Raw genomic sequence first — 144,179 nt, 5'->3', positions numbered from 1 at the left:
TCATTTCTGTCCCAGAGCTCCTGCATTTACTACTACTTTATCCTACTTTATCTGTAGCACTTGTTTTTTTGTGTTTGTGTCTACCCTCACTCCTCAAGGGGAACATCTTTGTCCTGTTCACTGCCATTGTCAGTGCTGTGCCTAGCACAAAGTTGGAGCTCAATAATTTGTTGAATGAATGAATATCTTACCCTTGTCTGGAGCAGTTCTTAACCTGTGGTGCAAGGCTTTCAGATCACTCCCTCCTCGTCCTGCCCCCAACTATAAATGAAATTAAGGTTCAGAGTATATTTGCAAGTGGTTTAGGGTGTGTGTGAGAGAAATGTTAGAAAATTTTCAGATTCTGAAAGGAATCCAAACAACAGAATATTAATGTTAATTACCACCGGTATAGAGTTTTAATTTATAAAGCACTGTCTCATACATTTTGTTCTCATTACATTTACGGAGATAAAGAGGATGGAAATGACAACTTCTACTTCATAAATAAAGGCACTGAGGTGCAGTTCACCTAGCCAGTCAGTAACAGAATTGACACATCCATTCTTTTGGCCTAAAGATCTTATGCTTCTTTAGGTGAAGACATAAACAGAATCCAGAACGATGGGGGAGCAGTCTTGTATTCATTCTTGCTCATCTTCATTTGCTTCAAAACTTTCTTGTTTAAACTAGCATATAAGGCTAAATTAAAATTTTCTTTTTTTTTTTGAATTAAAATTTTCAATGAAAAATTATTACCATCAGCTAGATCAAGGCAGTTTTCAACAAAATTTTAATGCATGAACCAAGGATTGCAAATTAGTTTTGTTAGGCTAAGTAGAGCATAATTAGGAAAATCGGATTGCAGGATTAAATATAACAAACTTTAAAACCAAATAAAAACAACATTGACATCTCTAATGTTTAGATTTTATCTACACTTTTAATTAGGATATACGACTGAACCATCTATATTAAAAAACCAATTTAATTTAAAAAAAATCAATTTTTCTAGGGGCACTTGGCTGAGCAGAGTCCATAGATTGATTCTTGACCTCAGGGTCATAAGTTCAAACCCCACATCAAACGTGGAGCCTACATTCCAAAAAAATTTTAAAAATCAGTTTTTCCAGAAAAGAAAAATCTAAATTTTTTAAAAAAGATTTTATTTATTTATTCATGAGAGACACAGAGAGAGACAGAGGCAGAGGGAGAAGCAGGCCTCAATGCAGGGAGCCCCACGTGGGACTCGATCCTGGGTCTCCAGGATCACACCCCAGGCTGAAGGTGGCGCTAAAGTGCCGAGCCACCCGGGCTTCCCAAAAAATCATTTAATCTCTATTTCTGCTCACACAATTTTTGAGAGAAGAAGGGGAAAAAAACCCTACATTAGGGATCCCTGAGTGGCGCAGCGGTTTGGCGCCTGCCTTTGGCCCAGGGCGCGATCCTGGAGACCCGGGATCGAATCCCACGTGGGGCTCCTGGTGCATGGAGCCTGCTTCTCCCTCTGCCTATGTCTCTGCCTCTCTCTCTCTCACTGTGTGCCTATCATAAATAAATTAAAAAAAAAAAAAACCTACATTACTTGGAGAATTACTACAAAATGTTTAAACCATGTGAATTTGGTAGGCTAAGAGATTTCTCCTCAGGGGCCTCACCTATGGGATACAACAAGACACCGACTTCAAAAGAATTTATTCTTGAGGTTAATAAACCTCAAGAAGTTGAGAAGTTATAGGAAATATACCACTAGAAAGAATTTCCTATCCTGGGAGGATGTGCTGGATCAAAGAGACTTTTTTCACCTCCTTACTAGCATCTGTAATGAAAGACCTAAACTTTTATTTTAAGCAACAACAAAAAGTCTTTATTGAATGAGCTGTTTTCCCATCCCTTAAAACCCATAGGGTTAACATCATGTTTGGAAGGAATTTCCACTAAACTGGCTCGGGTGTCATTCTTAGATTTTGTTGCATTAAAATATGTTAGCCGGGACACCTGGATGACTCAGCGGTTGAGCACCTGCCTTTGACCCAGGTCATGATCCTGGGGTCCCGTTTTTTTTTTTAATTTCGTAATTTTTAATTAAAAAAATAATAATAGTGATTTTTTATTGATGGCATTTATCCCATGGTTTAACATGTTAATTATACTGTAATAAACATGGCTTTAATATTAAACTTTTCCTTATTATCCAAAGTCACCACAGTCCATTTCAGTAAATATAAAAATATATGCTTAATACTTTGTACAATACTGGTTTTTGGTCCAAACAAAACTGGATCAGAAAAGCCAATAAATTCACTTTAAGAATCCCCAATTTTTTTTAAAGATTTCCAAATGGATTTAGGCAACTTTGAATAATGGGATTTACATAATAAAATCTGAGACAAGACTAAACAAAGAACAAACAAATTTTCTAACACAAAATTAAAATTTCAAGTTCACAGATTTATGTTATGCCAAAAAAGTACAGAAACAAAATTGTATTCACACAAGTTTCATAATAAAATAATGAAAAAGGCAAGACAGGTGATAGGAGAATGAAAATATAGAAATAGCATATAATTATTAAATGGAGAACGCACTAGATCTAATAAGTCCTTAGCATGGACCATTCTTTAATCAGGCTTCCTCTATCAGAAAATTTTAGTGCACAATACACCCAACTCACTCACTTCACACATACACCAGCACAAACTCAGCATAGAAATCATTCACTTCAAAAAAAAAAAAAAAAAATCATTCACTTCCACATTCTCTAATCTATACAGAATTCCTCCGATATAATTACAATTGCGGTGCATTCCACAAACGCACATCAACGCACAGAGTGGTGCAGACACAGAGGTTCTATCTACACAGCCATCCGCGGAGCGGGCTCGGTCCCTGGGTTCAGCCAGCCTATGCCAATCAGGGAAGAATGTGCTGGATTCTATTTTTGCTGAAGAATCAGTCACCCATCTAGCTATTATTATTATTATTATTATTTTTAAGGGGAATGGGAGAGGTAAGGGCAGGGCTTCTGTAAAGAAAAAGGAGGAAAGTCCCCAGCATCGGGATCCTTGCAGGGAGCCTACGTTTTCCTCTGCCTGTGTCTCTGCCTCTCTCTCTGTGTGTCTCTTATGAATAAATAAAATATTAAAAAAAAAAAAAAGTTAGCCAAGCAGCGCACACATCCTTTCCCCCAGGACTTGGCCCCAGTCCCCCGATGTCCATCCCTGCCTCCTGGGCAGCCGCATGCACCAGAAGGCAGGCCGTAGACCCAGCTCCCAGGCCACCACAGGCTTCAGGCAGAAGGACAACCCCATCTTCTGTGCCGGCAGTCGTGGAAGGGAGGCCAAGTTTACCAGCTCACAGCTAGCAGCACAGCGTAGTGGTAGCAGACGGCCACAAGCTGATTTCCTCCAGCAAGGCCCAGGGCAAGTACCCCTGAGGGGTTTCAGAGGGTTCCCCTAGGCGGCTGCAGGGCCTGCCTGATAGCTGTGGCAGACTGTGACAACCACCAGGTCAGCACCCTTTGCCCTGAGGGCAAGTTGAAGACAGATTGGAGGCACACCTCGGTGGCTCAGTGGTTGAGCATCTGCCTTTGGTGTGGGTCATGATCTAAGATTTTATTTATTTACTCCTGAGAGACACAGAAACACAGGCAGAGGGAGAAGCAGGCCTCCTGCAGGGAGCCCGATGTGGGGACTCGATCCTGGACTCTGGGATCACACCCTGAGCCAAAGGCAGACGCTCAACCGCTGAGCCACCCGGCGTCCCTGAATGAATGAAATCTTAAAAAAAAAAAAAAAAAAAAAAAAAAGACCGAGATTGGAGCCAGCCACCTCCTAGGCCCCCAAAGTGGCCACATCATGGTGGTTGACAGGTTGTGTTTTCACCTTCCAGCACAAGGGCATTTGGTAGGGCCCCGTTTTGTGGCTTAAACAAGAATGGGATTGTAGTGCAGGAGTTTCAGAATCAATCCCGTGAAGGTGGAAGAGTGTGGGTGGAGAGTTCCTGTTCAAGCTTATTCCCCAAGGAGTAGCTGCGGATTCCGGAGGGACTGGGGCGGAGCCAACAGCAGCATCCAGGTTATTCTGCACCCTGGCCCCTTCCGGTTCTGTATCAACGGTTTGCAGAACCCATGCGGGGTGCACAGGGACTGGCATCAGCCACGCGGTGGTGGCTTTTGCTAATAACCACGGATTCAAGGCCAGTATGTATGGAACTGCACAGGGGCCCCGCCTTGCTCGCAGACAGATGGATGTAAGGGTGATGGGTCAAGGTCAAGAGGGGTTGGCCAGGAGGTGGGGCCAGACTTGGCTGCACTGAAGGTGGGCTGTGGGCAAGCCTGGTGCCTTCATTCTTCCCCCTCCCAACACGGGGGTTGCAATTTTTGTATTTGATTCTACCTTTGGTGACTGAATGGGCCTGGACTGTGGTCCAAGAATGCAGGCAGAGCTTCACCCAACCCTGCCCCGACCCCTCGGTCTGCACCCTTTCCCCCAGCTTAGGGCCAAGACAGCCTCTCTGGGGCATTAGTCCCTCAGGTTGTCTTCCTACCACCCCATCCACATCGACAGAGATGGCAATACCCCGTTTCTCTTATTAAATGTATACACATACACAAAGCCAACCGCAGGATGATACAGATTTTTTTTTCATTTTGTTTATTTATTCATGAGAGGCACACAGAGAGAGGCAGAGACATAGGCAGAGAGAGAAGCAGGCTCCTCACAGGGAGCCTGACCTGGGACTTGATCCCCGGACCCCGGGATCACACCCTGAGCCCAAGGCAGACACTCAACCGCTGAGCTGCCCAGGAGTCCTGATGATACAGATTTTGAGAGCACATTTCGCATTTACAATCACTTCATCAAAAGAAGACTTGTCAGAGGTCTCCACTAAGAATTGTCTGATGGGCTATGACGTGTGTAGTATCTGTAAAAACCTATATGGATTATTATTTTCTAAAATTTTATTTATTCATGAGAGACACACACAGAAAGAGGCAGAGACACAGGCAGTGGGACTCTATCCCAGGACCCTGGGATCACACCCTGAGCCCAAGGCAGACGCTCAACCACTGAGCTACCCAGGCGTCCTCCCATATGATTATGAGTTTATTCTTAGTGCTCCAAAAAACTAGAAGCAAACTACAGAGAAAAAGAAAAAATCCAGATCCCAGTGGAAGAAAAAACTACTTCTTGGCTTGTGACTGTCGGTCAGAGAACAATTTGGGGTTATTCCTTAACTATATCGTGAAATCTCACCTACTGCCAGGGTCAAAGATTGCTGTTCTACAGGGACATGGTCTATTAACTCCCTCCCTTCGTTTAAAACAAACCATGAGGGGATCCCTGGGTGGCTCAGCAGTTTAGCGCCTGCCTTCAGTCCAGGGTGTGATCCTAGGGTCTCAGGATCGAGTCCCACATCGGATTGAGTCCCGCATTGGGCTCCCTGCATGGAGCCTGCTTCTCCCTCTGCCTGTGTCTCTGCCTCTCTGTGTCGCTCAAGAATGAATAAATAAAATCTTTAAAAACAAACCATGAGGAATGCCTAACTGGCTCAGTCAGTTAAGCATGCGACTTTTGATCTTGGGGGTGTGAGTTCAAGCTCCAAGTTGGGGATGGAGCCAACCTCCTACCCCCTCAAAACCATCAACAGGCATCCAACAGGAAGGGGCTGTGATGTTGTTGGTAAGAAAAATGTTTTCTTGGCCATCGACTCTAAACATACTTCTCCAAGGGCTGATAAGGACCTATGGATCTTTTCCAACTACCAGTATTTTGTATTTTATTTTATTTTTATTTATTTATTCAAAGGTTTTATTTATTTATTCATGAGAGACCAGAGAGAGAGAGAGAGAGAGAGAGAGAGAGGCAGAGACACAGGCAGGGAGAAGCAGGGTCCATGCAGGGAGCCCGATGTGGGACTTGATCCGGGGTCTCCAGGATCAGGCCCTGGGCTGAAGGCAGGCACTAAACCGCAGAGTCACCTGGGCTGCCCCAGTATTTTCTATTTTAAATGGAATGTTAATTCATTTTATTCCAGAGGGATGAAAGGAGTCTACTTCTGGTGGGATTCGAACCTACCATTCTTCAGAAACCTAGGTATTCCACACTAAATCTAGAGTGCAAAAATCTTTAAAACAGATGAGCACTGGGGCGCCTGGGTGGCTCAAGTTGGTTTAATGTCTAGCTCTTAATTTTGGCTCAGATCATGATTTCGGGGTCCTGGGGTTGAGCCCTGAGTTGGGCTCCACACTCAGCTTGTCGCTCTCCCTCTGTGCCTCCCCCTGCTTGTACCCTCTAATAAGTAAGTAAAATCTTAAAATATAAGAGCATTGGGATGGGACCCCTTGCTGGCTCAGTGGGTGAAGCATAGGACTTTTTTTTTTTTAATTTTTAAAAAAGATTTTATTTATTTATTCATGATAGTCACACAGAGAGACAGGCAGAGACACAGGCAGAGGGAGAAGCAGGCTCCATGCAGGGAGCCTGATGTGGGATTCGATCCCGGGTCTCCAGGATCGCGCCCTGGGCCAATGGCAGGCGCCAAACTGCTGTGCCACCCAGGGATCCCGAAGCATGTGACTCTTGATCTTGGGGTTGTAGGTTTGTCCCCACAGTGGGTGTAAATATTACTTAAAAAAAAAATACAGCTGAGTTAAGTCAATCGGAAAAGGACAAACATTATATGTTCTCGTTCATTTGGGGAATATAAATAATAGTGAAAGGGAATATAAGGGAAGGGAGAAGAAATGTGTGGGAAATATCAGAAAGGGAGACAGAACATAAAGACTCCGAACTCTGGGAAACGAACTAGGGGTGGTGGAAGGGGAGGAGGGCAGGGGGTGGGGGTGAATGGGTGACGGGCACTGAGGGGGGGCACTTGACAGGATGAGCAGCACTGGGTGTTATTCTGTATGTTGGTAAATTGAACACCAATAAAAAATAAATTTATTAAAAAAATACAATCTTAAAAAAAAGAGAGATGAACATTTTGTTTTTGCATGAACCAAAAACCCTTTGCCCACATTTAGTATCTTTACTATTTCTTTTTCTTTTTTTTTTTTTTTTAATTTTTTATTTATTTATGATAGTCACAGAGAGAGAGAAAGAGAGGCAGAGACACAGGCAGAGGGAGAAGCAGGCTCCATGCACCGGGAGCCTGACGTGGGATTCGATCCTGGGTCTCCAGGATTGCGCCCTGGGCCAAAGGCAGGCGCCAAACCGCTGCGCCACCCAGGGTTCCCATCTTTACTATTTCTTGAAAGAGGTTTTGCTTAAGTCAAATCTCAGCATCACTGAATGATAGAGTATGTTTTTAGAAGTAACATGATAGAAGAGCATTCACCTTCCACCATAAAAGTCTTAAATGGCCTACCTGGTTAAGAGCATTACAAAGAATGGGCTAAGATCTGTTTTAACCCCCTGAAGGACTTGTTTATGTTTAGCTCTCTTCTACACAGACCACAAATTCAACTCTCAAAAACTTGTTTCTAAATGAAGGAGGACTAGAGGCACCTGGCTGGCTCAGTTGGTAGAGCATGTGATTCTCTTTCTCAGGGTTCTAAGTTTGAGCCCCACATTGGACATAGAGATTACTTAAAAAAAAAAATCTTTAAAAATATTTAATTAGAAAAATTAGATAGAGTCAGGTAGCAAGGCAGAAGCAAAATCAACACCAAAGAGAAAAACCCCACTCAAACAATTGCTAGTGGAAAAAGATTATTTTTACAGACCTTTCATTGTTTTTCTTCATTTATTCCTCCTGTGTGGCAAGTGCTGAAATCCCACCAAGAAACCAGGGGGAGGGGCAGAGAGGGAGAAACAGATACCCCACAGAGCCAAGGTGGTGCTCTATCCCAGGACCCTGGGTTCATAACTTAAGCCAAAGACAGCTGCTTAACCAGCTGAGCCACCTAGGCACCTCCTTACTGCTCATTTTTGTTGCGGAAGAAACATAACTGATCTCTGGCCCTGTGACTAAACTGGAATAAGAAGGGTTTAAAATTTTAGGTCCCATGACAGGATTTTCTCCTGTAACCCATACAGGAGATGTGGCTCAAATCAACCAAGCTTACTCTACAAATTTCATTCAAGTGATGGATGTGCACAAGGGAGAAGAGCGTGGATGGAAAGCTCTCCTTAGTAAACAGAAGTTAGGGATGCCTGGGTGGCTTGGCGGTTGAGCGTCTGCCTTTGGCTCAGGGTGTGATCCTGGAGCCTGGGATCGAGTTCGGCATCGAGTTCGGCATCGGGCTCCTTGCAGGGAGCCTGCTTCTCACTCTGCCTCTCTTTGTGTCTCTCATGAATAAAAAAAAAAAAATAATAAAATAATAATAAATAATAAAATAAATAAAAATCTTAAAAAAAAAAAAAAGGAAACCCAAGTTCTTCTGTGATGCAACATTAGCAAAGTCAGGCTCCATCAAAGATAAATGATTTTCTTTTCATTCTTTAGAAAGATTTATTTTTAAGGAATCTCTATACCCAACATGGGGCACAAATTCACAATCCAGAGATCAAGAGTCACATGCTTGGGGCACCTGGGTGACTCAGCAGTTGAGCATCTGCCTTCAGCTCAGGGTGTGATCCCAGGGCTCTGAGATCTTGTCCCACATCGGGCTCCCCCTAGGAAGCCTGCTTCTCCCTCTGCATGTGTTTCTGCCCCTCTCTCTGTGTCTCTCATGAATAAATAAATCTTAAAAAAAAAAAAAAAAAGGGTTGCATGCTCCACTGACTGAGCCAGCGAGGTGCCCCTAAATCATTTTAAAGCAAGCAGGTTATGGTATCTAAGGTTATGTCTAAAATCCCCTTTGCAAATAGAATCGGAATTGGCACACAAAGCTTTAGACATTGGTGAGACACTATCGCCACCTTGTGTCCCCCAGTCTCCCTTACTGTAAAAGATCACACTTGTGATTCAGCAGTACAGAATATAGCTTTTATTTATAGAATCTTACAAATAAAACATTTACAGTCCACATAAGTTATTTTCTTTTCTAATTTATCCTCATTAACACCTGAGTTATTGAAAAAAAACACTGTGATGGAACTGCAGAACTGTAAAAGATGAATAAAAACCTAACCTCTCTCTTTTGCAAAAATCAGACAGCTTCTTGTTTTTAAGCAGATTTCCAGAATACTACCATCTCTTTGGAATGGGACTTCCTAAAGACAGGTCTTAGGACACCTAGAGACGCCTCCTCTTTTAAACCCAGGACAAAGAACCTATGAGGAAAAGCCCCGAGTTGACACTAGAAACAAAAGATCCTAAACACCTCTCGAGGGGAGGACAGAAGGCAACCTGCTGGCCAGGGCAAGGGTAAAAGCAGCAGAAGCCTGCTCCTGGGTCACTGCTCCTGTTCGTGATACAGGCTTTCCTCGTTGACATTAGGAGCTGGTCACCTGGGGAAAGATGTCAAAGGTGCTAATGCCAGGGGTGAACAAGTTCTCAAAGCTTGCTACTCTTCAGACTTCTAATATGTACAAATGCTTAAAACAGCAAATCCAATACTTCAAAGTCAAAAAGGAATTGCCACATTTTCAATGCTCGAGGCAAATCTGCTGCCAATGGCAACACAGACTCGATTGTACTATTTGCGTGCCTCCACCCCTCCTGAGTTCCAGCCAGGACTGGTCTCTGGACCAATTACAGTTTAAAGAGAATTTCTCTTTGAGGCAGCTGTCTATGAAAGGAAAAGTTCTTAAGTTAATATAGATGTGCATGAAAAGGGAAAGCACCCTACTACTTCATACTTGATTTTTAAATTTGATAACAATTACATGTTCAAGCTCTTCTCCTAAAACTAGGATCCCACTACCTCTAACTTAGTATTCTACTCCAAGAAGATCGGTATTTGTAAGGAATGACGGATCTATAGGGAATGCTAAAATTATAAATTTCATATATTAATGTGAATTAGGGAAAGAAAAATCTCTGTAAAGTCTTAAAGTTTGTTACTGGCTGCTAGCTCCTGAAAGCAAAGTCAGACACAGAAAAATAAAACAGAGAAGACAAAGAACCGTTTTTAAAACAGCAACAACGATAATAAAAACAATAATATAAAAAGTTAGATTCCAACATTCGAGGAATTGGTTCTTTGGTAAAATTGGACCATAATCCTATCAGGAGTCAGGCCTGATATTTACTCGAGAATCTTGAGAACTCAAGTTTTCCTTCTTCTTCAGCCCCTTCTCAAATCTCTCCAAGTCAACAGGCAAGAGAAGGAGAAAAACTTATAAAGCATTGCCAGCAGTGTTCCCGCTCATACTCTTTTCAAGACTATTCCTGATTTGAGGGCCATTTCCCAAGAAGAGGAAAACCAAAAGAGATGTGGCTTTTAATTATTGTGTTGTGGAAAGTCTTCCTGTGTAAGAACAGAAAAGCTCACAGGTGTGGGCCATGACCAGCACACCTGTGAGTCATGCACACAAATCAGTTAGTGAGCACAGCCCCTGGGCTGCAACTGTGGGCACCACTAAAAAAGGCTTCTGGGGAGACTGGCTCCCCAAAGTGGCTAAGAATCTCACATTATCAATATGATAATAATAAATCAATTCACCTAGTGAACCTGGAGATGAGCTCCCCCTGAAGCCAGGGTTCTGAGGCAACGGCTCCACAGTGCCTGGGGCTGGCCTACAGTCTCACAGACAAGCCTATCAATCCATCTTCTGAAGAGGGTTAGAGCAATTCATGTTCCGTTCAGTCTAGGGTTCGCCCTTTCTTGCTTGGGGTGAGGGAGGAAGGGGAACCTAAAACCCACTCGTGGCATCACCAGGAAGCTCCCATTCTGCAAGCATCTGCAGTGCCCCATCTGAGCACTTGGATCTTCCAACTCAGACTTCCATGACTCGTACTTTTTTATTTACGAAATCCTAAACTGTGCCCGCACCGATTCCATTTCTGATCACCTTTGTCTAAGAAGAGCATGATCTGCACCCGATTCTGCAAGTGATTGGGTTGCCACTTTGCAGCAGAAGTGGTGACCAGGGGAGGGAAATTTGTGCAGTCTCCCCTCAAATACAAGACTGGGTGTGCTCAGAATGTGCTTCTATGGAGGCAGATAAAAATCTCTCAGAAGGGAGAGGGGAGGAAGGGGAGGTGGAAATCATAGCAAAACCAACTGGTATCTTGCAGGTCTCCATTCTTGGCCTTCCATTCTGTCAGTGCTAATGTGAAAGAAGGGGAGGTGGTCCAGGCAACTGGCCCCATGCAGCGGCCCACCAGCGGGGAATGAGAGCTCACCGGTACAGTCATGAGATCGCAGCTGCAGCATGTCAGGGGGACAGGTAACCATCATGACAGGGCACAACCATCACTGCTAACCACCCACCTCGCACGCAATGATGATTCTTACGCTCCTCTCCTGCCCTACACGTGTTCCAACTTTCAGTTCTCTCTGAGAAAACAGGCAACTGGACAGACTTTGAAAAAAATAGGAGGGGTTCTTGTTCCTGGACCCTTTCTCTGTAAAAATAGGTGAATCTACTTCAAAATGGGTCATCTTGAGGTCCAGGACACACATTTAGATTCATGGGCCCTGAAACCCCAGATTTGCCTCCCATTACTATGAACCAAGTCATGAACACTGGTGGTATTTTTGCATTGAAGGGCGATGGTACAAAACCTCTCAGTGCTGGTTCGAAGAGAAAGAGGCCAGGGTAACCAAAGAAAAAAGTTAGGCTTGCCTGCTAAGTAAGCTGCATTCAAGGTTCCAGGGTCAGTCTGAGAAAGGGGAAGAGAGGGGAGAGAGGCACTACCTAGACACTGGTTGCCAGGGCAGCTTATTCCTAGGACAGAGCATGTGTAAAAACAGCTGACATCTGAATGCGGGAGTACAGTCCGTGTCACAGTCTTTAATACAACTGCCACTTCGGAGGTGCGTCGCGGGTGCCGAGTCCTTGGGCCAGGGACTGGGCGGCCCAGAGCCAACTTCCAATCCCGCCGGCTCCTGGCAGGGCCTTACCCAATCTGGATCTGTCCTGAATACATAGTGAGGAGCAGCATGATGGTGAAACCCGTCAAGAGGCCCAGGTTCTGGATGACAAAGGGGATCAACACGCTCCCGTTCCTTTCATCCTCTTGGCAGACCTCATTCATCTCAGGGAACTGAGAAAGAGGAGAAAAACAAGAGAACTAGAGTTCCTTTCCCAACCTGGGGAGTCCAGGACAATTCAGTGAGAGACGGATCACACGGACAGACTCATCGTTATACCTATCCTAAGAATATCTGTATTAGAGTATGTTATGTATCATTCAAGTGTTATATTATAGGGAAAGAATATGTAAATGAGATATATGTATATTACATAGAAGTCCTTCACAAAAAACGCCAGCAGCAGTAGCCTTATCAGCTTTGGTCCAAGGTGACTACTACTACTTTTCAACTACTGAGGTAAAAGTATCTGTGCATGAAACCCTGGATAGATTTAGATGTTGGCTAAAAAGAACTGCTTTGATAAAAGTCAACTTTTTGCTGTGGACTTGAAGAACACTCGAGAAGATCTTTTTGTTACTAAAACGCTGCTGCCACCTCTTAGGGAAATTCAGCAACTGTGTGAGGAGCCAGAGCTTGGAGCTATGAGATGGCTATGACTCAAGGCCCTGGGCTGCTGGCCAGCAAAGCAGGTGACAATGAACAGACTTCCTAGACCTCCTAATTCAATGTGGGAGGGGCTCCCCAAAAGAGAGGAGGGAATTTAAAATGTTTCCAGGGAGTGAGGAGGGGTCATGGTGGTCAGCACTCTCATCACTGTACCAAAAGTATTATTTTCAAAGGATGTGGGAAATAAGTCATGCAAACATGCCAGAGAATGTCATGCCAACAAGAAATCAACCTCCATCTACAAAAGATGTAACCAATCAGGTATTTCATTAGCCAACTTAAAGCCACTTAAAAGGGTCACGCCAACGTTAGTGGGTACAGTACCACGAATGTTGGCGGTCACTGCCGAAAGCAGTGACACTCATCAAAAGCCTCCAACCACAATACATCCTTCTTGAGCCAGCAATTCTAGTTCCGGAAGAGGTATATCCTCTCACCAAATAACACTGCCATGGAATAGAATATGCTTCTAAAGGGTACGCAACGTGGAAAAAATGTCTAGGATACATGAAGTAAAAAAGGAAAGCAGAACATAAAAGTATATATTCAAGGTTCATTTCTTTTTCCTTCCTTCCCTTTGTTTATCTGTACATACTTATTCTGTAATACTTAAGTATTTAAGGGAGGAGTGTGGGATTAAGGTTAATCATTTTCTTTAATAACACACGCTGGTAAGTTTTTTGTCCTTTAAAATCCAATGTCTTCTTTAAAAGTACTGAACTGTAGACCTTAAGTAGGTGAATTGTGTGGTAGGAGTGATTCCTCAACAAAGCTGTTATTAAAAACAAACTCATGTCCTCTCGGCTGCCTCCTGCCCAGTGAATAACCCAGTCCCTCCCATGGTGCCTACATGGCATGAACTATGGAAGACTTACCATATCAGCCAGAGCAATATACAAGAACATTCCTCCAGCCAGTGCAAAGATCCAGTTGGCAGAGAAGTGGCTGCCAGCCAGGATGCCAAAGGCCAGACCCACGTAACAGCAGCAGGCAGAAAGGAAGTTGAAGAAGAGAGCCTGCTGGATACTCATCCCGGCATTGAGCAGGATGACAAAGTCTCCTAAGGGGGGACAAGAGGAAAAGGTGGGGAAGAGTTACTCTAGGTCACAGACAGAGAACGTGATGAGGACAAACTGTTTCAGCTATGCATCATGTCTTGGGGAAAAAAAAAAAAAATCAAGACAGCCTCAGGCCTGAGAATGCAATGACAAGTCCAAGGCACCCTTTCCTCTTCACATCTAGGAGCTTTCTCCATTTACAAAAGTAGCCATGCATTTCCAGCCTAGAGGCTGAAAATAACACACAGGATTTTCAACATAGATAAGCAACTAGCAAGAACCTCACTGCTCTTTAGATGGATGGTGAAATAGGAGCTTCTTTCCTCACAACTACACTGAATGGTATTCTCAGAAAACCAAAGTGACACTGAGAGAAGTTAAATAATTTGCCCGAAGTCACAAGCCAGTAGACTGGCAAAGCCAGGACATGACCTTGAGTTTCTGAGCCTCTGAAGTCTAGGCCTTTTACATTCTTGCTCTGATAAAACTAAGGACTTCCTAACTCCCGGCTCATCTACTTCTTCCACCCACTGACCTCTAACAGACATCTCAACCTAGTAAGATTGATAGGATGTAAGAGATAACCTTAAAAAGAGAGAGAGAGAGAGAGAGAGAGAGAGAGAGAGATAACCTACTCTGAACACTTAGAATACACATGGCACAAAGCAAGTCCTTTTCACTGTTTTTGCTCCTTTAATCCTCATGAAAAATCTATGAAGTATTATTATTAACCCCATTTTAGAGGTGAGGAAACTGAGCCACAGGGAAATAAACACCTCTATAAAAATGTCCATCATTTTTGGGGCACCTGGGCCTCACTCAGTTAGGTGTCTCTTGATTTTGGCTCAGCTAATCTCTGGGTTGCAGGATCAAGCCCTGTGTCAGCCTCCATGCTTAGTGTAGAGATGGCTTGAGATTCTCTCTCCCTCTTCCTCTAGCCCCCCCCCCCCACTCTCTCTCAAATAAATAAGAAGGGTGCTGTGCCAACAACCACAGCAGCGCAGGTACAACGGGAATGGCACAGTGCAGGCATTCTTACCTAGCTCATGTGGGAACTCCTCGCAGAGGATGGCCACTGAGGTACTGATGCCTTGGAAAACAGACACGGTGAAGGAGGCACCAATAGCCAGGCCATCAATGAAATTATGGAGGCCGTCGCTCAGCGTGATCATCCAGGCCAGAGTGCCGATATCAGAGTAGCGGACGCCTTTGAGCCAGTAGCAGGCACTCTGGGAAGCCTGCAAGTCCTACAACAGAGCCCATCCCCATGGCCCCCACGTCAAAGGGTGGAGGATGGTCCTTCAAGGTAAGCCTGAGCCATCAAGGCCATTACTAGTTAAAGGCTCCCACCCAACAGCAGATGGCCCACTGACCTGGACAGAGAGTGAGCCCACGATGACCTTCTCGTCCATCACGGGGGCCTTCCCATCCAGCTCACTGCTACAGTGCTGAGGAATCATATGGTCCAAATCCCCATTCTGCAGCTTCTCGGTCACCCCCTCCTCCTGGTCCTTCTTGGAAGGAAGTGTCTCAGAGGCGTAATGGCTATGTCCATGATGATGCTGGAGGGGCCATCAGGAGGGATCAGCATGACACTCACCAAAACCACAAAGCTTCCTGAGCACTCACTATGGATAGGTGCTCCCAGCACTGGGAAGACCTCCTCCTCCTTCCCACCATCAGAGAAAACACAAGCAGGCAATACACACAGGAAAAGGAAAGTTGTTATAGGAAGCTGAACCCAGGTGAAAGCAGGGCTTGGTGTAGGACAGAAATCGAAGCTGTGTCCTCAGAGCCAACACCTGTTCCAGTGAGGCGGCTTTGCTTGAAAGGTTTATAGCTCCTCCTTTGCAATGGCTCATTTTATTCCATTCGGCAACTATTTGGAGGACAGCCACATGCCAGGGACCAAAGATACCTTTTCGGAACTATACTACAGTAATGATCCTGTTTCTTTGTAGTGGTACTTCCTACACCATGATTATACATATCAAGCACCTCCCTCACCTCCTAAAGGTACAAAAGGTGCATTAAAGAAATAATCTTGAATGAAACAAGGGAATAAACTGCTGCTGCCTAGCAAAGGCACACACACAGGCCAGACATGGACATCCTCGCCTGGTAAGGTGAGATAGGAGATCTGTTCCTGAAATCTGTCCATAGCAGGTAAGTTCACTGCATTGGTGCTTATAAGATAATACCACTACTGAGACATACAAACATTTCTAGGATGGATGCATGCCTAGGAGCACGGTTTTTTTGTTTTTATTTTTATTTTTTAAAGATTTTATTTATTGATTCATGAGAGACACACACAGAAAGAGAGGCAGAGACACAGGCAGAGGGAGAAGCAGGCTCCATGCAGAGAGTCCTCTGTGGGACTCGATCCCTGGACCAGGGGGGACCACCCTGGGCTGAAGGCAGCACTAAACCGCTGAGCCACCCGGGCTGCCCAGGAGCACTGTTTTTATTTTTATTTTTTAAAGATTTTATTTATTTATTCATAAACACAGAGAGAGGGGCAGAGACACAGACAAAGGGAGAAGCAGGCTCCATGCAGGGAGCCCGATGTGGGACTCGATCCCAGGTCTCCAGGATCACACCCCAGGCTGCAGGTGGCGCCAATCCGCTGTGCCACCGGGGCTGCCCAGGAGCACTGTTTTTAACCAACAATTGGGCCTCACCTCATTTTTCTGCTTAAGAAGCATCTTCAAGATCTTCTCTGTAAAAAAGAAAAGATAAAAGCCCCCAAACACCACTGCAGACTTGGAGACATAATAATCTTCGAGAGGGTTGAAACCAAAAGCCTGTGGACCCAGGAAAACAAAATGAGTTTAAGAAAATAAAAAATCTTCACAGGTCCCCGCTCGTCTCTTAACTTTCTTATTCTAGAACTGTGGTTCTAGAAGAGTGGTCCTCAGTGGGGGTAGCTCTGCTACCTACCAGTTCCTTCCCTTCCCAGCAAAATCGAACTCCTGACTTTCCTTCAAGCCACATCACCATGCCTGTTAGGTTCTCTCGAGCTTATTTTCAGATGCAAAAGAAAGATCCTCTTTAGAATTTTACTGTCAGGAAGAACAGCCCTTGGATATGGTTTTCCACTTTTAGTAAAGACTGTTTTCGTTTTTCCTGGTTTTCTGCTACAAGGGCACAATCTGCCTGCAAATTCCATCCTTAAGGAGACACTTGTGTTTACTTTCATTGTTATCTAATGTCCCTCGCTGATCTGCTTATAAACAAAGAGCGATGGTGTAATTATGCTTTCTAAAATGGGAAATCCATTCCCCAGTTAAATAGTAAGAATCCGGCATCTTCCTGACCACAGACCTCCCAGTGACCACAAAGCCAAGAAAGCAAACTGTGTTGCTGCACATGCCAATTTGGGGAGTGGGAGGGGAATAGGGGATTGTTTCGGGTTATTTCTGCAAACTTCAATGACCACGGGAGTGGAAAAAAAGCAATCTACTGGGAAGAGGACTGGAATAGGAATCGGGAGAATTCCATGCTCAGTGACGCTACTGACTTGTGGTAAGGTCTTGGGAAGCTGGCCAGTGAAGGGCTCTCTCCATTTTCAGACCGGAAACAAGCCTCTTGAATAAACCCACCTTCTCATGTGGATAGGTCAAAGATGAAAGTGATCCTAAGTACCAGGAACACTAGACTGCTTAAAAGGTTAAGTGTTTTTCCTTTCTGTTTTAAAGGGGCAAAAACACATCTCCACTTGCTTGTGTAGCTTCCTAAGAGATGTAAAGGTTAAGTTGTAGAGTAGAAATGGCACATGGAGGCCGACTTTCCAGGAGAGGCACAGCATCTCAGAAGAGTGGAGTGGAAACCGCCAACTAACAGTTCTCCACAAAGGTATGGCCATAGGAGTTATGAAACCTGGCCTCTAGGATATGTGCTCTTATTCCGTATCCGTTAAATGGGTAAAATGTTACTAGATCTCTAGACATTAGCTGATCTACGAATCAATCAGGGAGACAGAAAATCACCTCTTAGAAAACACAAGGTGCTCTAAGAAGGAGCAGGCGGCGTCATGTTTGTGCCAGACTCTGGCTATGCCCAGGCCTGTCAGACCACCACAAGGAGACACCGCCCGCACACTACCACAGACGCTGCACCAAGTCAGATGAAGCTTCTCCACGGCTGCCTGCCAAACCCCACATGGACTAAGTTCTCTGGAGATTTTCTCAGTAACCTAAGGAATGGGGCAAAGGTGCCATTAATGTACGTGAAAACCAGGCTGCTTTATTCAGATTACCTTTGCCCCAAAACAACCTACTGCAGGGAACTGATCTTTTTACTGAGACCTATGGATTCTGTTGGTTTCTCTGCTTGTGCCACAAGCTCCAAATTGGGAGCCATAAAGCAATCTTAACTACACTGCATCTTCTCACCCAGCAGTTAGAGAGTACATAGCAGGCACCCAGTTGCCTTACAAGTATTAACTCACGTAGCCTTCACAACGTCATCGTGAGGCCCATCCTATCATTTGCCCTGTTTTGTATAGGAGGAAACAGAAGTCCAGAGAGGTCCAGTGACATGCCCAAGGTCAATGAACTTGTCAAAGGTGGAGCTGAGATCCAACTTAGCTCCCAAACCTACATTATGTGGTCTTTCCTAACTCGAGATTCAATCTCAGCTTCACCTTCCGAAAGGAAAGGACCTCCTTCCTATGCCTTGCATCAAAGTGGAGGGTCCTCCCACTGTGCCCCACAGTCCCCCCCAGAGACTGGCATGCTCCTGTGTGAGAAAGCCCTGGCTTGTCATACCTCGGGGATGAGCTGGAAGAGGGCGTTGGAGTAGAGGGTTCCAATCGCCAGAGCTATGAAGTAGAGCAGCAGCCTCTTGTAAAAAGTCTTCTTCATGAAGGGCACCACGCTGGCCCCCATGAGGGAGCAGAGGGAGATGACGGTCACACAGAGGAGACCATATCCCCACACTGCCGTTGGGGGAGAGCCAGCCCCACCCGGGACAGGGAGCAGGGCAAATGCCCCATTTCACAGCAACCACCATTTAGGGGAAACACAGGGTGGAAAGGATGGGGAGGCAATGAGGAAGGTTTGGGTGGATATTAACAAGGAAACAAAAAGAAAAATCAGAGAGACAAGTAGGGAGGGAGAGAGAAACAGAAAATTTGTTAGTGATTCAGGTCTGATGAAATTTCCTTCAATCAGTTCAAGAGAAATGAGGAGGAACTCAAGGTGGCCTTGGAACCCTGTGGCTGCCGCTTCTGGTGGCCCGAGTGACACCTGGAGGTGCACCTGCCAGCTGCCGTGGCTACAGGGTGGGGCGCCGCCTCGTCACACAGCTGAGGTGTGCTTGGGCCTATTCCCAGGCAGCCCATGGCAGACTTTGGACTTGAGGGCTCTCTCTTTAATAGGAAACATGATCAAGGGGACAAAGGGAGCTCACGGTGCTGCCGTGTTTGCTTTCACATCCGGACCATTCAGTACCACCTGGACTCGGTCGGCTTTGTGCAAGATACAACAGGTCAGAGGTGCAGGGCGGCAGGAGAGAGAACAGGCAAAGCCTGATGCCCATCAAATTCAGTCTCTTAACTTCTCAGGGTTTGTGTTTCGTTTCTTTGTTTTTCTCCCCAAGTTTGTTGCCATTTGCTCTGAGAGTGCTCCAACATACAGGGCAGAGTTCCAAGATCACCTTGTCACAAAACAGTATTTCCTCTGTCATTTCCCAGCATCCCACACTCTAGGTAGGATGAAATGGAGCCAGGATGAGATGCATGCCCCTGTGAACCACAGGGGCAGAGAATGTACAATTATTACATTTCCATTCAATAAGCAATACGGTATTTTATTTCAAATCTTTAAAAAATTAATAAATTCAATGTCTGGAGCTGAAAAAAGAAAAGCCCAAGATGAGGCCTCCCGTGACAAGTGTTTGTTAGATTTTCATGGGATTTTGAGGTAACAATGAGGTGGTTCCTCTTAAGCCAGATTTCTTCCTTCACTTAGAACCAGGAAAGGCCCAGGAATCCTATTGGCAGCTCTTCTGGGTAAGAGTCTTGATTGGGATAAGCTGGGCAGCCACTGACACCGGCTCTTTTTATGAAAGGCGGCTGCCCCTGTTCCCAAAGGCGGCCCACAGAGTCACCCTGACCACATGGGCACAGCCTTGCCAGAGCTGACAACGTGGGCAGACCATCAACTTGGGTCGTCCTCTTTTTTGTTTTAGCTCCTCACTGGTCACAATTAAAAAGCAAAATTAACAAATATTACAAAACAGTCAAGTAAGGGCACCAGGAAGTCAGTCCTATCCCAGGAAAAAGTCAAGATGCAAGGTATAAAGGACTGAGAGCCTCTTTTCTTTGTCTCAGAATTTTAATTTTGTTTTGTTAAATAAAGTTTTGGTTCTCTTTGGCTCTCTATGCTCTGAATTGTGGCCTACTTGGAATTAAAAAAAAAAAAAAAAAAAGGATCACTTGCTTTTGAAGCCAATTTTATCGATCAGTTGGTAGCGTCTTTTCCTTCCATCTCTTTCCCTATGGGGGATCTCTGGGTGGCCACACCGGAGTACAGCCAGGGCCTCTACTTAGAGCAGAGACGGCACAAAGGACCAGGGCTCAGTGACCACCAGCTGCAGCGCTCCTTCTGAGCCCTGCAAACCGGGTTTCAGAGAGGCAGCGACCAGGGAAAGGAGACGGAGAGATCTCGGACAGGGAGGGCAAATTCAGAGTGCCTTGCATCTGACATCACCTGAAGAGGCCACAGGCCAACCTGGGTGCCCCAGGAGCAAGAAGAAGGCCCTTGAGATCCAGAGTTTGAAGACATATTGGTGTCCCTTGATATGAGGGAGAAGTGAATTTTCCAGGTGGTGGCTGCCAGGTGCCTCAGGACAAGGGGGTGGGACAGGGCCATGAAGCAGGGCAGCGCAGTGGCCAGCCCCCGGGGAGAGAGGACGCACAAGTTTCTGTTCTACTGCACCTCTGGGATGAGCTGGAAGAGCGCGTTAGAGAACAGCGTTCCAATGGACAGGGCGATGAAGTATGTGAGCACACGGCTGAAAAATGCTTTCTCCGTGCACGGCAGGACGAGGACTCCCAGGAGAGAGGCCAGGTTAATCAGTGAAACACTGAGGAAGCCAAAGCCCCACACTGCGGAGGAACAAGAACAGACGGGGGCCTCCGTTACTGAGGGTGGGGGTGTTCCTGCTGCCTGGGGAGGCCCGTTCTCAGTTCAGCTACGAGCGGGGCAGACAGAGAACACCAACCCATCAGCACGTGTTTGTTGAGTCCATCTCTGGCGGGATGCTGTGGGGAAGCCTACCAACAGCACAGCAGAGTCGCTATCAAAAGCAGCTTACCTGTCAGATGGGAGAGGCAGGTGAAAACAACAGGAAAAGTTTAAAAACCGGGAGGGAAATGACAGCAGGAAACAATGAGCACAAGGCAGGCAGCACGTGCTAGGCACCAAGGGGTGGGCCGCGGGCACCAGCAAGGCAGGATTTCAGGGCGATACAGGCCCGTGAAGTCACACAAGCTCATGGCCACGGTGAGTCCGCTGTGGCTGGAGCAGAGGTACTGGGCAGGGCGGGGGAAGGGAGGTGGGGGCCAAGGGCAGCCAAACTGAAAAACGGAGGCATTAGTCCCTTGTAGTTACAAAAATGAAAAAGTGGCCAAGGAAAGCATCATCCACAGGCTGGTCCAAAAGGCCAGCACTGAACGTTCAACAGCCACACCACCGGGTCCAAACAATATGCCAGGGCATCTTGTGAGCGCGGGAGACGCCAGTGTAGTCATTCCTCTAATCCACTCCCCCAGTGTGGACGAGCTGCTCACTGGTCAGATCTGCCGCGAGCGGCACCGTCCATTAGCCCGGCAGTCCACGCGAAGACCTGCACGGCCCCCGGCCCCTGCCTTCTTGCCCCAGCTCACCTTCAATCGCACTTGGCTTCCCCTCTTCTATCTGCTCATCCTCCTCGTTTTCCTGGTTCTCAGAGGAGCAGGCTCGGGAATCCAGCTGCTGGAGGATGGTGGGACAGAACTCCTGGAACTCGTTCCTTCCGATCCGTGACTGGTTGCTCAAGTTGTGGGCAGCAAAGAGGTCTCCAGAGCTAAAGCACTGAGGCAAAGGGGAGAAAAGCAGGAAGCCTCTCAAGATCCAAAGTCATACGTCGCCCCTTGTCGCCACGGACTTGGCCTTGCAAGCATGGAAAACAAAGATGGGACCTGTCCCAATCCTGGGGAGTCTGCAGACTCATCTCACGGGAGGAGAGCAAGGTAGTCCCTAAACTTGGAAAACTTAGAAGTATAATCTCAGGCATCAGTCACCCAGTGAAAGTCACACACCTGACACACACGCACTAGAACATGGCTGCCCACGAGGTCTGGGAACAGCTGGTTTCTAATCTTTGTGAGCAGGGTGTGTTTTTTGGAAAACAGGATTCTATTTGCATACCTGAAGATATAGCTTCATCCAGATACCAAATCTGCCCGCACATCACAACAGCCTGAGGAGCTATTGTATCAAAGTGCCTATTTGAGAGACTTCTCCAGAGCTACTGAGCTCCGGCATCTAAGGAGGTCTCCATGACCATATACGTAGTGTTAACCCCAGCCTGAAGAATGTGTTGACAGTGATTAGGGAAGGAAGGAAGGAAGGAAAAAATAAAGATTCACTCTACCGTGGAGCAGGCAAGGGCTGGTACAGGACATGAACACTCAGTCCCCTTAGGAGGCGGTTAGGGAATGGTTCTCACATACCGTTCTCATGAAACACTGCAGTTTTACTTCTAATTATACTTTATATACTTACACATCAGTCTTTATCTATCTGAGGTGGTTTAATACGGGTCAGTCTCTAACAGCCCTCTGGATGTGCTGACAAGTGAGAGCTTCTGGGCCCACAGAGCAGAGGGCTGGACTCTAGTGACCTCAAGACACTGTTGCCATGCCAGGAGGGCCTCTGGGGTCAGTCTGCAGGAGCCTATGCGGGCAGCCTCCTCCCCAACTCTGACATTACCTCCAGCCTGTGGTTCTGTGTCCAGGCTACCTGGTCCCTTACCTCTACAAAAAGTTGTCCTTCAAGATGAAGTCCCTGGACACCTAACCCACGGACCTTCCTTGATTACTATAGCACACACACCCCCCACTCCCTCTCTCGTTTCTGAGCCCTATGAAGAGTGTCCAACTCACAGCATCTAACTTATTTATTTATTACAGAGAAAGAGAAAGAGAGTGAGAGAGAGAGAGGCAGAAACACAGGCAGAGGGAGAAGCAGGCTCCATGCGGGGAGCCCGACGTGGGACTCGATCCCAGGACTCTAGGATCATGCCCTGGGCCGAAGGCAGGCGCTAAACCGCCGAGCCATCCAGGGATCCCCTAACACTCCATTTTAAAAAAAGATTTATTTATTCATTTTGAGAGAGCACGAGAATGAGAGTGAGCGAGCACGGGGGAGGGGCAGGGAGAGGGAGAATCTCAAGTAGACTTCCTGCCAAGCGTGGAGCCCAAAGTTGGACTCAATCCCACAACCCCTCCCATGACCCCAAGATCATGACCTGAGCAAAGTCAAGAGATAGATGCTCAACTAACTGAGCCACCCAGATGCCCCTAATACTTCAGTTTATTATCAGATAACTTTGTCCTCAGCTGGTTAAGCTTTCCATCTTGACAGCAAACTCTTCGACATGACTCATTTTTCTCTATTTCTCGCAGCACTCAACCCCGGGAACAGAGCAGATATATAAAGACACTGCTGGCTGACTTACATTTGGCTGCCACAAATAGCCTCAGACTATGATTAGCCAAGATGACATGGAAGAACAAAGAACAAGAAGCCAAGGACTTGCGTCTTAGTCCTGAGCTGTCCAGGAACTCACTGTGGGACCCCTGGAATTCCCTTCTAAATAATGAAGACCTTCCGCCTTCTGTTGGAGGTACTGTGAGGCTCCCCTGCAACTGCAGAGAGGCCTTGTAGAGCATAAACCCTGTGAAATGCTCAGCTTGCTGGCGGGGCCAGGTGATCCCACTGCAGCTGTGAGGAAGCAGGTGGAGGACTGAGGAGCCTCAGTGGCTGCTTCCTCGGGTAAGGGCTCCAAAACAGCCACGTGAAAGGACAGGAGGTGCTGCTGGGGACCCAGACTAAAAGGGAAGAGCTGGCCCCTCTGCTCTGCCATCAAGGCTCGTCTGTCCCAAGCTGCTTGGGCTACTCATGCCTGATGGGACTGTGACCCCCCACCCCGAGGGTAGACAGTGCTCAGCAGACCTGACAGCCTTACCGTTGAGAGGTTCCTCTGTCCATGCAGGGTGTGGGTGACATTGTCCCGGCCTACCCCCACATCCAGGTGGTTGAGAAGGGCCTTCAGCTGCTGCAGAGTGAGGCTGTCACCCTCCCCATAGCGATGCAGGAGGTCTTGCAGGAAAGAGACTGCACTGATGGTTGGTGTCCCCGTGGACAAAGCGTGAGCTTCAGGAACAGCACTCCATAAACTGAGCAGGATCAGCTGGAAGCAGTTAAAGGCCTGTGGGTGTAGCAGCTTCATGGTGACAAAAAAGCCTGCAAGAAGGAGAGGCAGGTGAGTGAGAGGCTCCAGAAACTCATCCTCTCCTCTCACTTCCCCACCAGATGCACCAGACCCGGCAGCCTCAGCTCCACACAGCCTTCTCTCCCCTCTGACTCTTCACCCTTCTCTAAAACCTCTGCCAAACTTTTGAGAAAAAGCATAAAATAAAAAAATGAAAGGACAAATCAACAGGTTTTTTTGTTTTATTTTTTATTTATTTATGATAGTCACAGAGAGATAGAGAGAGAGGCAGAGACACAGGCAGAGGGAGAAGCAGGCTCCATGCACCGGGAGCCCGATGTGGGATTCGATCCCGGGTCTCCAGGATCGCGCCCTGGGCCAAAGGCAGGCGCCAAACCGCTGCGCCACCCAGGGATCCCCCAAATCAACAGGTTTGACTAAATTTAAAAATTAAAACTGTGATTATGCTATAAAAATTATCTTTTTAGAGATACTTAAATCACAGATTAAATGATATCTGGAATTTGCTTCAAAATAACAAAGGAGGGGGTATTTGCACTAAGAGCATAGATGAAACAAGACTCGGCATGAGTTAATAACTCATGAAACTGCTTGATGAGTGAATGGGAATTTATTATATCCATCCCCCCCTTTTTTTTAAAGTAAGCTCTACACTCAATGTGGGACTCAAACTCCCCAAGATCGAGAGTTGCATGCTCTGCTAACTGAGCCAGCCAGGCACCCCTATACTATTATTACACTTTTGTACATTGGAAATGCTCCAAAATAAAAAGTTGCCTTAAAAAGAAAACACACAAAAAAACTACAACTAAAAGGGAGGGGGGGAGTACACCAAACATGATGGGTTTATTTCTATACCACCTAAATTAGAGAATAAAAATGAAAGAATACTCTCTGGTTTGTTAGGAATACACACTTAAGGGGGCAAGAGAATGGGCGAAACAGGTGAAGGGGATTAAGAGGGTGCCAACTTCCAGCTATAAATTAAGACAGGGGGATGAAAAGTACAGCATGACAGGCACATGATGTGATGAGCACTAGGTGTTATACTATATGTTGGCAAAAATTGAATTTAAATAAAAATAAAGTAGTAATAGAAACCTCTTTAAAAAAAGTACAGCAAGGGGAACATAGTCAACGCTACTATAATAAGTTGGTGTGGTGACAGGTGGTGAATACACTTATCGTGCTGAGCACCGTGTAACATAGATAAACGTCAAATCACTATGGTCCACACCTGAAACTACTAGATTGTATGTCAACTATACTTCAATTAAAAAAAATACAAACTTAAAATATCGAGACTTGAAAAGTTATAGGACAATAAACGGGCTCCCTGCTCATCCCTTTCTCTCTCCCTCTGCTCCTCCCCCTGTTGGTGCTCTCTCTTGCTTGCTCACGCTCTCCCTCAAATAAATTTTTAAAAAGCCTATAAAATTGATACTAATAAAGCAATCCAAAAATAAAAAGGTTATAGGCAGAAAGTTATGGTCAGGTGAATTATATCAATTCATCCAATAGTATGGAGTTTAATGTTAAGCAAAGAAACAGAACGATCATGTAAGAGGCTGTGAGAAGGAAGAGGGAAATACAGGCCTGAGAGATAGCAGGGGTGATGATGATTTTCTTTCGTTAATCATTTCCCTCAGTATAGTTATAATTTAATTAGGGAAATAAACACCAGGTGGGGAAAACGAGCCTCCTATTTAATCTAGGCCCAGGAACCCAATCACTGCAGGGGTTTCCACGCCTCCCAGGCTTCCGGGGCCTGGGCACGCCCCACAGTGGATCACTCCACCTCCAGGCCATTGCTGGTGACATTGGAGCCAGAGCAGAGTGCTTAAGAACAGGTTTGTTTGCACCCTGGTTCTGTCGCTTACAAGTGGTGCAATGTTGGCTGATAAATTTAACCAGAGTCAACATTCTGGAATCAGAGCAGTGATGCAGGAACACCCATCTGGCTCAGTCGATGATGGAGCCTACCACTCTTGATCTAGGGCCCCATATTTGGTGGCTAGATTACCTAACAAAACAAAATCTTTAAAAAAAAAAAAAAAAAAAAAAAGTAGTAATGCAGCTTACCCTGGCCTTTAGTGTCAGAAAACCTGGTCTGAATTTCTGTGCCACTGTGCTGGCCAGATTAAGTGGCCTTGGGCAAGTTACTTGGGCTCTCTACTTCAGTTTTCTCTTCTATAAAATGGGTACATACCACAATGGATTATTGTGAAAATTTAATGACATGAGCTACGGCAAGTCACCAAGGGCCTGACCTATAGAAAGCACTCAATCAAATGTTATAATTTTTTTAAAGGGATTTTTTTTTTATTCATGGCCTAGTTCTTTTTTTTTTTTTCTTTTTTAAAAGATTTTATTTATTTATTCATGATAGACATAGAGAGGCAGAGACACAGGCAGAGAGAGAAGCAGGCTCCATGCTGGGAGCCTGATGCGGGACTCGATCCCAGGACTCCAGGATCACGCCCTGGGCCCAACGCAGGTGCTGAACCACTGAGCCACCCAGGGATCCCCTCAAATGTTATAATTTGATTATAATCAGCAGAGTTCCTCCACTTTGACTCCCATCCCAGGTCCTGAGCTACGCCTAGAACTATCAGGAATACCCCTGTGGCTAACTTTATTCCAGGCCCATAGAACACACATCACACAATTCTCCCAGGGGACATTCCAGGCTTCAGCTTCCACACATGGGACATGCACAGATCTGGAAAATCTCACCCTTCAGTGGAATGTCCTTTGAGTTACACAAAAGAGTGGATTAGCCATCAGAACAAACGGCGGTTTTGTAAAGTGTTACTTTGAGGTTAACAACTCTCAAATCTACAGAGAACCAGAAGTTCATACAGTGAGCAGGTGGGATCTTAGGCCAAAATGGCTAAAATCCAATGTACAAAGCAAATGGTTCTCTACTTGAACACCCTGTCATCTGTCTGAGACAGGTGTTGTACTATCAAAGGAGAGCAGGGCTGTGGATTTAGCAAAGGAGGGCAAAGAGATGATGAGGGCAGCAGCTGGCTTCACCAGCGCCAACCCTGCTAATAAGCACCTGACAGCCACAGATGCCTTAAAAAGAAGTTGGGATGCTTATCTTCATCTAATAGATGAGGAAACCCCATTTCAGAGATTAGGAAACGTGATCCATGGTCAACAAGTTGAGCAGTGAAGCTAGAAATTAAATTTTTCATCAACTGAAGCCAGGTCTGAATGAAAGTTAAGTCCATGCACTCTGAACCACTTCCCTGCTGTATGGAGACATAAAATACATGCCCTGGCTCCCCGAGGAGGCCTGAAACATCATCTCGCAGGTCTCCTAGGCAGGGCTTCCCAATCTCTTTAAAGATTTTTTTTAATGTAACCTCTACATCCAACGTGGGGCTCGACCTTACAACTCCAAGATCAAGAGTCGGCACATGCTACTGCCTGAACCAGCCAGGCACCCCAGCTCTTCCCAATTTCTACCACCCTCAGCAAGCACCCCAAATCCAGGCATAACGCATGCTGAAGACCTGCGCAAGAGACCCCCCAGGTACACCTTAGAGGCCAGGCGGTGTTACGGGTACCTTCCTAATAAACAATGGTTCCCACTTCAGTTACATTTCTCACATTTATCTGCAGCAACCTCAAAACAAACACAAAATCACTTCAAGTGTGAGACACCCCACAGAACTTTAGCAGCTTTACCTGGATTGCCATTCATTTCAAAGTCAGCATTTACAAAACATTTGCTCTTTGCCAACTCCCTGGCCAGCTGGCACAGGTCCCCAAGTGCATGAGTAGGTTCAGTGAGTGGGACCTACTGCCTGACCCAACACTCACGACACAACCCACCCCTCAGAACATCTAAAAACAACTGGAGGGCAGGAAGAGGTCCTGGTCCAGAGATCTTGGAGTTGCTAAAAGACACTTCAAATCCAAGTGACCCTGACCTTTTGGTAGACACAAAAGGGGAGCCTTCTACTCCAACAGAGATTTTTTTTTTCTTTAGCTCCCAGTTATTCTTTTTTTTTTTTTTAAGATTTTTAAAATTTGTTTATTCATGAGAATACACGGGCGGCGGGGGGGGGGGGGGGGGGGGGGGGGGAGAGGCAGAGACAAAGGCAGAGGGAGAAGCAGGCTCCATGCAGGGAGCCCAAAGCGGGACTCAACCCTGGGTCTCCAGGATCACCCCCTGGGCTGAAGGCGTAGCTAAACCACTGAGCCACCCGGGCTGCCCGCTCCCAGTTATTCTTAGGGGAGAAAAAAAGTTTATGAAAGATTCTTTGGAGGAAAGAAAGGAGAGAGGAAGAGAACACATACAGTTCTTGATGCAGATGGATGGTGCTGCTGAGCAGGGGTCATCGTCACCTTGTGGGCCCAGCTGCAGGACAAGCCCAGTCTCTGATGGCTATGGAAATGGGCAGGCCCCTGGGTGGGCCACTCTGGTCTTTCCAGGGAGCCAAGCCAGCTGCGCTCAAGGACACCTTCCAGGAGTCCTAAGAGAAGCGCACAGGGCAGGAAAACAAGCTGGAAAGAGACAAAGGTTTGAAATGTGCTCTTGGCTCAGAGGACCAGGCTCTCCCACTCAAGAGAAGTTGGAGTCTCTCCACTCCTTTGTTCACTTGGCCTGGGTTCAAAGAAGTCAATTATTTTAGTGCCTTTAGGTCTGCCTCCAAGGCGCCAGACCCAGACCTTCTAGGGGGAAGTAAAAAAACCCCAGGGAGAAAGTCAGTGAGAGACGCTTGCTTTCAGACCCTCTGTGAACCTTCAGGTCTCTCTACCATCTTGGGGGCTCCTAACTCCAAATTCCACCTGCCTGCCATCCATCCATCCCTTCACTCGGCTCAGAAGTATCTTACCCTAAACACGGCATTTCTGTGCTGTGGACATAGTTTCACTGTTGTATTTACCACACTATTGGTTTTCTATGCCCACCTCCCCTGTCAGACATGAGCAAACATTGATTTCTCTCTATGGTGATACAGTGGCACCTTTTCCTGATGCCGGATCTTCAAGGCCTCCCAACATCCACTTCCTTCTCTGACTACCAGCTGGCCCACCGTTCTCATTCTCAGATCCCTCTGAGCTGAGGAATGAACAGGGAAGAAAAGAAAAGAATGCTCCAGAGACAACTGTATCCGAGGCCACTGGCAGGGAAACTAATCCAAGCCATTAGCAGGGAAATGGGTGAAAGATGTTTGTAAGCACACCTACTTGGGCCTATCCTGTGCCCCCTCAAAGGATGGGTTATGTAGGAGTACCATGAATTCTAAAGCTAGAATTCAAGCTGATGTCTTAGCTGCAGATTGAATGGCAGCATTCAGGGCAAGGGCATCTCAACTGGGTTTTTACAAAACGCTTGACTTAAAATTTTACAAAGCACTTGACTTAAAAGGTTGATTGTCCATACCAAAGCAAGCAAGCAAGAATAGCCATGGGTTGGAGGGGTAGCGGAGAGCGAGGGGGATGCCACAGTGACAGAAACAATGGCTCCCCAGAACCTTTGGCCCCACCACTGGCTGGCCTCAGTGAATCACCTTAAGCTTTCCTCTCAACTGTCTTCTCCTCCACCTAAAATCCAAAGGATGTCAAAAGAAGTGTCTAGTTCTCTTATGTTCCTCTTGGGGACAGACAGTAGGGGGTCTCTGAGGTACCTGTGACCTCAGCACATCCAGGGCTCCAGGGCTATGAGTGACCCAGCTAACTATGAGGCAATTCCCCTGCCTCTGGGGATTCTTTCCAGGTCAACAGTTCACTTCTGTAGAACAGCTTTTGATAGATTGGTCTTTCTCCAGTAGAACTGTCTCCCCAGGGGAGACTCCTCACTAATGGTTAACTATTGAGGGGTAAACAAATGCAGATGGCCCCAGGGGAGTCAAGGGGGCAACATTCCTGCACCTCTATTAGGAGAGGTATACAAAACCCTGAAACTTGCAGACAAAGACAAAGCTAGGGGGAACAGAGTGGGTGAGGAAGGTCTTGAGGAATCAAGAACACTGGACATCTGTCTTCCTCATCCATGAAATACCAAAGGAAGTGCTGGCTTTGGCAGGAGAAGGACCACTAGGCCTGAAAGCCAATTTGCAGGGACTCCACTCAACACACTCCTCTCACTGGGTCTGTTTCCTAAGTTCACAAAGAGGAAAAGAAATCTTCAGAGTTTTCTCAATATTAAGAAAGATAAAGTACATTGAAACATTATATGAAAATAAAGACCTGAGTTCAGATGGAGAACTGAAATGGTTTTCACAATTTTCCTTCCCCTAAATCATTAACATTTGAGTAAAACATGAGCAAAACCAAAACAAAACACCAAGAGTAACCAAACAAGAGGGTACACATAGTCTAATATAGTAGCTTCAAATCCAGAGGCAGGTTAAGAAATCCAAGAGGCACCACCCATGGCCCATCTCTGATGCCTGGCCCAGCCTCACAGCCATTAGCAGGGACAGGGGAGCAGAGCTCGAGTTCTCACCTCCCCCACATCTGCAGAGGCAAACAGTTGCCAATCCCTTTTCCTCTCCAATTAAGGAGTAGTGGGAAAAGCTGCTGGGAAAATAAACAGGTGACACTGAAACAAGAACAATGAGTGACTCTCTTTTGAGGGAAATGGGAGCTCCAAGGCCATAGACTTAACTGGAGAAATGATCCACATCCAGTGGGTATACCTCCCCCTCCAACACCAGTGGGACACACCTCCCAAATCTGTGGGCTGAGCCATGCCACAGGAGCTGCTACTAACACCCAGAATCTGGGACAGATCCATCTGCCCCATCTCATCCCCACATTCCTACTGGTGCAAGACTCAGTAAACAGGTGAGAAATACGCAGCCTTTAACATTGCTGGCGCTAGAGTAGGGGGCAAGCCAGCCTCAGTGTAGAGTCATGGTCATGTTTTAGAGCTGACAAAGTCCAACAGCACTAGTGTAAACATGATGGAAACATAATGCAAAAGACAAAGACATCAACCCAGAGTAAAACATAACTCCAGAGAAGCAATTCTTCCCAACCGCCTCACACTGCACAATAAATTAAAACATTAATGCAATAAAACCAGAGCTCAAAGATGAAATTACAAAACCAAATGAGATCAAAGAGAATGCAGGCTTCCTAAAAAAAGAACAAAACAACATCACTAAACAATCAATAAGTAAATTATAATAAACATAGAACAAAATTCTACCAGTAATTTAAAATAGAAACATTGACAAAAAGAGGGTCCAAGATAACCACAGTAAATGTAGATGGAAAAGACAGATTCAACTCACTGATGTGTCCCAATGGGAGGTGGGGAATGAGGGGCGCTAGTGGCTCAAGTGGGCAGACCTTGCAACTCTTGGTCTTGGGGTTGTAAATTCAAGCCCCAGTTTGGGTGCAGGGATTATTAAAAAAATGAATCTAAAAACAAAACAAACAATCAAAAAATGTAATGAGAAGACAGTGATACCAAACAGGATAACTGGGGTTCCTAAAGTTCCTAAACCCAAGACTGGATTCCAAGGTATGTTCAAAGATAAAGGGCACAAGATTTTCCTGAAACGAAAGGAGCAACAGAACCTGAAGACTGAAATAATAAACTACCTCCCACAACAATCTGAAGCAGAATGCTAAACGTGAAAGATGTTTTCAGGCATCAAAAAGGAACTTTTTCTCCAAAAAAATTTTATTACAGAAATTGTGAAACATATTAAAACTTCTCTGAAGAGGCAGAAAATACAGACTTCCCTCATCTTCCCCAGAGCAACATTCAGTATCAGAAAAAAATGCACCAATGTTTACATCAGTGGGAGAGAAAAGAACCAGAGATATTGTTCCCGGCCAAGATGTCACACAAATCTAGTGAGGACAACAGGCAGAAATTCTCAAGCATGAAAGAAGTCAGAGGCTATAGTCTCCTTCCTAGAGTGTGAACACAGAAGAATGAAATGCAGCTAATATAGAGAAATAAAGATCTTAGGAAAGCAGATACCATGGTAAAAGTACTGAAGGTAAACATTAAAGTAAAACCCTTAGAAAAATAAACCCTGGGGATTATGGTGACAGTACAGAACCTAAGTGTTATAAAAATGGACAATTTACAAGACGAGACAAAAAGATGAGGACACATTTGAAAAAAAAAGATGAGGACACGAAAATGTGAAAATGCTAATGTCCTCATCTCTCCTAGCAGTAATAAATACTATCTAAAACAGTTATTATAGATATGACTCAGTTTTTGTTTTTAAACCTCTTTTACGAAATAATCTCTTGGTGAAAAAACATATTTCTTTAAAGCTTAATAATTCCCTTAATTTTACTGCTTCCTTTTCTTCTGTTACATTCAGGGAAATTTTAAATACTTCTCTGTAAGATTATTTCTTTCTCTATACGCATTTATCTGTGAGTATGCCTAGAAGATTATCCAGCAGAGTATCTACCTAATAGTAGTGAGGACCATTTGAATGGTGGGATTTGGAGTATTTGTTTTTAGTTTTTTACTTCAACTCACTGATGTGTCCCAATGGGAGGTGGGGATAAGGGCAATACACGTAAACATAGGTGGTTATTTTTATAGTCAAGGAGTTAGGGTGAACTTTCTAAATATGGCATAAAACCTACAATCTATAAAAGCAATGATCAGTACATCTGACTACAAAAACCGCCCCGTGTTCTATAAATTAGTATACTCCCAGTATTCGTGCTCAAACTAATAGTGATACAGTCGTCTGAATGAGAACACCAGTACCTCACAGCCTGGTCCTCGGGGAAATACCCTACTGGCTCTCTGGAGTTCAAAGAATTTTTGAGAACTACCATCCAGTATGCAGCCCCCCGCCCCATTCACCAAAAGAACCATGTCCAAGAAGCCACCCTCCTCTGGGGTGGGCTGAAATCCCCTCCAAGTACAGTGCAAACACAGTGGCTTAAAAGCCAGCCCTCCTCCTCGCCCAAGAGGCCCAGGTCTCAATGGGCCCATTCTTCTGCCCCCTCCAGGCTTCTGCTCTCCTACACACCCTAAAAGGATGTCTTCTCTTCTCCCAGCTCCCACTCCCAGAACCTTAGCCTGGAGCTTTGGCTCAACCAAAGGCCACCCAGAAATCAGGCCTGATTTCTGCAAACAGTGCAGGAGGTCTGCTGGGTGGAGGGGCGGGAGGAGGGTGGTGTTACCTAGGGGCAGTGGCCCATTTACTTTCCCCAGAAAAACCCCTTGTTGCTGGGAGGGGCAGGATAAGAAACTTTATATATATATAAAAAGTGGGGACTCAGAAGCAGGGAACAAAATTAGAACCAGCAGCCTGCTGCTCATTGAGTAATATTTACTGAGCCCCCACTGTGTGTGTGCCTATGTGAGGGAGATTGAGAAAGTCAGAGCCTGGAGTCAGGGCCCAGTGTAGACAGCTGAGGCGGGGTGGGGGTGGGGTGGGGTGATGCTAGCGGCTTGACTTAGCCACCTGCTGAGCCCTGAGTGAGGGAAATGACAGCCAGGCCCTGAGGGCTGGACCAGTAGGGGAGAGAGGAAGTGCATTTTGCCAGGCTCCTGCATTCAGCTGGAGCCTGGACTTGACAAAGCAGAGAAGTCTTCCAAAACTAACTAAATGAGTCAGGCGGCCTGGGGAGCAGCAGCCAGTAGGGGCTTCCCCACCAGAGGCTAGGTCAAGAGTCACTGCTGTTCTCATCATTCATCCATCACCACTTCCCAGACACTTGGTTGCAAAATTCTGACCTGTTGTCCCTTAAGTCCACTCCTGTTTGTCAGACCACGGGGCCCAACATGTGGCTTAGGAAACACGGTGCTCACATCCACCACTTACGTCACCTGCCTGAAGCAAAACTCCCTAACTTGTTATTCAAAGTCAAATAAATAAGAAAAATGTATGATCTAGCTGCTAAATCATCAGACAACATGACAAGCTGGGCAGACCTGGGTTCAAATCTGAGGCCTGCCACTTATTTACCATGTGCCCCCAGTACAATTAAGCCATGAGATGTCCCACCTCACAGGGGCACGCTGATAAGAAAGAGAGAGCTTAGTCTGTTCCTTCTCTTTCAACCCCCAAGTTCTCAGGCCAGTCCCTTCACCTACAGCTGACTCCTGCCTAATCTCAGAAGGCAGTTCAGTGCGGGCACCTGGGTGGCTCAGTCGATTAAGCGTCTGACTTCAGCTCAGGTCGTGATCCCAGGGTCCTGGGATTGAGCCCCATGTGGTCTCCCTGCTCAGCACAGAATCTGCTTGTCCCTCTTCCTCTGCTTGTGCTCTCTCTCTCAAATAAATAAATAAAATCTTAAAAGAAAGAAGCTTAGTGCTCTCTTCTTCCAGGAACACTCTTTGGACACTCTTCTCCAACTACCTTAGACTCATCCTCTGGTCTCCCAGGGATCCCTCTCAACAGATTTTTTGCTCCTTGAAGGCCAGGAGGGCCTCCCTTTACTCCTCCCCAGAACACAGTACCTGGACCAGTGCTGGGCACACAAGGAAGGGAAAGCAGAAAATCTGCTGGAAGATGTGAAGTCCAATGCCCCTTCTATTATTTTTTTAAGACTTTATTTATTCATGAGGGGGGGGGGGGGCAGAGACATAGGCAGAGGGAAAAGCAGGCTCCCTGAAAGGAGCCCAATGTGAGACTCAATCCCGGGACCCTGGGATCATGCCCTGAGCTGAAGGCAGAGTCTCAACCACTGGGCCACCCAGGCGTCCCTCCAACATGATGTTTGCCTGCATTGTCCTTACAGCTTGATAAGGAACAGGGAGCTCAGTGCCCCCTTCCAGAGACATTCTGTCTCCCCAACCTGGGGCCTTCAGATATTATCTAAAGTCAGCGGCCAACACCACTTACTACTCTCCTATTCTCTAGACTAAACAATCCCCATTCCTTCAATTTCATTTATATTCATTGAACTAAAAGCTAGCTACATCTACCAGACTTTTAAAAACTGAGCCCAAGAGTTCATTTTTTTCAATAAGTATTCATTGCATACTGGCTTTATACCAGGAATCACACTAGGTACTGAGGATGCCTGGTAGCTGTCCTCAGGGAGTAGGGAAAGCAAATAATTCAGCAACTTACAAGAACGATGATGACAAGGGTCATCATGTTGTTCAGGGTTCAGCCAGGAATTTAAACAGAAAGGGATTTTGTGGAACATATTGAACGGCTTGGAGAATCATGGGAAGAGGTGAAGAAACATACAGCACACTGTAGACTGAGGAGGACTCCCCAGATCACAGGGTAGAGATGGATCACCAAGGAGGAGCTGCCTCTCCTGCCATCAGGTGGTATGGCATCAAGAAGCTCCCTGCTTCAGAACGATGTCGCCCCTGCCATGATCTATACCAGCAAAATGGATGTCCTGGGTTGCATCCTGAGGAAGAGGATATTCACACATTTAAGACTGGATCAAGGGGCACCTGGGTGGCTCAGTGGTTAAGCATCTGCCTTTGGGTCGTAATCCTGGTGTCCTGGGATCGAGTCCTGAATTGGGCTCCCCACAGAAAGCCTGCTTCTCCCTCTGCCTATGTCTCTGCCTCTCTCTCTATGACTAAATAAATAAAATCTTAAAAAAAAAAAAAAAAAAAAAGCAGCCTGGATTGAGGGCAGCTAATCAGTGAATCCAAGTCACAGTGGAATTTTAGTGCAAGTGAGTTCTGACTCTACTTTTAGTAGGTTCGGAACATAATTATCCAAAGTAGTGTGCTTGAGATAGTGAAAGGAGGCACTGTGAATAAACACATGGCGAGAACACGAGTAAACCAGAGTGGCCTGGGCACGGAGGCCTGGTTGAGTGAGGCGGGGTACAGGATGCTACGGGGAACACGGTGGGGCGATCAAATCTAGCATCAGAAAAGGCCTCCAAAAAGAAACATTATTTTAGCAGAGACATGAGGGCATGTAAAAGTGGGCCAGGTAAGGTCATGGCGGTGGGGGTGAAGTAGAATGTTCTGGAATGTAGCTGCAAAGATGGCACACAGAAGAACTTACAAGTTCAGTAAAACATGTTAAGGTGGCTGGACCTCATTTCCAGTAAAGAGGTGATCAGATTTGTGGTTTTAGTGTACCAGTCTGGTTATGGTCTGGAGAACGGACTTGAGGTGGTCAAGCACTAAAGCTGGGAGACCAAGAGGCGCTCTCGAATATGGGTGGAAGAACACAGCACTCACTTTGTTCTCAAGAGCAAAGAGTCTTTCTCCTTACTTCAACCCAGCCTGGTGTGCTTCCCCTGCCCCTGCCGGCCTCCTAGTTTTCCAGTAAAAAAGCCAAATGGGCTCCTCTCTAGCAGCTATTAGGAAGGAAGAAGCCACATCATTGTCTTCATAACCAAAAGTATCAGAGTGAGTTCAAAAAGACCAACCTACCTCCTGCCATCATTTCCTAAATCAGGGTCAAACAGGTCTGCACAACTGTCCTGCTGTCACAAGAGCGCCATTTATAAATGCTAACTCCAACTCCCTGCAGCAACACTGTGGGCAAAATTCGCCACCAAGAGCCTCTGCCTACAAGTCTCTTATGCTGTCTTCTTCCCCAAATGGGTAAGAGTGATCTTCTGAGCCTCAGGCTCCCTCTGGGAGGTGAGGTGGGCCCTTACCAGACAGTGAGCCTTTATAAGACCCTGAGCTACACCCAGCAGAGGCACGCTTGGTTTTCCTGATGCAGTGAACCTCTCTCTACCAGGAGCCAGGACCTGGGCAGCTCCACTGCTCTGTAGCAAAGACTATCTCTGGGCAGCCCTGGTGGCGCAGAGGTTTAGTGCCGCCTGCAGCCCAGGGCGTGATCCTGGAGACCCTGGATCAAGTCCCACGTCAGGCTCCCTGCATGGAGCCTGCTTCTCCCTCTGCCTGTGTCTCTGCCTCTCTCTCTCTGTGTGTCTCTATGGATAAATAAAATTAAAAATCTTTAAAAAAAAAACAAAACTATCTCTGCCTTGGGGCCAGCTGCTCCACCCTTCCCTCCTCTTCAATGCTCTTCTGCACACTACCTCCCCCTATAACAGCCCTTCCATCCTTAAGCCGGCTCACGCCCCTGACTCCTCGTCAAAGACTCTGACCATGCCAATCTCCACAGTGAGATGCTGAACTGTGTGATAATTTTTTCTAGAAAACTGGTTCTCAAAGTGTGGCCCCTGGACCAGCATCATCATCACCACCTGGGAACTTGCTGCAAATGCAAATTCTCGGCTGCACCAAAGCGGATGAGTCAGCAACTCTGGGGTGGGGCCCAGCACTCGATTTCTTCAAAGAGGACAACCCCTTCTTGCCCAGCTCCTGCTCCTGCGTGTGACCAGAGGCCCCAGTAGAGAGGAACAGATTTCTCAGCAGAGTCATAAATGAGCCCTATTTTTATGAAAAAGAGGATTATTGGGGAAAAGAAAGAAAAAACCCCTTATTTCCAAATTGGGGAAAGTGACAGGAAAGGGAGGGACACTGAGTAATTACATCCCTGAATCATATTCCTCCACTTTCCCTCCCACTGTCCCAACTGCCCACATGGCTCATCACTGACCCAAGGTTACTGGCAGTCACCATCTAATTATTGAGGCAAAGGCTTTCCCACATCCTGCTTCCTCACTGCAGGCCTTGCCACGTGACCAGAGAACCCCTCTTCCTATGATTCCTAAAGAGAAACCAGAGTCACCCACAGCTTCATGCTATATCTGCTTATAGACTCCATCTCATTCCCTCCACTCCCCTGCACCATGCCATCCTACCTCATGCTAAAATGCTACCTTCCCAGCACTTTCTTCCACCCCACAGCAAGCTCAGTCCCTCCGCCTAGTTAGGACTAAGAGTCCCTGCAACTAGACCCTAATGCTTGCACCATCACCTATGTTTATTCTCTGGCCTGGACCCTGGGTTCATATAGGGAATGCCCTACCCACACCCCACTTCACCCCTGTACCTCCTGTCTTTGCAACCCACAGGCTAGAAGTCTGATTAACACCTGCTAGAAACACCTGTCAGAAAGTCTGCATGTGTTTCAAGCATTCTCTTCATAAGGTATGAAGGGCCTGGATGTGGAGGAGGAAAAAAAAAAAAAAGGATGACATGCAGGTAGCAAAGCTCCCCCTCTGACCCACCCTAAATCCTCCTAGCACAGGTCCCACCATTTGGGGAAGCACCCTCACCTTCCTCTGGTTCCTACCACTCCTGTCTCAACTGTGTTCTGTCCTTGAAGGCCAACCAGTTCTAATACTTTCGACTACCTTCCCAGGTTGCTTCGTGTAACAGTCCTAGGTTGGTAGAACCTACATAAGCACCTGCTGCATGAATATGTAAATACAAATGCATATATATGCAAATGTACCATCTTGTCTGGAGATTACAGAGATAGGCTTCACTGAAGATGCCCCACTTACAGCCGTGGGGTCAAGGGCAGGAGCAAGTGAGAGTGTCTTCCCAAAGCCCACTTCAAAGGGGCAAAGGAAAGCATGAGGATCTGACCCTTTGCCCTCCGGATTGTCCCTTCTCTGCCAGAGCTCTACAGAGGCTGTCAAGAGCACACAGATGGATTCCAGAGCAAAGGAAACCAGGTTTCTGGCTCTTATCACAAGACACAGAACAGCACCAACAAAAGACCCACATGGGCAAAGTTCCCCTTCTGTAGGTTAAAACATCCCAAAGACTGTGGGTACAGCAGCAGTCTGGACAATCCATTGCAGAAGTGACTTCCCTAAAAACACAACTATTTATGCATGTATTTCCACTTTCCCTTCCACTTCCCCACTTCCTATAAACTGCTTGCCTATTAAAAAGGGATCAACATTCTGACCAGACTTAGAGGCTTAACCCCTCTCCAACCAACCCCAACCCAAACCCCAACCTTGAGGGGCAACTGGATTACCCCCTGGAAAGTGTTTCTGATTTTGGCTTGCAACTCAGGCGAGCTGTAGTTTGGGTGACTTTCCACCCAAAACAGAGAGGGGGTAAGAAAAGAATGATTCGAGGGCAGCACTACTCACAGTAACAAAAACCTTGGAGGCAACCCCCAAAACCCATCAGCAAGAGTAGATGAATAAATGAACCAATTCTCACAACAGAATAGTATACAACAAAAGTGAAATCACCCACAGTGACATTAACATCGAGTGTATATTACAAGACGTTAATAACAACTGCCTTGTGAATGCCACTCACTGTTTCAGGCTTCTTCTCCAGGAAGGTTGGGAAGGACTGTCTGAATCAAGATACTACAAATGAGGCACCTGGGTGGCTCAGGGGTAGAGCGCCTGCTCAGGGTGTGATACTGGGGTCCTGGGATCAAGTTCCACATCAGGTTCCCCGGAGGGAGCCTGCTTCTCCCTCCGCCTGTGTCTCTGCCTCCCTCTCTGTGTTTCTCATGAGTAAATAAATAAAATCTTAAAGGAAAAAAAAAAAAAAGAAAGAAAACACTACACTATAAACTCCCCAAGGACAAGAGCCCATTCTGGTTCCTTGAAAGCTGATGGAGCATAGGGAATGTGAGTGGAGGGGATATTGAAATGAAACGAAACCTCTTAACCAGCCTTCCAGATTCCACTGGGCACCTACCCCCATACTGTCAGTCCTTTCTCTCCCTTTTTAAACTATAACACACATATAAAGTGCCCAAATCTTAAGTGTACAGCTCAATGAAAGAAGTCATCCTTTTAAGTATAATTCTGATCACAGGACGTTCTTTACTCTAAACCCTCTGATGGCTTTCCAGTACAAGTGGAATAAAACCTAGACTCCTTTCCCTGGTCTGAAAGTCACTGTGTCATCTGGTTCTTGCCAACCCCACTTACATTTTTGAGCCCTCTCACTCACTAGGATTTAGCCACTCTGGCCTTCTTTCTTTCTTTCTTCTTTCTTTCTTTCTTTCTTTCTTTCTTTCTTTCTTTCTTTTTTTTTAAGATTTATTTATTTATTTATTCATAGAGACAGAGAGGCAGAGACATAGGCAGAGGGAGAAGCAGGCTCCATGCACTGGGAGCCCAACGTGGGATTCGATCCCGGGTCTCCAGGATCGCGCCCTGGGCCAAAGGCAGGCGCCAAACCGCTCTGCGCCACCCAGGGATCCCTCTGGCCTTCTTTCTATCCTTTTAATGTGTTATATGCATTCTGACCTCAGGGCCTTTGCATTTGTTGTTCCCTCTGCTTAGAGTGCTTTTTCAAATGTCACCTCTACAAAGGTGGATGGTCACATGGTTCATTAAAAAAAAAAAAAGAGCCCACTTCCAGTCATTCAGAATTTCAACACACTTATATTTTTTTAAGATTTTATTTATTTATTCATGAGAGACAGAGAAAGAGGCAGAGACAGAGGGAGAAGCCGACTCCCTGCAGGGAACCTGATGCAGGACTCCATCCCAGGACCCCAGGACCAATGACCTGAACCAAAGGCAGATGCTCAACCACTGCGCCACCCAGGTGCCCCCCAACACACTGTTTTATTTTCTTCTTGGCCTATGTCACTATCATCTTCTTGGGACGCCTGGGTGGCTTGGTTGGTCAAGCGTCTGTCTTCGGCTCAGGTCATGATCTTGGGGTCCTGGGATTGAGCCCCAAGTCAGGCTCCCTGCTCAGTGGGGAGCCTGCTTCTCCCTCTCCCTCTGCCCCTCCCCTCCCCTCTCCTCCACTTGTGCTCTGTCTCAAATAAAATCTTAATAAAATAGTCTTTTTCTTTTTTCAATTACATATTTATTTTCTGTCTCTTAGTACTATGCTGTAAACTGCACAGTAGTGCAGACTCCAGATCTCTGACCCTCCCAGAGCCTGAAGAAATGCGTGGTTGGCACCAAGTCAGCACCCAAAGAATACCTGCTGAGTGAAATGGTTAATTTCCCACTGCTTGTTTTCACAGTGCCAGGCAGTTTAGAATCGTGTTGTTCTTTGGTCTCTATCTACAGTTGAACTAATAGCAACCTTAGGGACTGGTCCCCTTCTCCTATAGCTTAAATAGAGCTGAAGATCCCCACCAGGGACCCAGAAGTTTGTCTGGAGCAGGAATATAAAATGTAAGACGGAGATATCTAAGCTGTAGCAGGGGATCTAAGAGCAAGATGGTGGGAGAGAAGCAGGCACAGGCAGGCAGTCTCCCTGCCCTGCAACCCCGAAGACAGTGTAGAGGATGGGCAGCCATCTGATGATCCCGCCAAAAATAATGTGAACTTTTCCCCATGGCAGGGGAAGAAAAGGAAAGCAAACCCCACAAGTACAGGCTGTTTCTAGAATTTCTCAGCTGCTCATGGAAACTCTGAGTCCCGGCCTAGTTGCATATAACCTCTCAATGTGCCAACTGCACACATCCTGAAACGCGGGGGGAGGGGCTTGTGAATGGCTGCCAAGAGGGAGTAGTGTGAGAACAGTCAAGGTCACAGGCATAATCTGGGCAGCAGGGCTGTGCACACACCTCGGTTTGCCCATGGTCAAGGCCTCTGCCGTGGGAGGCATCCCCACACAGTGTCTGCTGGACGTGGGGGATGGCTGAGGAGGGACAAGGAGGGACGAGCAGGAACAATCTCTGAGGGTCACAATCTCTGTTCCTAGGGCTGCTCAGGTTGCTCCACAGGCCACTGTGGCTAGAGTCTGGTGGAGTGGTTGACTTTGTACCTTTTGCACCTTTCTGGGAAAGGTGAGGAGATCGGTCGTGGCTTGCTGCTCCTGGAAATTAACCAGGGACCTGGAATCCTGAGAACTTGCCTGGCCTCTCAGATGGAATGTCTCCAACATCGGAGAAAACTGTTCAGCGCTGAAATATACACATGCCAGTCAGTGTCACCTGGGCCTAGGATGGCAGAGCCGGGCCATGCCATCCATGAGCAGGGGGAGAGAAAGAAAGGCGGGAAGGGATTTCAGGGCCTTAGGCCTCTGGCTCATCTCCTGGAGGGAAACAGGGCCAGCTTTCCCCAGGCCAACATGGCTCCACCTCGCCCCAAGCCTCACGTACACTGTGCTCTAAGAAAACAAGAGTCCCTGGGGCTGGCTGGGAGCCCTCCGGTTTCCAGGAAAGGATGAGAGTGCCCAACAGTTCAGCCTGCGCCCCATGATTTTACAGGACTTTCTGGACTAGCAGGACACACATTCCACCCCCTCCCCCCACAATCCAATTTTTTAGGCTTCCAGTAAAAAAGTGAGAAAACAAATAGCTGTTGAGTCTGCCCTCCTAACCTCCCTTTGGGAGGACGGCTCAGCAATCCTGGGGTCCGAGTGGTGGGGAAAGGCCTTCAGAGGGGTGAGCCGTCTCCTCTCTCAACCTCCACCTGGCAGCAGGGCATGCGGGGGAGGCCCTAAAGCATCAGGGGGTCTCTGCAGAAGGAATCGGTGAGATCCAGGAGCAAGTTATCCTGGGGGTCAGGCCTGTCCCAGTGCAGCAGTCAACAAATATTTACTAAGAACTTACTTTAGGGGTGCCTAGGTGGCTCAGTGGGTTAAAGGTCTGGACTCTTAGTCCAGGTTTAGGCTCAGGTCATGATCTCAGGGTCTTGAGATCAAGCCCCATGTGGTCTGGCTCTGAGCTCAGCAGGGAGTCTGCTTGAGAGTCTCTCTCTCCCTCGCCCACCCCTTCTCTCTAAAAAACAAACACACACACCCCCTTACTCCACAATTTACTCCATCCTTTTGAAAGTTTTTTTTAAGATTTTATTTATTTATTAATGAGAGATACGGGGGGGGGGGGGAGAGAGAGAGAGGGAGGGAGAGGCAGGCAGAGACACAGGCAGAGGGAGAAGCAGGCTCCATGCAGGGAGCCCGACATGGGACTCGATCCTGGGTCTCCAGGATCAGGCCCTGGGCTGAAGGTGGCGCTAAACCGCTGAGCCACCTGGGCTGCCCCTTTTGAAAGTTTAACTAATTTAATACTCCTAGTATCCATGCATAAGAATACCTGTGTCAGGGACCCTAGGTGGCTCAGTATGTTGGGTATCTGACTCTTGATTTCAGCTTAGATCAAGATCTTAGGGTTGTGAGATCCAGCCTGGTGACTGGTTCCATGCTGGGCAAGAAGCCTGCTTGAAGCCTACATGAGATCATGAGATTCTCTCTCTCTCCTTTTCTGCCCCTCCCCTGCTCACAGTGCATTCCCTTAAAAAAAAAAAATGCCTGTTTTGTAAGATTCTCACCAACGTTTACTATTAAAATAACATTCCACCTTTGCCAAACAGGTTAAAAATCATTCTTTCAATTCTTTTAATTTGCATTTCTTGCATTAGCAGTGTGGCTAAACGTGTTTTCTCATTTACTAACATTTCTATTTCTTCTTTCACCAATTACTCTCCTTTGCCCATTTTTGCTGAGATTCATTCATCTTTGTTCTTACTGGTGTTAGCAGGAGTTCATTGTATGGTAAAAATATTCATCTCCTGCCACATATTACAAATACCTACCTAATTAATCACTTGCCTCTTAATTTTGTCAATTGGTTTACTGACAAATTTTTAAAATAGAGGCAAAGTAAATATGCTTCTGCTTTAAGTAGTGTGCTTAGAAAATCCTTCCCCAACCTGAAATTATAGAAATATACATCTGTATTTTCTTGCATTTAAAAAATTTAAATCTCATTTAGAATTTGATTTTGCACAGTGTAACAAAGAGAATCTAACTTTTTTTTTTTTAAGATTTTATTTATTCACCTGACAGAGCACAAGCAGGGGGAGCAGCAGGCAGAGGGAGAAGCTGACTCCCCACTGAGCAGGACCCCAGGATCATGACCTAAGCCTAAGACAGATGCTTAATCACCTGAGTCACTCAGGTGCCTGGAAAATCTAACTTTTAAAAAATACTCAATTAACCCAGTATTGTTTAATAAAGTCCATTTTCTTTATAAACTTCAAGTGTACAATCTATGAAAGATAAGAAACAGAGATAAAAGTCAGATATATCCTTTGCATAGGTGGCTGCTCTAGCTAATAAAATGTGGGTGTCCTCTCTTTTCTTTCCTCATTCCTGCTCAGAGGTATAGGCTGGCAAGCAACTATTATAAGAACAAAGTCCTCTGCAAAGGATGACAGAGCAGAGAGGCACTAAGGAGAGTCTGGGACCCTACAGGCATCACCTTATACGACCTTACAAGTTATTTACCAAACCAGCATTGGTTGGACTCTGTCATTTGTACTAAACACCCCTGTAACTTATCCATAATCCTTTTTTTCCTTTATTTTACAGTAAGAACTGCCTGGATTTATTGTTGTCTGCTAGGTACCACAGCTAAGCAATTCATTTTCATCCTCATTTAATCTTCATAACAACCTTTGTTACGATAGAGTCTACAGGACTTCCCTAATTGTAAAAGTATCAACAACATCTTTTCAGAGTAGAAGACACTGCATGAAATGCCCACATAAATGAGATAACTCTGTATTTTGGAAACATTAAAATAAAACCAAATCACCATAAGATAGCATCATCTTCATTTTACAGGTGAGGATACTGAAGCTAAGAATACGTGTTCAAAATCAGATCAAAACTAGTCAGAAACAGTATCATTTGCTAAATTCCTACACACATTGCAGTCTGGTTTTGGAGGTCTCTATTTAGTTTTATTTACCTCTCCTGTGCCAATGTCACCATGTTTTTCCCTGGCAAAGCAAGTCTAACTTCACTACTTTCTTCTTTATTTTTTATTTTATTTTATTTATTTATTTGGCACAGACACAGAGAGCGAGCCTACAAGCAGATTCCCCTACCCTGAGCAGGGAGCCTGATCCAGGCCTTGATCCCAGGACCTTGGGATCATGAGATGAGCCAAAGGCAGACGCTTAACCGACTGAGCCACCCAGCTGCCCCACTTTCTTTAAATTGTTTGGCTATTTTTACACATTTATTCTTTCAGAAAAAAAACTTTTTAAGTTCTCTTGTCAAGTCCCAATACTTCCCGATGGGAATTCATCCTATGGAAATCCTGTTGCAAGAGGGTATTCAGCTTTAAGGACTTTACAGAAAAAAAAAAAAAAAAAAGGACTTTACAGAAATGTACATACATTCGACATCTATCTATTGAGTGCCAACTGTTCTGGGCATAGGGAATACAGCAATAAACAAAACAAAAATCTTACCCTCACAGAGCATGCATTCTTGCAGTATTTGTAATGGTGTAAAGTTGCCAGTCATCTAAATGCACAATAGGGGTGCCTGATGGGCTCAGTCAGAAGAGCATGCAACTTTGATCTCAAGGTTTTAAGTCTGAGCTCCACAGTGGGCGTAAAGATTGCATAAAAATAAAATCTTAGGGGCACCTGGGTGGCTCAGTCAGTTGAGCACCTGACTCTTGGTTTCAGTTCAGGTCATAATTTCAGGGTCATGGGATTGAGCCCCATGTCAGGCTCCGTGTTTGGCGCAGAGTCTGCTCAAGATTCTCTTGGTCCCTTTCCGTCCCTCCCCCAACTCATGCTCGCATGTGCATATGCTCTCTCTCTCTCTCTCTCTCTAACATCTACAAAAATTTAAAAAAAAAAAAAAAACTTAAAATAGGGGCACCTGGGTGGCTCAGTCAATTAAACATCTGCCTTCAGCTCAGGTCATGGTCCCAGGGTTCTGGGTTTGAGCCCTGAGTCAGGCTTCCTGCTCAGCAGGAAACCTGCTTCTCTTTCTCTCCTTCTCCCTCTGTCAAATAAATAAAAATCTTAAAAATAAATAAATGGATGCACAAGAAAAGGGGACTGCTAGAACAAGGAAATCCATATAACAAAATTTGTATAGTTTGAGCACAGAGATTAGAAGCTTCGGCTTTAGGTGAGACAGACTTCAGTGTGAATTCTAAATCTGCTTTCACTAGCTTCAAGGCCTGAGTCAAAAAGACTGATTTTCCTTATACAGAAAAACAAAGCCTATTTACTAATGGTCCCTCCTGAAGAACAGGTAAGAAAAGTAAATGAGATACAGTATATATACTGTATATAAATACAGTGCCCAACAAACAGTAACTGTTTGATACATCTTAGTTATTTGGGGAAAGATTAACATGGAAAGATGTTCATGATAGGGTAAATGGAAACAAAAGAACCTATCAAACTGTAGGCACAGCAGACCATCTTTCCTTAAGCTGTATACATTCACAGAAAATGACTATAAATGTCTAATTGTTATCTCTTGATGATGGGTTTAATGGTTGTTATCTTCTTATTCATCTGCATTTTCCGCAATGAACATGTATTACTTTTTTTTTTTTTTTTATGATAGTCAGAGAGAGAGAGAGAGAGAGGCAGAGACATAGGCAGAGGGAGAAGCAGGCTCCATGCACTGGGAGCCCGACGTGGGACTCGATCCCAGGTCTCCAGGATCGCGCCCTGGGCCAAAGGCAGGCGCCAAACCGCTTCGCCACCCAGGGATCCCCGAACATGTATTACTTTTAAGAAGAAAGTTAATTTTAGATTCCAGTTAGGAAATGGGACAGGCTTAATGATGACCAAATGGGAAGGCTTTCCCCCCTCCCTTTTAAAGATCTTAAGAATTGGAAGTGGGCGGCAGTCCTCATCTGCCCAGGGATGGTTTACATTTGTGCATGGTTGGTTCCTAACCTGGCTACCCCAGTGAGCAGGGCCTCACCTCAGTTCTTCTGGATCAGAGCATCTTGGGTGAGATCCCAAGTATCTGTACATCAAGTTCTGAGAGATCAACCTGAAACTGGGCTGGAGCACTGGTCTGACATTTCAGAACCGCTGGACTGGACGTGACTAAATTATAACATTCTGTGATATATCTAAACTCTCTGAAGTCAGATCCTGCCTCCCCCGACCAAATGAGTCCCACCATCTCTGCCCTGCCTATCCTATAGGGAAACTAGTGCTCAGTGAGAGCTCCATGCACAGGCAAGCTGTTGGCACTGCAAGATGTATGGATCCCAAGCATGAAGGACCTCAGAGGCCAGCTTTCTAGTTTATATTTGCTTCTCAGATCTGTGTCAACATGAGGGGAAGAGGCAAGTTAAGGTTGGGCCCTTGCCTCAATAGCAAGGCCTGCTTTCTGCCTTAGGTCTAAAAAGAAGCCTCTATTTTTTTGCAGCCCTGTGAACGACAGTCCACAAAGGACATTCCCTCCTCCATCCTCAGTGTAGTGGTTTGAAAAATACCACCCCCCCAATCCATGTCTACCCAAAACTTCAGAATCTGACTTTATTTGGATAGGATCTTTGCAGATATAATTAGTTAAGGATCTTAGGATGAAATCATCCAGTATTTAGGGTGGGCCCCTAATCTAATGACTGGCATCTTTACAAGATAAAGTAGAAGTGAATTTGGACAGAGGCACACAGAGAAAGATATCTGATGATGGAGGAAGAGATTGGAGTGAGTGAGCCAAACACAGAAGCTGGAAGCCTCAAGGTCGAATTCTCCCCTAGAGCCTTGAGGGAGTGTGGTACTGCTGACACCTTGATTTCAAACTTCCGGCCTCCAAAACTGTGAGAGGATACATTTCTGTTGTTTCAAGCTACCCAGTTTGTGATCATTTGCTAGGGCAGTCATGGCAAACTCCCGCTTTGGTGCTGGAATTAAGGTCTGATTATTTTGATCTGGGGTTCTCTTGCTATATGGCCGGCGGGATCTTATGATGACCCCAGTGACCCTCGCCCTTGTGTGGAGGCAGGACCTGTCAATATGAGACATCACGCCTGTCATTATGTTACAATCTCTGGCAAAAAGGGATTTTGCTGGTGTTAGCTGACCAAATTTGTTGACCTTAAGATGGAGAAATTACCTTATGTGACCACAACTAATCAGGTGAGCCCTTGAAAGAGACAGGATCCTCCTGGTAAAAGGGATTTGAGGCATAAAAGGATTCGCCATGGGAGAAAGAGTCTTTTTTTTCAGTGTGGAATTCTAATAGACACCAATTTAACCAAGTGATCCAGGAAAACCTCACCAGTAATCAGACATCTTGACGTCACGAATGCCTTGATAGGATGCTCTGAAAAGGATGCAGCATCATTTCTGTGATATTCTTACCCAAAATGCCATGACTCCATTCTAAGAAGGAAAGACAGGGGAACTCTTACAAACTAGAGGAGACCAAGGAGAAATAACTACTAAATGTAACGTGGGATAATAGGAATAGGAAAATGGCCTTAGCAAAAATACTGGTAAAATTTAAAGAAGGCCTATAGCTTAGTTAATAATATTTGCCAATGTTGACTTCCTTTTCTTGAGAATTGTACTACACAGTACAGGGTGAAGGATATGAAGGAACTCTGCTGTGCTGTATTTTCTGCAGCTTTTCCTTAAGTCTAAAATTAGTTCAAAATAAAAAGTTTAAAAGGAAATAGTTGCCTAAGTTATTAGAGAGCCAGAAAGCAGACTAAATCCTTAAGGAGAAAATCTGATGCCAAGGTAAGGGGGTAGGGTATGGGTACCCAATTGTATCATGAAAAACAATGACAAAGAAATATGCAATTTGTGAACAGAGGTTGCCTCGGGGTCACAGGATTAGTCTTTTTCTCCAATACTTCTTTACTCTCTTCTTTACACTAAGTATGCCTTACTTTTGATAATCAGAAAAAAAAAGTGAAGGGATCCCTGGGTGGTGCAGTGGTTTGGCGCTTGCCTTTTGGCCCAGGGCGTGATCCTGGAGACCCGGGATCGAATCCCACATCAGGTTCCTGGTGCATGGAGCCTGCTTCTCCCTCTGCCTGTGTCTCTGCCTCTCTCTCTCTCTCTCTCTGTGACTATCATAAATAAAAAAATTTTTTAAAAAAGTGAAAATTTCTTTCTTTTTCTTAATTTTCTTTTTTTTTTAATTTTTATTTATTTATGATAGTCACAGAGAGAGAGAGAGAGGCAGAGACACAGGCAGAGGGAGAAGCAGGCTCCATGCACCGGGAGCCCGACGTGGGATTCGATCCCGGGTCTCCAGGATCGCGCCCTGGGCCAAAGGCAGGTGCTAAACCGCTGCGCCACCCAGGGATCCCCAAAAGTGAAAATTTCAAACATACCCAACTGCTGCTTGGAGATGTTGTGGAATATGATTAACCACAAAGTTTCTGGAAAAGGCTTTTTAAGGAAGACAGGGCAGTGTTGAGACGGGATACAAAAGTGTTCCCTGCCTCTGAGGGCTAAGAGGAGGCAGGAGGTGGCAGTTTAAGTGGCCTGGTGCAGAGGATCTAGATTTGGAGCCACAGAGTTGTTCTGGATAAGAGCAGGCTGGACCCCGAGACAGAGAGCTGCTGAAAGAGGGCAGTTAAGTGCTTGACATGGAAACAGCTAAGGGTTCTCAGAGTGAGTTTCAGTACCTTAGACTCCAGAGCCCTTCAAAACCCCTGGATCCAACCTAAATTTTCAGTGATGCCTGTCACCTGCTCTTTCTTCTCCAGCCATCAACCTCTGGTCTATGCTGAGCACCCCTGCTCCAGGATAGTATGTTCTTTGTGCCATTATTCACACAACCCTCCTTGCCAGGACTCCTCAGTTTCCTTTCTTCATAGCTTTCAAAATTTGGCTTAATTCCACCTCCAGAAAGCCCTCCCAGCTTACTCCTACCCTAATCCCTTCACCTTCTTTCAGTCGAAGTATCTCACCTGCTTCATTCAACTGTAGCTTAACAACCCACAAGACAGCACTTAACATTCCATGTGTACTCAGTGCATCTCTGCATGGACTCTGCAAGCATCTTTAAATTTTTTTAAATTTTTATTTATTTATGATAGTCACACAGAGAGAGAGAGAGAGAGAGGCAGAGACACAGGCAGAGGGAGAAGCAGGCTCCATGCACCAGGAGCCCGACGTGGGATTCGATCCCGGGTCTCCAGGATCGCGCCCTGGGCGAAAGGCAGGAGCCGAACCGCTGCGCCACCCAGGGATCCCCTGCAAGCATCTTTAGACCTGAGACAGAGTTTGCCTATCTTCACTGGGTGGAAGCTCTCAGCTGAGCTCCACTGGCTTGCCCCACCCCCCACCTCTGCCCCAGCTCGTCCTCCAGCAAATGGCCCCTCTGCTGTCACCAGCAGAGGTCACATTTACCAAGTCTGCTGAGCCTATGCCCAAACACCTTTATACTAGTTTTATTTGTTTTTGTGGTTATGATTTTATTAAGTAGTAACTGAAATGTCAGCGCAGAAAGAAAAGGTTTAGTTTCTATGAAAATTAAATGCTCTAGCACAGCAATTCTGCAATTCCAGTCTTAGAGGATACCTGGGGTCACTGAGACCCATTCAGGAGGTCTAGCAGATAAAAACTATTTTCATTATAATAACATTTTAAAAAGTCTCTTCACTGTCATTTTTAGAGGCTACATGAAGTATGGTGAATACAGTGGCCTTAAGTTTTGTGAAGATTTCTAAGGTAGAAGTTTAGAGTATAAATATGTGTGTTTTCAGGGATTAACTTAGTTTGTTCTCAAGACTTCAACGGAGTCTTTACCAGCAAACTTACACTATAGCTATTACAATTTCTGCTATCATCTAATCAATGACTATTTTGAAATCCTGTAGATCAGCAAAAATGTAAAAGCAACGCCATTCTGTTCTCTGCTTTTTTTAATCTAGGAAAACAGGTATTTTAAAAAATTATTTGACAGCACAAGCAGGGGGAATGGCAGAGGAGAGGGAGAAGCAGGGAGCCTGACACAGGGATCGATCCCAGGACCCTGTGATCAATGACTTGAGCTGAAGGCAGGTGCTTAACCAACTGAGCCACGCAGGCGCCCCGGAAAACAGATATTTTCATTAAAATACGTTTTTTGTTTACTTCTAATGTTTTTATTTATTATTTTTAAATCTGCTTAAATTTTTTGGTGGGGGGAGAGGGAGAGAGAGAATCCCAAGCAGTCTCCACACCCAGCTCACAACACAACATGGGGCTCAATCTCACAACCCTGACATCAGGACCAGACCTGAAATCAAGAGTTGGATGCTTAACTGACTGAGCCACCCAGGTGTCCCAAATCGATTTTAATTCTTAACACAGCGAATATCAAGAGATTTGGAACATAAAAGACATTATTAAAGAATCTTCGGATCAAAAAGATGAGAACTGCTCATCTAGAAAGGCATGTAACAAAGGAGGGGAAAAATGGGTACACTTACGTGGCTCAGTCAGTTAAGCACCTAACTTCGGCTCAGGTCATGATCTCAGGGTCCTGGGATGTAGCCCCTGGTCTCAGACTCTGCACTCAGCAGTCTGCTTGTCCCTCTGGCCCTCTCCTGACTCTTGTGCGTGTACTCTCATATAAATAAATAAAACCTTCAAAAAATAAATAAAATTTGGGGGGCACCTGAGTGGCTCAATGGTTGAGCGTATCTGCCTTTGGTCATGATCCCAGAGTCCTGGGATTGAGTCCCACATCTCCCCACAGGGAGCCTGCTTCTTCCTCTGCCTATGTTCTCTGCCTCTTTATGTCTCTCATGAATAAAGAAGTATTAAAAAAAAAAAAGAAAAAGAAAGAAAAACTAATGAACAGATGTTTGTGTCCATTTACCCAGCAATCCCACTTCTGAGAATTTCTTCTAGAGTCATAATTACACACGTAGGAAATACCATTTGTACAAAGTTATTCATTGCAGCATTTTATGTAATAACAAAACAGACAAAATAATGGAAATAACCCAAGTTCAGAGACAGAGAGAGATGACTTACGTACATTGGTTAAAATATCACTGTACTTCCATATCCTGAATATGTGACCACAATAAAAGAATGACCCAAGTGTTCTCTGTGCCCATAAGGAAAGATCCAATACAGCTAGGAGGTAAAAACAGCAAAGGGTATAAACAACATGTCATGTCTAAAGTGCTAACTTGAACCATCTGTAAAAAAAAGGGGGCAAGGGTAAGATGTTTCACCAGGTGTGAGTATGTATATTGTTTTTTAACCTTTTGATTCTTGAACTATGTGAACAGAGCCTAGTGAAAAAAAATTTAATAAAAGAAAAGAAAATGTGGGGGCACTGGGTGGCTCAGTTGGTTAAGCCTCCACCTTCAGCTCAAGTCATGATCCCAGCGTCTTGGGATTGAGCCCTGCGTGGGGCTCCCTCCTCAGCAGGGAGCCCGCTTCTCCCTCTCCCTCTCCCTCTGCCCACTCCCAACCCCCCCCCCCAATCCTGCTTGTGCAGGCAGGTGTTCTCTCTCTTTAAAATAAAATATTTAAAAATAAAATAAAAGGAAATGTGAAGGGGATCCCTGGGTGGCTCAGTGGTTTGGCGCCTGCCTTTGGCCCAGGGCATGATCCTGGAGTCCCAGGATCGAGTCCCATGTCAGGCTCCCCGCATGGAACCTGCTTCTCTACCCACCTCTCTCTGTCTCTCATGAATAAATAAAATCTTAAAAAAAAAAAAAAAAAAAAAAGGAAATGTGAAAATTGCAGGTGGTTATGTATAGGTATGATTTTTACAGACAATTTGCAAGTTTAATTAGGGTACCCAGAAACCCAAAGAAAAGGCCTCAGCCCTAAATCACAGTAGTGAATAAAAAAAATACATGCGTAGGTTTTTAAAGTTAAACAAATTGCTTAAAATACGGATTGTTTAAAACTCCCTACTTTAAGCTGACTTTTTTATTTACTAACACCGAGTGCCTTGCCTATGAGCCCCTAGGCACAAATTTAGGACTGCCACGTTCTCATTCCACCAAACCCCAACACTTTCCAGGGCCAGATGATGGATGAAGGTGGTTAGGAGGCCTGAGAACACAGCCAGATCTTGAGTTCTCAAGGCAGGGAATATTTATTGTTTCCCACAACTGGGCATGCCAGGCTCTCTCCAGGCTGATTCTGTGGGCACTTTTCCTCTTGCTTTAGGGTGGTGGGTCTCAGAGGGCCCACAAGAGTTCTGCCTCTGGGAGGCTCAATGACCACAGTAAGGGTGGGGACAAGGCAGTTGGGTCTCAGAGACTTTGTGGTGAGGTTGCCCTGCTGGTTCCCTGGGAGGGCATGAGGCCCCTGGCTGGCAGCAGACTCTGGACTGCTTTATCTGCTGGCATTTTGCCAACCCGCCAGTCTCGAGGTCAGAAAAGTCCCACTGTAGACATCTAGTGAGTCCTGGCTGGGGCCCCAGCAGCATGACCCTTCCGCATCCACTCCCTACCCTCACATGTCTCAAGGCATTCTGGAAAGAGAAGTAGAAGACTTCTCCAGAGGAAACTTCCACACAAGCAAAGCAACTTCCTTTCCCCTAAATAAGTACAGGGGATAACTAGCTCCTTCCTCTTCACCTTTTCAAGGAAAAAACTAGAATTAGCAATTTTATCTTCACACTTAGGAATAAAAACAGAACCTTTCTTCAGTCTTCTCTATTAAGTCCCTTGGTCACTAGCAAGCAATGTGACTTGGGAATACCAGTTAACCTCTACAGATCTAGTTTCTTTAGTTGTAGTTCTGCAAAATGCCTAAGCATTATTTTCTTCATGCCAACAGGCTGAATTATTGTAGCATGGTGGGGAGGAGTTTCCAATTCTCAGACATATACCATCTATTCACAGAACCTCTCCTCAGATCCCAAGATCCTGTGATTATTGGACATGCATTCAGGTTCCTCCTGGAATAGAGTGGGGTACGAGGAGGTAAGGAAAACTGTGGGAAGGGACTGAAAACAGAACCAGTCCAGTGACTGATCTATACCCACAGGCCTCCAACCCACAATGTTAGTCTTTCTGGCCTATTATCGGCTCAGAAAAGGAGTACTTCGATTACCTGAAGAAAACAGAATAGCTCCCAAAACTAAAGGTTAGGGGAAAAAAACAACAACCCTCTTTTCCCTTTGCTCGGTGATTCTGTGGGACAATCCCTGGCAGGGCACAGAAAAGCCACCTACCTAGAAAAGGCATGGAAATTGCAACCATGTTCCTAAGGAGGAGATGAATCAACCCCAAGTCTGCACTCATACCACTCCTACAACCCAACCTACCTATCAGCTTTAGACCCCTAAATAATACACTCCATCCCACAGAGATGATGATGAGACCTCTACGATGTTCCAAGAACAATCACAGCGTGCTTCACTGTAGGGAGAACAGGCGGTTAGAAAACCGCCCTGCTGTTGAGTAATGGGGTCAGGATTTGAACAGATTGATCTGGCTCAAAAGCCCAGATTCTCCCACCACCTTACACCACCACTAACAGAGTGCTGTCTTCTCGGAACTTACTGAACACAACAGCATGGACTCTCTTGTGTTGCTACCTTATTCTTCTTGTCTGGATGTTCTCTCTCCTCATCAAGAGTCTGCAGAAGCCAGGCCTCATCCATCCCCCCTTTGCACCCAGCAGTGGCCCTGCGGAGCTGAACACAAACCAGGCCCTCCGTCCGGACTTACTGGAGAGTCACAGAGCCTACAGTTTTTATTTACTCTTCTTGCCTAAATGACAAGGCCAGTAATTCTGTTTGGTGCCCTTTAGTCATACCTGCAAACCAGAGGCAGAAAGAATAGCACTTATCTATCTCCTGGCTACCACACAATTTATGCAAATCCCACCTCTGGGCCACCAACAAGAAATGGTATATGTCGTTTTTATCACAGCTTTTAAAAGTCACAATTCTGGACATTCTTTCCCTTGCTTCACCACCAAGTTCCTCTCAGTTTCTGTGGCTCTTGTTTTAAGAGTTAAGGGTTAATCACAGATGCTGCAGATAAATCTATTCTGACCTTAGCACTAACCCCCTTCCCAAGGTCACAGGGCAGGTTAGGAGCAGAGCTGGGACAGAGACCAGGGTAACCAGGCGGGTCCCCAGCACACTGTACCACCACCACCACCACCACCTCCCAGCAGCCTATCCACGTGCCTGTGATTCCCAGGGAAGAGCGATTCTGAAGACAAAACCAAATCCAGGGTGCCTCCAGGAAGAAAAGTCAGGTTCGAAGCTGCTCCTACCCTCGCCGCTCCTATGGCCCCGGGGAGCCCTCTGCCCTCCTGCAGTCATGCCCACACGGTCCTACTGGACACCCAGGCGCTGGCAGACACGAGGTCTTCACTACGGAAGCCGCAACCCCGAGCTGAGAAAATTTTCTTGGCTTTAACTGAATCTCAGAATCACATGGTGAAACTGCTTGGATGGCTCTTTTGTCCCATTGCCCTAAGCCACCAAGAGAGGGCAGCCTCAGCCACATCGCCCAACTCGGTCGGTAGGACCAAAAATAGCTAAAAAAGCCATGCCCACGGGGTAAGCCAGGTCAGGGTTTAGCACCATCCCTCCCCTGCCGCTCTGCAGCTCCAGTTACCGGGCAGCCGGAAGGCGGGGGTCATCGGTCTTCGGCTGGCGGCGTGCGGTGGGCTGGGGCGACGCATTTCGCGGAAAGCCCAGTCCGGACCCCAGGGTCCCATCGGAGCCGCCCACCAGATTCGCCCATCTACTCTGCCCTTCCTGAGCTCCGACCTACGGGCTCCAGGAAGCCTTTCGGGGCGGCTATACACGTTGCGGACAACCCTCTCCGGCCCCCACATCCCTCGCTCTCCAGCCGACGGGAAAGCAGCTGCGAGTCCCTTCCCCCGCCACCAAGTAACCCCCGCCGCGGCAGCGCGGCCAGGTGTCCCCTCCATCCAGCGTCCGGCCCCGGCGCGGGTCCTCCGGGGCGCCTCCCCGCTCCAGCCCGAGGCTTCGGAATCCCGAGCGCGGCTCCCGGTCCGCGGCGCCGCCGGGCGCGCGCCTCCGCCCCCACCCGGTGACCCCGAGACCTGGAGGCGCGATGCCCCACTCCGGAGCACTGCGCGGCCCCGCGCGCACGCGCGCACGCCCTCACCTGAAGCTCCGGCGGACGCCGCCTGGGCCCCGCCGACCTCACAAGCCAGGCCCTCGGGCGGCCCGCGGCGGCGGCAGCAACGGCGGCGGCTCAGTCGGTGCGTGAGCGGAGGGACCCCGCGCGCCCCTGCCCCCCTCCTGCGGCCGTCCCCGCCACGCCGCGCATGCCCCGCTATATAGCCTGCGCGTCAGCGGCAGGGCCCGCCCCTGGCCCCGCCCCCCGCTGGCCCCGCCCCCGCTGGCCCCGCCCCCCGCTCACCGCACCCTGCGCTCCCCGGGGCCTGCCACGTGGGGCCCCCGCCAGCTGGCCGCCCGCTGGAGCCCGGCTCCCCGGGATCCCAGCCGGACCTGCCTCGTCCTCCAGCCCTGACATGGATTCCATTCTTCATTCACCCGGGCCCCAGACTCCTCCTTCCTTTGGAAACTCCCATTAAGACCTTTCCCTCTCAGCGTGGGAAGCTCTTACAACCTAACCTGGCCTCCGTCGCTCAGCAGTTAGGACTGCTACTCACCCTATATGCGCGTATATATTTTAACACTTTTGATTAATGGAAAAAACTTCTCACACACACCCCAGCCCCCAACTCAAATCTGAAATGTAGTCTATTTTGTTTGGTTTTTTTTGTTTTGTTTTGTTTTTAAGATTTTATTTATTTATTCATGAGAGACACAGAGAGGCAGGCTTCCTATGGAGACCCCAATTCGGGACTCGATCCCAGGACGCCGGGATCACGACCTGAGCCAAAGGCAGGCGCTCAACCCCTGAGCCACCCGGGCGTCCCTGAAATAGAGTCCAGAAAGGGATGCACCCGTATAGGATGTTTGTTCTGCGTATTTCAACCAGCCAGAAGAACAAAAAACAACAGGGACGCCTGGGTGCCCAGCGGTTGAGCGTAGGCCTTCCGCTCAGGGAGGGAGCGTGATCTCGGGGATCCGGGATCGAGTCCCCTGTCGGGCTCCCCGAAGGGAGTCTACTTCTCCCTCTGCCTGTGTCTCCGCCTCTCTCTCTGTGTGTGTCTCTCATGAATAAATAAAATCTTTAAAAAACAAAAACAAAAATTTCCTGTTCAAGTTCCAAATAAACCATGTATTACTTTCAAATTAAACGTCCCCAAATAATCAGGCTCTCTAAGGGAGCTACATTTCTTAATCCCAAAGTGGGAGAAATGTTAATTTTGGGGTGAGGCTTCTCCTAGGAGTCTCTTCCGGTGTGGGATACTCCTATTGAGATGGATATCAGGCCTCGGAAATGCAAATTTCTTGAGAAAATAAGCCACCCATTAAACTCCCATTGTTCTATTCTGCTGGACATCATGATTATTTCCTCTACAGCTATACCAGCTGGCACCTGGGTGTTGGGGACAGAAAGGAAAGGTCTTGAAGCAGAACTGGAGCCGGTTTCTACCCATGTCCCAGTTTTACTTCAATGACTAATGCCTCCCTGGCACTTAGTGTCTCTGTGAATTTGCCCAGGGAAGGGGGACTATATCCCACTCTGAAAGTTCTGGAGAGAACCCTCATGCTGGCAGAGCTAATGATAAGAGGAAAGCAGACAATCCCTGGAGCACACAGCAGGAAGACTCCGGGGCACACTGGCAGCTTGTTCCTAAGTACTGGGTAGAGAGGGAAAAGAAAGAATTGAAACAAAGCCAGAGCAGGCCAGATTGTTTATGCCACTCCTGAAGAGACTAGCTGGGCCCTGAGTTTTTCTAAAATTCAATTATCTTCATCCTGCAATTATAGTGCTCCAGTTGGGTAAGGGGTGGGGTGATATTCCTCTCATTTTCCAAGTGATTTCAAAGTAATAGTATCTCTTGCAGAATTTCCCTCAGAGCCCCTTCATCTTTGTAATAACCCTTTATATTTGTCTTTCTTGGTTAAACTCGGAGTATTTTTCAGACATTATGTCATCCATTGGGACTCAATCCCATCTCCAATGGGCCATCAGAAATGGTCCAGTCTATACCACTCCTTCCTTAAAGTGCTGGGAAAGAAATGAGAAACTCACACAGAGATTAAACAAAACAAGCATGCTTCTAACACAGCACTGAAAAGTATTAAGCCCATAAATGCACATTACAGGAATGTGTTAATCTCTTCTTAAACCTGAGGTCCATAAACAATCCCATGACTTTTCTAGGCAAGGTGTCATTACTACACAGGGGAACAAGGCTCCTGTCAGAGAGACCGGAGGGCAGGCAAGACAAGACACCCCACCATAGGGCCTACGGCAGCATTTCACTTGTTTGCAACCAGACGGAGGGTAAAGTTGCCAAAGTCCACCAAAGCTGATAAGCTATCAGTAATCCATTAGGGGAATACAATTAATCATTAACACAGCTTAAAATCAAAAGGTTCTTAAAACTCCATATCCACCCCCACACAAAATTCTGTAGGGTGAACCCCAAATCTCTCCTTGTTGCTGAGTAGTACTCAATTTTTTATACTAGTGCCATGCTCGGGGCCCCAATTCTATATTTCTTTCCATATGACATGCCCCTTTTCCTATTAGCTCCATTTTCCACCTGTTAAAATTCTAACTTTTCAAAGCTACTTCCCTCCAGAAAGCTTTTTGATTCTTCTGTAGCACATTTGATCCACCCTTTGAAATTTTTTTGACTGTAACCTACATTAAAAAATATTTTACACTCCAGTATAAATAACTCCAGTATAAATAATACAGCAAACAACTTTTACAAAATTTCCTTAGTATATGCAACGTACTGCTATTTTATATTCTACTTTAAATTTTTAAAAAAGTGGTAACAAGCCCACTAAAATGATTTTAGGACCTATTATTGGTCATGATCCATAGAATTAGAAGACTTTATATGGGGGACCCCTGGGTGGCTCAGCGGTTTAGCACCTGCCTTTGGCCCACGGTGTGATGCTGGAGTCCTGGGATTGAGTCCCGCGTCAGGCTCCCTGCATGGAGCCTGCTTCTCCCTCTACCTGTGTCTCTGCCTCTCTCTCTCTCTCTCTCTCTCTCTCTCTGTGTGTGTGTGTGTGTGTGTCTATCATGAATAAATAAATATTTTTTTAAAATAAGAAAAACACTTTATATGGTTCATGGTACTTGCATATTCCCCTTAAAAATTATTTCATTTTTATCTCTAACCTCATTAGACCTTAAACTGTCTTGATTACTAAAGATTTCTGTATATCCCTGCATCCCCTAACATAACATCTTGCAGATCATAGATTCTCAGTATTTTTTTTGGATGAATGAATAGGCCAGCTCACTAAGTTTGATGTTGGATGATATTTAAGGGAACTAAGCACAAAAACCTGACGTATTTCATGACTGTTTCCCTTCTGACAAGGTACGAGAGCTACCAGTTAAAAGATACACTGATTACGCATAGCTGAAGTGGATTGAACAGCCTTGGGAAAGAAGTCAGAGAAATGAGACCCCAGCCCTGAGTGTGTATAGGGTAGGACTGGGGACTCAGAAAATCAACCCCCGCCCTCTGTGGTATGTGTTGACAACAAGGTAGGCAACTTGATCAGCAGGTGGGGCAAAGATCCTTTTTCTGCTCCCCAGCCCTCAGGCCTGTTGAAGAGAGAAACCATAGACAGGTTTCTAAGACCATTTCAAGGGGGGAGATGAGTTTTTCATGTTTTGGCATGGTTTAATGAATTTAAGAGGATCATAGGGAATGTGAAGGCTCTGGTTTCCCCAAAATATGTCAGAGGACTAGCACCTCATACTCTGCCGTCAGCCGAAAGAGAATACCTTTAGCCTCAGTCACTTCTGTTATCATCAAATGGTTTTGGCAAACAAAAAAGACAACTGGTAAAGATAACACTTTGATTAAGTAGCAAACTAACTATAGGAATTTATCCATTTCATCTAAGATACTTAGTTTGTTGGCATAGAGAGGATTGATATGCCTCCAATTGTTCAGAGTATTCCCTTTATAATTCTTTTTATTTGTCAGGTCAATAATCCCTTCTTTCATTCCTGAGTTTTGTGATTTGAGTCTTTTTTTCCTTGGCCAATCTAGCTGAAGATCTGCCCATTTGTTAATCTTTTCAAATAACCAACTCTTGTTTTTCTGTTCTTTCAGTAATTTCTGCTCTGATCTTTATTAAAACATATCACTATTTTTGCCCTTGCCTTGGAATAAATGTGTACTTGGCAACAGAATTCCAAGTTGATGATGTATTTTTTTAAAATTTTTATTTATTCATGAGACACACAGAAAAAGAGAGGCAGAGACACAGGCAGAGGGAGAAGCAGGCTCCACATGCCTGATGTGGGACTCCATCCAGGGACTCCAGGATCATGCCGAGCTGAAGGCAGACGCACTCAACCGCTAAGCCACCCGGGCGTCCCTAATGGTGCATTTTTAAGTTACTATTCCTCTGTATTAAGCACTTGTGGGTGAATGACAAATCAGCTGCTAGTTTGACACCCTTTCTTTGTAAGCAATCTTTCACCTCTAACTGTTGCTAAGATTCTGTCTTTGGGGCTTCTATAGTTTTACTACAGTATAGTTAGAAGTGGATGTGCTTTTCTTTATCCTCCGATTCTTCAGATAGAAGACTGATATTTGCCTCTAATTCTGGAAAACTGTCTTTGTATCTTTCTTTCAAAGATTTATTTATTCATGATAGACACAGAAAGGTAGAGACATAGACGGAGAAGCAGGCTCCCCGTGGGGAGGCCGATGCAGGACTCGATCCCAGAACCCCAGGGTCACGACCTGAGCCAAGGCAGATGCTCAGCTGCTGAGCCACCCAGGTACCCTGTCTTTGTATCTTTCATATTATGCCACTCGTTCTTTCTCCTTTAACTTGCAGGCGCTCATTTTAGCTGCTTTAACCTGCTGCAATCCAATTTACTGCACTTGTTTCTGCAGGCTCTGGGCCCTCTCCCATCCGAGCCAATCTTCATGGTAATGTTCATGGTAGCTTCTGGTCCTTCCACATGCTAGTAATATAAATTCAGACTACATATACCTGCATGTGGCCCAGGCTTTGGATTTCCCATGATTGTCTTTTTACCCCTCAGTTCCATGTTGCCGCCCCAGCATAGTTGGCAGGGACCCTTTCAGGCTCCAGCTCTCTTCATCCAAGAGACTTCACTCCTGTAACGAGGCACCTCATAGGCCATCTTCTATCCTTAACTGGAATGCAAATCCTCACTGCTCCTGCTCTGCCCCTGCACTTTTGTCCATAACCCTGGGAGCTGTGTTGGCATCAAATATTATGACTCTGGCTCCCCTTTCTTTCTTGTGCCTTGATGTTTTCTTTCCTCCTTCTTTCCCTCCCTTCCCTTGTTCCATTTTCCCCAAATTTAGCTACTTCACACACTATTTTTTTTTCCTGTTTTGGTCAGCATTTGTTCAGTCTGCCATGTTGCCAGAGGTCTCCCTAATATACTCACTTAAATATTTTTTTAGAGCAATTTTAGGTTCACAGCGAAACTGAGTGGCAGATAGAGATTTCCCATTACATATAGGTTCCCCCACTACCAACATCCCCTACCAGAAATGGTACATGTGTCAAAACTGCAACCCACACTGACACATCATAATCACCCCAAGTCCACAGTTTGCATCAGGGTTGGTGCTTAGTATTTCACATTCTACAGGTTTGGAAGAATACAGGACATGTATCCCACCATTATAGTATTATTCAGAATAGTTTCCTTGCCCTAAAAATCGTCTGTGCTCCACCTTGTCATCTCTCCCTATCCCCCCCCCCCCACCTCTTATCTTTTCACGGTCTCTAGTTTCTCCATTTTCCAGAATGTCATGTAGTAGGAATCATACATCATAAAGCCTTTTCAGACTGGTTTTTCACTTAGTAATAAACATTTAAGTTTCCTCCATGTCTTTTTGTGGCTTGATAGGTTTTTTTTTTTTTTCCTGAATAATATCCCATTATCTGGATGTACCGTATTTTATTTATGCATTCACCTACTGAAGGACATCTTGGTTGCTTCCAAGTTTGGGCAAGTCTGAATAAAGCTGCTATAAACCTTTGCATGCAGGTTTTTCTGTGGACATACATTTTCAACATATTTGAGCAAATACCAAGGAATGTGATTGCCAGAGAACATGGTAAGAGTAGATTTAGTTTTTGCTTAGTTTGGCTAAAGGTTTATTATCAATTTTGTTGATATTTTCAAAGATCTTGGGTTCTTTTTTTCGTTCTATTTCATTTCTGCTCTAATCTTTATTCTTCCTTCTACCGATTTTGGTTTTTTTCTTTTTCTAGTCCTTTATGTGTAAACTTACATTGAATTTTTCTGGTTTCTTGGAATAGGCCTGCATTGCTATAATCTTCCCTCTTAGAACAGCTTTCACTGCATCCTAAACATTTTAGATTACTGTGTTATTTTCATTTGTCTCTCCAAGCATTTTTTAATTTCCTCTTTAATTTCTTGGTTGACTAAGAAATTTCATTTTTTTAAAATATTTTTTTTATTCATGAGAGACAGAGAGAGAGAGAGAGAGAGAGAGGCAGAGACACAGGCAGAGGGAGAAGCAGGTTCCATACAAGGATCCCGATGTGGGACTCGATCCTGGGTCTCCAGGATCACACCCCAGGCTACAGGCAGCGCTAAACCGCTGCGCCACCGGGGCTGCCCGAAACTTCATTGTTTAGTAGTGCTATTTAACTTCCACCTATTTGTGGGGTTTCTTTAAAGATTTGAGAGAGAGAGAGAGAGAGAGAGGGAGAGGGAGCCCACAAGTGGGGCAAGAGGGAGAGGAAAAGAATCTTGAGCAGACACCCCCCCCCCCCCCCCCCCCCGGCCAATGAGCACAAGCCCAACATGGGGCTTGATCTCATGATCTTTATGTATTTGGGTGCTGCCATGTTGGGTGCATATTTACAATTGTTGTATCTTCACAATGGATTGTTCTCTTTATGATTATATAGTGTCCTTTTTAAAAAATTGTTTTCTTCTTTTTTAAAGATTTTATTTATTCATGAGAGACAGAGAGAGAAAGGCAGACACATAGGCAGAGGGAGAAGCAGGCTCCCTGTGGGGGGCCTGATGCAGGACTCAATCCCAGGACCCCGGGATCAGGCCCTGAGCTAAAGGCAGATACTCAACCAACCACTGAGCCACCCAGGTATCCCCCCAAATTTTACTTTGTAGGCTCCACACTTGGTGTGGAGCCCAATGTGGGGCTTGAACTCACAACCCTGAGATCAAGACCTGAACTGAAATCAACAGTTGGATGCTCAACTGACTGAGCCACCCAGGTACCCCTAAATTTTTTTTGTAAATTGGAGTAAAGTACATATAACCTTTGCCACTTTAATCATTTTATTATTTTAAGTAGTCTCTATCCCAAATATGGGGCTTGAACTCACAACCCTGAGATCAAGAGTCCCATGCTCTACCAGCTGAGCTAGCCAGGTTCCTTTGTCTTTTGTTACAATCCTTCTTTAAACTCTATTTTGTCTGATACATGTATTGCTACTCCTGCTTTCTTTTCACTTCTATTTGCATGGTAAATGCTTCTCCATCTTTTCACTTTCAGTCTGCATGTGTCTTTCAGTCTGAAGTTAGTTTCCTGTAGGCAGCACGTAGATGCGTCTTGCTTTTTTATCCATTCAGTCACCTTATATCTTTTGGAGTATTTGTATTAAAACTACTAAACTGTCTTCCCAAGTGCTATACCATTTTGCATTCCTACCAGCAAAGGATGGAAGTTTCTATTGTTCCACATCCTTGTCAGCATTTGACTTTGTCAGTGTTCTGGATTTTGGCCAGACTAGTAGGGGTGTAGTGGTATCTTGTTTTAATTTGTAATTCTGTAATGACATGTGATGTTGAACACCTTTTCATATGTTTATTATGCCAACTGTGTATCTTTGTTGAGATGTCTATTTAGGTCTTTTGCCCAATTTTCAATCAGTCTACTTTCTTATTATTAAGAGTTCTTTATTTCAGATAAGTCTTATATCAAATGTGTTTTGGCAAATGGTTTCTCTTAATCTGGCTTTTTTTCTCATTCTCTTGACTTTCTTCATTTTTTTAAAGGCAGAAAATAAATTCAGACAGGAAAACTTACTAAGAAACTCAGGTAAGACTGTTGGTGGGAATGTGAAATGGTGCAGCCACTCTGGAAAACTGTGTGCAGGTTCCTCAAAGAGTTAAAAATAGACCTGCCCTACGACCCAGCAATTGCACTGTTGGGGATTTACCCCAAAGATACAGATGTAATGAAACGCTGGGACACCTGCACCCCGATGTTTATAGCAGCAATGTCCACAATAGCCAAACTGTGGAAGGAGCCTAGGTGTCCATCAAAAGATGAATGGATAAAGAAGATGTGGTTTATGTATACAATGGAATATTACTCAGCCATTAGAAATGACAAATACCCACCATTTGCTTCAACGTGGATGGAACTGGAGGGTATTATGCTGAGTGAAATAAGTCAATCGGAGAAGGAAAAACATTATATGTTCTCATTCATTTGGGGAATATAAATAATAGTGAAAGGGAATAGAAGGGAAGAGAGAAGAAATGGGTAGGAAATATCAGAAAGGGAGACAGAACATAAAGACTCCTAACTCTGGGAAACGAACTAGGGGTGGTGGAAGGGGAGGAGGGCGGGGGTTGAGGGTGAATGGGTGACGGGCACTGAGGGGGGCACTTGACGGGATGAGCACTGGGTGTTATTCTGTATGTTGGCAAATTGAACACCAATAAAAAATAAATATATTATTAAAAATAAAAAATAAAATAAAATAAAAATAAACAAACAAAAAAAAAAGAAAAAAAAAAAAAAAGAAACTCAGGTAAGGCTAAAGCTAAGTAGGAACCACAAAGTAATAGTAGGGTCCTTCTCCAATATTCTCAAATCACTGAGAAATTTCAGGCACAAATTTTGTTTTTAATATAGAAAGATAGTCTATTTATAAAACTGTGTCTTTTTTCACACCATTCAATAAAATGCTACCCACGTCAAAAGGGCCCTGTAACATTGTACAGAAATTAGGCTCTCTAGTGGTGCCTACATGGTTCAGTTGGCAGAGCACGTGATTCTTGATCTTCAGGTCATGAGTTCAAACCCCATGTTAGGCACAGAACCTAATTTAATTAATTAATTAATTAACTTATTTATGTATGCCTACTTAAAAAAATTAGGTTCTATCTAGAATGAGTTCAAGAAGCACCAAATCATTTTAGAATGGAGTTTCTTTTTTTTTATTTATTTATTATTTATTTTTTATTTTTATTTTTTAGAATGGAATTTCTAAATAAACAGAAGGAGACGTAGTGGTGAAACAAGCAGCCAGGGTGCTTTTGGAAGGCATTTTTAAGGGTTACAAAAAGAAAAGCATTATTAAAAAAAGGGGAAGGGAGAAGCCACTCTTGTAGGTGGCTCTCACATAGATAATAGAAACTGATGGGAAAAGAGATTTGAAAAACAAGACTGTACATAGACACATCCCTCAATTGTCCCAGAAGATAACTAGTGTCTTTTCCAAGAAATCTTACTATCAGGTCACAGTGAAATTACCTTGCTACTAATACTACAGCTGCATCTTGCATAATGAATAGTAAATTAATAATTGTAACAAGTGTTGCAGCTCTAGGAAGGCAAAGAACTATATATATCAAGAGCACTATTTCAAACACAAATTCACATTTATACAAATTTGTTTTTATTTCCCAACCCACAGCTCAATCATTTCACATTAAGACTGAAAAACAAGGCAAGAAAACAGGAATAAAAAGTGAGGAAATATCTGTATTATATTCAAGCATTTGTCTTTTCTGATTATATAAGAGAAAATGAGTATTAGGAAATCCAACTTCAAAGGAGAAATTCAAAATGCTTCCAAAGAGAATCAGAAAGCTGATCTGTAAAGCCAGAGACCAGTGATCCAATTTGTTTGATTCAGTGGTTTTAGATTCCAGGTCTTAGCCTTACCCTTACTCTACCCTATGTCCTGTACTCCAAATGAAACCAGAAGTGCTCTTAAGGACTATCACACACAAAGTTCTTCAACAGAACTTTGAAGCAAAGGCTGGGCACCGCAACAAACTGAAGACTTGCTTGGTTTTCTTCTTCTAAGGAGTTTTTAAAGCTAAAGTTTCTCTTCTCACAGACTGTCATATAAAATGGGAATTTCTTTGTCCCCTCCATGCCATCACACCAAAAAGTAAATAAAAATTCAAAAAGGGTAAATGAAACTAGCTTTTAAAACCAGCTAAAGAAAGTTAAAACTGAATTAACCCTAAAGGGGTTATTAGAAGATTTTAAAACAGGGAAAAGTAAACACAAAAAATCCCACAGGCATAGTGACAACTTGCTAAGCTGAAATGCCTGGACTTTGGCAGGAGTGTCGTGTTTTCCAAAGCTGACTTCTGGAAATCTTACGCTGGATTCAGAAAAATTCCTAACAAAATGAGCCAACAGTCAGGAATAGGTTATTGAGCAGGGGAAATCAATGATTCCATTTACAAACACATCAGCAAAGAGAGGCCACACACCTGGGAGTAAGGTTTAAGGAAGGTTCACACTCTGTCATGAACCTTTCTAGCTGCTGAATTTCACCATGTTCTCATTCTTAATTTAAAAGCTGAAGCTTATTAAAGATCAGTAATAGATCAAGTGTGTGTCAGGGGTGAAGAGTGTAGGAAAAAATCAACATAGGGCACTGTAAAGCAACTAAAACATACAGAAAAAAACTTTATCTGGCTTCTCTCAGGAGACTAAGGAATGACTTAAAGGCCCCTTTCAAAATCTTCAAAGCCAACTTGTATCACAGGTGTCATAAACTCAATCCCCAGACAAGATTAGGTCAGAAGGGCCTGAATATGCCACCAGCTGGTTTTACTACGTGCCTTTCACACTTGCCAGTAATAGCAGTATCTTGAAAACTTTGCCTCACAGGCCTTTTTATTATCTTTCTCAGTTGCCCAAATAAAGTAACTGTCTACTTTAAGAAACTTGGAATGACTTCATTCATTATCACCTCTGGCGCCAGAAATGGTAACTGCTTAGTAAGCAGAACTTATAAGGTGTAATTGTTGCTTCTGCAGGTCTCCACAGCTCATGTTGGCTGTGGAGGCTCTTAAAGGATCCCCCGTATTCACCCTTCCATCTATGCAGGTACAGTACTGCCTCCGTTTGCTCTACAAAGACCACAAGGCAATTTCCAGCTGACATTTAGAATGGAACTTATTTCTTGGTGCTTTCAGGTATAAAAGAAAAAAAAAAAAGAAGAAGAAAAGGCATCTTATTCTAATGGGTTGGTGAAAAAACCCCACCAACACAAAAACCATTTCCATCCCTGTTGCTCCTACAGGAGTACAGCTGAGTTCAGAACTCTAACCTCCCTAACCAGCCCACATCCTGGCCATCCAGTCACAGGAAGAACAGGTTTTCGCACAACTGGATGGCTGGTTCATGATGCAAGATTTGTCCTGACAGGAAAGCAAGCTTGTGGGCATACTTGCAAGGAGCTGGAACTCTGATGGTGCCAGGCCAATTCCAGTACATGTGGCACAATTTGAAAGTCAACCTGTAGGCCAAGAAGAAAACACGATCCATATGACTCTCCATCTTCAATTTGGGAATGACTCTGAGTGTATGACACACAGCATACTTTTAAAAAAACTGAGAGTCTGAGAAAAACATGATGCAACTTTTGGGAATCATAATTTTTAAGTGGGATTATTTCTTTTCCACTATTTGTAAATCAAGAGGACATGGGTAATTTCCCTCCCTTTAGGTGCCCCCGTTTTTAGATCGAAACAAGATAAACACAGGAGAACTTTTTTTCCTCCCTCAAGAATAGGCTGCAGAAGATTAAGTACCCTAGCAAAGTACTGATATAATCTGAGCCCAAGGACATTGGGTCTCAAAACTGGCTGTATGTCATAATCATCCAGAGCAGTTTTTAAAATAAAAATGCCTCAGAATGCTGGGGGTAAGGCTTGGGTATCACTATTTTTTTTTTTTTAAAGCTCTTCAAATAATTTTAATGTGCATAAGAAATACCAATCACTCTTGAAAAAGATACCATTATCATAAAAGGGAAAATATTCTGGAGGGCGGGGATTGACCCCATTTTAGCTAGCTGGCCAGAATTAATTACGAGAGAGAAAGAGTAAATTATCTCTCGGTCAGTTTACCTCTGCATGTGATCAGGGCTCAGGTTTGCAGTGTTGAGAACACAGACGTAATGGGTAGGAATGCCACAACCTTGCCGTACATGATGAGCAAGAAGGTAGAAGTCCACCCTAGGAAGGAAAAAGTACAAAGGAATGATATGGTCAGATTTGGCTAAAGATAGCTGGAAAAGATCTTGGCGATCACTTTGGCTCCTTCACCTAAGGCTCAAAGAGGTCAAATGACTGGATCAAGGAAACACACAGACCACACCATGATTACAATGCAGGTTTCCAGACTCAATAGGTAGGTTATTTAAGAATGGTAGTAGAAACCACCAAATCTGCATGCATAGGCTTAAAAAAGCATGCATAACCTTAGGAAAAACGTGTGTTCAATATTTTATACCTAAGAAGTAAAAGATTTATTATTGGCTTTTTAATTGTTTTTGAAAATACTTTATAACAGTAAAATCTCTGAGGATTCCATTCTACATCTTTCCCGGCAACTTCCCCATTCCAATACCCAGGAACAGATAACTCCTCCAACCTATTCTTACTAAAATATAATGTTTTCCCCACTTACCACTCACAGCTTGTTATGGTATGATCTACCACAGTCCCAGGGGAGGGAGTCACAAAGTGCTCAGTAGCAGCCAGGTACAGATTGGTGCTGATTTTCTTCTGAACTACAAATACTACCATCTTGGGCTGATAATTCTCAAAAGCTTCAAAACACTTCTGTAGCTGAGGAATCTCATAGTTGGCAACCGTCTTTAGTTGGCCATCAGACACTCCATCACGGTACACTACGATCTTCTCTGGGAGACAGTGGTTTACCTGCAACGACACCCTGCTGAGGTGAACTGCGGGGCCTGGGACAATGACCCCTTAGGGAGAGGCTCACTCAGCACAGCCTGGAGATCTGGCAGCAGGGCCCAAACCCCCCAGAAGGGAAGAGGGGAAAGTTTCTAGTCATTTCCAGACTTCCTCAGGGTAGTAAAACAGAAATGCTACAGCAAAGGTGTTATAAAATATGAAAGCAAAAATAGGCCAGTGATGAGTCACATATATAATAAGGCACATAAATAGTATGAACGTTAAAAGGAATGGTAGGGAAATTATGGGGTGACTCCATCTTCCTTTGACTTGGATTTAACATGAATTACTGTCTAGGCAAAGAACAAGGTAAACTGTTAGAGAAATTCTAACACATGACTGCACATTCTACAGATCCACCATCTTCACATTTTTTGTGTACAAGCAACATCCAAAGTTGCTAATTCGTGAAAGGGTCCTTTACTAAATGTTACCCTGTAATCAGGTATAATGTGAAACATTTTTAATTTAACTAACTAATTAGCAAAAAGTCATGGTAAATTGTCTATGGATCCAAATCAAATTTGCTAGTTTGAATCAGTTTGAATAATAATCTATTTCCCGTTTAGAAAATATAATTATCTTCTAGCTGGGTTTGATTTCAATAGTTTAAGAGAATAAGATGCTCTATTTTAAACTAGAACTTCCCTGAAAAGTGCTTTAGTTTGTTTACTTATTTAGTTTTTAAAGATTTTATTTATTTACTCATGAGAGACACAGAGAGAGGCAGAGACACAGGCAGAGGAAGAAGCAGACTCCCTATAAGGAGCCCTATGTGGGACTCGATCCCAGATCCTGGGATCACACCCTGAGCGGTGGGCACTCAACCACTGAGCCACCCAGGCGTCCCAAAAGTGCTGTAGTTTAATTCACAGTAAGTGGCAGTTTGATTCTAATCCAGTGGTATAGGTTACTCACAATTTCTCCCCAAAACCTAAATTATTACTGAATTAAATACATACACACATACATTCTTTTTTCCCCACACCACTCTTTATTCTTAAGTTTCAATTCAAAGAATACTTTTCAAAAATAATCATTTAGAATCTTTCTGGAGTTTAAGTTCAGAATTTCAAATATTTCATAAATTTTTAAAAAACACCTCAAGTATGTCATTTACAAATGTGTATTCAACTTCACAGTCCCAAAACTGAAATTATTGCTCCAGTTTGTACTACTCTTTTGTTTTTGTGTTGTCTTTGGCTGTCCAGCATCTATTCTACCTTTTTTGGTAAGAACATTTAGTTTCCTCCTACCCCTAGTAGGGTAAGTCTGCTAAGGACTATTAATTGACGTGCCTTCCCCACATCCAAGATTTTTCAGCACTCCTGATCTGTGGGGCTAGATAATTCTCTTTTGCAGGGGCTGACACTATAGGATATTTAGCATTCCTGGCCTCTACTCACTAGATGCCAGTAGTAATTGCCCCCAGTTGTAACTAAAAATTCCTCTAGACATTGCCCACTGGGAGGATAAAACTGCCCCTAGTTGAGAACCACTGCACTAACCAGAGGACATAAAGATAACTCAAGTAGTGCCAACATAAGGCTCCTCCTTGCTCTGAATCTTGAGCAGAGAATGAAAATCACCTGGATTTCAGTCCCTCTGTGGTAGTGTCTCTTTATGTCCTTGCTTCCGGAACTTTAGGAGCTAACCTGATTCCTGTCCATTTCCCAGTTTTATGGGGTTATTTTCAAGATTTTATTTATTTGAGAGAGAACGTACATGGGAGAGGAAGAGAGAGAGAGCACTGGCATGTGCCCTAGCACAAAACAGGCAGGCAGCTGGAAAGGGAGTAGACTTCCTGCTGATCAGGGAACCTGACCTGGGCTCAATCCCAGGACCCTAGGATCATGACTTGAGCTGAAGACAAATGTTTAACCGACTGTGCTACCCAGGTGCCTCATTTCCCAGCTTGATGCTAAACCTTCTCAGCAATCCTGAGACTCTCCATAATTGTATCAATTAATTCCTATTTTGCTAAAGTTAACACATTTCTGTGACTTCTCAAAGACCTTACTGATACACTGTGTTAAAAGGTAGATACAAAAAAAAAAAAAAAAAAAAGGTGGATACATGGGACACCTGGGTGGCTCAGTGGTACAGCGCCTGCCTTTGGCCCAGGGCATGATCCCAGGGTCCTGGGATGGAGTCCTGCATCATGCTCCCTGCATGGAGCCTGCTTCTCCCTCTGCCTGTGTCTTTGCCTGTGTCTCTCATGGATAAATAAATAAAATCTTTTTAAAAAAGTAAATAAAAGGGGGATACCACCAAGTTAGATCAGGGAGAAACTCTCAATTCCCAGATATGGAAACAGAGAGGAAGGGTCCTGGATCTGGGACTGACTCTGACTCTGTTCCTTGGCTATGCTCTTGAACACTTTCCTCGGTTGTAAAATGGAGATAAACAATCACCTTACCTTCTTAGCAGAGTTAAGAGGGATGAAGTAAAAATATATATACAGTTGAACATTGAACATGAGCTTTAACTGTGTGGGTCCATTTATATATGACTTTTTTTCAATACAGTACTGTAAATGTTATTTTTTCTTCCTTACGATTTTTCTTAACATTTTCTTTTCTCTAGCTTACTTTGTTATAAGAATGCAGAATGTGACACATTTAACATACAAAATATATGTTGTCTGTTTATGTTATTGGTAAGGCTTCTGGTCAATGGCAGGCTATTAGTTAAGTTTTTGAGAAGTCAAAAGTTATACACAGATTTTTGACTACATGGCGGGCTGGTGCCTCTAACCTTGTGTTGTTCAATAGGCAACTACATTTATCTTTAAAAGCTATTGAGAATGAACTAGATCAAGGAAATACAGATATTTCGAAGCAATGAGAAGGGACATAATGAGATCAATGGAGTAAAAAATAGAATCATATTCATCTGAAGTATTCACTGACATCACCTCTTTCTTTAAAATTTGCTAACCAACCACTGAGTGTAAGATACTATACTTGGCCCTATACAATCTGCCAACAGAAGTGAAAGACATGATTCCTGTCTTATCAAGGGGCTTAAAAATCTAATAATAGTTAACAATGGTAACTTTTCTAGGTCATCTAATCCAGTATCCTCATTTCATAAATGATGATTATGACCTAGACAGGGATCAGGATATAAAACAAATCACAATATTGAAACATAAATGTTAAATGCATATATTACTAAAGCCACTTCAGTACTGTAAGAGTAAATACAGTAAATAAGTTCATGAGTACTCTGAGAGCAGGATTACACTTGTCTGATGTGGTACTGTTAGCAGTGACTATAATGGCAAGGATCAAGTAGGAAATCAGTATCTTCTGAGAGTATGAGATGTTCTTTTAGGTATATCTCCATTCATTCACAGAACACTCAATGCCACTAAATGCAAGCAATTGTGCTCAGAATTTAAAAATTACTTTTATACCATCCAAATATTCATGGAACCCAAATTAAAACTGGAGAGACAGACACATAAAGTAAATGCTCAGGATAAATTATAAATAACGTAACAAAGGGGTAAATAAAATACTGTAAGAACAGAAAAGTATAATATACTTGTCATCTGGAGGGAGAAATGAACATTATGTCTCAGGAAAATGTATAATGAAGGATCAGCAGACAATTCAAGCAGCAAAGAAGGGTAAAAGGATTCCAGATAGAACATAGATCATAAGCAAAGGCTTAAATTATGGCTGGAGAAGGGGTAAGAAAACAACTAGGGTATAGCGGTAAGAAAACCACTATATGATCAGTCACACATTTGAAAAACTGCTCTGGCAACCATCTGAAAAACAGATCAAGGGCGCCTGGGTGGCTCAGTCAGTTAAACATCTGCCTTTGGCTCAGGTCAAAGGGTCCTGGGATTAACCCCCACATTAGGCTCTCTACTCAGTGTGGAGCCTGCTTCTCCCTCTCCCTGCCCACCCCGTACTTGTGCTCTCTTTCTCTCTCAAATAAATAAAATCTTTTTTTTAAAATTACAAGTTAAAAAAATTAAAAACAGATCAGTGATGATTAAGAATGGGTATTAGGACTACATTACTTCCAGTTCAGGATGTCAAAAGACACCAAAAACCTTTATTCTTGTAACACAAAAAAAAATCAAAAGGTAAAAATCACACTTCCAGGGGGCCCTGTGTGGCTCAAGTTGGTTAAGCGTCCAACTCTTGGTTCTGGCACAGATCCTGATCTTGCAGTCACAGGACTGAGCCCCACATGGGCTCCATGATCCGCTTGGAGTCTGTTTCAGATGCTTTCTCCCTGTGGCCCTCCCCCTGCTCATGCATGTGTGTGCTCTCTTTCTAAAATAAATAAATAAATAGATAAATAAATAAATAAATAAATAAATAAAATCTTTTTTTAAAAAAAAATCACACTTCCATATGGGACTATCAAAGACTAGCCGATGCAAGAAAGCCTTGATAAACTGACTTGGACAAAAGCCTTCACAGATGAGCCATGAATTTCTGAAACATCCAGGAAACAAATGCCAAGAGTGAGTGTGGGTAGCAGGAAGAGGAGGCCTAAAGCTGGAGAAATTTTATCAAAAACAGACCAGACTGACAGGATTCTGAGGAGATGGTGGAGGAAGAAGAACAAAGAATTTGTTCCCCACCCGCTCACCTCCAGATAACAAATGCACTAGCAGAATACACCTGATATAAACAGTTTTGGAATGCTAGAGTTTGTGGAAGGCTTACAACTTCTCAGGAAGACTTGGACAGTGAGAGGAGAAATAACCTGCAGCCCTATCTCCATGCTCACTGACACTGCTCAGTACTGTCCTACAGATACTGGGATCTGTGCTCTGATTGCTGCTTCTGATTACATGTGTGCAAACAGGCAGGGAGCTATTCTTGCTGCCATCTATCTCTCCAGCTAAATTGACTTCCAGAGGATTTAATGAGCAAGTGTCATCCTCCCCCATGCTCTTCATTTTTCGCTTTCTCCTTTTTTGAGGGTCAAGCACTGAAGACTAGACATTCAAATACAATTGCATATATGTCAAGACTCTGTGACAAATGCATGCCCAGACAAAAAGCTCAAAAGAACCAAGGAGGCCTTAAGTCCCAGCACTCATAGCCTAGAGCAATCAAAAAGGAAAACTAACAAAGAACAGCAAAGCCCTGAAGAAGGGGAAGAATCTGATTTCCAAAGTTACCACATCATTAGATTCAAATGTCCAGTTTTCAACAAAACTCACAATGCAAACAAACAGGAAAGTATGGCCCAAAGGAAAATATTAAATCAAGACAAACTGTTGCTGACAAAGATGTCATGGCAGTTATAATGACCAAAGGCCTTAAAACAATGATTTTAAAGATGCTCAAAGAACCAAAGAGAGATACGGACAAAGTAAACAAAAGTGGAAATATTAATAAAGAAAATACCTAAAAAGTAACTAAAAATAACTTCTAGAGTTGAAAAGCACAATAACTGAAATGAAAATTCACTATATGGATTCAAATCCAGAGCTGAACAAGCAGAAGGAAAAAACCAGCAAACTGGAAGTTTGTATAGTGGATATTATTGAGTCTAAGGAAAAAGACTGAAGAAGAGAATAGTGCCTCAGGGACAACAGGACACCATCTAGCGGGACAACCTAAGTATCATGTGACTCCCAAGAGAACAGAGAGAATATCTGAAAAAATAATGGCTGACAACTTCCTAAATCTGATGAAAGACATGAACATAAACATTGAAGATGCTCAATGACCTCCAAGTAAGATAAATTCAAAGAGAACCACACTGATGACACATGATTAAAATTTCAAAAGCCATAGACAGAATCCTGAAAATAAGAAAAAATCACCATACACACAAAATGCTCAGTAAGATTATCAGCAAATTGATCATTAGAAACTCTGGTGACTAGAATGTAGTGAGCTGATATATTTCAAAGGGTAAGAGAGAAAAACTGTCACTCAAAACTTATACCAACAAATTATTTCTTCAAAAAGAAATTAAGACATTCCCAGTAAACAAAAGTTGAGAGTTACTTGCCAAGAGGCATGTGATGTAAGAAATGCTCAAGGGAGTCCTGTAGTGTGAAATAAAAGAATACTTGACAAGGGCACCTGGGTGGCTCAGTCAGTTATGCATCTGTTTTTGGCTTGGGTCATGATCCTGGGATCCTGGGATGGAGCCCTGCATGACGCTCCCTGTACAGCTTCTCCCCCCCCGACACACACCCCCATCCCTTCCCCTGCCTGTTCTTTCTCTCTCTCAAATAAATATTAAAAAAAAATAAAAGAATACCTGACAGTAATGTGTAGCCATGTGAAGAAATTAAGATTTCAATAAAGGTTAAGTATGATTTTAACAATTGTTGGTACGACATTTTAAATTTTTCTACATGATTTATGAGATTAGTAAATTTTTAAAAAGTATTACTCTAGAACTTAGTAAAGGGACACCTCGGGGGTGGTTCAGTGGTTGAGCATCTTCCTTTGGCTCAGGTTGTGATCCTGGGGTTGTGGGGTCGAGTCCCCCATCGGGCTCCCATGGGGAGCCTACTTCTACCTCTGCCTATATCTCTTCCTCTCTCTTTGTGTCTCATGGATAAATACATAAAATATTTTAAAAAATAATAAAACCTAGTATTGTATCACTTTGATTTGTAACTCCAAATCTTGCTTTTTACAAAATTTAAAGACCAGTGTATTTAAGAGGATTATCAGTCTAAGTTTTGGGGCACATAATGTATAAAGATATATAATTTTATGATATCAACATCTAAAGAGGTAGAGATGGACCGGTAAAAGAGCAGAGTTTTTATACATTATTGGTATTAAACTACTATACATTCAAATTAGAGTATTAGAACTTTAGGATGTTAAATGTAATCCCCATGTTAACTGCATGGAAAATAGCTACTGAGGGCATTTGGGTGACTCAGTCAGTTAAGTGTCTGCCACTGGCTCAGGTCATGATCCCAGGGTTCTGGGATCCAGCTCCCCACATGGGAGCCTGCTTCTCCTTCGCCCTCTGCCACTCCCCCTACTTGTGTCTCTTATGCTCTGTCTCTTTCTGTCTCAAATAAAGATCTTTAAAGGTTTTATTTGAGAGAGAGCCCACAAGTGGGGAATAGGGTCAGAGAGGGAGAAGCAGACTCTCTGCTGAGAGGGGAGCCCAATGTGAGGCTCGATCTCAGGACCCTGAGATCATGACTTGAGCTGAAGACAGAAGCTCAACTGACTAAGCCACCCAGGTGCCCAATAAATATTTTTTTATTTTTTATTTTATTTATTTTTATTATTATTATTTTTTATAAGATAGCTTTATTTATGATAGTCACACAGAGAGAGAGGGGGGCAGAGACACAGGCAGAGGGAGAAGCAGGCTCCATGCACCAGGAGCCCGACATGGGATTCGATCCCGGGTCTCCAGGATCGCGCCCTGGGCCAAAGGCAGGTGCTAAACCGCTGCGCCACCCAGGGATCCTTAAATATTTTTTTAAAAAAGAAAACAGCTACTGAACATACACAAAAGGAAATGAGAGCACCCTCAACAAAATCAACACAAGGAGGTCCACACCAAGACACTTGAAAATTAAAATGGCAAAAAGCAGGATGCCTGGGTGGCTCAGTGGTTGAGCATGTGCCTTTGCACAGGCCAAAAGTAGAGATAAAGATAGTAAAAGAAAAGAAAATAGTTACATTCACTGGAAACCACAAAACCCTATCAGCTTATTTTTCAGCAGAAACATTTCAGGTCAGAAGGAGTGGCATGATATAATCAAAGTACTGAAATGAAAAAATGTCTGTCCAAGAATTCTTTACCCAGCAAGGTTATCATTCAGAATAGAAGGAGATAGTTTCGCAAACAAAAGTTAAAGAAGTTCATCACCATTAGACCAGCATTATAAGAAATACTAAAGGAAATTCTTTTTTTTTTTAAGTTTTATTTATTTATTCATGAGAGACAGAGAGAGAGAGGCAGAGACACAGGCAGAGGGAGAAGCAGGCTCCATGCAGGGAACCTGACGTGGGCCTCAATCCCGGGTCTCCAGGATCACACCCCGGGCTGACAGCAGTGCTAAACCGCTAAGCCACTGGGGCTGCCCAGGAAATTCTTTGAGTGAATAGAAAAGGCCATAACAGGAGTAAGAAAATTATGAAAGGAAAAAAATTTCAAAAGTAAATGCAAACACATAAGTAGGAGATTAATCACTTATAAGACCTGTATAGAGGTTAAAGCACAAAAGCAGTAAAATAAATTATACCTGTAAAAATCAGTCAAGGGAGTCATAAAATAAAAGAATGTAAAGTAGAATATATACATATACCATGGTTGGTGGGAGGAATAAAAATTTAGTGTTTCTAGAATGAGTTCAAACTTAAGCAACCCATGAGATGTTATATATGAACCTAACAGCAACCACAAATCAAAAACCTTAATAAATACACAAAAAATAAAGAAAATGGAATCCAGGTATATCACTAAAGAAGGCCATCAAACTATTAGGCAAAAGAGGAAGAGAAGGAAGAACAGAGAAGAACTATTAGAAAACCATAAAACAAGTAGGGGCGCCTGAGTGGCTCAGTTGGTATCTGCTGAGAGCATGATCTCAGGACTGAGAGATCAGGTTCCACATGGAGTCTGCTTAAGACTGTCTCACTCTTCTTTTCCCCCTCTGTTCCTCTCCCCACTTGAGTGCGAGCATGTGCATGTTCTCTCTCAAATAAATAAAACAAAATCTTTAAGACAACCATAAAACAAGTAACAAATGTTGGGAGTGTACACCTACCAATAATGAAATTTAAATGGACTAAATGCTCTCATAAAAAGACATAGGGTTATTGAATGGATAAAAAAAGACCCATGTATATGCTGCCTACAAGAAAATCACTTCAGATCTAAAGACTCACACAGACTGAAAATGAAGGGATGGAGAAACATTTATTAGGCAAATAGAAGTAAAAAAATAAAAACAAACCAAAAAGAAAACCAAAAACCAAAACCAGAGTAGCAATACTTGTTATTAGACAAAATATACATTAAAAGAAAACCTGGGGCGGCCCAGGTGGCTCAGCAGTTTAGCACGGCCTTCAGCCCAGGGTGTGATCCCAGGGAACCAGGATCGAGTCCCACATTGGGCTCCTTGCATGGAGCCTGCCTCTCCCTCTGCCTGTATCTCTGCCTCTCTTCTCTCTCTCTCTCTCTCTCTGTGTCTCATAAATAAATAAAATATTAAAAAAGAAAAAAGAAAAAAAAAAGAAAACCTTAACAAGAAACAACACTACATAATGATGAAGGCAACAATCTAACAAGAGGATATAACAAATGTAAAAAGTTATATACCCAATATGGGAGCACTTGAATATAGAAAGTAACTATTAATAGACATAAAGGAAAAGATTCACAGTAATACAATAATAGGGGACTAGAAAGACATTTCATGCTCATGGATTGGAATAATATTTTTAAAAGTCTATACTATCCAAAGCACTCTACACATTTAGCACAATCCCTATCAAAATACCAACAGCATTATTCATAGAGCTAGAACAATCCTGAAAATTTGTATGGAACCACAATAGACTCCGAATAGCCAAAGCAACCTTAAAAAAGAAAAGCAGGGATCCCTGGGTGGCGCAGCGGTTTGGCGCCTGCCTTTGGCCCAGGGCGCGATCCTGGAGACCCGGGATCGAATCCCACATCAGGCTCCCGGTGCATGGAGCGTGCTTCTCCCTCCGCCTGTGTCTCTGCCTCTCTCTCTCTCTCTCTGTGACTATCATAAATAAATAAAAAAAATTAAAAAAAAAAAAAGAAAAAAAAAAAAAAGAAAAGCAAAGCTGGAGGCATCATGGGATGCCCAGGTGGCTCATTGGTTGAGTGTCTGCCTTTGGCTCAGGTCATGATTCTGGGGTCCTGGGATCAAGTCCCACATTGGTCTCTGCCTCTCTCTCTGTGTCCTTCCTGAATAAATAAATAAAATCTTTTAAAAAAAAAGTAGAGACAAAAAAAAAAAAAGTAGAGACATCACAATTCCAGACTATTATAAAGTAGTATCAGAACAGTATGGTACAGGCACAAAAACAGACACATAGATCAATACAACAGAAAAGAAAACCCAGAAATCCAGAAATAAACCCACAACCATATGGCCAATTAATCTTTGAAAAAGCAGAAAAGAATATCCAATGGGAAAAGGACAGTCTCTTCAACAAACACTGTTGGGAAAACTGGACAGCAACAAGCAAAAGAAACAACCCAGACCACTTTCTTACACCATATGCAAAAACAGACTTGAAATGGATTACAGACTTGAATGTAAGACCTGAAACCATAAAAATCCTAGAAGAGAACATAGGCAGTAATATCTCTGACATCAACCATAGCAACATTTTTCTAGATATGCCTCCTGACACAAGAAACAAAAAAAAAAAAAAAAAGAAGAAGAAGAAGAAACTATTGGGACTGCACCATAATAAAAAGCTTCTGCACAGTGAAGGAAATAATCAACAAAACTAAATGGCAATCTATGGAATGGGAGAGGATATTTGCAAGTGATATATCTGATAAGGAGTTAGCATCCAAAAATACATAAAGAACTTATAAAACTCAATATCCCCAAAATAATCCAATTAAAAATAGACAGAATAGGGGTGCCTGGGTGGGTCAGTGGTTGAGTGTCTGCCTTTGGCTGAGGTCCTGATCCCAGGGTCGTCAGACTGAGTCCCGCATCAGGCTCCCCCCACAGGGAGCCTACTTCTTCCTCTCGCTATGTCTCTGCCCCTCTCTCTGGGTCTCTCATGAATAAATAAAATCTTTTTAAAAAATGGACAGAATATATGAACAGACATTTTTCCAAAGACATACAGGTGACCAAAAGACATATGAAAAGATGTCCATCATGACTTACTATTAAGGAAATACAAATCAAAACTACAATAAGCTATCACTTTACACCTGTCAGACTGGCTAAAATCAACAACACAAGATATAGGTGTTGGTGAAGAGGTGGAGAAAAAGGAATACTTGTGCACTGTTTGATGGGAATAAAAACTGGTGCAGCCACTGGGAAAAACAGTATGGAGGCTCCTCAAAAAATTAAAAACGGAACTACCCTACAATCCAGCAACTGCACTACTGGGTATTTACCCAAGAAACACAAAAACACTAAATCAATGGGATATATGCACCCCCTCTATGTTTATAGCACCATTATTTATTACAGCCAATATATGGAAGCACCCCAAGTATCCATCAATTGATGAATGGATAAAAAAAATTGATGAATGGATAAAGAAGATGTGAAATAAAGAAATTTGTATTAATTTCTTTAAACTCAGCCATAGAAACATTTTTTTCTAGACAGGACTCCTCAGGCAAGGGAAACAAAAGCATAATTAAACTACTGGAACTAGAGCAAAATAAAAAGCCTTGGCACAGTGAGAGAAACCATCAAGAAAACCATCAAGAAAGGGGCAACCTACTAGAAAAGAGAATAGTAACTGATGATGGACATCTTAATCTCAAGGTCATGAGTTTAAGTCCCATGTTGGGCATGAAGCTGACTTAAAAAAAAATGGGCAGAGGATCTAAATAAAATAGGCATTTTTCCAAAAAAAGACATACAGATGGGCAACAAACATATGAAATGACGCTCAACATCACTAATCATCAGGGAAATGCAAATGAAAACCACAATGAGATACCACCTTACACCAGTCAGAATAGCTAAAATCAACAACACAAGAAATAACAAGTGATAGTGAAGATTTGGAGAAAAAGGAACTCTCATGCACTGTTGGTAGGAATGCAGTGGTGCAGCCACTGTGGAAAACAATATGGAGGTTCTTCAAAAAATTAAAAAGAAAACTACCATATAACCCAGCAATTGCACTGCTGGATATTAATGAAAAGAAAGCAAAAACACTAACTTGAAAAGATATATGCACCCTTATGTTTATGGAAGCATTATTTATAATAGCCAAGATACAGAATCTATCCAAATATCCACTGATACATAATGGATAAGGAAAATGTGATGTACACAAATACATACGTGTGCATGTGCACACGCACAGACACACACACACACACACACACACCCATAGAGGAATATTACTCAGCTATAAAAACTGAGATCTTGCCATTTGCCAGAACATGACAGACCTAGATGGTATTATGCTAAGTGAAAAAAGAGAAAAATAAATACCATATAATTTCACTCATATGTGGAATTTAAGAAAGCAAATGAATGGACAAAGGAGACAACAGACAAAAAAAAAAAAACCCACTTAAATACAGAGAGCAAATTGGTGGTTGCCAGAGGGAAGGTGGGTGGGGAAAATGGGTGGAATAGAAAAAGTGGATTAAGAATTCACTTTCCTTAATGAGCACTGCATGATGTGTAGAATTGTTGAATCATTATACTATATACTTTAAACTAATATAACACTGTTAAACATACAATTAAAAAAGAAATGAGAAAGAAATTTAACCATTTTACTACCAAAAAAATGATCAAAGAAGAAAATAGTAATACAGTAAATGGAAAACAAAAAAAGCTATAAGGCACATAGAAAACAATCAGCAAAAGGACAGAATTTCTCTCATTACTTTAAATGTAAATGGATTAAATTCTCCAATTAGAAAAAGACTGGCAGAATAGATTAAAAACACATGATCCAACTATATGCTGTCTACAAGAGACTCACTTTAGATCCAAAAACATATAGATTGAATGTGAAAGAGTAGGAAATGATATTCTGTGCAACAGTAATGAGAAGAAACTAGGGGGGCACCTGGGTGGCTCAGTCATTGTTATTTTTATTTTTTTTAAAGATTTTATTTATTTATTCATGAGAGACACAGAGAGAGAGAGTCAGAGACACAGGCAGAGGAAGATGCAGGCTCCACACAGGGAGCCCGACGTGGGACTGGATCCCAGGACCCAGGATCACGTCCTGAGCCAAAGGCAGATGCTCAACCGCTGAGCCATCCAGGCATCCCGGCTCAGTCAGTTAAACATCTGACTCTTGATTTTGGCTCAGGTCATGATCTCAGGTTGTGAGATCAAGTCCTATGTCAGGCTTTGTTGGGTGTGGAGCCTGCTTTAGATTCTCTCTCTCATCATCCCTCTGCCCCTTCTAAAAATTAAAAGAGAGGAAGAAACTAGGAATGTCTATACGAGTATCAGACAAAATAGACTTTAAACCAGAAATAGTTACAAGACAAAAAACATCATACATTAATAAAAGGTTCCAAAACTGCAGGATGATGTAACAATTATAAACATTTATACAGCTGTTAACAGAGCAACAAAATATATGAAAATGACAGAATTATGGGAAGAAGAATTAGGGAAATGCAAATCAAAAGTATAATATACCATCTCACATCCACCAGGATGACTAATAAAAATACACACACACACACACACACACACACACAGAAAACTACTGGTAAGAAGGTGGAGATATTGGAGTCCTTGCACACTGTTAGTGGGACTGTTAAATGGTACAGCTGCTGTGGAATACAATGTGGCAGTTCTCAAAAAATTAAAAATAAGACCATCTGATTGATCAATTCCATTTCTGGAGATATATACCCTACAGATTGTGTGAAGGACCTTGAAGAGATGTTTGCACACTTGTATTCAATGCAGTGTTATTCACAATAGCTAAAATGCAGAAGCAATGCAAGTATCCATAGACAGATGAATGGATAATCGTAATGTAACTATTACACATACAATGGAATATTATCCAGTCCTAAAAAGGGATAAAATTCTGCAATATACTACAACATGGGTGAACTTTGAGGATATTATGTTAAGTGAAATAAGTCAGTCACAAAAAGACAAATACTTTATGATTTCACTTACATGAGGTAGTTAGTAAAAAAAAAAATAGCAGAATGGTGATTGCTCAGAGGCTGGGTAAAGAGGAGAATGGAGATTTATTGTTTAATGTGTGCAGTGTTTCAGTTTTACAAGATGAAAAGAATTATGGAGAATGTGGTAGTGATGACTGTACATTATAAATGTATTTAAAACATCAACTGTATTAATTAAAAAATGGATAAGATGTTACATTTTATATTATATTTTACTCAATAAAAATAATTGGAAAAAAAAGAAAGAGGAGGTCAGGCAAAGTATGGGCAATTGTGAGTGCAGGAAGGGCAGGCTGATGTCTGGAAGATCCCTCCAAATAATAATCACTTGCTGGAGTTAGCACTCCACCCTACTTCTGCTCCCAATTCTGCTACAAAAAGAGAAGTGAAAGTAGAACTGAAAAGCAGAAAGAACCCATATTCACATATTCTATAGCTGCCTGCAAGTTTTCATTCCAAAGGCAATACCTTGGCCCTCCTCCCTCTAAAGTCAATTACTAGTCAAAACCAGTCTAGTCCTACATAATCATTGCCACAGTCGGAACCACACCAGCAAACGGGTTCCAGCTTCTTAGGCTTGAACCAAATAACTGATGAACTTCACATCTGGTGATTACTCATGAGATATAAGGCTGTGGCAAGTGTCAAGAATTTAACTTGGTTTTGATTTTCACACTTGAGTAGAAGGAAATGCTGGCACTCGGATGCAAAAACTGGGTTTCAGTAGCCCCTGAGATACCAAAGTGGAGAGGTCATGCAGATCGTTGAGGATAAGTCTAGGAGCTCAGTGTGCAAGGACTCCTAGTATTGACGAGGGTGTACGTCCTCTGGGGTCCCATCTTTCCCTACCAGCAGTCCCTGGAACATTCTAGGGAGTCCATAAAGTAAAAAATATTTTTATACTACTGCTACATTATCTGCCATATTCCCTGTAATTGTTTCATAAATATAGACTAGAATTTTCCAGAGAGTAAATGATACGTAACATCACAAAGAGTAAATGCAGAATATTTACTTGTATTTTGCTAACCCAAACATTAAAGCCTTTTGCAAAAATGTAAAACAATGGGTCTCTTCTCACTAAACTTTGGAAGTAGTTATCTTTAATTAAAAATGTTATTGGGGCACCTGACTGGCAGAGACAGTAAAGCATGAAACTCTTGATCTCAGGGTCATGAGTTTAAGTCCCGTGCTGGGTGTAAAGTTTACTTAAAAAATAAATAAAATAGGGGATCCCTGGGTGGTGCAGCGGTTTGGTGCCTGCCTTTGGCCCAGGGTGCGATCCTGGAGACCCGGGATCAAATCCCACATTGGGCTCCCGGTGCATGGAGCCTGCTTCTCCCTCTGCCTATGTCTCTGCCCCTCTCTCTCTCTCTGTATGACTATCATAAATAAATTAAAAATAAATAAATAAATAAATAAAAAACAAAAATATTATGCTATTAACATGTATTGAATCTGTACTTTTTGTTATCCTCTTTTTTACTGAAATATAATTGACATAGGAAATTATTAGTGACACAGGAAATGACATACAACACATATTTACATATACTGCAAAATCAATCTAGCTGATATACATCACCACATATAATTACAATTTTTTTTGTGATGAGAACTTTTAAGACCTACTCTGTTAGCAACTTTCATATATATAACATATGGTATGATTTTTTTTTAAGATTTTGTTTATTTATTCATAGAGACACAGGGAGAGGGAGAGAGAGAGAGAGAGGCAGAGACACAGACTGAGGGAGAAGCAGGCTCCATGCAGGAAACCTGACGTGGGACTCGATCCTGGAGACCCCCATGCTGCAGGCAGCGCTAAACCGCTGCGCCACTGGGGCTGCCAACATATGGTATGATTAACTATAGTTGCCATGATGTATATACATTCCCATGACTTATATAATTTTATAACTGGAAGTTTGTACCGTTTGACCCCTTTCAATCATTTTGCCTACTCTCCTCGCTCCCCACCTCTGGCAACTACCAATATGTTCCCTATAAACTTGGGATTTTGTTTTTTCTTTAAGATGACTGCTGTAGGGTGCCTAGATGGCTCAGTTGTTGTTTCTGACTCTTGGTTTTGGTGGTCATGATCTCATGCATCTGGAATCAAGTCCCACATTGGGCTCCATGCTTAGTGGGGTGTCTGCTTGAAGACTCTTCCCCTCTGTTCCTCCCCCCGCTTTGTGCACATGCACTCTCCCAAATAAATCAGTATTTTAAAAAATGACACGTATAAACTCATATCTGTCCTCCTCTGACTTATTTCACTTATCACAATGCCCTCATGGTCCATGTTGTTGCAAATGGCAAGATTTCATTCTTTTTAATGGCTGAGTTATATTCTACTATAATACATATGCCACAATTTCTTTACTCACCTATTGATGGATTATTAGGTTGTTTCCATATCTCAGCTACTGCAAATAATGCTCCAGATACCATTTTAAGTTAGTGTTTTCATTTTCTCTTCAGATAAATACCCAGAGACAGAATTGTTGAATCTTACGGTAGTTCTGTATTTAATTGTTTTTAAAGATTTTATTTATCTATTCAGGAGACACACACAGAGAGGCAGAGACATAGGCAGAGGGAGAAACAGGCTCCATGCAGGGAGCCTGATGTAGGACTCAATCCCTGAACTCCAGGATCATGCCCTGAGCCGAAAGCAGAGCTTAACTTAACCACGGAGCCATCCAGGCGTCCCTGTATTTAATTTTTTGAGCAAATTCCACACTGCTTTCCATAGTGGCTGCCCCAGTTTACATTCCCACCAACAGTGCACAAGCGTTCCCTTTTCTCCACATACTCACCAACACTTATTTTCTTACTGTATTTAATTTTTCAAGATTTACTTATTTGATATAGAGCAAGTATGAGCTGGGAGGGGCAGAGAGAGAGGCAGACTCCCAGCTGAGCAGGGAGCCTGCCTGACTCAGGGCTCACTCTTAGGACCTTGGAGTCATGACCTGAGCTGAAGGCAGATGCTTAACCAACTGAGCCACCTGGCACCCCCATTATCTAATTTTTTTAATAATTTTTTTATAACTTTATTTATTTTTTTATTTACTTATGATAGTCACAGAGAGAGAGAGGCAGAGACACAGGCAGAGGGAGAAGCAGGCTCCATGCACCGGGAGCCCGACGTGGGATTCGATCCCGGGTCTCCAGGATCGCGCCCTGGGCCAAAGGCAGGCGCCAAACCGCTGCGCCATCCAGGGATCCCCCATTATCTAATTTTTAAAAGCGATTTTTAAAAAATATTTTATTTATTTATTCATGAGAGACACAGAAACATAGGCAGAGGGAGAAGAAGGCTCCCCGTGGGGAGCCCGATGCAGGAATCAACCCTAGGTGACTGGGATCATGACCTGAGCCAAAAGCAGCCACTCAATCACTGACCCAGCCAGGTGCCCCTTTAAAAAAGATTTTGAGGGAGTGTGTGCATACGTGCATGCATTTGCACACACACAAGTAGGGGGAGGAGTAGAGGGAGTAGCAGACTCCCCACTGAGCAGAGAGCCCAATGTGGGAGTATATCCAAGGACCCTGGGATCATGACCTGAGCCAAAGTCAGACAGTTAACTGACAGAGCCACCTAGGCACCCCACCAGTATCTAATTTTAGAACATTCATCACCTAAAAAGGTAATCTCATTCACATTAGCAATCACCCTGTGTTCCCCCCATCCTGGAACATACCAATGTACTTTCTGTTTCTTTGGATTGGCCTATTCAGAACAAACAGAATCAGAATCATATAGTACATGGTCTTCTGTGACCAAATTTCACTTAGCATTTTCTCAGTTCATCCATGCTGTAGAATTATGAGTCCTTCATTCCTTTGTGTTGCCAAATAATATTCCATTGTGGGATAGAGCACATTTTGTTTGTACATTCATCAGTCTGTGGACATTTGGACTGTTTCCATTTTTTAGGGGTGCCTGGGTGGCTCTGTCGGTTAAGTGTCTGTCTTGATCTCAGGGTCCTGGGATCAAGCCCCATGTCAGGCTTCCTGCTCAGAGACTAGTCTGCTTGACCTTCTCCCTTTCCCTTTGCCCCTCCCCTGTGTTCATGTGCATTCTTTCTCCTCTCAAATAAACAAAATCTTGAAAAAAAGACTATTTTTAGACCACTTTTAAATTCATACCAAAGAAAACTGAGGTGACAATACAGAGTTCCCACATACCACCTCTCCAACTTACAGTTTCACATTACCATATTGTATTAGGGTGGTACATTTGTTACAATTAATGCACAAATATTGATACATTGTTCTTAACTGAAGTCCCTAATTTATATTAGGGTTCACTCTACGTTGTACATTCTTCAGACTTTGACAGATGCATAATGTCATGTATCCATCATTACAGTACCATATATAATAGTTTCACAGCTCTAAAAATTCCCTGTGCTCCCATTTATCTTTCCCTTCCTTACACTCCCAAACCTCTGGCAAACACCAATCTCTTTTCCATTTCCATAGTTTTTTTTTTTTTTTTTTCCAGATGTGCTATAGTTGGAATCATGCAGTATGTAGTCTTTTCAGACTGGCTTTTTTCATTTGGTAATATGCATTTAAAATTCCTCCATATCTTTTCAGGAATTGATAGCTCACATCTTACAGCTGAATTTTAATACTTCATTGTCTGGATACACAGGTTTAGTTTTCCATTCACATACTGAAGGAGATCTTGAGTGCTTCTAAGTTTTGGCAATTGTGGATAAAGCTACAATGAACACCTCTGTGGAAGTTTTTGCAATGTCGTAAGTTTTCGGCTCATTTGGGTAAATACTAAGAAGCGCTACTGCTGAATATTATGGGGAGAGGGTTAAATAGGCTCCACTCCCAATATGGGGCCTGAACTCACGACCCTGAGATCAAGAGTTGCATGCTCTACTGACTGACCCAGCCAGGCACCACAAGGATCTTTTTTTTTTTTTTTTTTTTTTTTTAAAGACATATTTATTAGGGATGCCTGGGAGGCTCACTGGTTGAGTGTCTGCCTTCAGCTCAGGGCATGATCCCAGGGTCCTGGGATGGAGTCCTATGTCTCTGTTTCTCATGAATAAATAAAAAATCTTAAAAAATATATATTTGAGACAGAGAGATCACACATGCATTGGAGGGAAGGTCAGAGGGAGTGGGAAAGAGAAAATCTCAAGCATACTCCATGCTGGGTATGGCTCCCAAAATGAGGCTTGATCCCAGAATCCTGAGATTATGATCTGAGCTGCAACCAAGAGTCGGATGCTTAACTCAGCCCCCCAGGTGACTCTCTTTTAAGACTCTCTTAAGACTTTTGAGGCAGGGTGCCTGGTTGTCCAACTCTTGAAGCTCAGGTCATGATCTCAGGGTCAGGATTAAGCCCCACATTGGGCTCTGTACTGGGCATGGAGCCTGCTTAAGATTCTTTCTCTTCCTCTACTTTACAACGTCTCTAAAAAGAGAGTTTTGAAAGAAACTGTCAAGTTGACTTCCAAAGTATCTGCACCGTTTTTGCATTCCTACCAGCAACGATGAATGAGAATTCTTGTTTCTTCACATTTTCATTTGGGGTCATCTGTGTTTTGGATTTTGGCCATTCTAATAGGAATGTGGTGGTATCCCACTGTTTTTTTTTTAATTTTATTTTTTTTATCCCACTGTTTTAATTTGCAATTCCCTAATATTATATTATCTTTTCATGGACTTTTTTTTTTTGTTGCCATTTTTGTATCTTTTTTTGGTGAGGTGTCTGTTAAGTCTTTTTTTTTTTTGAGTTATTTATTTATTTATTTATGAGAGAGAGAGAGAGAGAGAGAGAGAGAGGGAGAGGCAGAGACACAGACAGAGGGAGAAGCAGGCTCCATGCCCAGAGCCCGATGCAGGACTCGATCCCGGGACTCCAGGATCGTGCCCTGGGCCAAAGGCAGGCGCCAAACCGCTGAGCCACCCAGGGATCCCCCTGTTAAGTCTTTTAATCAGATTGTCTTCTTGAGTTTTAAGAGGTCTTTGCATATTGTATGTTCTGGATAATGATCTTTATCAAATAGGTGTTTTGCAAATATTTTCTCCCAGTCTGTAGCATCTTTCCATTCTCATGGTATCTTTCACAGATAAGTTTTTAATTTTTTTTAAAAACGTCTTAAGTAATCTCTACACCCAAACCGTAAGTTTGGGGGCTTAAACTCACAACCCCAAAATCAAGAGTCACATGCTCTTCCAACTGAGCTAGCTGGGTGCCGTAAGAAGTTTTTAATTTTCATTAAGTCCAACTTATCCTTTCTATTAAGGGTTGTGCTTTTGTATCTAAGAAAGTTATTGAAACCCAAAGTCACCTAGATTTTTTCCTGTTACCTGCCAGAAGTTTTACCATTTTGGATTTAAAATATAAACTTATGGTACCTTTTAAGTTAAGTATGGTAAGAGAAAGGCGATTAGATCTTTTTTTTTTTAAATCTTTTTTTTTTTTTTTTTTTTTTTTTTAATTTATGATAGTCACAGAGAGAGAGAGAGAGAGGCAGAGACACAGGCAGAGGGAGAAGCAGGCTCCATGCACCGGGAGCCCGATGTGGGATTCGATCCCGGGTCTCCAGGATCGCGCCCTGGGCCAAAGGCAGGCGCCAAACTGCTGCGCCACCCAGGATCCCCCGATTAGATCTTTTTTATGCAGGTGAATAGTTGTTCCAGTACCATTTGCTGATAAAGACTATCCTTTTTCCATTGATGTGTATGTGCTCCTTTATCAAAGATCACTACACTTCATTTATATAATTCTATTTCTGGGCTCTCTTGTTCGGTTTCATTGACATCTGTTCTGCTGCCAAGCCCACACCACCTGGATTACTATAGCTTTATATTAACTCTTTGAGTTGGGAAATGTCAGTCCTTTGTTCTTCAGTATTGTGCTGGCTGTCCTATGTCTTCTGCCTTTATGTGTAAATTTTATAGATTTCCACAATATAACTTGCTGAGATTTTGACTGGAATTGCATGGACTCAAAAAAAAAAAAAAAAAAAGTAATTGCATTGACTCTACAGATGGAGTTGAGAAGAACTGACACTGAGTCTTCCTATCAATGAACATGGAACATCTCTCCATTTATTCTTTTTTATCAAAATTTTAGTTTTCCTCATGTAGATCTTGAACCAACTTTGTTAGCATTATACTTTAGTATTTCATTTTTAGGTGTCAATATAAATGGTATTTTTAAAATTCAAATTCCAATTGCTTACTGCTGGTATATAGGAAAGAAACTGACATATATATTAACCTTGTATCCTGCAACTTTGTAATTTTTGCTTATTCCAGGTTTTTTAGTTGTTGATTCCATGCGGTATTTTCTGTAGACAATCATTCTATCTGCAAACATTTTTCTTTCCTTTCCAAAATTTGTGTATCTTATTTCCTTTTCTTGTCTTTTTGCATTAGTTAAGGCTTTCAGTATGCTGTTGAATACAAATGATGACAGGGGAAATACATATGCCCAATCTTACGAAAAACTAGTGTCTTGGGAGCTACCTGGGTAGCTTGGTGGTTGAGGGTCTGCCTTTGGCTCAGGGGATCCCAGGATCGAGTCCCACATTGGGCTCCCCATGGGGAGCCTGCTTCTCCCTCTGCATGTGTCTCTGCCTCTCTCTCATGAATAAAGAAAATTAGCCACCTGGGCCACACAACTATAGAGTTTTTGTAGATGTTCTATTATTAGGTTTATGAAGTTCTCCCTCTATTACTAGTTTTTGGGAGCTTTTGCTATTTTTTTAAACCATGACTGTCAACAGAATTTTGTCAAATGCTTTTTTTTTTTGCATCTATTGTTGTCATACTTATTCTTTAACCTGTTGATGAAATGGATCACTAGATTTTTAAATGTTGAACCAGCCTTGTATAACTGCAACACAACATGGTGGGTGTGTTCTTTTTCCAAGCATTGCTATAACAACCAACCAAAACTGGATGGCTTTGAACAACAGACATTTATTCTCACAGTTCTGGAGGGTGGAAGTCCAAAATTTAGGTATCAACAGGATCATGCCTCCTCCAAAGGATTCTATGAAAGAATTCTTCCTTGCTTCCTGTGGTTGCTGGTGGTTGCTGGCAATCCTTGGTGTTTCTTGGCTTGTACATATGTCATTACAATCTCTGCTTGCACATTCACAACAACTTCTCCTCCTCTGTGTCTTTACTTCTTCACATCGCTTTCACCCTATGACTCTATGACCAAATTTCCCTCTTCTTATAAGAGTATCAGCTGCTGGATTATATATAATCCATCCTAATTCAATCACTGCATCTTAACTTGGTTGCATCTGCAAGGACCCTACTTCCAAATAAGGTCACAAGTTCCAGGTGGACATCCATTTGAAAAGGTATGTAATTTACTTTGTTGAGGATTTCTGCATCACCTATGTTCATGAGAGATATTGCTCTATGGCTTTACTGTAATCTTTTATCTGTTTTTGGTGTGAAGTGGCATCTCATTGTGGTTTTGATTCCCATTTCCCTAATTATTAATGATGTTAAGTTCTTTTCCTGTTTTTTTTTTTTTTTTTTTTTAAGGGGGGAAGGGACAAAGGGAGAGAGAGAATCTTAAGTAGGTTCCACACCCAACACAGAACCCGACATGGGACTTTATCTTACAACCCTCAGATCATGACCTGAGCCAAAATCAAGAACCAGATGCTTAAGGGATTGAGCCACCCAGGCAACCTTTCATGTATTTGTCTATTTGTATACAGTCTTTGGAGAAACATCTATTCAAATGTTTCCTGGTTTTAAATTGGGTGATTTTTCTCTTTGTTGTTGAGTTGTAAGAGTTCTTTATGTATTCTGGAAAGTACACCTTTACCAGGTATTTCAGATGAATGATTCTGTCCCATTTCATGGGTTGTCTTTTTACTTTGATGGTATTCTTTGAAGTAAAAAAAATAATAATAAAAATTTGGGCAGCCCCAGTGGCGCAGCGGTTTAGTGCTGCCGGCAGCCCAGGGTGTGATCCTGGAAACCTGGGATCGAGTCCCACATCAGGCTCCTGCATGGAGCCTGCTTCCCCCTCCTCCTGTGTCTCTCTCTCTCTATGTCTATCATAAGTAAATAAATAAATAAATCTTTAAAAAAATAATAATAAAAATTTAATTTTGATGAAGTACAATTTACCTGTTCTTCTTTACTTGCTTTCACTTTCAGTGTCACGTCTAATACATGGTCACAATGATTTACACCTATGTTATCATCCAGAGTTTTAATGTTTTGGTTCCTATATTTGAGTGCTTAATCCTTTGGAGTTAATTTTTTACTTTGTGTGGGGCAAGGATCCAACATCATTCTTTTTTGCATTTGGATTTCTAGTAGTCCCTGCATCATTTCTTGGAAAGACAATTCTTTCCACCCCTGAACAGCACCCTTGTGAAAAATCCATTTACCATAGGTACATGGGTTTATTTGACTCAGTTCTATTCCACTGATCCCTAAGCCTATCTCTATATCAGTACCAAACTGTCTTGCTTATTCTAGCTTTAATAAGTTTTGAATTCAGAAGGTATGAGTCCTTCAACTTGCTCTTCTTTTTTCAAAATTGTTTTGCTTATTCTGGACTTTTTACATTTCCACATGAATTGGAAAATCAACTTGTCCATTTCTGCAAAAAAAAAAAAGAATGTTACATTCTTGATACATATTTCATTGAACTGTAGATTAATTTGGGAAGTATTGCTATTTTAACAATACGGTCTTCCAATCCATTAATAAGTGATGTCTTTCCTTTTATTTACATCTTCGATTTCTTTCATGAACATTCTGCAGTTTTCAGTATGTCTTGCCCTTCTTCTAAGTTTTTCCTACATTTCATTTTTGATCACTGCTAGTGTACAGAAGCATAACTGATTAGTGCATTTTTTTGAAGATTTCATTTATTTATTCATGAGAGACACACAGAGAGAAGCGGAGACACAGGCAAAGGGAGAAGCAGGCTCCCCGCAAGGAGCTGGATGTAGGACTCAATCCTGGATCGCAGGATCATGCCCTGAGCCAAAGGCAGAAGTTCAACCGCTGAGCTACCCAAGCGTCCCTAATTAATTCATTTTTTTTTAAACTTTTTTTTTTTTAATTTTTATTTATTTATGATAGTCACACACAGAGAGAAAGAGAGGCAGAGACACAGGCAGAGGGAGAAGCAGGCTCCATGCACCGGGAGCCCGACGTGGGATTCAATCCCGGGTCTCCAGGATCGCGCCCTGGGCCAAAGGCAGGCGCCAAACCGCTGCGCCACCCAGGGATCCCAATTCATTTTGATCTTATATCCTCAATCTGGCCGAACTAATTTATTAGCTGTAATTGTGTAATCTTCAAGGTTTTCTATATGTAATTTAACATCATCTAGAAAGACATAGTTTTCTTTATATCCCATCTAGATGTTTGTTGCAGCTTTCTTGTAATATTTTGGTTTAAGCTTTAGTATCATGGTAATATCAGCTTCATAGTCTGAATTGGGAAGTGTTCCCTCCTTTCCAATTTGATGGAAGAATTTATGAAAAATTGGTGTTAATTCTTTAAATGTTTGGTATAACCAAAAAGATTCAGCAGTTTGTCTTTCTCAGGGTCTGTCCATTTCATTTAAGTAATCTAATTTCTTGGGATATAGCTGTCTACAGTATGTTTTTATAATCCTGTTTTCCCCATTTGGTCAGTAGCGATGAATGTCTCTTTTTTCATTCCTGATCTTAATAATTTTACTCTTCTATATTTCATGGGTGTTTTAGCTAAAGGTTTGTCAATTTTGTTGATCTTTTCAAATAACCAAGTTTTGGTTTCACTGACTTTTCTCTATTGTTTTTCAATTCTCCATTTACTTACGCTCTAATCTCTATTAATTCCTTACTTTACTTACTTTCCTATTATTTCCTTGCTTTAAGTTTGCTCTTCTTTTCCTTGTTTCTCAAGGTGGAAATTGGGTTCTTTTGAGATCTTTAATTTTTTATATTTTATTTATTCATGAGAAACAGAGAGAGAGAGAGAGAGGCAGAAGCAGAGACAGTCAAGAGGGGAGAAGCAGGCCCCTTGCAGGGAGCCCAATATGGGACTTGATCCCGGGACTCCAGGATCATGCCCTCCCTGGGCCAAAGGCGGGTGCTAAACTGCTGAGCCACACACACGTCCCTGAGGTCTTTTTTTAAAAAAAGATTTTATTTATTCATGAGAGACACACAGAGAGAGAGAGAGGCAGAGATATAGACCGAGGGAGAAGCAGGCTCCTGGCAAGCAGCCAGATGCAGGACTCGATCCTGGACCCTAGGATGATGCCCTGAGCCAAAAGGCAAATGCTCAAACACTGATCCACCCGGGCGTCCCAGAGATCTTCATTTTTAATATAGTTGTTTACAGCTATAAACTTCTCTCCAAGCAGTATTTACCTACATACTCAAGTTTTGGTATGTTGCATCTTTATTTCAAAGTATTTTCTAATTTCCCTTTTAATATCTTCTTTGATGCCTTTGTTATTTAGGAGTATTAATTTCCATATATTTATGAATCTCCTGAAGTTCTCATTAAAATTTCTAATTTTATTCCATTGTGGTTTGAGAAGATATTTTGTTGTTTGTTTTTAAAAGATTTTAATTATTTATTCATGAAAGACACAGAGAGAGAGGCAGAGACACAGGCAGAGGGAGAAGCAGGCTCCATGCAGGGAGCCCGATGTGAGACTCAATCCCAGATGTCCAGGATCATGCCCTGTGCTGAAGGCGGTGCTATACCACTGAGCCACCCAGGCTGCACTGAGAACGTATTTTGTTATGACTTTAATCCTTCTAAATTTATTTGGTCTTACTTTACATCCAGACACAGTGGTCTATGTCTATTTTGGCAGAACGTGACAGGTACATTGGTGAAGAATGTGTATTCTGTTGATGGAGTGTTCTATAGATATCTGTTGCATTTAGTTGGATCATACTATTGTTCAAGTATTGTTTCCTTGTTAATCTTATTTCTGATTGTTTTATCCATTATTAAAAGTGGAGTTTTGAAGTCTCTATTACTGTTGAATTTTTTATTTCTGCCTTTAATTATGTCTTAGTTTCATGTATTTGGGGGAGTCTATTTTGGATCAGGTTCACATATATTTATATTTTAGGTCTTCCTCATGGATTGACACTTTTGCCATTATAAAATGTCCTTGTCTTTAATAACAACTGTTATCTTAAAGTCTATTCTTTTTTTTAAAAGATTCATTCATTCATTCATTCATTCATTCATTTATTTATTAATGATAGAGAGAGAGAGAGAGGGGCAGAGACACAGGAGGAGGGAGAAGCAGGCTCCATGCCGGGAGCCCGACATGGAACTCGATCCCAGGACTCCAGGACCGCGCCCTGGGCCAAAGGCAGGTGCCAAACCGCTGAGCCACCCAGGGATCCCCTTAAAGTCTATTCTAATAGCAATACAGCCACAGCCACTCCATTTCTGTTTTGGTTACTATTTGTATAATATATAATCTTGTTCTATCCTTTTACTTTCAAACTCACTGTGTCTTTGACACTAAAATGCATCTATTGCAGAAATCATAACCATGGATTTTTCACTTAATCCATTCTCTAATTTCTATCTTTTATTTATTTTTTTTTCTTTTTTTTTTTTAATTTTTTATTTATTTATGATGGTCATACAGAGAGAAAGAGAGAGAGGCAGAGACACAGGCAGAGGGAGAAGCAGGCTCCATGCACCGGGAGCCTGATGTGGGATTCGATCCCGGGTCTCCAGGATCGCGCCCTGGGCCAAAGGCAGGCGCCAAACCGCTGCGCCACCCAGGGATCCCTAATTTCTATCTTTTAAATGGAATGTTTAGTCCTTCATTATAATAAAGGTAATTACTAATACGGTAAAATCTACATGTGCTATTTCACTGTTTTCTACATGCTTTCTATCACTTTTCTCCTTCTATTCTTCCACAACGGCCTTATTTTCTATTAAATAGATATTTTCTAGTTACCATTTTAATTTCATTGTTGTTCCCTTTGTTTTATTTTTCAGAGTTCTTTTCTTAGTGTTTTCCCTAGAGATTACAATTAACATATTAACTTGGAACAATGTCATTTGGTTAATACAACATTAATTTTAATAATATTAAAAAACTCCACTTGTATATTACTTTATACCCTCCCTTCTACTTTGTGCCTTTACTGTCACATTATATCTTGATACATTGTATACACATCTACTCAGATTTACATCTACTAAAAGATTTTTAAAAAAGATTTACATCTACTGCTTTATGCAGTTGTTTCTTAAATCATAGAGTCAAGAAAAAGTGACAAAAATACATTTTTGCTCTCTTTTATCTTTTCTGGTTACTTTTTCTGGTTACCTTTTCCAGTTACCTTTTCTGGTGCTACTTACTTCTTCATGTGAACACAAATTACTATCTAGTGTTACTTCATTTCCACATGAAGGACTACCTTTAGTATCTCCTGTAGGATAGGTCTGCCAATGACAGATTATGCCAGCTTTCGTTTATCTGAAATTGTCTTAATTTCTTCATTTTTTGATTGGGTTAATTGTTTTATCTATTTTTCCCTTTATTTTTAAAATTTAAACTCAATATATAGTGTATTATCACTTTCAGAGATAGCGCTCAATGATTCACTCTCCTTCATTTAAAAATATTTGACATAAATCACATATCATAAAATTCTCTATTTTGAAACTGTATAATTTAGTGACTTGTAATATATTCACCAAGCTATGCCCTAACACTAATTCCTTAATATTTTCATCACCCCAAAAGAACCTTGCAATCATTAGCAATTATTCCCCATTCTTGTCCACATCCTCACTCTCTGGAAACCAATCATTTTTTTTTTTTTTTTTGGAAACCAATCATTTAATGTCTCTATGATTTACATATTCTGGATAATTCACTGAAGTAGAAGAATATAAAATGTGGCTTTTTTACATTCAGCTGCTTTCACTGAGCTTAATATTGTCAAGATTTCTCTCATTTTAAAATAGTTTTTCTAGATACTGAATTCTTATTCAACACTTTTCATTCATTATTTTGAATATATCCTCCCAATGCCTTCTGGCTCCAAGACACTGATGAGAGGTCAGGTCTTAATCTTACTGAAGACATACTGAACATATAGTAAGTGGTTTTCTCAGGACGCCTGGGTGGCTCAGTGGTTGAGCGCCTGCCTTTGGCCCAGGACGTGATCCTGGAGTCCGAGGATTGAGTCCCACATCGGTCTCCCTGCATGGAGCCTGCTTCTCCCTCTCTCTTTCATGAATAAATAAAATCTTTAAAAAAAAATAAGTGTTTTTCTCTTGATGCTTTCAAGATGCTTTGTCTTTCAGTTACTTTTACTGTGATGTGTCTAGGTATGAATATCTTTGAGTTTCTACTACTTAGTATTCACTGGGCTTCTTGGGTAAGTTTGCTACTGATTTTCATCAAATTTAAGAATTTGGGGCTATTGCTCCCTCCAATGTTCTTTCTTCTCCATTCTCTATCTTTAGTCCCTTCTAAGAATCACATTATGTTTATGTTGGCATGATTAATGGTGCCCCACAGATCTCTGAATCTCTTTTCATTTTCTTCATTCCTTTTTCTTCCTTTTGCTCACACTGGATAATCTCAATTGACCTATCTTCAAGATTGCTGGTTATTTCTTCTGCCTACTCAAATCTGGTATTAATCTCCTCTAGTAAAATTTTCATTTACTGTATTTTACAACTCCATAATTTCTATATATTTTTTAAGATTTTATTTATTTATTCATGAGAGACACAGAGAGAAAGAGAGGCAGAGACACAGGCAGAGGGAGAAGCAGGCTCCATGCAGGGAGCCCGATGTAGGACTCAATCCCGGGTCTCCAGGATCACACCTCAGGCTGCAGGCGGCGCTAAGCCACTGCGCCCCTGGGGCCACCCTCTATATGGTTTTTTTTTTTTAATTTTTATTTATTTATGATAGTCACAGAGAGAGAGAGAGAGAGAGAGGCAGAGACACAGGCAGAGGGAGAAGCAGGCTCCATGCACCGGGAGCCCGACATGGGATTCGATCCCGGGTCTCCAGGATCGTGCCCTGGGCCAAAGGCAGGCGCAAAACCGCTGCGCCACCCAGGCATCCCCCTCTATATGGTTCTTAAATTTTTAAAAAATATCTTGTTACTGATATATAATTCACAGACTATACATACAATTCACCAATCTAAATTGTATATATGTTTTTAGTATATACATAGGTATGTACAATATCACCACCCTACCCACCTTTCCATCCTTTCTGAATCTCAGCCCTAAACAACCACTGGCCTGCCTACCTTCTGTCTCTAGATTTCCCTCTCCTGCACATTTTTTATGAATGGGATCTATAGTCTTTTGTGACTGGTTTCTTTCACGTGGTATAACATTTTCAAAATTCAAGTATTGGATGCTATTTGTCTCTGCTGTTTCACTTTTTTTTTTCTTTCTTCCTTTTTAAAAAAAAGATTTATTTATTCATGAGAGACAGGCAGAGACACAGGCAGAGGGAGAAGCAGGATCCATGCAGGAAGCTTGTTGTGGGACTTTATCCTAGAACTCCAGGATCATGCCCTGAGTCAAAGGCAAACACTCAACCGCTGAGCCATCTAGACATCCATCTTTCTTCCTTTTTAAAAATTTTTTTGTGGGCAGCCCTGGTGGCTCAGCGATTTAGTGCCGCCTTCAGCCCAGGTCCTGATCCTGGAGACTAGGGATCGAGTCCCACGTCAGGCTCCCTGCATGGACCCTGCTTCTCCCTCTGCCTGTGTCTCTGCCTCTCTCTGTGTGTGTCTCCCATGAATAAATAAAATCTTAAAAAAATTTTTTTTTGTGATTGGACATCTTGGTGGCTCAGTGGTTGTGCATCTGCCTTTGGCTCAGAGAGTGATCCCAGGATCAAGTCTCACATCAGGCTCCCTGCAAGGAGCCTGCTTCTCCCTCTGCCTATGTCTCTGCCTATCTCTCTCTGTGTGTCTCTTGTAAATAAACAAATCTTAATTTTTTTTGTAGGGTGCCTGGGGTGGCTCAGTCAGTTGGCATCTGACTTTTGCTCAGGTCATGAGCCTCTCTTTGGGCTCCCTGCTTGATGGGGAGCCTGCTTCTCCCTCTGCTTGCTCTTCCTGCTGCTTGTGCACATACTCTCTCAAGTAAATAAAAGTTTAAAAATAAATAATTTTCTCTTGATAGTTCTATATTTTTATTAGTGTCTAATCTAGAAATTATAACAACATAAATCTAGTTAATCTAAGTGTAATATAAGTACTTTCAACTTTTACTCAATAATTCAAGAAACTATAATAATAATAATTCAGGAAACTAACAGCATTAGAATTTCAATTACTTCCTCCTTATGTACTATTTTCATTAATTTGAAACTTAAATATAACAACACACACTAATATATACCCATTCAGGAATTGTATTGTTTTATTTTATTAAAGATTTTATTTATTTATTTGATAGAAAGCATGAGAGAGGGCAGGGAGAGGAGCAAGCAGGGGGAGAGGGAGAAGCAGGTTTCCCTGCTGAGCGGGGAGCCAGATGTGGGGCTCTATTCTAGGACCCTGGGATCATGACCTGAGCCAAAGGCAGATGTTTAACTGACTGAGCCACTCAGGTCCCGAAGGAATTACAGTATTTTAGGTAGTATGTATTCATTCAAATTTATCCCATATTTGCCACTTTTATGCCATAACCACATCTAAGCTTCTCTCTAGGATAATTTTCCTTCTAGGTGAAGAATGTCATTTAGTATCTTCCTTCAATTTGAGTTTCCCAGAGACAAAGTCTCTCAATTTTTTGTTTGCCATAGGGTATCTTTATTTCACCTTATTAGAAGTTATTTTTCATGAATACTAGATTCTACATAGGCAGTTTTCTTTTCTCTTTTAAAAACTGTATTTTTTTAAGTAATCTCTGCACCCAACGTGAGGCTCAAACTCACAACCCTGAGGTCAAGTGTCCCATTCTCCACTGACTGAGCCAGCCAGGTGCCCTTTTAATCACCTTGTGGCTTACACTTTTTGACAAGTTAGCTATTAGTACATTTGTTGCCTTTTTAAGGTAACTTTTTTCTTTTCCTTTGAGACTGGTCTTAACCTGTGTGCATGTGCATCGCATATGCATATTTGTCTTTCAACAGTTTTACTGTAATATACCTAAGTGTACTTTTCTTTTTATATATTCTACTTGGGATCTTTCAGACACCTTGTATCTATTGCTCTGTTGTTTTCTGTCACCTTCGGAATATTCTTTACCATTGTCTTTTCAGATATTTCTTCTGTTCTATACCCTCTTTAACTTCCTTCTGGGCCATGTATGCATATATTATAACCCCGTATCTCCCATAACTTTGTATCTCAATGCTTCCGGTTTTTTTTCCTTATCTCTCAGTTGACTTTTTACTTCCTCAATTAAGTCTAAACTACCATTACCCAGTTTTTTTGCATGGAGATGTGTTTCCCCAAAATTTGTACATTGAAGTCCTAACCCCTAGTACCCTGGAGTGGGGTTGTATTTGGAGATAGAGCCTTTAAAACTAGATTATTAAGTTTAAATGAGATCACTGGGGTAGGCTCTAATTAAATATGACTTGTGTCTTTGTAAGAAAAGGATATTAAGACACAGAAACACACAGGATAAGACCATGTGACTGAGAGAAGACAGTCATCTACAAGAAAAGATGAGAGGCCTCAGGAGAATCCAGCCCTGCCAGCACCCTAATCTTGGACTTCCCATCCTCCAGAACTGTGAAAAAATAAGTCTTTGTTAATCTACCCAGTCTATAGTACATTGCTATGGCAGTCCTAGCAACCTAATACACCCATCCTTTGAGTATTTAATTTTATTTGGCAGAAATTTCAGTTCTAGAAATTCCAACTTTTTTTCTCATAGTTCCCAATTCTTTGCTAAAATTCTTACTGTTGTATTTTACCTCGTTGAATACAGTAAGTGTAGCTATTTTTTTTAAGATTTTATTTTTTTAAAGAGGGGCTTAGAGAGATTGATGGGGAGAGGAGGAGAGAGAATCTTAAGCAGGCTCCATGCCCCAGCACAGAGCCTGACACATCGCTTGATCTCACAACCCTGAGATCATGACCTGAGCTGAAATCAAGAGACCAATGCTTAACTGACTGAACCACCCAGGCACCCCAAGTGTAGCTATTTAAAATTGTATCTGATTGCTCAATTATCTGAGTCTTATAAGGATCAGGATCAAGCATCTATTTTTTTTCCTATTTTTAGTCCCTTCATTTTCTTTGTGTTATTAGTTATTGATTGATTGATTGGTAAGCATTGTGGAAACATTTTGATGCCTAACATAATGTTACCTTCCTTCAGAGAATTTGTATTTGCTCTGGCAAGTAGCAGTTGAGTTCACCTAAATTCATATTTAGGTGATGAGATGAGCACTGGGTGTTATACTCTATGCTGGAAAATTGAATTTAAATAAAATTTAATAAATAAATTAATTAACTAATTCATATTCAGGGACTGACATGATTCAGTCTACCTATAGTTCTTTACTCCAACTCTGTAGCCCTTTAGATTCACAACTCAAGGAGTGGGGAAGTATACTAGGGACCACCACTGATTTAGGAGCCCTGGCCTCCAGTTTTTGATCCTTAAAGACTTTCAAATGTCCTAAAGCTTTTCAACTTTTAGCTACTGCTTTCAGAATTAGAATATGCCTGTAGGGTTTCTGTCCTTTTGTATCTAGCCTTTCTTATGTTTTTTCTTCATTAACTTTTCTTCAGTTAAACTTAGGTGTATTTTATATACATGTTTATATATAAGCACATATGTATGTCCATGTATATATGTATGTAATATACCTACCTACAGACACACAGATGGGTAAACATGTAGGTGTGTATATATAATGTACATGTACTGCTTTCTAGAAATTGCATGCCAAACACAGCATTTATAATACTGTTAATAGAAATGAGGGGAAGCCTGGAATGAGGTTTTAATACAGAGAAGATTTATGTTTACTTTTTCCAAGAGTCTGGAGTATTAGCATTATGAGAAACTCAGGAATGTAAGCATTCGGGGTCATTGTATTTGATTTCAGGGATAGAAAAAATTCAAAGATAAGCCACAGTTTGCTCTAATGGTTATATACTACTCACTCACGCTTATTCCTACAATGTAACCCTTTAGGGCACCAACCCAAAATGTTGGAGGTTTCCTAGGGTCATCTACACTTAGTGGGTTCTAGACTCTAATTATTGTCCACCTGGAAAACTGCAGGACTGTCAAAAGCACTCCTTAGAATATACTTACTGAATGGGAAAAAAGGGACCTTGAAAAATCTCCTCCATAAAAGCAACGAGTACACTGCAAAACTGGTCAAAATCAAACTTTCTGGAATTGTGGATACTAGCCAGAGGTTTGCAACAATCTGAAGAGCATTTGTTCAGTTAAACCGGCTGAATAAAAAAAATAAAATAAATAAAATAAAGGCTGAATCTCACAAGCTTTGTGGTATTTTAACTTGTTCTACTCACATCCTCCTTTCTCTGCAGTAGCATCTATAGCCTCACTACTATGGTAATAATGTAGCAGTCACTACATTATGGGGCGGGGGAGGGGAGGGCAGAACAGGTTCCAGGCATTTAAAGAAGTGTTATGTCTAGACATTAACTGATCACTAAACTAACCAAGGGAAATTTTCAGTGCTACACATAATCTAGATTACAGAGATTGTAAATCAGGCAGAAAAGCCATCAAATAAAAAATAATAACAGCAATTCCTGGGAGTGGAGATCTAATTTGCAGAGTTGCCACATATATGAAAAATGTCTAGTTTCCAATAAAAAATGAGACATGTCAAGAAATAGTAAAATATGGCCCATTCACATGATAAAAAAAAAGTAGTCAATAGAAACTGCCTAGGATAAACCCAGCTGATGGCTTTACTGAACACGGACTTTAAATCAGTATTTTAATTACTATTTAAAAAACTAAAGAAAACCACATCTAAAGACATTAAGAAAAAAAAAAAAAGACATTAAGTATAGAAAGTGTCTCACCAAATAAACTATCAATAAAGATGCAAGTTATAAGCGAGAAAAAGGCAAAAATTTGGAAGTCAGAAAATATAACAACTGAAATGACAATTTCCACTAGAGGGGCTTAACAGTAGATCTGATGAGGCAGAAGAAATAATCCATGAACTAGGAGATAAGTCCACTGAGATTATCCAGTATGAGAAAGAGGAGGGAAAAAGAAGAAAAATAAACACAGTTTCTGGAGACTAAGATGCCATCTAACATACCAAATACAAATAATTGGAGTCTCAGTAGGAAAGGTGAGTCAGAAAGGGTCAAAAAGGTCATCTGAAGAAATAGTGGACCTAAAATTACCAAACCTGGTAAAAAATTCAACTGAATCTCCAAGAAGCCTAAAGAATACAAAGTAGGATAAACTCAAATTTGATTTGCAACATCAGCTATTCCCTGGGTCTCCAGCCTGCTGGCCCACTCTGAAGATTTTGGACTTGACAGCCTCCATAAATTATGTGAGCCAATTCCTTAAAATGAACAAATCTCTTTCTTCGTGTGCATGTGCATGCATGTGTGCGCATGCAGGCTCCTGATTCTGTTTCTCTGGAGAACCCTAATACAGAATTAGCACCACACAAAAAGAGTAAGAGAGGGGCACCTGTATGGCCCATTTGATTAAGTGTCTGCCTTCCGCTCAGGTCATGATCTCAGGATCCTGGGATCAAGCCCCACCTAGGGCTCCCTGATAAGCAGGAAGCCTGCTTCTCTCTGTGTGTGTATGTTTATGCTCTATCTCACAAATAAATAAAATCTTTATAAAAAAAAAAAGAGGGAAAGAACAGAACTGTGTATGAACAAAGTTTTTGTATACTACTGAAATCAATTCGGTATTAATGTGAAAAAGATTGTTATACATTAACATGCAGAAAAAGCATCTGATAAAATCCAACACACTTTCAACATAAAAATGTTCATCACATGTCAAAAAAAAAAAAAAAGAAAAAAGAAAAAATTCTCGTCAAATTAGGAATAGAAGGAAACTTCCTTAACATTATCAATCAAGTTTATGGAAAACTCACAGCTAACCTATACTCAATAGTGAAAGACTTAAAATTATTCCCTATAAACATCAGGAATAAAATAGGATGCCCATTTTCACCACTGCTATCAACATTGTAACTGAAATTCCAACTATAGCAACTGTGCAAGAAAAAGAAATAAAAGACATCCAAATTGGAGGTGATTGGCTCAGTCACTTAAGTATCTGACTCTTGGTTTTGGCTTGAGTCATGACTTTAGGGTCATGGAATGCAGCCCTGCAGTGAGCTCCACACTTGGCATGGAGTTGGCTTGGGATTCTCTCCCTTTTCCCCTCGCTCCCACCCTCCCTTCCCCTGCTCATGCACACTCACTCTCTCTCTAAAATGAATAAATAAAATCTTTAAAAAAAAAGAAAGGCATTCAAATTGGAAAGAAAGAAGTATAACTATCTCTGGAGATCATCTGATTCCACAAATAGAAAATATCAAGAATTTTTTTAAAATAGAAAAAGCCCTAAGCCTAATTCAAAAAAGTGGTTAAGGTTAAAGATTAATGCATAAAAACCAGTTATGTACACAAGCAATGGACAATTCAAAAATGAAATTAAGAAAACAATTACAATAGCATCCAAAACAATAAAATTCCTAGAAATAAATTTAATCAGAGAGGTAAAATACTTATATATGGAAACTATAAAATGTTGCTGAAAACAACTAAAGACCTAAACAAATGGAAAAAATATCCTCTCTATATAGGACTAAGTATTATTAAGATGGCAATACTTGCAAGGCACTGTACAAATTCAATGCAATCCCTATCAAAATTCCAATGGCTTTTTTCCCCCCAGAAATGGAAATTTCACATGAAATTCTAAGGGGCCTGAACAGTTGAAATTAAAAAAATATTCAAAAAAGAAAACAAATCTGGAAGACTCACACTTTCCAACTTCACAACTAACTAAAAAGAAACAGTAACCAAAAGTCTTATACTGACATGAAAAATGACATTTATGGAGGGGTGGGGGTGGGATAACCGGGTAATGGACATTCAGGAGGGCATACAATGTCGTGAGCACTGGGTGTTACAGAAGACTGACAAATCACTGAATTCTACCTCTGAAACTAACAATACACTGTATGTTAAATTTAAATTAAAAAATTAATAAATTAAAAATGATATTTAGACCAACAGAATAGAATTTAGGGTTCAGAAATAAACCCTATGAAATAAACATCTATGCCCAATTGATTTTTAACAAGGATGCCAAAACTATTCTATGGAGAAAGAATACAGTCCTCAACAAGTAATGCAGGGATAAGTGGATAAACACGTGCCAAAGAATAAAGATGGATTCCTACCTCACTCCATATACAAAATGTAACTCAAAATGGATCAATGATCCAAATATAAGAGCTAAAGCTGAAAACTGTTACAAGAAAACATAGGGGTAAATCTTCATGACCTCAGAGTTGACAACAGATTCTTAGATTTGACACCAAAAGCACAAGAAACAAAAACAGATAAACAGGACTTCACAAAAATTTAAAATTTTTATGCATCAAATTAACATTATGAAGAAAGAAAAGATATCCTACAGAATGGAACAAAATATCTGCACATCATTTATCAGACAAGCATTCTGCACCCAAAATATGTAAAACAACAAAACAAAACAAAACCCCCACAACTCCTAAAACCTCTTTACAATTCAACAAAAAGAAAACTCAATTTAAAAATAAGGAAAATAGGGACGCCCGGGTGGCTCAGTGGTTGAATGTTTGTCTTTGGCTCACGGTGTGATCCTGGAGTCAGGATCAAGTCCCACATCAGGCTCCCTTACAAGGAGCCTGCTTCTCCCTCTGCCTGTGTGTGTCTCTGCCTCTCCCTCGATCTCTCAAGAATAAATAAATAAATCTTAAAAAAAATCAGGAAAATATTTGAAAGGACTTCTTCGAAGAAGATATACAAATGGACAATAAGCACATGAAAAGATGTTCAAAGTCATTGGTTATTAAGGCAATGTAAGTTAAAACCACAATGAGATACCACTTCACAGTGGCTATAATTAAAAATGGAAAATAAAGTCTTGGCAAGAACTGGAGAAAATGGAACCTCTGTTATGTTGTTGGTAGGAATGAAAATGGTGTAGCCACTGAGGAAATCAGTTTGCTGGCTCCTCAAAAAGTAAACAGAATTACCTTATAGCTCATCTATTTCACTCCTAGACATATACCCAAAGGAAATGCAAATAGGTACTCAAATACATATACAGGCATATTTACAGCAGTATTCAGAATAGTCAAAACGTAGGAACAAGTCCAATTGTTCATCGATAATAAATGGATAAATCTATTGTGGAATAAACAGATAATGGAATATTACTCATCCATAAAAAAGAACAAAGTAGTAATATATACTACAACTTGCATAAACCCTAAAAACATGCTAAATAAAAGAAGCCAAACACAGTCACATATTTTATGATTACTTCCACACAATGTATCCAAAATCAGTAAATCCATAGAGACAGGGGATCCCTGGGTGGCTCGGCAGTTTGGCGCCTGCCTTTGGCCCGGGTGCGATCCTGGAGTCCCGGGATCGAGTCCCACGTCAGGCTCCCGGCATGGAGCCTGCTTCTCCCTCTGCCTGTTTCTCTGCCTCTCTCTCTCTCTCTCTCTCTATCATAAATAAATAAATAAATCTTTTAAAAAAAATCCATAGAGACAGAAAAGTAGACAATTATCAGTAAGTACAGGGAAGTGTGAATGGGGAATAATTACTTCCTTTCAGGATCAAAAAGAGGTTAAAATTAGCAAGCGGTTATTTTGGTGCGCTTGCTTAAGGTGACACCTCAGTTCATGAAATGAGCGGACATTGGAGCCACAGGAATGAAGAAATGGGTTAATCTAGACATTTCTCTTGTACTCTCTGAAGTGCAAAATGCCAACAAGCATTGTTCTGACAAGAGGGGATACAAAGAATGCAGATGGTTCTGGGGTAGATTTCCCTCATGAGGGGAAGGCCCTGCACATACGTGCCAAGTTAGACGGACAATGGTAGCTCCAAGAGGCAAGAAATAGTTTTTGTTTTTTAAAAGGTTTTATTTATTTATTCATGAGAGACACACAGAGAGAGAGAGGCACAGACACAGGCAGAGGGAGAAGCAGGCTCCCTGCAGGGAGCCCAACGTGGGACTCGATCCCAGATCTCCAGGACCCTGGGCTGAAGGTGGCGCTAAGCCACTGAGCCACCCAGGCTGCCCAAGAAATAGTTTTTTTGACATAAACAGACATCTATTGTGGACTGGGCTATGCATACCTGTTGGTAGATACAAATGCTCAAAAAAAAAAAAAAAAAAAAAACAAACCCGAAAACAGAAGATACTGCACCAGTTTGGACTGCCAATTCACATTCCTCAGACCAAGGAACACATTTTCATTCCCAGAGGAACAGTTTGTTAGAGAATAGAATGGACAATTGAAACTTTGTCTAAAATGGAGGGAATAAAGGCATGAAGGGTTGACTTGCATGCTTCCATGAGTGTGTACTGACACAGCATGAGGAAGGCCCAGAGATTCTCTCCTCTGCTCTGGGAGATCTAGAGAAGAGGGGGTGGAGAAAGATGCTGGTGCAACAATACTTTTTTTTGTTTTCCCCACCTTACCTCAACATTCTGTTTTCTTAATGGTTCTCAGACCAGAGCTGCAACTGCATGTGCCAGAGCTGGGATGAACTGAGTATCTGTTCACTGGGGCTGCCATAACAAAGTACCACTAACTGAGTAGCTTCGACAGCAGATATGCATTGTTTCACAGGGCTGGAGGCTAGAAGTCTGAGATCAGGGTGTTGGCAGGGTTGGTTGCTTCCGAGGGCTATGAAGGACAACTGTTTCATGACTCCCTCCTGCCCCTGGTGGGCTTGGTGACAAAGTAGTGTGTGTGTAGGACTTGGTTACAAAGTGGCATATGTATTTACATCTCCTCAGAGACAAAATTCAACTTTGTTTTTTTACATAATCTCAAACACTGAAAGAATATTAAACTATTTGAAAGACAATGTAGGAAACATTCATCTGAAAAGAAACAAGGTGGAGTTCTAGTGACTGGCTATAACCATATAAAATTATTAAATTTCTTATTGTTAATCTCCATGCAAAGGGCTAACTCTGACCCTAAGAAATGAAAGCCACTTATCAGCACTTCCTTTGATGTATGGCCAAGGTAAAACCCAGTATTTTGCTTGCTCATTGTGCCAGACCCACTATCAGTTTAATGACAGCAATTCTCCATGGTTAGCATTCCTGGGAGTTCTAGGGGTGATTTACAGGGAGGCATTTCTCTTGAACCAAAATGAAAAGTCCTAATAATAGCCATAAAAAGCTGAGTAAATTCATAAGCTGCTTTAATTGCTGAAATTTACTCCCACTTCCCTGATAAGTGCATGAAGATTATGTCTACAGGCATCAGACTGACAATCTAGGAATAATCATTACTTACCAAGCAAAATCAAAGCATTTATCTTTTTAAGCTGCTCTATACAAGCAGAAGCCTGAAAGCAGTCCCTTTGAGCTGCCTATTCAGCAATGACTAACTTTTCAGTCAGTTTAGAAGACACCTTCAATTTGGGATCCCTCCCACTAAATCAGACTTCCTCTTCAAGTGGTCAGATAGGCAGTCCTTAAAAACCGTGAAACTTTAAATCTGTTCTCCTCACCTCGTAAAACTTTTTTAAGGAGCCCACCAGGCACAGCTTCAGGCTATCCACAATCTCCTGATGAGGCATCTGGAATACCACTCGTGAATACCATTTTGTGAGAGTGCTGGGGAGAAGGCAGTAAGAGAGAGAAAAAGATGAATACACACTCATAGAGGAATGTCTACAGTCTGAATGTCAGTACACACAGGCTTCTCTATGCACCAAAACAACAAATACCTAGTAAATGTATTTATGTTACAGGTAAAAACACATGGTGACATATATTATATACATATTTATATGTAAGTTTTTGTTTATTATATGTTTTATATATATTTATATTTTACACGTATAATATGTATTTTTATATGTCATACATAGAATATAAAAATATAGGCACAATTGTGGTCTTTGCAACAAAACTGCTTCCAACTGAAAAAATTTAACCACCTAGATATCCACCAACAGAGAACTAAACAGTGCTCCAACAAACAATAAATTCCATGCAGCAGTTAAAAAGAATTGCCTGAGATTTATTTGTATTGATAGAAAATGTCTGCAATATACAATTTAAGTACATAAGAAGAGTTGAGGAATAGTATAAATAGTAACGTACCATTTTTACATATATGCACCACCTATATGTGTTCTATGCATATAAATGAGAATCTGAAAGTATATATACACATACATTAAACCTCTGGTGGTAGTTAATAAAAGATTTTCATGAGGAACTTTCACTTTCTAAATTTCTGCAGGTATCTGTATGAACATGCCTTGTTTTTACAATGAGAACAAAAAATCCCTCACTGCTGTGAGAGGGAACCCCACTAAGATACAGCCCCCATTCTGAAGATTATACCACAGCAGGGAAATAAACTTACAGATCTGACAAATTTGGGAAACAGATTACATAAGCTAATAGAAAGATAAAGGAAAAAAGAGCTTAGCATACTTTTGTAAAGTATACTATTCTATAACAAAAAAATCAAAAAGTATTTGCTAAATTTGTAGTAAGATTAGGCATCAAAATGAGGTAACCAAACAAAACGGCATTATGAGTAGTACTTACAGATTGATGCTCGCAACAAAGCCAACCACTGAGCGCATGCCTCGGCTAGGGTCATGGTAAACATCCATCCCAATCACCATTAATTGTTTCTGGGTTAGAAAACAAAAAACAAGCAATCCATCCTCCCATCTTTTTATTATCTGCCCCTCAAAAGCAAAACACGAAAATAAATTCTGGGAAAAGGAAAGACTAAAATCAACCTTTTTTTTTCTCTAAACACTAGGAAGAAGTCGGAAATCTAGAATAGAATCAGCACACTTTTTCTGTAAAGAACTACACAGTAAATATCGTTGGGCTCTGTGAACCACACAGTCTCTGTAGGAACTATTCAATTCCATTTGTCATTAACAGCACAAAGAGCAGCCATCGCTAGTCTGTAAAGAAATATGGCTGTATTCAAATAAAACTTCATTTAAGGACACTGAAAGTGGAATTTCATATAATTTTCATGTGTCAGGAAATATTAGTCTTATTTTTATTGGTTTCAGGTATTTGAAGTTATAAAAACCATACTCAGTACGTGGGCTCTACAAAATCAGGCCATGAACCATTTAGACTACTAAGCATGGAAAATAGATAACTCTATAAGGAAAATAAGGAAAACAACTAGGTAGGAATCTCTGAAGAGCTAAATTGAATGAAGACACATCACTCACCAGAGGAATATCCACTCCCCAGAGCTCACCACCCAATTTACAATTAATCTGAAGTAAAATTTTCTGGGCCACACTCCGAAGCCTGGTTGGCTGACCAATGGTTCGGACATTGATGACCTATAACAAAAGGGTGTGGGGAAAGAAGACACTATCAGCCTGTCAGACAATGTAAAAGAAGCCTGATGTACACACAACATTTAAGAAACCCCAGTTAGCAGATAATACACTTTGCACGACTAGTTCTAATTCTAGGATTTCCATGCAGGAATGCACAAGTGTGAGTGTGCAAGCACATTTGCACGCACACACACACACCACAAACACAAATCAAAATAAAAGAACCACCAAAAAAACAAACTTTCAAAAGAATCTCATACAGAATAAAAAAAATTTTAAACCCACTTAGGAAAAACAGCTTTCCCTTTTTAGAGTGAAGCCTACACTCTTAGAACCCAATCATGTGAGACCGCCCAGCAGCTCAGGCACTTGAACCAGCCAAAGTAACTCATTTGGAAACATGAAGGCAGCATTTATAAAGAGCATCTGCTCTTAACCAGGTTACTCTAATAAGGGGAATGTTCCACTGGAAGGGTTACACATGATGGCTTCTAATAGTTACTTCAGTTTTTCTGAACACCTGAATCCCTCTTTTCAAAGACTCGAGGGAGGCTAGACTTTCCATCCATGCCTCCTGCCCAGCTCCCACTCACCTGTGAGGGCACAGGAGCCTGCACACAGCACAGCTTTTTAATAGCCCCATAGAGATCGTCACGTGTGCCCATGATGATGCAAACAACCATCTGTATCTTCCCCTTGAGGAGATAAAGTACATAAAAGTCAGGCTTTGGAATTCTCAGGGGATCCTGACAGGGTTCCAGCTGGGGGCAGTGTAAGAGCCTGCAAAGTCATAGTACCTTTAAGGCAGAGGGGGACAGGAAAAAAGAGGGTAGATTGTTCCAACCCCAAATAGGTCCTTGAACCTTTGTTGGGTTCGGGGCTTCTTTGCATATGTACACAAAATATCTAGAGCCAGTCCTTACTACCTGACTTCGTTCTGCCTAAAGTTGCCTAAAAAGGTAGGTTTGAACATTTGCAAGGGTTACCTAGTTGCTGCTTTCAATTCCCTATAATGCTTTCTACCACTCTCTTCAGTAAGCTAAGCACCTTATTAACATTCATGCCACAAAACTGAGATACCACAAGAAAGCATTCAGAGCCAAACACAAATAGATGAAGCTATTGCCAAATCCGTAAGTGGCTCTTCCTAATTCTATGGTTAGGAGAGAGAATGACATTGCCAGCAGTGTATCTCATATAAGCATCCCTGACCCATCTGTTTAAGAGTTCCAACACTGGAAACAGGATCTTTCAAAGTCTGAATAAAGAAAAGTAACACTTAAGTGAAATGAAGTGCCAATCCTTTATGCAAGAACAGCTATTAATAGTAAATTAATAATATATTATTCCAAATCAAGATTAGTGTTAGATTAAGACTTCTGTGAGAACACACATTCCAGCAATCACATCAAAGAGCTTCCAAAGTCACACAGAACACACTGGGAGCCTATGGGCTGGACCTATCAAACACAAGTAGCTTTTTAGCCCCTAGAGTACTTACTCACAACTCTGGTTGTGGGTTTAGTAATTTTAAATTTTATTTTTTTAAAGATTTTATTTATTTATTCATGACAGAGACACACACACATAGAGGCAGAGACATAGGCAAAGGGAGAAGCAGGCTCCATGCAGGGAGCCCGATGTGGGACTCAATCCCAGGACTCCAGGATCATGCCCTGAGCCAAAGGCAGATGCTCAACCACTGAGCCACCCAGACATCCCTTTTTTTTTTTTTATTTTTTTAAGTAGGCTCCATGCCCAGTGTGGGGCCTGAACTCATGACCCTGAGATCAAGGGTCATATGCTCTACCAATTGAATCTGCCAGGTGCCCCCTGCCCTGCTTTTTAAAATTAACATCTAAACATAAGGAAGAGCACATACACACAAATCCAGATTTTTTGCTTCTACTGAAAAATAAATAAATTAAAAATCAATTTGATAATGGTGTGCTTTCATCTGCAGTCATGTGGTTTACTCTCTTTAGTTCACTAGGTCCCCTCCTAGCCCACTTCAGTTGTTTGTGTTATTCACCTGATTCCCGCAGACATCTGAGTCTATGACCCCTAACAAATAATAAAGCAGTATGCCCTAAAGACAACAGAGACAAGACCAATATGAATTAAGTTTGGTAAATGTGATGAATGAGCCTCATATCCATGCTGCAGGAAAACTGATGGCAGTACACTCTCCTAAAAGAACATGGCAAGTGGGGAGATGGGGGCACTGATGTACTACACTGCGTTGTTCTTTTGAAAGCACAGCAAAATTATCAATGATCAGGCCCAGGGAGAGGCCATGGCAGACTACAAGCCCGGGAAACCAGGAGGAAATTACAAAGAGAGACAGAACACAACGGTGGTGCTATGGGTGATAACCCAGAGTCAAGGATCAGAGAGATCCTAAGAAGATCTCACTCTAGTACTCATCCCACAAGAATGGATCCTTCAAGTCAAAGGATTAATTACTTCCAAAAACTTTTCCTCTGCTTTTGTGCCTTCCTGAAGCTTCTTTCTCTGTTTTGCGCACAGGTAAGAACTACAGGCCTGAACTACTGAGTTATGAGTCCCATGACCTGCTTAGCTCCAGGGGTCCTGATCAGCTGTCAGGACTGGGCTGATGATGGGCCAGATGCCAAGTTAGTTCATCACCAGCACAATTCAAATCTTAAGCCAGACCAGACTGTGACAGCTCAGTACTGAATCGTGCAAAATGGCACCAGGCCCAGAAAGTTGCTTTCTGAGCACAACATGTTCTATATAGATAACGAACTAAAGTTAAGTCAGCTACTCTCTCTGTCAATTACATGAAAAAACACCAGAGTGAGTGAGGCTGCAAGCAAAAGAATGAGAGAAGCAGAACAAATCAAGGGGCATAAGGACTACTTATATCTAGTTCAATATTTAATGTGTACGTAAGACACAGGTTTCTCAGGCATCATAAACATACTGATAACCAAAATAATTTAAAATCAAGTATTCAAGTATTTTAAAACATTTTAAAATATACTCAAATTAATTTATTACCTCAACTCCTAGCATGGACTGAATGGTTCTGACGTAGGTCTCTATTCGATCATCCTTTAGTTCAACCCAGGCTGGTGGGCTCATGCGCATACCAATGGGGCCAGCTATCTTCTCCAACATGTTAACCAGTTCTCTGGCCTGATCCATTGCTCTCTTTGGGTAAAACAGTGCCCAGAAATGCATGGGGACCTAGGAATAACCACAAGCTATTTTTAGCACTTCCCACAGCTTAGACACTCCAAAACCAAACCCAGGAGGTATTATTGTAGAGAATAAATTGCTTTTAGCTTTGAGTCCTTTCTGATTTAATTCCTGTAGCTAACACAGATGTATGTGATAAGTAAAGTGGGGAATACTCTCACAGTGGAATACTATGCAGCAATGAGAATGAAAGACCTACAACCATACCTAAAAATATGCCCACCAATGCAAGGCTGAAGAAATGAAGCCAGACATAATAGAATATATGCCATATGGTTTCATGTATAAATCAAGTACAAAAAACAAAAGAATCTATCCTGTTAAAATGAGGAAAGCGATTAGTTACTCTTGCAGTTTTTAAAGGTGAGAGGTAGATAGTAAGGAGGAGCAGGAGGGATGGCTTATAGGGCATTAGTAAAGTTATCTTTTTTTTTATTTTTATTTTTTTTAAAGTTGTCTTTTTTTTTTTTAAGATTTTTTATTTATTCATAGACACACAGAGAGAGAGAGAGAGAGAGAGAGAGAGAGAGAGGCAGAGACACAGGCGGAGGGAGAAGCAGGCTCCACGCAGAGAGCCTGACATGGGACTCGATCCAGGGTCTCCAGGATCACGCCCTGGGCTGCAGGCGGCGCTAAACCGCTGAGCCACCGGGGCTGCCCAAAGTTATCTTTTTTAACCCTTGACTGGATTCCACAGGTCTATAAACCTTTGAAAATTCTTTTAAGTATACTTTTTCTTTAAACATATTTCAATAAAAAGTTTGAGAAACAGATGTGTGTACTTTATGCATGGCCAAAAAGACCAGGTTAGCCAAAAACATTTAAAAATAATTATATATCATTCTGTTCTTTAGTTCCCTGGGTGGGGGTACTATTTAAATTATACTTCATGGATAAAAACATCTTCCAGGAACCCCCAGGGAAAAGCGGGGGAAGATAAAGGAAGATAAAAGGGAGAGTGGGTAATAGGTTGGCACTATATGAATTACCATAGCAATCTATTTCCTTTTCCTAAGTCTATGGCCAACCGAAGTTCTTACCTCTAAAAACTCATCAGTTTGCTCTATTTAAAGGAACCCTGTTTAGTAGATAATTCAGGATGGGAATTCAGTTGGTACTCTCAAAAAGAAGATACTGAGTCATTCCTGCACCCTAATTTCCATACTTATTGGAATACTGGTCTTCTCTTCACCACTTCAAAAGTCACTTACAGTCAAGATGGAAAGGTCTCTGGTTACTTCCTTAATCCAGTTTAGTTCCTGAGATGTAATAAATGAAGTATTTCTTAAGTTAATTCTTTCCATTGGCAGAACACGTCCTTCGATCTAAATAGAAAACAAAGTTACACCTGACATGAGCCATCTACAAACACAATTTAGGAAAGAACAATGACACTGTCTTGGGTCTGGTCAACTCCACTATGTAAACCTGTCCCTGTTATAACTTCTAAGAATGGCACAAAATGAAACTCCTAGCCGTGAGTCCAGGCCAATAAAACTCTGGACAAATATAGGTAAAATTTTTATAGGCATGGCTCTTTAATTACTGAAGCTTCCAACAATGTCTCCCAAGGAAGGGATTAGAAAGCATTGCTTCTTTAGAAGTAGAGAATGTCTGTAAAACAACTATAATTTCAAGATAAATAAGAAAATAATATTTTAAGGGACCAATTTAAAGTAAAAAACTAAAAGTAAAATTTCTTAAGAAGGCTGAACATAAACTATACCTTAAAAAGAAAAACCAGGGAATCCCTAGGTGGCTTAGAGGTTTAGTGCCTGCCTTCCACCTAGGATGTGATCCTGGAGACCCGGGATCGAGTCCCACATCGGGCTCCCTGCATGGAGCCTGCTTCTCCCTCTGCCTGTGTCTGTGCCTCTCTGTGTGTGTGTCTCTCATGAATAAATAAAATCTTAAAAAAAAAAAAGAAAAGAAAAAAACCAGAAAGAAAAGGCATAACAAAAGAATAAATTAAAGTTAGGAATAAGTCACTCAAATCTAAATATGCAAAAATAGGAAGATAGTAAAGTCGATGATATAACAACATGATGGACTATTTTGCAATCATTAAAACCACTTTTTTTTAAAGATTTTATTTATTTATTCATGAGACACACACACAGAGAGAGGCGGGAGATAGGCAAAGGGAGAAGCAGGTTCCATGCAGGAACCTGATGTGGGACTTGATCCCGGGACTACGGGATCACGCCCTGAGCCAAAAGCAGATGCTCAACACTGAGCCACCCAGGTGTCCCTTAAAACCACCTTCTAACTACACATAATATGATGCCGTTTTTACAAAAAATAAATAGTAATATACCTATCATAAAAACTGAATGAGTCTATACTTAGTAGTGATTATTTCTGGGGATGTGCAATTATAGGGGATTTTTACTTTCTATGATTTCTACCATTTGCTTATTAAAAAATAACACTGTGGCACTGGCTGGCTCAATCGGTTAAGCATCCAACACTTGATTTTGGCTCAGGTCATGATCTTAGGGTTGTGAGATCAAGTCCCACGTCAGGTTCAGTGCTCAGCGGGCAGTCTACTTGAGATTTTCTCCCTCCCTTCTGCCCCTCCCCTCACTTTTGCACAGGCACATGCTAGCTCTCTCTCTCCCCCATTCTCTTAAATAAATAAATCTTAAAAAAAAAAAACTTATATAACCCAAAAAAATTTAATGAGCTTATAAACATAAATAACAATGCCCACATTAGCAATAGTGTAAGGAATCCAACTCATGATATGAAGTAAAAAATTTTTGAGCCTTTCTAGAAGGCAACTGACCAATAAGAATAAAAGTACTAAAAATATAAATGTCCCCTGCCCTAAAAATTCCACTTCCATAAATCTATGAAAATAAACATTACAAAGACCTAGTTACTAAGGCTGTTCACTGAATAACTGTTTCTAATAAAAAAAATACTAAATTCAATTTTTAATGTGAAGGAATAGAAAAATGTTAATAAACTATCTGAATGGAAGCCATTAAAATATTTTGAAAGATATTAAATGACATGGAAAACCATTCTAAATATATTGAGGGGGGAAAAGGAAACCATATGAACACATGCTGTGTGAGTATGCATAGCATGCAAGCATGCACATGTACACACACACACACACACACACACATCTACTGAAGAGTATGTACAAAAATGTTAACAGTGGTTGTTCTGAAATAGATGAACTTTCTTTTCTTCTTTGGCTTATGTTTTCTACATTTTCAAGTTAACATTTACTAACAAAAACTCATGTTTAAAGTATAACATTAAATAAATGCAAACCCATATAGGATATAATCACAGCCTTGTAAGGAAAAGATTTATTTTTACAGGAAAAATGTGTGGGGGAATGAAATACATTGAAATATTTTTCATATATATCTAAAATAAATCACTAAGATATCATCTTTGTATCATTAAATTACTGTATTTTTATTTCTTTGTTTTTTGTTTGTTTTTACTTTTTATTTATTCATGAGAGATAGAGAAAGGCAGTGACCTAGGCAGAGGGAGAAGCAGGCTCCTTATCCCTGTAGGGAGCCTGATGTGGGACTCAATCGCAGGACCCCAGGATGACGATCTGGGCTAAAGGCAGACACTCAACCAGTGAACCACCCAGGTGCCCCTCTTTGCTTTTTTGTAAGGTTTCAACATTTTCCTTATTAACTATCCATTATTTTTATTAAAAAAAAGTTAACAAGGAGTCAATTCAGAGTGCAAGGAACTAGAGAAAAGACAGAATTATTTTAGTATAACCTCAAAAGAAAGGTGAAAAGTAGTGATAGCTAATGTTTACTGAGCACTTGCTATATGTCACGTATTATGCTAAAGATGCTACCATTTAAAGTCTTATCACTCAACTATTATCCTCATTTTACAGATAAACTAAGAGATGCTAAGCAATTTGCTCAAAGTAACTAAGATGGCAACTGGCTGAGCTGAGATTCAAAGCCAATAAGTGGACACCAGAGGCGAAGGACTCCACCACCATCTCATACTGCCTCTGCCCCATGGGTTACACCACACAAAATACAACCTAGCAGACTCAGACAAAATGCAGGCAGAAAGGGCCACAGAAAAATTAGATGGTGTAAGTCTGATACTCTATGCTTACAGAAAGAATGACAGTAGTGTATTCAAAGAATCACTAGTTATTGGGAAAGAAAAATACCAAACATACAAAACCTTAGAAATTATTTAGATTGGAAAACTGAACATGAGGTAAAAGTTTTAAAAAGATTTATTTATATTTTTTTTTAGGTGGTCAGGAGAGTGCATGTGAGCATCAGGATGGGTAGAAGAGGAGGAGGAATGTCAAGCAGAATTCCATGAGAATGAATGAATGAATGAATGAATGAATGAATAAATAAATAAATAAATAAATAAATAAATAAATAAGAATTCCCAATGAGTGCAGAGCTCAACAGCGCAACTTGACTTCACAACCCTGAGATCATGACCTGAGCCAAAATCAAGAGTCAGATGCTTAACCAACTGAGGCACCCAAGCACCCCAATAATGAGGTAAATTTTAAGTCGATATTCCTTCTGCTATCTATTTGATTAAAAATTAACAGCTCATATCCCTGCAAAATACAGAAGAAAAATCTTTAACCCTGCAAAATACAGAAGAAAAATCTTTAAGAGATACTAATCAATTAGGAGAAGGAAATTTAAATATTATGACTAGGGCCTCCTCACCCCAAAAAAAAGTCCAAAATAAAGACAAGACAGGAAGCTATCACCTACTTTCACTAAGCTCTGAAAATAGCTGGTCACCACGGTTTCCTACTTGGCCACATCCAGTTTACCTTATGTACATCCTTTTGCAGATAGAGTCCCCAGCGTGCCAGTTCATTGCTGGCTGTCTCATTCTTTGAAATTCTCTGCAGCAAGCATTCCAAAGCATTATGGTGCTGTTTGGGGCTCAGGTTAATCTGCTGGGTCAAATCCTAAATAGATTTAAAATGGAGATAATAAAAGTATTAGTATCTCCAATATGAAGTTAAACCCCAATATAACTAAAACATTTCCAAAAGAAAACCTCTTTTCCACTGAAATCTATAGACATTTTCAAATACCTCCAAAGATTTTAATAAACATGACTCAGGAATGTGAAATATATGCTTAAAAATTTAATCATAAAAGAATTGAAATGTTGTTTTTTTCACCCACATTACAGCTAAATCTTATCTCTTTCTTAAAACTATGTTCTGAATTTAAAATTCCCAAGAAATTCGGGGGCACCTGGGTGGCACAGTCAGTTAAGTGTCTCCCTTTGGCTCAGGTCCTGATCCCACCAGGGTCCTGGGATCCAGCCCCACATGGGGCTCCCCTGCTCAGCAGGGTGTCTGCTTCTCCCTCTCCTTCTGCCCCTCCCCCTCTCTCAAATAAATAAATCAAAACTTTTATTTAAAAAAAAAATGTATTTATTCACGAGAGACACAGGCAAAGAGAGGAGAAGTAGGCCCCATGCAGGGAGCCTGATGTGGGACTCCATCCTGGGACTCGGATCACGCCCTGAGCCGAAAGGCTGTCGCTCAACCACTGAGCCACCCAGGTGTCCCTTTAATTTTTTTTAAGCTTTTTATTTATTTCTTCATGAGAGACACATAGTGAGAGAGGCAGAGACATAAGCAGAGAGAGAAGCAGGTTTCCTGTAGGGAGCCTGATGCGGGACTTGATCCCAGGACCCCAGGGATCACGACCTGAGCCAAAGATAGACACTCAACCACTGAGCCACCCAGGTGCCCCAATAAATAAAAACTTAAAAAAAAAAAAAAAACCTAAGAAAGTCTATGAAACAGGAGAAAGGGGAGCTTGATTACACCAATTTATTATTTGGAAAAAATAGGGGGGAAAAATGTCCTGTACTAGGCACAGAGCCAAACATAACAGAATGGAAAACCACATCCACTCTTCTATTTCATGTCCTACTACTACTACTGTATCTAATGTCATCATAAGACTCTTTTCTGTCCAGTGCTTGGTCTATAATATATGCTTTTTAATGTTATTGTTAAATGAATACTTAAATGTGTATATGAAGATTCTGAATCACGTATGTGAGTTCTTTATTCTTCTGGGACTACAGAACTATACAGTTATTGTTCCCTGTGAGGCAGTCATTACCGCCAGTCTACGGGGCTGTACAGATAGCCCTGTGATCATAAAGTCATTAGGTGATTGAGTGTTGTAAGGAAGGAGCCTTGACCTACATGTTAAATGGAAAAGGGACGAAGGTAAACATGAAAGAAATCTCTTACAGGAATGCTAAGCTTCACTTCAGGCTCTTTATGATGTTCTGAAAATAGTCTGTGGCAGCGGAGACAGGCATGGGTCCAAGGGTAACAGACATGCTCTAGGAGAGTGAGGAAGCACAGAAGCTCAAGTGTGGAAAGCCCCAAGTGCTGCAGACAGAGTGGAGGTGAAGGGCTCCGGCTCCAGATTCGTGCTGCTGCCCACGTCTGTGCTTCTCAGCCATTTCCTATGGGGACCAAGCCCAACATCTCCTGGACACTCCACACCCCATGAGATAAACTTCTATCCTTTTACCTCAGTCTCTGACTTATTGATTACTTTTTTGCTACATTATCTCCTCACCCCTTTAAATAGACTGAAGGCTTGTAAGAATGCTAGAAAAACTCAAGGCTCTCAAAGAACCTCACTTGTGATCATATGACCAGTTTACAGTCATCTATCTAATAGGGGTGAAGACAATTACTTGTTTCCTTTTCCCTTATAATTCAGTCACTCTACTGTGCCGACAATCTTCCAAAGGGAGGCTCTGATCAGCTTCTTCACAGTGAATGGGAAAGGACACAGGGCATGTTTTAGAGACAACTGGAGCCTGGAAGAACAGACCTGCCCAGGTGATAACACAAGCCTGCCCAGGTCTAGCTCAAGCTGTTAGTGAAAAGGCCTTCCATTCAACACAGGCATTTCTCACCTTCATGGCTCTGAAGTCCTTCTTCATCTTCTCAGGGATTCCAGTCATGAATGAAAGCTCAGGCAGCAGCAGGATTTCACCTTTTAGCAGCTTTGAAGAGAGAACGGGGAGGAAAAATAAGGCACCAAAGATGGTCTTGTTCTCCTGACCTGACAAGACATGCCATGCCCAGGGCTGGGCCTGCAGGGACATAATTGGTACACTAGGGAACATAAAACCTCAGAAAAGAAGGCAGTGAAATACTGCAAGTATTTTAACCTTTCCCCCTCAGTCACAATATTATAAGCTTGTTATATTAAGTAAAAGGAAAATGTTGAAATGGTCAAAAAAAAGGGGAAAAACTAGGAAAAATAATAACTGTCCCTCTTAGACCTCCAGACAAGCTAAGGCCTCCAGATCTTATCTTAGCTGGGTGATTTTCAGCCATACTCATTTAAGACAGAAGAGTTGTTGTCAAGGCACTTTCCCCTGGCTCCTGGCCCGGTTAAATGTCTCTCTTCCCTAACGGATCTAGTGTTTTAATCTTAGCAGAAAATAATTCTCTTTATTCCTTAACCTGACTTGCTTATATGGATACTTAGCTCCTCATTATGGGGATTTCAAAAGCAAATCCTGGGGATCCCTGGGTGGCTCAGCGGTTCAGCGCCTGCCTTTAGCCCGGGTCATGATCCTGGAGACCTGGGATCGAGTCCCAGGTCGGGCTCCCTGCATGGAGCCTGCTTCTCCCTCTGGCTGTGTCTCTGCCCCTCCCCCCCCCCCCCCCATCATGAATAAATAAATAAAATCTAAAAAAAAAAAAAACAAATGCTACCATGTTAAGTGGCACCTCTGGCTAGAGACAATCCTGCACAGTTTTCCCCAACCACACTGTAACTCTGCTTCATGGCTCCCAGCACCACAGATGAAGAACTTAAGCTACAAGTACAAATCTAATTACCCCTCCCCCCGCCAACTCACCATCCCTTGGTTCTGTCTCTCGCTGGGCCTGTGGATTAGCAGTGGTTGGTCCTCTTCCTTAATTGTGATTCCATAGTTTTTGCTAGACCAGGACAGAGGCAGAAGCAGGAAAGCATTTCAGAAACAGCATCACTAAATGGAGGAGAAATCATCTAAAAGTCCAGAGAAAATTTTGCTTAAAACCACAACAGGTTGGGGGCGCTTGGGTGGCTCAGTTAAGCATCCAACTCTTGATTTCAACTCAGGTCATGATCTCAGGATTGTGAGATCGAGCACCAAATCAGGCTTCACAAAGTCTGCTTGGGATTCTCTCTCTCTCTGCCCCTCCCCCTGCTCCTCTGCACTCCCTTCACCCTCAAATAAATCAATCTTAAAAAACTGCATCAGGTTGAAAGGCTTGGGCAACTGAAAAGGCAAAATGATAGTCAAGTGATTAGGGATTTGAACTTAATCTCTCCAACCAGACTTCTACTTAAATCAACAAAAGAAATATAATTCAAAACCTTGGTATTAATTTATAAAGTAATTTCCAAAATTACTAAATGAAACTTTAAGTCAAATCCCACAAACAAGTTCATTCAATCTTGACAGCATTACCAATCTATTATCGTAAAAGTGTCCCACTGTAGGCTACAATGGAACTCAACATTCTGCTAGAGAATGGCAGACTACATCCCACACCCACCCGAAGGCCCAAGCCCAGTCTCTACTTTCCACCTGTAGTATTCCAAAAATGTGATCTCCTTTCCATCAGACATTGTGAAGCTATCTTTTGGTGTCTTATTCCAGTCCACATCATCAATACGATAGGTACGATTGTTGTATCTGGTTATAACAATATTGCCAACCAAAAGCTTAGTGCACTCATCCTGGAAGTTTTCTTTGTTCTGCTGATAAATGGCATGCCTTTGGAAAGAAACAAGAGACTTTTGAATCATATTTGTATTCACAGAGCACAATGAAAAGGCTGGAGGATGCAAACAAGTACTTCAGGGGTATGATCGCAGCCATATAGCAACAAAAGGCTCCAGTTGTCTCTTTTGAGAGACATGACTCATCTCTTTTTGACATTACCAAAATATCCAAAATTAATAAAAAATAGTGAAAAGAGGGGTGCCTGGGTCAGTTAAGTGTCTGCCTTTGGCTCAAGTGAGGATCTCACGGTCCTGGGAGGAGCCCTGCATCAGGCTTCCTGATGAGTGGAGAGTCTGCTTCTCCCTCTCCATCTCTCTCCTCACATCCCTGCTCGTGCTCGCTCACATGTGCTCTCTAATAAATAAAATCTTTAAAAACAAAATAGTGAAGAGATAAAAGTCAAACTAAAAACAACTACAAATTAATAACATTCAGTTTGCCTTTGAATAAAGTATTTTAATTATCAAAATAATTATTTTGTATCATCATCATTAGGATAGTCTACAGAAGGACAACAAAACATTTTTTAAACTATATTTGCCCTTTTTAGCTAACGGAAATACCTATTACAAATCCCTATTATTAGACAGTCCTGGTGAAGATGCTAAAGATGCATACGAACAGATTCACTATAGTTAAATGTACCCTTGCCATAAACTCTAAACAGTGCCATGAATAAGCCGACACAGGAAATTCACAGGAACCATGTCTGAATATGCCTAGGGAGTCAAGGAACATTGACAGAAGAAGCTGATGCTTGAAGGAGCAGTCTGCCAAGCAGAAACACTGGGGCAGAGGAATGAGTGACACTCCAGGCAGAGGCAGCAATATGCAGGAGATGAGCAGCAATCTGGGGATGGGGAGGGCAAGGACATTGAAGAGGGATAGAAGATGGTGTAAGTACAGGCCAAAGACAGGCAGGGACCAAATCTGAACGTCCTCCTAAGTCAAGGAACAGAGTTTGGACTTTCTTCTGTGGGTCAGGGTCACCCAGGGTATATTCTTCAAAAACACTGGTCCCTTGATAGGTTGTGAGGAGGTGTGAAAAAGGTTCCACAATCAAAAAAGTGGAGTCCACTCTGCATATTATAAAGCCTGTCTAGAGACTCACAATGTACATATGCACCTCAGGCTGCTAAAGAAACATATTTACCTCCGATGTATTTAACCACAGATTCCTCCCACCCTTTACTTCTAACCTCACTGAACAAACATTTATGGTCCTTCTGGGCAATTATAGTATCCTACAGAACTCGCCCTAAGAAAGATTAAGTAAGTGATGAAAAACCATCAGAGACTTTAAGCAGTTCAACCCTGACGACAGACCCTGGAGCCAATGCCTGAGTTCAAATCTTGTGTCTTCCACTTACTAGCCTGTGAAACTCTGAGAGAGCTACTGCTCTTTGTGCCTTGGTTTCCTCATGTGAAAGTGGGGTCAGTGAAAGCACCTAACTCACAGTGTTGAGAGAACGCAACTGTATAGACCCGAAACAGTGAGAACTGTACCCCTCGTACAGAGAACAGAACTGTATGTTTGCAAATATCATCTCCATCATGATCATCAGTACCTGATACATGCCAGATGCAGTGTGTGTGTGTGTGTGTGTGTGTGTGAGAGAGAGAGAGAGAGAGAGAGAGCGCGCACGCGCTTATTCTGTCTGCCAGGTTAAATACAGAAGAGAAATGGCTATAAAGATAAATTCACTACAGGGGCACCTGGAGAGCTTAGTCAGGTAAGCCTCTGATTCTTGATTTTAACTTAGCTCATGATTTCAGGGTCATGAAATCGAGCTTGACGCCAGGCGCTGAGCATGGAGACTGCTCAAGACTCTGTCTCCCTCTGCAACCCTCCAACTTGTGTGTGCACTCTCTCCCCCCAAAAAAGTAGGTTAACTATATATGTAGTTGTGGAAGTCAAAAGAAACCACTACTATAGAATCCATATCCAAACACTTTTTAACTTGTAATTTATTTTCAGAACTCATAATGCTAGTTTTTAATATTCTCTTACCTAATTCCTTTCCCCTGATCCCTGTTTTTTCCATCAGAAAATGTAGAAGACATGGAGGAAGAAGGCACAATCAAGAAAAAGCTAAAAAGGGATGAGGAACGCAGGAGATAAACAATATAGACCTGAATCCTGTCATTCCAACATTCAACATTGGAAAGTAGATAGAAATCAATGATTTTTAACTACATCTATTTCACTTTGATTTCTAAATGCTGGGATTAAAATAAAAAAAAAAATTTTTAAATCACACTGAGGACAGCCCGGGTGGCTCAGCAGTTTAGCGCCACCTTCAGCCCAAGGCATGATCCTGGAGACCCGGGATCGGGTCCCACATCGGGCTCCCTGCATGCAGCCTGCTTCTCCCTCTGTCTCTGCCTCTCTCTGTGTCTCTCATGAATAAATAAATAAAATTAAAAAAAAAAAAAGAATCATATGATAGATTACCCCCCCCCTTTTTTTTTCAGTCTGGCTTGTTTTCGGTATGATTTTTTTTTTTTTAAGATTTTATTTATTCATGAGACACACACAAAGAGAGGGAGGCAGACACACAGGCAGAGGGAGAAGCAGGCTCCATGCAGGGTGCTCGACCTGGGACTCAATCCCAGGACTCCAGGATCATGCCCTAGGCCAAAAGGCAGGTGCTAAACCGCTGAGCCACCCAGGGATCCCCTATCATATGATTCTAAATATAGAAAATTCTAAACGATGCACGCTAATCTCTAGTAACAGAAAGCAGACCAGTGTGTGCTGCCTATTGTGGACAAAGGAGAACAAAGGTAGAAAGAGATCTGAAAGAGACATAAGTAAATTTTGAGTGGGCAATGGATACGCTCATTATCTTCATTGTGATGTTATGTTGGTATATAAATAAGTTAAAACTCATCAAATTGGGGGTGTCTGGGTGGTTCAGTGGGTTAAGCGTCTGCCTTTAGCTCAGGTCGTGATCCTAGGGTTCTAAGATCAAGCCCCACATCAGGCTCCCTGCTCAGTGGGGAGCCTGCTTCTCCTGCTCCCTGCCCGTTGTTCTTACACTCTTTCAGATAAATAAATAAAATCCAAACAAAAACCTCATCAAATTGTAAGCTTTAAAAATATGAGATTTTTCATGTCAATTGTGCCTTACTAAATCTGAAAAAAGAAATTAATGGAATAGAAGACCCTGATGAGAGTAAAATACAAATTAGGACTGAGTGCCAATAATGGTGCCAATAATTACCAGTGACATTTCAAGTTAGTGGGGGAAAAATGGATAAGAACCAGGGCACCCTGGGCAGCCCGGGTGGCTCAGCAGTTTTAGTGCTGCCCTCAGCCCAGGGCCTGATCCTGGAGTCCCGGGATCGAGTCACAGGTCGGGCTCTCTGCGTGAAGCCTGCTTCTCCCTCTGCCTGTGTCTCTGCCTCTCTCTGTCTCTCTCACGAATAAATAAAATCTTAAAAAAAAAAAAAAAAAAAAGGAACCAGGGCACCCAGATATTGCAGTCAGTTAAGTGACCCAACTCTTTGTTTCAGCTCAGGTTGTGATCTCAGAGTCATGGGATCAAGCCCTGGGTCAGGCTCTATGCTCAGCCTAGTCTCCTTAAGATTCTCCCTCTCTCTCTCTGTCCCTCCCCCTCTCAATACATCTTTGAAGAAATACATGTTTAAAAACACAGATTAAAAAAAAAAAACACACAGGTAAAAATTTTGGTAACCATTTAAAAAGTAATCAATAGTAACATGTAATATACGTATATACCATTTAATAAGAGATTTTATTAATATGTTTTAATATCATAGGGTCAATCCCCCTTTGTATAGTTTTTTTTCTTTTCTAGACTTTTCCTCAATATTCTTGTTTTTTTTTCTCTTTTTTTTTTTCTTTAAATATTTTATTTATTTATTCATGAGAGATACAGAGAGAGAGGCAGAGACATAGGCAGAGGGAAAAGCAGGCCCATTCAGGAAGCCTGATGTGGGACTCAATCCCAGGACTCCAGGATCATGCCCTGAGCCAAAGGCAGACACTCAACCACTGAGCCACCAGGAGTCCCGATTGGTTATTTTTTTCATATCAACTTTAGAATTAGTCTAGTCTCAGGGAAGCAACCTATATGTAGATGGATGGATGGATACAGATTAAGTTATTTGGAGCATTTATATTAAGTTTAAATAAACATTGAGAGAATTGTTAAAAAAATATATTAACACGTAAGAAATTAAACAATAAAATCAGATGAAAGCACAAACATTCATGTCTTCCTTGCAATGAAAAAATCACAAACTTTGGAGAAGACTGTATTGTAGCCATGGTAACAAGTAGCCATAAAATCCAAGGGTTTGGGGTTTTTTTGTTTTTCTTTAATATTTTATTTGACACAGAGAGAGAAAATGAGTGTGGAGAGGCTCAAGGGGAGAGAGAGAAGCAGACCCCCACTGAACAGGGAGCCCCACTTGGGGCTTGATCCAAGGACCCCAGGATCACAACTGGGGTTGAAAGCAGTTGCTTCACTGACTGAGCCACTCAGGCACCCCCCAAAAAATCCAGTTTTAAACTTGCTTAATACAATTCTGTTCAACTCACCTCCACAAACCTATTTTTGCTAGCTATCCAACCAGAGTTGTCCCCTTGTTTCCATAAATTGACCAATCGGGAACAACTTAATCAAATAAGCATCCCGATGATGAGTACTACTCAACCAACAACAGACGACCTGAGCAACCATGCTTCTACTGCTTGCCCCTCTGGAAAACTGTTGTCCTGAACTCCATACCTCTCCAGTACTCTCTATAAGATCAGTAGTCTCAACTCACTGTAGTAAACAGTAAATCAGCCTTCTCTTTATTTCACATGGAACAGAGGTCTCCTTGTCCTTTGAAAATTCTGAAGGTCTCATCACAGTAACTGTGGAAGCTCTTCCTTTGCAACACTCTACAGATGCACTCCCTGGACCCCTTGTGCTTAACTCCATTTGTCCTTCAGATCTGCTGCCAGTGAGTACAGTCCCAATAACCAGCTGAGCTCAGACTAGTTTCATTAGGTTTTAGCTGCTTCTCTAATGAGTTTTCAGGTTAGACCTGGGTCTTTGTATGATGTCTTTGGGCTTTTTGTTTTGCAAGAATACCATTTGAAAACTATTTTTGCCATTAACTTGATTACTCTCCATCTGCTTATTTTGCTTTTGCTGTTATTTGTCTATATGCATAAAGTCTTCTTTCACGTGTTTCTATTTTGCCCTGGATTTCCTTGTCCCTATTAAGTGTACAAGAGAGTGTTCTATAGGGAATGCATGGAGGCATAAGCCAGATAAGTCTCCAAACCAAGCCAATCCACTCCTGAGACTTTATAGTTGGAGGTCATTTGGTCAGAAACCAATTTGTGAAAAAGAAAGTGGTCAAACATTATGAAGGCACTTCTTGTCTTAGCAATTTGTGAAAGAAAATCATTGTGTTTATTTGTTCAAATTCCAGGGTCAACGATAGTTGGGTCGCTGATCTCATGGCCCTTCCTATCTGTGTTTGGAACCTGAAATATGGTTCACAAACACACATCCTTAGACAACGTCAGTGCTTCTTTCTTGTTTGTCACAGGTTTGCTTATGTCAAGGTCTCAAACTCTCCCTGGGAGAATTTCTGCTTTCAATATAAAGGTTTACCATAAGTCCTAATTCTGGCACTTTCCTTAGTAAAAGGCAAAAAAGTATTTTGGGCAAAAAAGTATTTTGAGTTAAAATTACAATGTCCAAAGTACACAAAAAATATTCTCCAGTATAGATCATATGCTGGATCATAAAACAAACCTCAATGAAAATAAAAGGACAGAAATAATACAAAGTAAATTCTTTGATCACAACAGAATGAAATTAAAAATCAGTAACAGAAAAAAAAATCAGTAACAGAAGAACTCAGGAAACTCACATACACGTGGAAAGTAACATATTCCCTTAAATAATCAAGGAGTCAAATAAATGACAAGGGAAATTAGAAAATACTTGGAGTTGGATATAAATGAAAACACAACATACCAAAACATATGTCATACAGCTATAGCATTACTTAAGAGGGAAATTTATAGCTGTAAAAGCCTATATTAAAAAAATATATATATATCCCCCCAAAAATAACCTTTCACCTGAAGACACTGGAAAAAAAAGAGCAAACTAATCCGTAAATATGCAGAAGGAAGAAAATAATGAATATAAGAGTGGGAATTAATGAAAGAGAGAACAGAAAAATATAGTCAACAAAACTATACATTGGCTTTTTGAAAAGGTCAAAAACACTGACAAATCTTTAGCTAGACCACCTATGAAAAAAGGAGACTCAGATTTCTAAAATCTGTGATGAAAAGAGGGAACACTACAACTGGCTTCACATAAATAAAAAGAACTGTAAGGGAACACTTTCAACAGCTGTATGCCAACAAATCAGATCATCCTAAATGGAACGGATAAACTCCTAGAAAGACACAAATGACCAAAACTCACCCAAAAATAAACAGAAAATCTGAATAAATATCTAACAAGTACAGAAATTAAATTAGCAATTTAAAAACTGCACACAAAGAAAAAACAAAACTCAGATGGTATCTCCGATGAATTTCTACCAAGCATTAAAAGGAAAATGAATTCCAATCCTTAATAAACACTTTCAAAAAACAGAAGGGGGGATCCCTGTGTGGCACAGCAGTTTGGCGCCTGCCTTCGGCCCAGGGCGTGCTCCTGGAGACCTGGGATTGAATCCCATGTCGGGCTCTCGGTGCATGGAGCCTGCTTCTCCCTCTGCCTGTGTCTCTGCCTCTCTCTCTCTCTCTCTCTCTCTGTGTGATTATCATAAATAAATAAAAATAAATAAAAAAAAAAAAAAAACAGAAGGGGAAGGGAATACTTCTGAACTCTTTTTATAAGGCCTGTATATCCCAGATATTAACACCAGGCAAAAGTATCACAAGAAAACTACAGATATTGCTTAGGATTATAGATAAAAATCCTCAATAAAATACAAGCAAACCAAAACCAGCAACATATAGAAAAAATTATACACCATGAACAAGTGGGATTTATCCCACGAATGCAAGGTTTAATACTGAGAAATCCATTTTAAAAGCAGAATGTTTGGGGCTTTTTTTAAATGATCAAAACCCAACTGCCTTTCATGCTAAGAACACTCAATAAACCAGGAATAAAATGTAACTTCCTCAATATGAAAAAGGGCATCTACAACAAAAAATTCACACCTAACATACTTGATGAAAGACAGATGGATATTTTCTCCCTAAGATCAGGAAAAGGAAATGGATGTCCACTCTTTTTTTTTTTTTTTTTGGGGCTAGTTGAATTGTCTTTATTATCAAAGGGAATATATCCAAGGCTACTTACATTGAGGAGGGGCGGGGTCAGGGCTTTTTTCTTTTTCCACACCATTTCTATTCAACATTGTATTAGAGGTCCTAGCAGAGTAATTCAGCAAGAAAAATAAATAGAGATCCAGATTGGAAAGGAAGAAATAAAATTACGTATCTTTATTTGCAGATGACATGATCTCCTATATTGAAAATCCCAAAGAATCTATGAATAAAATGTTATAACTAATAAATGAGTTCACAGGGGTTGTGCGATACAAGAATGATATAAAAAAAAAATCAGTTGTTTTTCTATACACTTGTAACAAAAAAAATGAAACTTTTAAAGAAATCCGTTTACAAGGCATCAAAAAGAATAAAATACTTAGGATAAGTGCAAAACTATACTCTGAAATCTATAAAAAGTGAATTAGTGGTAAGGACACATAAAATTATGTACTTAGGAAATAAAAAGATAATTTTATATACAACATAAGCTATTGTGCAAAAAACAAACTACTACATAACTCATCTATAAATAGCTTTTGTGTAGTTAAAATATAACTATAACTTTTATTAAAGTAAAACTTCAATAAAAATAAATTTCAATAAATGGAAAAATATGCCATTTTTGTGAATAGGAAGAATCACTGAATGTTCTGCTCAGTCAATGCCAATCAAAATGTCAATTTTTTTTTCTTATTCTCATTAAATTATTCAAAGGATCACATGCAAGAGTAAACTGGTGAAATTTGCTACAAAAATTCTGAAAACATGGGGCAGCCTGGGTGGCTCAGCGGTTTAGTACCACCTTCGGTCCAGGGCCTGATCCTGGAGTCCCAGGATCAAGTCCCATGTTGGGCTCCCTGCATGGAGCCTGCTTCTCCCTCTGCCTGTGTCTCTGCCTCTCTCTGTGTCTCTCATGAATAAATAAATAAAATATTTTTTAAAAAATTCTGAAAACAGAATTCCTTGACAAATATTAAAAGCTAATAAATTTACAGTAACTGAAACAGTGTCACATTGATTTTAACCACTAGATCAAAATGAAGTATTCAGAAATAAATCCAAGTATTTTAACACACGATAAAGAGAGGGATTTAAATCTAAAAAAACAAAAGTTTTTCACTAAGTTGTGTGATAGTTCCAAAGCAATCAATATGATCCTAATATCACATCAAAATAAAATCCAGAAGGTTTAAAACACTGGAAAAAATAAAACATAAGTTAGATCTAAGAAGAAAAGCAAAGCAGAGACTATAAAGAAACAGTGTACTTGAAGACATCTACTCTTATTTAACAAATATTCTTAACACTTACTACATGCTAGGAATCAACTAGAGCTGGATGTACTGTGAGAAAGAGAGACATGGCCCCACCATCAAGGAGAGATAGTCTAGGAAAGATAGAATAAATAATTACAAATTCACCCAAAAAAGTGTGCCATCTTCAACCTCTCTATCTCATACCCCACATCCAGTCAGGAAACTTATTAAGCACTACTTTCAAAATATTTCCAGGAGCCAACCACTTCTCTTCACCTCCACTACTGCCATCTTCATGCCTCCACTGGATTCCTGGTTGGTCTCCCCATTTCTATTCCCACCTTCCCAAGTTTCTCCTCCACACGGCAAAGGGAGGGATCCTTTTACAACTCAAGCCACGTCATCTCCCTCCTCAGCTCTAAGTCCTACACTTCACTTTAAAAGCTAAAATCTCCTTACAATAGCCTTACAAAGCTCTATACTATCATCTCCTCCATCTTCTCCATACTTCCACTTGCTCTTGCCTTGCTCTGCTCTGCTCTAGCCACCCTGGCTTCCCTAACACTCCTTGAATGAGCCAGGTATATTTCTATTTTTTAAAGGCTTTTACCCAGGCAGTCCCTCTGTCAACAAGTCCCTTCACCCATATATTCACCTGGCTAACTCACTCATCTCCTGAGAGTGTTGGGCTTGAATTAACTTGACCACTCTATTTAAAATTACAGCTCTCCACCTTCCCCTACCCCACCTCTGGTACTCCTGATCTCTCCTAGTCTATGTTCTACTTTTTCTTCCTTCCAAAGTTCTCAACACTTGTAGTGTGCTATACGATTCACTTATCATGTTTATTATTTATTGTTTATGTACCCAACTTTAGTACAAACTCTTGAGAAGAGGGATCTTTGTTATGTTAACTTATATGTCCCAAGACTCTGGTATACAATGGAAGCTCAATAAATGCATGTTGAAAGAATCAATTTATCAGGTAAGCAAAGATTTATAAGCCTGATAACACCTAGTAGTTGTATGCAGCTGGTAGAAAAATGAACTGAGTGTTCTAGAAGATAATTTGTCAATATATATTATAGCAAATATTTTTTGAAGTCTTTAAAATGTTTAGCCTTTTTATTAAGTAATTCCACTTCTAAGCACATAGCCTTTAAAAAAGAATCAGTGATGGACACAGATTTATCTATAAAATGGGATTTCAAAAAATAAATAAAATAAAATGGGATTTCATGACGCCATTACAAATTAATCACATCTATATTTACTACAGTAAATAATTTACTACAGTAACACATTCACTTCTTTTTAGATTTATTTATTCCATTGACAGAGAAAGAAAGCGTGTGTGTGCAAGTACTTGAAGTGGAGGAGGGGCAGCGGGAGAGGTAGAGGTAGAGAAAGAAATCCTCAGACTCTGCCCTGAGCACAAAACCCAACAAGGGACTCCAGTCCATGACCCTGAGATCACAACCTGAGCCAAATCAAGAGTCAGATGCTTAACCAATTGCGCCACCCAGGAGCCCTGAGGAGGAATTGTATTAACTCTCTAAAAAAGCTTGGATACACACACACCCTGAGTTTTTGTTTAAATGTGTTACTATAGAGGCATTTGGGTGGCTCTTGGTTTCTGCTCAGATGGTGATCTCAAGGACATGAGATTGAGCCCTGAATTGGGCTCCTCACGTAGGGTGGAGCCTCTTTGAGGATTTCTCTCTCCCTCTTCCTCTGCCCCTCCTGCTCATAAGTGCACACATGCATGTGCACACACACACATACTCTAAATAAATCTTTTTTAAAAAAAAAAAAAAAACTACAATTCCTGGGGCGCCTGGGTGGGTCAGTCAGTTAAGCATCTGCCTTTGGCTCAGGTTATGATCCCAGGATCCTGGGATACAGCCTGCATGGCATCAGGCTTCCTGCTTAGTGGGGAGCCTGCTTCTCCCTCTCCCTCTGTTGTTCCCCCTGCCTGTGCTGTCAAATAAAGAAATAAAATCTCTGTCAATAAAAAAACAAACAAACCCCAATTCCTCCTCAAAGTACAGTAGGTCTCTATTCATATGCTATCCCAAGCAAGACTTATATACATTCAGTATTCTTAATCTGTTCTACAATTTAAAACCTAAACAGAACAATGGTCAATCTGTATTCAGCTATTACTGAACTTTTCAGAAAATTGCTAGCTTGTTAAAAATAGATCCCACAATTGACTCACATGACATCTAGAACCGAATCATTCCGAATGACCTTATGGGAGACATCAGCTAGGAGAAAAAGACCTCCATCTGTCCTTCGGATGCTAGCTGCATAGCCTGGCCAGATCTGCAACCTGAAGAGACAGGTGAGCTTTACCTTAGGGTTCTAAAAGGACCACAGATACTTCCATGCCCCTATTTGAAACAATAGAGCAAATACGGCCCCCCTCCATAGTAACAGTGAGAAAGCACCATGAAACAAAATAAATCAACATCATTGTGAACCTACTAAAACAGTAACTATGGAACAGATTTAACTGATAAAGTGTATTCACAATCATAAAATACTGTTGAGATTTCTGTACTACATATGATAATCACAATGAAAAATTTCTTTCCAGAACATTTGAAAGGAAGAGACCACCACTGACCTGTGTTGCTGCAGTACCATAGCACTTGTAGGGTCATAAAAGTTTCTCCCCACAAGCTTCATATCTAAAAGTTTCATTACCCTGAAATAAAGAGCAAAAATGGGTCTTCTAAAGAAAAACAAAAAAAATTCAAGCTCTATTACTCTTAGCTATATCTTCCTTTTGAAGCCTAACGTCCCAAAATCTTTGGTGTCTTTTGCACAACATAGCTTTTATGCTGAGAACACCATTGCAAATAAATAAATAATCATCAAAGCATTTATCTTGAGGTATATACAACTGACAACTGGTCTTATTTACAAAGGTAACCAAAAACTTATTTCCCAGGTTCAATTTACATTATTTTTCACCATTAACTAAAAAGAATGCAAAGAAGTCGATTCCTGTTTGTAAAGATCAGTCTGGCATAGGAAGTTGTATGTTTATTCCTGGCAGTTCAGCTTACTAGGCAGAAATTAGGTTCTGTGTTTCATTTAAAAAGAGGTGATATAGGAGTAAATTTTATGAAAATTTGAGTCTTATAAAAAGTAAAAAAAAATATATATGAGCTATCTGAATCCAAAAAAAAAAAAATCAAGGGATCTGGAAAAAAAATTCTTCCAGCAAAATTTTTGCAGGCTGCCACTTTGAGTAGCCCCATCAGTAACACCATTAAATCATGCAATATAACCTCTGCTTTTAAAGTTCCTGAATGATTCAAAGGAACCCATCCAGCCACCCTTCATTATACCTAAATCTGGAGAATCACCTGACATAATTTTTTAGTAAGTTAGCCTCAATACCATCCATTTATTTATTAAATGTTTCCAAACTCATCTTTATATATGTGTTGTATAATACCATCCAAGCTTCTTGAAGAACATAGTTACATATTTAAGACTGAGATTAAAGAAAATAAGCTGTTTTCTCACCGACGGAAAACAACATTGTAGAAAGGAATGCACAAGTCAGAACAGGGCTCCAGGGTCTTTGTCAATTGAATCTTAATGTTGATATCTGCACCATCAGTTTTCCTTTGACTTTTTAGCTCAAGAACCTAACAAATAAATATATTCAAGTAAAAAAAAAAAAAAAAAGACAAAACTGTCAAGCCCTCATCTAATCCAACTGTGTTCTAGAAAACACTAAAATATCTTAAATATATTTTCTACTTTCCCCTGACTTTGCTGCCCACACTAGGCAAAATCATAGCATGACAACTAGGATTTAAGAAAGGATTTGATAAGAGGACTAACTAGCAACAGATCTCTTTGCATGCTGAAACCTAAAACCATTCTCTGTCACTGAGGTCAAAGGCTTCCAACCACTCTTCCTCTCTGAGAAGCAACTTCTTAAAGAATTCAAATGAAAAAGTTTCTTAATTTGACATTTGTTATTGAAAATCCTGTCTTTCCTCTAAGAATAGGAAAGTACAACTCAAACATCAGGAGGTCTATGATTTCCTACCACTCAAAACACTCTTAGGTTTCATTCCAAAATATATTTCCTATTTGGTCTCACTTGTTGAAGTTTAATAGGCAGATAGAGAATGGATCCATCAAAAGCAGTAACGTTTCCGGTGACAGCTTGATGGTCCTTCAACATGCCAAACCTCATGCTTTTGCACTCCACATTGGGGCTAGAAAACAATAAAGAGGATTTTACTTCAATTTGTTCAAATGGCAGTCTTTACTATCCCTGTGTAACAGGTTTGTTAGAGTCACTTGTAACTACTGCTCCATCTAGTGGTCATATTAAAAATTCAAATATACCTGACTATAAGAGGAATTTCAACCCAAGAATACCTGCCCACAGAAAAAAAACTCATAATTTCACCACCCAAAGACAATTGCTTTAACATGTCCAGATTTTAGACAAGAGGTCAGAACATCTTTTCAGTAAAGGACAGTAATTTTTTTAGGCTTTACAGACCATATAGTCTCTGCTACAACTACTCAACTTGGCCAACACACACTAAAGCAGCATGGACAATATGTAAACCAATGAGCCTGGTTATATTCCAGTAAAACTTTATTATAAAACAGGCAGTGGGCCAGATCTGCCCTCCAGGACAGCCGTAGTTTGTCAATCATTGCTCTAGAGTCTGCAAAAATACACACATTAAAAATAATTTTTTTAAAAAAGGATTTTACTCCAACCTTTTTTCACCTGTGGCAATACAATTTCTACTTTTTATTGATTCACTGTCTCAAATATTACACCTTTGAAAAGCTCCAGTAGCTACTTAGTACAATGACCGTCCCGTTTCATATCAATAATACACAATGTTGGTGTACAACTGGAAAGCTTAAACAAATCTAAGGTTAATATAGGGTATGTTGAAGCACATGACGAAAGATGAAAAAATCAAGTGGTAATCCAATATAGCTGTCCCCAAAACTAAACATTCATATATTAATATCACATTTCAAAATGCTTCTGCAGGGGCACCTGGGTGGCTGAGTGGTTGAGCATCTATTTGCCTTTTGCTCAGGTCATGATCCTGGGGTTCTGGGATTGAGTCTTGCTTTGGGGTCCTCACGGGGAGCCTGCTTCTCCCTCTGCCTATGTTTCTGCCTCTTTCTCTGTGTCTCTCATGAATAAAAATTCAAAAACAAAAAACAAAATGCTTCTCCAAAAAATTCATCTACATGAATGACACTATGCCCTAAACATAGTATTTAAAATTGTTTTTCTGGACTTTCTTCACTTAATAAAGGAAGCCACAAGATGACCAGTTCACTGTAATACATCTCAGTACCCTCTCAATGGCCTGGCAAGCTCTTTATACTGTGGCTTCAAAGGTCTGTATCTACCATCTTGAAATTTATAGAATCCAGGTCTTCTCCACTGTCCAGTCAATGCAGAGACTTCTGAGGACTCACATTCCTTTCTGCTTCATTAACATTTGTCAATCCATTTCCAGAGAAAGAGTTCTTCCCTCTCATTATGTTCATCCATTTCTCTTCCAGTTCCAGAGCAGGCCCATTCCCACTACCCTCCCTTCTTAGGGTACAATTTCACCCTCTTTTAGCTTCTCTTCACCTGCCACATGTGCTCAGTTTTACAGCAATCCTACTACTCTATTTAATTATCATTTCATTTCTCATCCTCTTACCCATAAGCCTTTTCTTTAAATTTTATTTATTTATTCATGAGAGACACACAGAGAGAGCGGCAGAGACACAGGCAGAGGGAGAAGCAGGCTCCATGCAGGGAGCCTGACGTGGGACTCAATCCCAGGTCTCCAGGGATCACACTCTGGGCTGAAGGCAGCGCTAAACTGCTGAGCCACCCAGGAGGCCCCCCCACTTTTTAAATAAGTAGCCAAGGGCAACCCCAGTGGTGCAGCGGTTTAGCGCCGCCTGCAGCTCAGGGCATGATCCTGGAGACCCTGGATCATGTCCCACATCAGGCTCTCTGCATGGTGCCTGCTTCTCCCTCTGCCTGTGTCTCTGCCTCTCTCTGTGTGTCTCTATGAATAAATAAATAAAACCTTTAAAAAAATCTAGTTATAAATAAGTAGCCAATTCACTGGCTATTTCCCATGGCCTGTGCTCGCCTTGGTTCCTTTAGTCTAGTTTTTTCTCCATAACTCCAATAAAGCTACTAGAAAATCAAGAGTGCTCTTCAAAGTAAATTCAGTAACTTTTTTTCCTGTGGCTGAAGTCAACTACCTCCTCATTCAAAGGAGCCCTTCCTTTGGTCTTTATAACCTGTCTTCAGGGTATTTCCCCCTTAACTGTTCCTTTCTTTCACTCCATTTATTTCTCTTATACCAATTAGCAGCTGTGTCCCAAAAATTCAGCCTTCCATCTTCCTATTTTCTCTTCACAGACACTCCAAAACACATATTCGTTTTCGCAATTCCAGCTAATAACCTCTAGCTAATGACTCTCCTGAGATTTTAAGCAGGCTCCACACCCAGTGTAGAGCCCAACACAGGGCTTGAACTCACAACCCTGAAATCAAGACCTGAGCTGAGATCAAGAATTGGACACTTCACCATCTGTGCCACCCAAGCATTCCCTTCCTGAGATTTGAAAAGAATACAAACATGAATTCTTAATTTTTAAGAAGTATGAGAAACCCTGAAGTTATTGATATAAAATTATTCATAGTATGAGACTTAGGCAAGAGGGATCCAGGTTTTGTGGGATGTGGGTCTTATACCAGCAGTGGGGAGGAGTCTCTCTTTAAGAAGAGAAATGCAAAATTACAAAGTAAGTTAAAAGACTATGAAGCGGGACACCTGGGTGGCTCAGTGGTTGAGCATCTGCCTTTGGCTCAGGATGTGATCCCAGAATCCAGGGATCAAATCCCACATCATGCTCCCTGCATGGAGCCTGCTTCTCCCTCTGCTTTGTCTCTGTCTCTCCTGAATAAATAAAAAGTCTTAAAAAAAAAAAAAAAAAAAGATTATGGAAGGGGTCTGTGCAAGTAAAAGGCCCGGACTTCAAGCTTCATCAATTTCACAGTAAATCCACCTTGCAAGTGCTTAAAATGGCACCTAATAAGTTAAAATCTGAAATAGTGAAAGAATGTTAATGTTAACAAGTAATGTTTGTTTTTAATTTTATTTACTTATTCATGAGAGAGAGAGAGAGAGAGAGAGGGAGAGGAGCAGAGTCACAGGCAGAGAAATAAGCAGGTTCCATGCAGGGAGCCTGACATGGGACTCAATCCTGGGTCTCCAGGATCAGGCCCTGGGCTGGAGGCGGCACTAAACCACTGAGCCACCTGGGCTGCCCCTGCAAATAATGTTAACCTTAAAATTATCACAAGGATCTGAGTTTGCACATTATCGTGGGGGGATGTTCATTAGGAATCACACAGAAAAATACTCAGTTATTCCAGGGAAACGATTTCATTACTGTTCTCTAAGAAGTAAATACAGAGGAAAAAAAAGTTGTGAATACCTGAAGGTCACATGATATTGATAAACTGCTTCATTATGACACTGTATTTTGATAAGGTTCAATCCTAAAGATTGAGGTGTTCCTTTTGAGCCCTGCTTCACAAAAACCTCTCTGGAAAATAAAAGTAGGCATATAATAACAAAAACAAATGCAAGCAACTCATGCCACAAAATAATAAGAAAGAAAAAAACACTGGGGGAAGTAATATTTTACACTTAGCTTACACAAGTTACGCAAAAGCAAGCTTTGAAGGCTAGAAGCTAAAATCTTAGCAATCTCTAATTAGAGAAGCAAAATCACCCTTTTTGCCCTGGTAATATCAATGGAATAATTGAGGCCAGCTAACTAAAACACAAAAACTAGTTCCAATAAGAAAGATGAACTGCTGCAATATCTTTCCTAGATTATTTCCTAATCTTCGATGAGTCAAAGAACTGGCTATGTCTGAATTGAGAAGGAAATGAAAAATCATTTGAGTTCATTCCCTGGTACGTATTATTTAACCCATCAACCCCATTTCACTTCATCAGGCATTGTCCCACCCCCTTGTCATTTTCCCCCCTGGCAAAAACCAAACGACATAACAAAATAAAATAAACAAGCCTGCAGTACCCACCGCCCACAAAGGAGTTTAGATGCAACAGAAACAGTGCTTATGATTTTATGAGAAGGTCTCCTCCCACATCATTACCAAGTAGAGACTTACTTTTCCTTATGTTCCTTATGTTCCACAGCCCCAAGCAGAGAGTGCGGTGAGGATGGCGGCAGAGGTGGTGGTGATGATAGCTGGGAAGGATCTCGACAAGTCAGGCTGATAGCACCAGGAGCCTTATGTACTCCTCTGCCTAAACCACCAGCTGCTCTTCCCAAAGATAATAAAGATGTATTCGAATTCCCTCTTCCAAGCATTCTGAAATGTTGAAAAGAGAAGCAAATCGGGCCTTTCTCAACCATACTTCTATCTATACCCCATCTAAATGATTTCTCCAAGTCTACATTCTTTTCCTGAAGGAGTCAGCAAAAGGGATCCAAACCTTGGGATTCTTTTCAGATCCAAATATGCCTACATGACTCATTTGCTAATTGTTACTAATACTGACTTTCAGGGCCAATTTCCTCAGCAGAATTGAGGTGGAAGAGTATGTCAGCCAGGTTGTGAACCACCAGAATCAGGTTAACTTATCAGGGCAAATGGGAGTTGTAAACTGCCCAGTGGAGAACTACTTTTTACCCATTTCCAATGACTGGATCAGTGGCTGCTGATTATTCTGGGGAAAATACCCACTCTTTAGTATAAAACCATGCAGTGTTTATATTATGATCCTTTTCAGAGTTTCTCTTTGGGCTTATAAAGACATTTCATCTGAATTTGACACTTACCCTAGAAGGCAACTTTACCCACCTATTCCAACCAACACAGGCCTCTGCCATCTTGCTATCCCCAGCTGCCAACACGGAAGGATCCGCAAAAGTGGAATGGGGTTCTTCTTTGTCCTTGCGTACCATACTGGCAGACAAGCCTCGACCTAAAATGCCTCTACCTGAATGGAAGGGCCAAAACCCAACTATAACTGTGAGTTGAAGATGTTGTATAGTACACTTATTTTTCTGAAGATAAACTATAAATTTAAGAACAAAGCAATCACACATACATACTACACTTTTTTTGAGTTAGTTTTCCACATACCTGATGGAGGCATTTCCCGTTTCAGAGGGGCCCGGGACACTGTTTCAAGGCCCAGTCCTCGGAACATAGACACGAAACCTACAGATTCCTATGAAAGTCAAAGGGTAGAGTTATCTGAAAATATATTTTGACAGTTATTCTAAGATGTAGAATATATTTCATTTCTAAAATGAAATAAGTGTTATTTCAATGACTGGAAGTGACACACATTCTGTAACACATATAGTGAAGTGTTTAAGAAGACATAATAAAGATGCTTATAACAAGACACCCAGAAACACTGAAGGTTTTTTTTTTTTTTAAAGATTTTATTTATTTATTTATTCACAAGAGATACACACAGAGAGAGAGGCCTCTAGAGACACAGGCAGTAGGAGAAGCAGGCTCTATGCAGGGAGTCTGACGTGGGACTCAATCCCGGGACTCCAGGATCATGCCCTGGGCCAAAGGCAGGCTCTAAACCGTTGAGCCACCCAAGGATTCCCCACTGATGGTTTTCTTAAAGTATTGGTAATTAAAATCATCTTTGAATTCTATACACATTATAAGAATAAAGGATAAAAATACCTCATAAAAATTATTTAATTAGATTACGGGGGTGCCCAGAGGGAGAGGGAGAGAGAGAACCTCAGACTCCACGCCCAGCACAGAGCCCAATATGGGGCTCTAACTCACAACCCTGAGATGACCTGAGCTGAAATCAAGAGTCGGATGCTTAACAAACTGAGCCACCCAGATGCCCCTTTAAGTAGCTTTAATAGGGATGCCTGGGTGGTTCAGTGGTTGAGCGTCTGCCTTTGGCTCAGGGTGTTATCCTAGAGTCCCGGGATCGAGTCCTGAATCAGGCTTCCTGCATGGAGCCTGCTTCTCCTCCCTCTGCCTGTGTCTCTGCCTCTCTATCTCTTGTGAATAAAATCTTAAAAAAAAAAAAAAAAGTAGTTTTAATAAATACTTTTAAGACTTATAACTATGTCATATTAGGTTTTTAAGCATACATACAGGTATAGTCCCTGCTTGGTGTACAGAGTAACAAAGTACAACTTTTCTTATTTGTTTCCTATATACCGAAGGTAAGAGGGAACACATATACTAGTTAATAAATTTTCAGAAAATTGGACCATTTAAAAGTATCTGAGATTTGGGTTTTTTAAAACAACCTCCAACAAAACTTGCAACTATCTTCCTGTGGAAGTCTTGAAAGTTTACTGGTGTTATGCCAATTAGAGCTGCCACATACAGACTTATACAAGCCATCCAAGCATAACATAATGTCCTTTTTCTTTCTGCCTACACAACATTACATTTGACACTGTCTACTCCACTTCAAAAGTTCTTTTTTTTTAAATTTTTATTTATTTATGAGAGAGAGAGAGAGAGAGAGGCAGAGACACAGGCAGAGGGAGAAGCAGGCTCCATGCACTGGGAGCCCGACATGGGATTCGATCCCGGGTCTCCAGGACCGCGCCCTGGGCCAAAGGCAGGCGCTAAACCACTGTGCCACCCAGGGATCCCCTATCTACTCCACTTCAAATGGTCATAACTGCATTATCAGGTTCTTCCTCTATTTGCTAACTTTTATTCTTTGACATTTCTTAATTACAGACAATTACCATTCTTAAAATTACTATATAATTATGAGATTAACAATGTACATACATGCAAATGTACACACATTAGAAGCAATAGCTGAAAGTATTTTTAAGATTTGAGCAAAGAGCCCTCTAAAAGGAAACTTCTTAACAAGCTGCTAATACCATAGAGCCAAACCCAGTGTGAAAATCTAAACACTGGGATCCCTGGGTGGCGCAGCGGTTTGGCGCCTGCCTTTGGCCCAGGGCGCGATCCTGGAGACCCGGGATCGAATCCCACGTCGGGCTCCCGGTGCATGGAGCCTGCTTCTCCTTCTGCCTGTGTCTCTGCCTCTCTCTCTCTCTCTCTCTCTGTGACTACCATAAATTAAAAAAAAAAAAAAAAAAAAATCTAAACACTTAGAACACAAAGCTGTATCTTCAAACCTATCATTTATGTATACATGTATATTTATATCTATGGAAACTAGAAGACTGAGGATACCCAAGCCTATCTAGCATTTTTTATGAGGTACTTTTTCTAAATTTACAACTCCAGTATTTGAAATATATGTCCAAAATGCAATTACCAAGAAAAACAAAAACAAAATCCAACCAACCAAAAAAACCCAAATCTTTCTTTTTCCCATATGGGGCTTCATAGTTATTTGAAATCTTTTATTTCCTCTGATGATAAGCTATATGTTGCTACTGTGCATCCAGACATGATCTTACCCTTTGTGCTGGCCCACTCTGCTTGCTTGGTTCCCCTGGCTTTCCAAACACATGGCCTCTCCCTGCAGGTCCTGCCCTGCCCAGAGCTGAGTCCAAAGGTTTAGGAGCTTGTGGCCGAGGGCCTGGCATCCGTACACACTGAGATGGGTGCACAGAAGAGCCCCTGAAGGGTGGTCGGACGGGATCCATTGAAAGGCCGCAGAGGATATGGGTGTCGATCCTGTTCTGATGAATTACCTGCCAGTATTTCATAAAGATTAAAAATTGTTTTCCTTTTCCTTCAAGACAGACCCACAAAGCATTAAAAATATAGTTCCCTTATGTCAGACCAGTAATACAACCAGCTTCCTACATCGTATTCACTTCAAAAGCTCTATTTAGCCTAGAACATCCTAAACACTTTTCAACAGCAAGCAATATTTAATGATTTATTAAATAAACATATATACGTTATAATATGTACTATTACAAATATTATAAATATAAATAAATATTTGCTAAGTGAATATTATTTATTTTAAATTTTAACTAAATGATTATTAAATGATATTTAATTAAAATTTAAATAATTATTAGATATTATTTATAATATATTTGATATAAATAAAATTTATTTGTTCTTTTTTTTAATAAATAAAATTTAAATGTTGAACTAGACTATCCTCTTTCATACAAAAATGGTAGGCTATGCCTCCCTACCCTGAAGGCTACAGTAGTTCTCTCCTGGAGTTTGTTTCAACTCCTTTTGGGTTAGCCTGACCTTTCTGCTCTCACTTCTTCGCAGCACCACCCGAGGAATCCGAGGTCGCCCTGGGGCATGCTGAGAGGCGCCGTAACCCCCTGCCAGTTAGAGGAGCTCCGCCATGGGGCCCCTTTGTCCACTCCTCCCTCATCCCTTCTGTGGATTCAGGCCCCTCCTCCAGAAGGCCCTCCCTTAACGTGGACCTCCTCCTCTGGATTAGTTAGCCTAAAGCTGGCTGCCTGGAAGGTGCCACGGAGGAGGGCCGTGGGCCCCGCGGGCCTGACCAAAAGGGAGGCCCCTCAAGGCACATCCGACGCCCGCCCCACCCCCACCCCCACTCCCGCCACCCCGAAGGCGAGCCCCCAAACCAACAGCCCTGCAGCGGCTCTCACCCACCCACCGTGCCCGTCCAAACCACTCTCCCGTTCACTCAGAGCCAGCAGGAGGGGCCTCTCTCCCTGGGCCGCCACCGTCCCACCTTCTCTCCAGGTCCTGCGCTGCTCCTCCACACACCAGGCCTCAAATAACGACTTCCCGCCCCCGCCCCGGCCCCACCCCGGGTCCACAGACCCTCGCGCCTGAGGTGAGGGGTGAGGAGGAGGGGGATGGGGAAAGACGGGCCGCACCGGGCCGTAAGGTGACCCGCTCGCCACTCGGCCTGCAACTGGGCTACCTGGGCCTCCCTGGCCTTCCAAACCTCCGCCCGGTCCACACGGCGGGCTCCAGTCGTCGCCCGGCTCCGCGGCGCCCCGGGAGAACACGGCGCTCAACAGCATCCGGCAGGCCAAGAGGCCCACATGCTCCAGATCAATTTCCGGTCCTCTCGCGAGGCCTTGAGGACTGACCCCATTGGCCAGACAAAATGCCACTCACGGGATGCAGCCACCTCATTGGCTCGTCTGTGAAAAGGCCCGCTCCCTTTCTAGCAGCTTCGTTCTATAGAGGATTCATCCTCAAAGGGTGCTTGAAATGGGGGCCCGGAAGTTAGGAGTAAGCCTAAGCGTTAAATGCTTTGTTTTTAGGGTCTCGACTCTGTTCTGTGGGTCACTCCAGTAGGAAAAGTTGGCTCATAATGAAAAAAATGTTTTTTTTAAAAAGATTTATTTATTTATTTATTTATTTATTTATTTATTTGTTTGT

General features: G+C 41.9%; 2 protein-coding genes across 11 annotated transcripts; both read right to left on the bottom strand.

Moving 5' to 3' along the window:
* Positions 1-8,902: 8,902 nt before the first annotated feature.
* On the bottom strand, positions 8,903-55,952 carry SLC39A14 (solute carrier family 39 member 14). Of its 6 annotated transcripts, none has more exons than XM_072719460.1 (10): positions 55,719-55,869; positions 28,459-28,665; positions 23,878-24,155; positions 21,533-21,719; positions 20,583-20,752; positions 16,323-16,445; positions 15,012-15,200; positions 14,678-14,885; positions 13,456-13,640; positions 8,903-12,084 (listed from the first exon to the last, which is right to left on the bottom strand). In XM_072719460.1, the coding sequence occupies exons 3-10, from the start codon at positions 24,139-24,141 to the stop codon at positions 11,938-11,940; spliced, it is 1,473 nt and encodes a 490-aa protein (XP_072575561.1). In that variant the 5' UTR covers positions 24,142-24,155; positions 28,459-28,665; positions 55,719-55,869; the 3' UTR covers positions 8,903-11,937. The 6 variants fall into 6 exon arrangements, with proteins under 6 accessions (XP_072575561.1, XP_072575560.1, XP_025863734.1 ...); XM_072719459.1 differs by lacking the exon at positions 20,583-20,752 and adding an exon at positions 18,411-18,580 and having other exon boundaries at positions 55,719-55,863; XM_026007949.2 differs by lacking the exons at positions 20,583-20,752; positions 28,459-28,665 and adding an exon at positions 18,411-18,580 and having other exon boundaries at positions 55,719-55,952.
* Positions 55,953-65,336: 9,384 nt separating this feature from the next.
* PIWIL2 (piwi like RNA-mediated gene silencing 2) lies at positions 65,337-143,872 on the bottom strand. 5 transcript variants are annotated; one of them, XM_026007787.2, is made up of 23 exons: positions 143,713-143,872; positions 142,298-142,534; positions 139,995-140,082; positions 139,710-139,848; positions 139,014-139,217; positions 138,308-138,418; positions 134,910-135,027; positions 134,321-134,445; positions 133,410-133,490; positions 132,999-133,112; positions 121,988-122,176; positions 121,271-121,352; positions 120,314-120,403; positions 118,176-118,316; positions 114,571-114,684; positions 113,159-113,347; positions 110,728-110,829; positions 110,018-110,134; positions 109,362-109,450; positions 108,308-108,413; positions 68,401-68,654; positions 67,839-67,946; positions 65,337-67,225 (listed from the first exon to the last, which is right to left on the bottom strand). In XM_026007787.2, exons 2-23 carry the CDS (start codon positions 142,484-142,486, stop codon positions 67,069-67,071), a joined length of 2,907 nt encoding a protein of 968 aa, XP_025863572.1. In that variant the 5' UTR covers positions 142,487-142,534; positions 143,713-143,872; the 3' UTR covers positions 65,337-67,068. The 5 variants fall into 5 exon arrangements, with proteins under 5 accessions (XP_025863572.1, XP_072575554.1, XP_072575555.1 ...); XM_072719453.1 differs by having other exon boundaries at positions 143,518-143,726; XM_072719454.1 differs by lacking the exon at positions 139,710-139,848 and having other exon boundaries at positions 143,713-143,825.
* Between the last annotated feature and the right edge of the window lie 307 nt (positions 143,873-144,179).

This window comes from Vulpes vulpes, chromosome 9 (genome assembly GCF_048418805.1).
Source record: "Vulpes vulpes isolate BD-2025 chromosome 9, VulVul3, whole genome shotgun sequence".
In the NCBI taxonomy this organism is placed as follows: Eukaryota; Metazoa; Chordata; class Mammalia; order Carnivora; family Canidae; genus Vulpes; species Vulpes vulpes.
Note: the sequence above shows the minus strand (reverse complement) of the source record. Positions and strands in the feature narration are given on the sequence as shown.

Bases quoted from the DNA above. Each gene is read 5' to 3' on its own strand.
- SLC39A14 (XM_026007947.2), bottom strand. From the start codon at position 55,518: ATGGAGGGGACACCTGGCCGCGCTGCCGCGGCGGGGGTTACTTGGTGG. The intron at 18,581-21,532 runs GTGAGCTGGGGC...CCCCAACGGCAG, and splicing joins GAAGCCAAGTGCGATTGAAG to TGTGGGGATATGGTCTCCTC. The intron at 13,641-14,677 runs GTAAGAATGCCT...GTCCCCCCTTAG, and splicing joins GGAGTTCCCACATGAGCTAG to GAGACTTTGTCATCCTGCTC.
- PIWIL2 (XM_026007787.2), bottom strand. From the start codon at position 142,486: ATGGATCCCGTCCGACCACCCTTCAGGGGCTCTTCTGTGCACCCATCT. The intron at 139,849-139,994 runs GTATGTGGAAAA...CCTTCCATTCAG, and splicing joins ACGGGAAATGCCTCCATCAG to GTAGAGGCATTTTAGGTCGA. The intron at 133,491-134,320 runs GTGAGAAAACAG...TCTTTATTTCAG, and splicing joins TACAATGTTGTTTTCCGTCG to GGTAATGAAACTTTTAGATA.